Source organism: Malania oleifera, chromosome 9, assembly GCF_029873635.1.
Source record: "Malania oleifera isolate guangnan ecotype guangnan chromosome 9, ASM2987363v1, whole genome shotgun sequence".
Lineage (NCBI taxonomy): Eukaryota > Viridiplantae > Streptophyta > Magnoliopsida > Santalales > Ximeniaceae > Malania > Malania oleifera.
The window spans coordinates 39649865-39794043 of NC_080425.1; the positions used below are offsets into that span (position 1 = coordinate 39649865).

Genomic DNA, 144179 nt, shown 5'->3' on the forward strand with positions numbered 1-144179 from the left:
CGCTATTTAATTACTGCACGTGTACGTTATATTGTGAATGATTGAGTTTACATTTGCATAGATAAACCCTAGGTTAAGTAATATCGTTTATCTCGTTCAACCTATGCTATAATTTTTAAATACCCAATTCACCCCCCCCCCTCTTGGGATTGCACCGTTTCTAACAATTGGTATCAGAGCCTCGCAACTTAGACTCAAACGTTATTTAGTAAAAGATCATGATGGCTCATGTTAGTGCATCCCATGTATGTGAGGGTAGGTTAGTCACACACCGACCAGTATTCTGTGGTGATAATTATGTTGTATGGAAATTCAGAATGACTGTGTATGTGAAAGCTTTAAATTGGAAATTTCGGAATGTCATTGATCAAGGTGATAGTGTGCCTATTAAATTCATTGGTTGTACTAGTGTTCCTAAATCTGAGTGTGAACTGAATGATCATGATAGGAACTTAGTGCAAATAAATTTTGATGCCATGAATACCTTACTGCATGCTTTAGATTCTAATGTTTTATGTGAGGTTATGGAGTGTAGTAATGCTAAGAAAATTTGGGATGAACTTGAAAGGAGATATGGAGCACCCATACAAAACAATGTGATCTCTCCGTGTGACTCAAGCCCTAATAATCTTAAAGGAGGTAACCAGTGCTTTGTTGCCTTAACAGATAATGAGGTTATCTCTATTTCTTCTGCTTTAGTAGATAAATTTGGTAATGATTCATATGATGAATTAAGTGATGCATCTGTTACTGAATCATGTTGAAATTAGGAATAGCTTCCCAAGAGGGGGGGTGAATTGGCTTTTAAAACTTTCTTTTAACTTCTTTTAAGAATCCTTAACTTCTTTAAACACTTAACCAATTCTTTAACTTATTTGTTTAATTTCACCAATCACACAACAACTTAATTAAACAACCAATCAATTAAACACAATCTTCAAACCAAACAATCAATTTATTTTCCAAGTATAAGTCAAACAACAAACAACCAAACCAAAATATAAAGTATTCAACACTTTGGTAATATAACAACTCAAGATGGTTGTTTGTTTATATTTGCCAAATTTGAACCAAGCTCTGTAATGAATGAAAATTTATGCTTGCTGATGTAAAGCCCTGTATAGATGAATCAAATCACTTTTTCCAAATATTTAGAACTCAAATAAACTCTTGGTAAATTTATCTTTGGGATGTTAACCAAGTAACGTACTCCCGTAAGGTTTCCGCAAGATATGGTGTCACCAACGTACTCCCTTTCGGTTTCCGCAACCCAAATCAAAATTAAACCTTAAGTTTGTTTGATTTTCCAAATATATGTAGTTTATATGATTCCCAAATTTTAAATCATCCATGCAATTTAAATATGCTGAAAATAAAGAGTAAGGGAAAGAGAGAATGAGATGGAGATTTTTATGAGGTTCGGCTTATACCCAGCCTACGTCCTCGCCTTTGGAAAACCACCAAAGGATTCACTAGTTCAGTTCCGTTGACGGGTGGAACAATACCGATTACAACACTCCTTGATTAAGGCTAGAGCCCCCCTTCTCCAAACGATATTCCCTGGTTCGGTCACTCCTTACATAGGCTAGAGCCCGCCTCTCTAAGAAATATTTCGTTGCTTAGCCAACGATCCAAACAACCCTTGGAACGTCAAAGAACAATAAGAAACAAGATATAATCTGCGTACAAGTATACTCTCTCAAAGAGCAAGTTAGTACAATTTCAGCACTATATACTTTGAATGTAAAATATCAATATGAAATACAATGAAGCTCAAGTATAGAATTCACCAATATCCTTCTTAGATAAGGATTAGAAATAGAAATTCAAAGGAGGAAGAATTAGCACTTCAGAATTTCTCAGCAAAATAGATTTGCAATGAGTGAGCAAGAGAGCTTTTGGAAGAACAAGAGTGCTTTCAGCTTTACAAGAAGATTTTTCAATTCTTGGATGAGTTTTGATTTGCAAAACCATGTATTTATAGGCTTTCAAACTTGTTTCCATGTTGCAAAAGTTTCCTTTAAGTGTTTCCCAATATTATAGAAAGTTTGGAGCTCAAACGGCTATATTTTAAAATATTAGAATTTGAAAAATTTTCCCCTTGAACAGAGTTCAGTTGACTGAAGTGTCGTGGTTAGTCAACTAAAGTTCCTTAAACCCCTTTAAAATATAGTTGGATACAGGGTCAGTCATCTAAAGTCCCTCCCGTGAACAGTGTTCAGCTGACTGACAGCAGTGACCCCATTTTAGTGTTTTAGCCATAACCTTTTTTGTATAACTCCAAATTAAGCTTTCTTGGTTTTAAATGAAATTTAAGAGAAAAACCTGCAAATTTCATGTTCATAATTTTTTTAAATAAGGAAGTTTTGATAGTGAAAAATACACTTGAATACGGCTATATAAAAACTAACAACAAACAAAAAAACCCTTTTTGGTGCTTTTTATTCCAAAAATGATTCTAACCCTTTTAAAATAATTTTTGACTTTATAAAATTATTTTACAGATATTTTAAAAGGTATTTAAGTCCAAGAAGTTAACCTAAGTTTTAAACATTTAAAGTACTTACATGAAAACTTCTAAAACTTTTCTCATTCTTAAGTCTTCATGTTTTGTTTCTTCAAGCTTCCATCTTTTCTTCAAGCTTTCATATTCTTTGAGCTTTATCACTTTGCCTTTCTTTGGATCTTTTAGTATTCCTTGGCTTTCAACAACTCATTCATGTCTTCATATTCTTCAGGATTTAATATATCATCTTTAAATCCATGCTTGGACTCTTTTAAGCTTCATTTGATCCTCTTGAACACTTTGACCTTTGCTTTTTCATATATAAGTCCTGAAATATCATAACTCACACAAATACATTAAATTTCACTTGTTTGTTAGCATCAAAACAAGATAACAAGATTTTAAGTCTTGTAAGGCCAACACATGTGATAGTACTGATAGTGAAAGCATGCCTACTTATGAGGAATTGCAAGTTGAATATGTTAGGACTCATAAGTTACCTGTTAAATCGAATAAGAAATATTCTATGCTAAAAAACAAGCATGATGCATGCATTAAAGAATGTGACTCAAAAATTCTTGCTGAAAGAGAAAACAATTTGAAAATTAGAAGACTGGAAAGCAAGAATGAATCATTAGAAAAAGAATTGACTAATTTGAAATCTAAAGTTTCTAATGATGATAAAAAGGACCACTTGATTGCAGATCTTGAAAACAAAGTAAACAATATGTCTAAAGAATTTATGAAACTTCAGGATGTTTGCAAAGAATTGAAAAAACTCAAAAATTCAAGATCTAGAGAAAAAAATAGAAGACCAATCTAAGATCATCTACACGTTCACTAGAGGCAAAGAAAATTTTGATAAATTACTTAGCTCACAAAAGATGACCTTAGATAAGGAGGGTATAGGTTTTAATGGAATTAAAAATAAGAAAAGGAAGAACCTATACATGAGGTACTTTGTAAAAGAATCGAAACATTATGCTAGTACCTCCTCTGGTCCATACACTCGCACCACATGTGTTTTATGTAAAAAAAAAGGGGCACGTAAAATTTGATTGCCCATTTAAAAGAAAAGGTGTGAAACCCAAACAAGTATGGAAAATTAAAAAATCACCAACTCCTAACCCAATGAGAATAGAAGGTAGAAAAATGATATGGGTTGTCAAGAAAGCAAACCCTTTGAAACTCAAGGAAGAATTTACTCAAACCGGAATTACATGATCACATAATTCTTCCTTAGCATCTAGGATTAGCCATAGGGGGTAGTGTTGACTAAAGGCTTAGGAAGTGGTTCGGGTTGAAAATGTAAAATCTTAGTATATGTCCACTATTTAAAATCTTACATGCTAAGTATTTTGAAAAATCAAGCCAATTTAGAAATTTAAGCAAAATAACCAATCTGAACTTATTGCATATATTCATTGGTTAAAATATGAAATTATTGGCTGCTTGAATAAAAATCCACTTCCAAATGGACATGGCATGTTTGCCTTGTATTTTTTAAATTTCAAATTGCTTAACTCACACTTAAATATGAATATCTAAAGTTAAGCATACTTTGCCCACTGCACAAGTTTGTGTTTTGGGAAATGAAGTTAAAAATCATGTCCTAAACTCATCTTGAAAGCCTGAAATGCCTACTAAAATGTTTAGTCATCATTCTAGGCTTAGAGCACTATTAATCGTAAATTCAAAATATTTTTGGTGTTTATTAAAAGACATCCTTCCATAATCAAATTTAGAGGCAACCACTAAGGGATTCTAGTTTCACTGATTAATCAAAATATTCCCTTGTGTGCTTAAAATATAAAAATCTTCTAATTCTGGTTCATTGTATCCTCCACAGGGAATCTTTACCAACCACGATCACATCAGGTAAAGATCCACCCTCTCTTTGGTTCGTATCCTTGCTCCAAAATTATGATCATATCTATAGGATACATTCCAATCACCAAAGAGCGGAAGTTCCTAGTTATTCATACCCTCCACAATGCTCTTTGCTAGAATAAGTTAGGACATATTCTTTAGAATGCTTATCTTGTACAATGTCCTACTTTTGAATACTCTATTGAACTTATATAAAATGTTTAATCTTTTAAGAGTATTCAATTTTCTTCCAAGCTCTCAAACTTTATATAAAATCATTTAAGAGCTTCATCCTCATGAATTAAGTTAAAATGGCTAATTTATTTGATATAGGTTTCAATTTAGATGATAGAACAAAAATTCAAAGAAACCTATGCATGAACCTTAAAATGAAAGGTTATTTAAACTTAGGGCTCTCACGTATTGTAAATCATAAGAAAAGAGGCAAATATTGGCTTAGCTCATTTAAAGAAATAATCATTGTGACTTTTTGGTCTGTTAAGCCTAAGAACTCAAGGCCAACGTTGAATCATTGAAAATATTATAACTCTTGGTTATTGATCTTGAAGATGAAAGAAAAGACATAAAAAGAGTTGAGCGCATAACTTAGAGGGAGCATATATTCTTTCATGATTATATAAATTAAAATGCTCTCATATATTTATTTCATGCCTAAATGTCCATATGAGTATTGCACTGAATTCCTAACTATCCATGATTATTTATTGCTCATAGTATGTAGTTGGATGGTTTACATTTTATATGGACAGTTGATTATACTACTTGATTGCATGCTTAGTTTAGAATGTCTCCTACATAGCGAATGCAATTAATGTGAATTGCATGCTGGTAGTAGATTATAGGTTCTCATGTGCCTTGATTTGAAATATAAATTTCTTGTTTAAACCTATTAGGTACAGTTTTTATGAGAAAATGTCCTATATACAAACGGCATGCTGCCAAAATTTTGCTAGGCTTTTCCCATATAAGACCTTGTGTTAAAAATGATTATGATAAAATTAACGTTAAAATTTTTTTTAAAGGATGAGTGAAAACTAATTGAAAATTAAATTTCATCCTTGCATACTCATCAAGCACTTAGAGAGTTGAGCACGTACCCTATAGAAAGAACTTATAGCACTCATATGCATCATTATCGTTTATTGAAATATTGCGGCTATTTTGATATCCCTGAACACTATATCCAGCACTTAAAGTTCTTTGATTTGATATGAAATGTTTTTGGGTCATGAATTGCATGGAATGCCTTAATATCTATTTTCGATGCACTTGTTGTCTATAGAGAAGACTATACGGTTTAGAGATAAATATTGTTAATAGATATCAGGTATAGTTATTGAAAAATGGTTTGTGTGCTCACTTATACTTTGACATATTCAATGAAATCAATCCCTTTCAAAGTAATTTATAGTATCTAAGCAATAATTCAAATTGATAGGGGAAGCATCTAAAATTAAAATGCCTATCATATTATGCTCACAAACTTTTGAGGCTTAGATATGTTTTAAATATAGTGTGGTATGATCTTAAATAAAATAATCTTTGTGAAAATCTTAAGTTGATGTTCATTACGTTGCCACAAGTTGTTTGGGCTTTTCCATATGATCTTGCATGTGATTGTTAAATCTTTAAGATCATTATGGTTGTGTTTTTTTGGTCATGCTTAATTTGGTACTTAAATGAAATATCAGAAAAGTAGTGCTTGCATTATCTTTAAAGCTTCTTTTTCAACAAGCACACCCCCAGCACTATTTTGCAAACATTAAAAAGGGGATATATATTTTTATATGTGTGTGTGTGTGTGTGTGTGTATATATATATATATATATATTTATTGTAATACTTTATGGCAAGAACTATTTTCAAAACTCAAACTTTTTCTCTTGCCTCATTATTACTATTATATACATACATGTTTTAAAGTCGTATAACTGGTTCAGTAACTTCTCATAAAAATGCAGGCGAACTAGTTAGACTGTGTCTATGCTCAAACCTTCTTTTTGGTATCATATGCAATGTGTTTTTAACTCAAATCTTTCACGGGTCTTATGATATGCGTCAGTTGAAATGGTCTGTGCATATTTATGGTTTAATTATGTTCTTTATATCATTTAAATCATTTAAATGACCAGTTGTGTTGTTTGTGTGCAAAATTGCTAAAGTTATTTTTTTTTCATTCATTTTGAATTATATGACTATTCCATCTCTTGAATGACTAAAAGTTAAACTTCTATTTCATGTTTTGAGAATACTGAACTATTTGATTACATACTTGTGGATATCTTAAAAATATTTTACTAAATCAGGTCACTTGCATACATAAATTTTTGGGAAATGTTCTATTTTCAAATGGCATGCTGCCAAGTTTTCTAAAAACCTATTCCCAAACATTTCCTGTACTCAGATGATTATTTGCCTATACGCTTAAATGTTTATGGAGACCCTTTTTGTTGTTGCCAAAAGGGGGAGAAGTAGGCAAGTATTTTTCATCATCAAAAAGGGTGAGATTGTTAACCCTATGGGTCATATCCTGTTTTGATTATGACAAATACTCTAGTATTTAATGGTTTGATGAGTTTGTGTGCAGGACAAATCGAACGTATCATATGGTGCACGCACATGGATTTGTAGAAGACGAAGACTCAAAATGTGTATTCATTGTAATTTATATTTATCATATTGAGTATGTAATAGTAAATAGGAAATGGTCTGTAATAATTAATGTCTTACCTGTATGGTAGGATCGATAAGCTCATTACCATAGATGGACCTTAGGGAACAACCTTCGGACGATCGAAGGTCGACCGGATTTTTTCAGTGCCCTCAAACTAAAAAGGACCTAGAAAAGACCCTAGGACACTCGCTCATGCATATATATGAATGGTCATTTGAATAGGGTGTTTGCATGCTTAAATAGGACTAAAATGCTCTAAATAGGTGCATTTGGTCGACCGTACTTCCATGTACAAATACACCTGATCGACCGAACCCGGACCAGGTCAACAACTTGACCACAGTCTGGTCGACCGAGCTTGTTAGTTCAAAAGTTACCAGTCGACCGAACCCGGACCAGGTCAACAGTTTGACCACAATACGATCGACCGAGCTGATATAGTTCATTTATACCCAATCGACCAAACTCCCTTTTAGTCAACTTGTTGACCACCTGGTCAATCGAGCCCAAAATGAACTCCAACTATCTAGTCGATCGAGGGTCCTCGGGAGATGTCCCAACTACCTGGTCGACCAAACTTTGTAGTTCAAATACTCCCGGTCGACCAAATCGTGCTAATTGAGAAAATCGCCCCTGAACCTTGATGCTCAGTCGACCGACCATATAGTTCATTTCTTGCCCGGTCGATCGAACCTCAAGAACTTCGGTTGACCGAACTTGTTCTAGTCAACCGGACCTCTCGGGTTGCCCCAATATTTTTACCGTGGTTAACTTTTTTAAATGGGGTTAAAATAATTAAATAGTAATAGAACTTTCCTAAAAATTCCATATGTCCTTAACGGTTATATTTTAGGGGTTGTCTATTTATACCCCATCATTTGGAATAATTAGCATGAGATTAGCAAATATAATTAGCCAATATCCTCTCAATCTCAAAAAACCTATATTTCATATTCAAGCTTTAAACTCCCACTCTTACTCATTCATATTGCAAATACCTCTTTGTAGGAGAATTCTTGTGCTTATCTCACCAAGCTTAAACTCTCTCTTGGTTGTTTTATTTGAGATTTATATTTCATAGAGAGTAAGCTCCAAGTTCTCCTAGGGGGCTTCGTAAATAAGCCTTCTGTTGGAAAACTTCTTTGGGCTTCTGAGTTTTGCATTCTCATTGCAATACTCAAGTGTTCACATTGTGTTTTGGTTGCAAAAATATTATACATCATTTTCAAAATATATATCTTGTGCGTATCTTTGAGAAATCTATTTTGAGATATTTTATTAAGTGCTAAAGATCTTTGTTGCTACACCTTTTGATTGAGATTATCTTTTTATTACAAAGATCAAATAAATATTTTGTAAACCATTTTTAAATATCTTTTGTGGTTTATATTGAGAAATATTACTTATTGAGATATTTGAAGTGTGCTTGTGATCTTTGTTGGTGCATTATGATTGAAATATTATTTTGACACAAAGATCCTATCATTTACACTCTCACACACTGATTTCTATATTTGCATAAATATTTGAGAGTAAACACTTAGACTACACTGAACTTATCAAATCCTATCTTTTGGTAGTGTATTGATTATACTGTGCGTATTGGGTACATATCTGCTTTACACAAAAGCACAATCACTGTACCATTTGATTGTATTTCAAATCTATTGTATTTCCAAGCACGGGTCTGAAGAGGGAGACTAGCCCTTTAAAATAGTCCCGGATTGACTTAGCCCCGGTTAGGAAAGTTAGGAGCGCCATCCTATTAAGGCGTGTCAATTGAGGTTAGCCCCTTGAATTGACCTGATTGTATTAGGTGCCACTCTACCCGTTTAAGTGAGCATTATAGTGGTAATCCTTGTGCTGGTGTGGCCAAGGCGGGGACGTAGGCACTATTGGCCGACCCTCAATAACATATTGTGCATGTTCATTTACATTTCTGCAATTTAATTACTGCACGTGTATGTTATATTGTTATATTGTGAATGGTTAAGTAATACCGTTTATCTCGTTCAACCTAGGCTATAATTTTTAAATACTCAATTCACCCCCCCCCCCCTCCTCTTAAGATTACACCAAAAATCACAATTGGTATTGTTCATGCTCTTATTTTTGTAGATTTTGTTCGTCAGTGGGCTATTTCTCAGTTGGATGTTAAAAATGCCTTCTTATATGGGGATCTAAAGGAGGAATTTTACATGGTACCTCCGCCTGGTGTCTCTCATAGCCTAGGTGAGGTTTTCAAACTCAAGAAGGCTTTACATGGTCTCAAACAAGCCCCTCGAGCTTGGTTTGAGAAATTTTCGATGGTTGTCACTTCTCTTGGATTCTCTTTTAGTGCTCATGATTCAGCGTTATTTGTTAAGCATGCTTCTGCTTTCCATATAATTATTTCTTTGTATGTTGATGATATAATTATTACGGATGATGATGTTGATGGTATTGATGAACATGAAAAATATGTTGGCTCAGAAGTTTGACATGAAAGATTTGGGGCTGCCACTCCACTACTTCTTTGGAATTAAAGTAGCCTACTCCCCCAAAGGTTACTTGCTCTCCCAATCAAAGTATGTTGCAGTTATTCTTGATCGCGCTCGTCTCACTGATAGTCGGACTGTTGATACTCCTCTTAAGGTTAATGCTCGCTACACTCCCACTGATGGTGTTCCCCTACCTGGTCCCACCTTGTATCATACTATTGTTGGTAATTTGGTCTATCTGACTATTACTTGCCCAGATATTGCTTATGTTGTCCACATCGTGAGTCATTTTGCTTCACCTATATTTGTGCATTGGTCAACTGTTTTGCGCATCTTGCAATATCGAGGGGTTCTCTATCAGAGTCTTTTCTTCTCTTCGACCTCGTCGTTGAAGCTTTGTGCCCACTCTAATGCATATTGGGCTACTTGTCCTACTGGTTGAAAAGCCACTACCGGCTTTTACATATTTTGAGGTGACTCCCTTATTTCTTGGAAAAGCAAGAAGCAAGCAGTTGTTTCGTGCTCTTCCACTGAGGCTAAATATTGTGCGATGGCATTTACCATGACTGAGATTGTGTTGTTACGTTGGTTGTTGGTTGATAGAGGTGTTATATTTTATGCTCATACTCCTTTGTGTTGTGGCAATAGGAGTGCTATCCAGATTGTAAGGAATTTGGTGTTTCATGAACAGATCAAACACATTGAAATTGATTGTCATGTCACCAGACACTACTTTCAGCAAGGGACTATTACTTTGCCCTTTGTTCCTCCTCCATGCAAGTTGCTAACTTCTTTACAAAGTCCCACATTGTCCAGACATTTTGTTTTTTGGTTGCAAACTCTCGATGCTTCTTGCTATCGCATCATGAGCTTGAGGAGGGATATTAGTGATAATAATTATTTGCATTATATCAGGGTAGAATAATCTTTTTCACTTTTATTCTTATAGGCTATATAAGGCATCTTTATCTCTAATTGAACCCTAATAATTCAATGAAAGCTTTTCATTTTCCCAATATTTTGCTCCTCTTTGATTCTAGCATGTACATGAGTGGCTTTTCTCTTTTCTTTTCTTTTTTAGGATTCATTCGCATCAAGCATTTGTTTAGAGAAAGGCAAAGAAGAGGAAATGAAAATAAAAAGGAAACCCATTTTACGCTATACTTTCTATCTATGTCAAACACTATGTTGATAATGTGCAAGATCAAAATTTTGCTCATCAATTCAGCATATATTTTATTTTTCTAACTTTTCTCAATAATCAAACAAAAAAATATAATCTTTTAATTTTTCTTTACTTTTTCTTAAATATTTTTTGAATTCCAAACAAAATCTCAAAATATCGTATCCTAAGTTTTACTATTTTTTTTTATTTACAAGAATATACATAAGTAGACATTCAACTTTTGTTTGTTTTGTTTAGTGTATAACATATTATCCTTCTCAAATTGGCATAGTTCTGTTTTGTTTTTTTTGTTGTTTAATTCTCACCTTAGGATGGTTCCCTTTTGTTTTGTTTGTCATATAATTCCAACAAAAGTATCATCCTCTTAAGAAGAGTCCTGAATTGGTCACCTTCTTAAATAAAAAGAAAAAGTAAAAATAGGAAGCTTTGTGATGATGGTGCCAGTTAGATACTCAAGAATTTGAAAAGAAAGAAAAAGAGTAATAAAGTGCCAGCTGTTAGCCTGCTTCATCATAGTTATTTATAATTAGAGTAGACTCAATTGCCATGGAGGTTGGTATTGTTTTTGTAGGGCTTCATGTACATATAATTAAAATTTCACCAACGTGTGTGTGTGTGTCTATATATATATATATATATATATATATATATATATACATCATCATCATCATTTTAAGATTAATTTAATGTTTATGTTACATTTAGTTCGTAGGATTCCTCTAAATAGGACAAATACAAGCATAATAATTTATAAAGAAGTAACTCATACAATAATTTATGGGAAGCCCATTCAACATCAAGTTCTCCTTGTATTATTTTGTTCCGAAGAATATAAATTTTAATCTTAATTATTGTTTGACAAATAAAATATTGTGTTATTACGATGCTATGCACATCTAAAATTTAGAGTAATGGATGCCTCAAATTGCATCGACCTTAAAGCTATAATATAGATTAACTTTTACTTATAAGCACATGGTCAGTCTGTATTATTGGTTACATATTATTTGAATCTTTTTGCCCATTTTATGATTATTGAAAAAAAAAATTAAGTGAAAAGAAGAGGAAACAATTTAAGATGGTCAACAAATATTCCCTGTAGTATTAAACTACAATTAAGTACGAATAATTTTACGTTGTATACCAACCCTCTCGCACCTTTTTTTTTTTTTTTTTTTCTTTTGGTCCATAGCATAACATGAAGAAGACGGAAGGCTTTGATGGAGCAACATGTACTGTTACCTTTTGTCCTTTTCACTCGATCTCTCTACGCATATGTATTATTTATTCTTTTAAGAAAAGGTAAATACGTTAGAAAAGGAGCCAATAAGAAGTTTTGAACTTTCAAGAAAATACAACTGATAAGAAATAAAGGGAAACATGAGGAGGGCAGCCTGCAAACCAAATACCCCGACACAGGACATGCGAGCTTGCCTCCAAATTAAAGTCCATCTCTCAAGAGCAACTTTGATATAAGAAACCAAAAAGTATACTCAATTTTGTCCCTCGAGTCCTAGACAAAAGATGCAAACTTCTCCTAGTTCAGCGATTTCAGGTTTATGTTTGTCAAAATTTATTGGACAAACAATTATGTGAAATCAAGACGTTGGAGTAATTTTTTTTTGAAAAATTCTCCCATTCCTCTTTGCCTATATTTCCCAACAAATGGTCGTCGGAATTGCGAGTTTGAAACTTCTGAGAAACCCTTACTTCTGGTATATTTTCAGGAGTAGAACAATGAAGACAACTCATTAGGAATGACCCAATGAAGGTTCATTCATTGTCAAACTGTGGCCCAAATCTGTCTATTAAGGAGCAATGTAGGAAGAGATGCCACTTTTTTATTTTCCTTCTTACATAAAAAACACATGGAAGCTAGCGACCACCCTCTTTTTTGCAAGTTGTCATCAGTAAGGTTTTTATTTTTAATTGGCATACAACAAAAGGCACTAATCTTGAAAGGGATGAAGGGATTCCACAACATTTTGAGAGGCACATTTAACCCAACATTATTTTTCTTATAGGAGAGGTAGTTGTACATACTAGCCTCCGAGAAGATCTGAGAACTAGAAAGGTCTTAAACACGCGTGTCTGACTCATCATTACTAATATGAATCTCATATAAAAATTTAAAGAACTCAATCATTTGGTTAACTTCCTTGTCTCTAACTTGTCGAATAAAGGACACATCCTAATAAATGTTGTTATTGGAGATGCACATAATCTCAGCCACCTTGACTTCCTTTCAACGAGCCAAACAATAAAAATTTGGAAAAAGTTCTTGAAGAGACGATTTTGTGTTGAAGATTAAACTTGACGATGGGACGGTGGTAGCAAAACTTAGTCGGTAGCTGCTCCACCAACCTAGCCCAATATTATTGATTTTTCTAAACTGCATGCAACCTACTCCACCTACCAGTCAATTTCGTTGAAATTAATATCAACCTACCATTCATCCTTTGCTATAAATATATGTGTGTGTGTTTGTTAGTGTGTGTGTGTGTGTGTGTGCGTGTGTGTGTGTTTGTGTGAGTGTGTGTGTGTGTAATGTAATGTGTGGTGTAGAGAGGGTGAATAACCAATAAGAGATTTTGTATTGAGATTTTCCTCTATAATTTATTTCTAGTTTATTATTGAAATTAATTGTTTTTCAATTGAGTACAGTCCACACTGAGTTTCAATCACAACCAGTAATTGAGTGAGTCCCCTCCACTCATTAGTGGTATCAAAACTTCAGGTTTACTAGAATTCGCCAAACAGAAGCGAACAGAGGGGAATTCAATTTTTTTCCCATATTTGAAGTTACTCTAAATCCAAAATTGAGCATACTATTTTGAAATTCACGTTGAGACGAGTTCAGCGGTGAAATCGTACTTCAAAGGAAGTCCGAGAGCCCCTACACGTGCTTTCACGCGCCACCAACAAATTCAGCGTTAGCGACGCGCGCCTCAAGTTCCTACAAGATTACTGACCGGGGAAGTCACGTGCTCCACGCATCTTCTCCGCTCGGCTGATGTGATCCAACCCGGAAACCCGATCCGCAAACCAGCTGAACAACTAGCAACTCGGATCCTAATCCATGAGCACGATCCAACCTAGCTGACCGACCCACGCCCACTCGCTGACACGCGGCACACCTAGAAGCCTCCATGTGGCCATAATAATAATTACTAACGTTGTTAACGTCCATTAAGTTAAGCCGACCCAATCAAACCGGTCTAGAATTGTTTTGTAGCTGGTTCAGTGCTATTCTGACTAGTTCCGTGCAACCCAAAACTAATTCCTAAGGTTTTTTTACCTTCTGAATACATTCGTGGCATCAGATTTGCCAAAATCAATCTCTATCACTCCATTTTTTGATATATTAAACCTGATGGCAAACAGTACTACACGAGGGTGATTCCAAAGCTAACACGGGAGAACTATGACAATTGGTCTATTCAAATGAGAGCCCTACTAGGTGCTCAGGATGTCATGGACATCGTTGAAGATGGGTACAGAGAAGCCCCATCAAAAGAATATGAAGCAACTATGTATGACGCTTAAAGAACGATCTTGCGAGTCGATCAAAAGAAGGATTGTAAGGGGAAATCCATAATCTACCTAGGCCTTGATGAGGCCACGTTCAAAATCATCACCTCCGCCAAGGCATCCAAAGAAGTTTGGGACTCTCTCCATCGAACACACAAAGGTGCATACAAAGTAAAGAAGATTCATTTTCAAACACTACAAGGTGATTTCGAATCCTTAAGAATGAAATCTACTGAATCTATTGTTGAATACTATACACGAGTTATGGTAGTATCAAATCAATTGAGAAAAAATGGAGAGACTCTCAACGATGAGACAATCTGTGAAAAAATTTTGTGATCTTTGGATCCAAAATATGATTATATAGCTGTAAACATGAAAGAAACAAAAGATCTAGAAACCATGTTCGTAGAAGAACTTGTGGGCTCACTCCAAGCCCATGAGCAAAAAGTAAACAAAAGGAGTGAAGATAAAGCACTGGAGCAAGCCCTCCAAATGAAGTTGTCCCTCACTACAAATAGATACGACAAAGGGGGGATGTCACAGCGAGGAAGAGGACGAAGTCGAGGATTTCGTGGAAGAAGTTCGGGAAATTTTGAATCCAAAGAAAGCGGCAGAGGTGGAAGAGGTCCCACTAGAGAAGGAGGCAATCAATAGAACTATGTCCCACGAGGTAAAGGATAAGGAAGAATAAGAGGATACAATAATCGTCCGAACATAGGCAAGAGAAACGTTCAATGCTACAACTGTCACAAGTACGGACACTGTAGTAATGAGTGCAGAGGTAATCCCCAAAATCACGAAATAAATGAAAATTCTAACTTTGAAGAAAAAGGGGAAAGCTGAAGGAGAATCGTTGATGCTAATGGCACACAATTCAACCCACTAGGACCAAAATATTTGGTACGTTGACTCTGGAGCCAACAATCACATGACTGGTAGAAAGAGCCTATTCAATGAACTTGATGAGAAAGTTCAAGGAGAGATATCATTTAGTGATCTCTCTAAAGTCCCAATTCAAGGAAGCAGAAATGTCTTAATCAAGAGGAATGATGGAGACCATGTTTTTATCTCCAACATGTACTACGTGCCAGCCATGAAGACTAATATACTTAGTCTTAGACAGCTTGTGGAGAAAGGCTACCGAACTAGCCTTAAAGATAAGCAGATGATGATAATAGATGCTCGAGGTAAGCTTATTACTCAAGTACAAATGGCAAAAGATATAGAAACTTTTGTTGAGATTTTAAAAATCTGGCGGACCTTTACTGAAATTTGATTTTTGGGACTTACACCTCTCTCTAGTCAATTTTGTTTTTAATATAAATTGTAAGTTTCCCATCTTATCCTTTTTTACCTTGACACACAAAATAGCATAACAGTGGCTTGAACTTGCATTATTATGTATTATGTCTGTTAACCATTTTTAAAGTTTCATGAAAGAATTTCATGTTTTGCTAGTAATCTCCGTCATTTAAAAAAAAAAACTCAAAATTGAAATTGACATCTAGACTGAAATTACTATCTTATTTTTCATACTTTTGAAGTTTTGATATTTTAGTTGAATTGAAATTTAAGACCTTGCTAGAAGATATGGTGCAAGTTTTTTTATAGAATTGAAATTCAGATGTGGTATGTCATTTTTGTTCCAAAGAATAAAAATTTTACAAACCAAACATAATCTTAACTATTGTTTGGCAAATACAATATTGTGTTATTACGATGCTATGCACATCTAAAAATTAGAGTAATGGATGCCTCAAATTGCATATACCTTGAAGCTATAATATAGATTAACTTTTACTTATAAGCACATGGTCAGTTTGTATTATTGGTTACATATTGATTGAATCTTTTTGCCCATTTTATGATTATTGAAAAAAAAAAATTAAGTGAAAAGAAGAGGAAACAATTTAAAATGGTCAATTTACAAATATTCCCTGGAGTATTAAACTACAATTAAGTATGAATGATTTTACATTGCATACCAACTCTCTCACGCCTTTTCTTTTCTTTCTTTTTTTTCTTTTTTTTTTTTGGTCCATAGCATAACATAAAGAAGACAAAAAGGCTTTGATGGAGCAACACGTACTGTTACCTTTTGTCCTTTTCACTCAATCTCTCTACGCATATATATTATGTATTCTTTTAAGAAAAGGTAAATACATTAGAAAAGGAGCTAATAAGAAGTTTTGAACTTTCAAGAAAATACAACTCATAAGAAATAAAGAGAAACATGAAGAGGGCAACCTGCAAACCAAATACCCAGACGCAGGACATGCGAGCTTGCCTCCAAATTAAAGTCTATCTATCAGGAGCAACTTTGATATAAGAAACAAAAAAGTATGCACAATTTTGTCCCTCAAGTCTGAGACAAAAGATGCAAACTTTGGACGTCGGAATTGCGAGTTTGAAGCTTCTGAGAAACCCTTGCTTTTGGTATAGTTTCAAAAGTAGAACAATGAAGACAACTCATTAGGAATGACCTAATGAAGGTTCATTCATTGTCAAAGTGTGGCCCAAATCTATCTATTGAAGGCGCAATGTAGGAAGAAATGATCCACTTTTTTTTATTTTCCTTCTTACATAAAAAACACATGGAAGCTAGCGACCACCCTCTTTTTTGCAAGTTATCATCAGTAAGGATTTTATATTTAGATGGCATACAACAAAAGGTGCTAATCTTCAAAGGGATAAAGGGATTCCACAACATTTTGAGAGGCACATTTAACTCAACATGATTTTTCTTATAAGAGAGGTAGTTGTACATACTAGCCACCGAGAAGATCTGAGAACTAGAAAGGTCTTAAACACGTGCATCTCACTCCTCATTACTAATATGATACTTATATAAAAATTTAAAGAACTCGCTCATTTGGTTAACTTCCTTGTCACTAACTTGTCGAATAAAGGACACATCCCAATAAAGGTTGTTATTGGAGATGCACATAATCTCAGCCACCTTGACTTCCTTTCGGCGAGCCAAACAATAAAGATTTGGAAAAAGTTCTTGAAGAGACGATTTTGGAGCCCAGTTGTCCAACTAAAGTTTTGTTTTTCTCTCATCCCCGATCTTAATCGTGATGTGATCCCATATTGATGCCTTCAGCTTGACAAAATGTTTCCACAATCCCCAACCTTGACTGCCTAGGGGTAGTGCTAGAGACCAGTAAACATTATTGTACCTATATTTGATACAAATCACCATTTCCCAAAGTGCCTTGTCTTCCCTGCAAAATCTCCATAACCATTTCTCATTAAAGCCGAAAAATATAATAAATATTGAATTGTACAAATTTATAGATATTTTTTTAATTGCGTACATAGTTTTGGTAAAAAGAATAAAGAATATTTGGGGAATAACAAACATCTTATTTTGCGTATATTTAATTTATATATTGGAGCAAGGTTATTGCTTTGGTGCTAACTTTCTCCAAGTGATTTGGCTAAGTATTATAGGCAAATTCAAAATATGGCCATTATATGACCGTTGGGCATTATAATAATAATATTTTTAAATTTTATGACCATTTTATGCCCAGAAAAGCCAAAACCCAAGAGATCCGGTCAACTAACCCAAGGTCCGGTCGATCAACCCTAAGGTGGATTCCCAATTCGCACATTTCGATCTAATAGACTTATGATCAGGTCTGCCGAATCATCCTCGTTTGAATGTTAGCCAACCGAGCTTATGATCCAGTCGAGTAAGCCCTTTATAAACATGAGGTTCAGCCATTTCTTCTATTCGGTCGACCATGCTGATTAACCAGTCGACTGACCCCTTAATAAAAACGATTTTTCAACCATCTTTTTACTTCAAAAATATTTCAAACTTCAAAAATATTAGTTTAACTTTGTAAAACAAAGGTTTTTCATAAAAAGTTTGAGTTCCTAGGGACAATCTATAATTATATGAGAGTTTCAATTCAAATTAAATGATATACATGCACAATTGAAACCTATAAACATTATAACTTAAAAATATAAGTCTTCAAGTTTTGCTATTCGGCATTCCATGGAATGTGTCAAAAGATATATGCTCCATTAAGTATTTCATAACTTCCATTTTGTATCCATTATTTGTGCTTACTAAAACTTAAACATGTTCATTCACTTAACGCACAAATGAGATGCTATGATTTTAACCTAAAAATGTTTTTTTTTTTTTTTTTTTTTTTGTAGTCAATAATATTTTACAGAGCTATAATATATATATATATATATATATATATATATATATATATATATATAACACATCCACTACAAAAACTTTAGAGAGAGAGAGAGAAGCAGCTAGCTGCAGTTGCAAATGATTGTACGGCTATTATAATGCATTGTTGCCAGCCACATGCATATTCTGCAAATGATTAACTGGGAATCTGCACAATTAAATTAAATATAAAGTGTACGTACGTAGTAATTGTATGCGTAAACAGCTGGTGGTGACGGATGGATGATGATCTTAATTGATGACGCGGCTTTCATGATTGATTCACGCAGAGCTGATCCCTCGCCTGCACCACGCACTCATTTTTTATATACAGAAAGAGAAGAAGGTTGAGGTTGATGACGATGACTTGTACAGTTGGCACATGCAACCTACCAACCAATTCCTAACTTCTTTCTTCGCGTTAATCTACAACAAAACACACACATGCGCGCCGCACCCATATATATATATATATATATATATATATATACATATGACTACAGACTACTGACTACTGACTCCTGTGTATCAAACAATAATAAATTTGTTGATCCATCCCTTTAACTATTATTATATTTGGTGTATGTGTTAGGATATGGATTCTTAGTTTTTATTTTTCTCTTGTACGTACATCTATATATGTATTAACTAGTTTATTAGAATACAAAATAGAAATAGCTCATTCCCCTCTCTCTCTCTCTCTCTCTCTCTCTCTCTCTCGTTTGGACAGCAGTATAACGAACCAAAAAAAAAAAAGATGGGTTTTCTTTCCTTGTCCAAGCTAGCGAAGATAAATTAACTTAATTTTTTTTTTGCACCAAATATGGTCTAAACAACATTTTAATACGAGAGTGAAGGTTCATGATGGATCATGCACATATCATGCATGTCCAGTTGCAGGAGGGGACCTCAATGTTCACAAATCAACCACCTATTTTACGTGTGTATATTCAAATCAACCACCTGTCTATATATAATATAATATATATGTGTGTATGTATGTATGTTTGCGTGTTCAATCAATTAACTATAGGTAATTGTTGGGTTCTTATACAATAATTTGAAATATGTACGTAGGCCAATAAGGCTTTCCTATAATATTTCTAATATGAAAACCCATTTCTTATAAATAATCTCTCCTCCTTCAAAATCACTCTCGACCTAGGAATTAGGCAATGTTTAATTTCAAGAGAGAGTCAATGACATAGCTAGTTAGACCCGTAAACTTAAATTTGTATACATTTTAATGAAATATCGTAAAATAAAATCTTACTTAATTTTTAATTTTTTAAAATTTTTTTGATTAATTTTAAATTCAAGACTCAAAGAACTTCGTACTCCTTGAGTAGATTCTAGTTTTAAGTTTACAATTGTCAAAATCTAGCTAATTCACACAGTTTCAAAATCAAAAGTCAAAATGCCTACTTCAATTATGGCTTATCCTTTTCAAGTTTTAAATTTAAATTTGGGTGAATAGGGCCAAAATTTAATATTATTTTATATTAAATAATTTTGTTCAATTCCACACAAATCCAAATCTAATATTTCTCCCAAATCTAAGTAATTAAAAATCCAAAAAATAATTTAAAAAATATATATTTTCTAACTTTCCTCTATGATTTTAGAAAGTAAGGTAGTAGTTTGCATTATTTAAAAAATTCAAAATGGGAAAGAAAACTATTTCAAGGAGGGAATAGTGCCAATATTTTTATTTTTATATTTTCAAATTTATGCATGAATGTTGAGAAATAAGCTTAATTTTTTATAATTTTTTAAAAATTTAAAATTGAAAAAACAACTATTTTCCACAACTTAATACGTCCAAACTATTTTAAAATGTGCTTATATAAAGTTGAAGGCAACATCTTTAAAAAAAAAAAAAAAATTCATTCAAAGCTCCCTTAGTCACCTCTCTTTTTTTTTTCTTTTTTTTTACACAAATACTTAATTTAAATATTTTTTTTTTTTTACAATAATCATTTTTTTAATTGGCAAAATATATAAGGTGGAGAGTGCCTAAGGTAGCAAAATGATAATCTTCTCTTCGGTTTTACTTTTACATGAGATCCTACCGAATTAATTGATCCATTTTTCAATTGAATAACAGACAATATATTGAAAAAGAAAATTGATCATTGATAACTAATTTGATTCAATTATTTTATAACTTACCAATTTAAGAAAAAAATTTAAGGCTCATTTAATTGTGAAGAAGACTTTTCATTTGTTGCTTTAAATTTTTCAAAGAATTTTAAAAGTTTTGATTTATTTTTAATTTTATAAGGTTGGTGTTAAAAGAATACAGGGAAAAAAAGATTGTTTTCTTTTTATATTTAAATTTCAAAAAATTACAAAGAAGACACGTCATTTTTTAAAATTTTCAAAAATTATATAAACAAATTATAAATAAAAAAAGTTCAATGTTTTCTACAAATTTCCAAAATTAAAAAAAAAATGTATTTTCATGTTAAATTTAGTAACTCAAAAACAAAATAAAACTATTTTCACAAGCAAATATTGTTAAAACTTATTATTATTATTATTCTTCCTTTTCTACATAAATATTATAAATTTTTTTTAAAAAAAAATTTCTTTGTAGTTCTTTAAAAAAAAAAAAATCAGTTTCTTTGCCTCTTTGGGCCATGATCTTTTACTAGGCTCAAATCTGGGCTTCTTGGCCCTGCACCTGCATGCCAACACCAGCACAGCTAAGGTCCAAAAAATTAAAATAAATTTTGTATTTTTAAATTTTTTTCATTTTGGTTTAAACAAAATGAAAATATTGAAACCAAAAGGCAAAAGAAAAATGTAAAATGGTAAGTTGTTTTGGTATTGCATTTGGACAAAGGACGAAATGAGACGACGGCCGAAGAGGCAAGACAAAGCCCCTTAGAATCATAAAATTCTTACTTGTCCCTCCATTTGTACACCAAATGTTGTAGTGCTTCTTCTATCTACTCTATCCTTGTGTGTTACAGCCACTCAACCAAATACGACAATAAATGGAGCGCAGGCTCGAAACAAGAACAAACCCGAAGCACCAGATAAGATGCAGCATGCAAATATGCAATGTACAAAATCCTCAAAATGCCACATCTACAATTTCAAAAGGGTAAGACATGCACAACCTTGACACTGCGTCATAAGTTGTTTCCACTTGAACCAATTACACGTCTGAGAGTAACACTCAGGTTGGGGCTTGCACTCTTGATCCAAAGAACTCGATACAAAACAATTTACAAAATGGAGGACACTACAAAGCCTACTTACGAAATCTTACCTAGTAAAAATTATCACTGGACAGCCAAAATTTCTCAATTTTCTTAGCATAGAGCCCTATTGCTTAATTTTCTTTTGGTTCTTGTACTCCTTGTACAATTGTAGGGATATATTTGTACCATCTAATTCATACCTTAATCTCTCATTCTCCATGATGTCCCGGAGAAGACTGAAATGGTCAGAAAGTTTGTTTCTCAACCCATCTTCATCCGTTGGATTCGTCATAACTAGAGTTGGCCCAACACTAGTCGGAACAAACGATGCACGCTCTCTTTTCCTCTTTTGATTCAATTTTTTCCCATGATTCTTCAGGCAGAATGACTCTTTTTCAAGTGACATCTCCATAAAGGCTTGTTGAGGAGAGACGAAGGAGAGAGAAACCTGGTTGTGGGAAGTGCTCATGCCTGAAATTCCAGAAGCCATTGTTGAAATAGCTGGGTGATAATGCTTGGATAGAAGATTGAGCTCCCAAAGTACTGAAGCAAGTGCACCAGCTAGGTTTGGGTCTGATGCATATGGTTGAAATTTCTGCAGTTGTTAAAAGAGTAGAATTATATGCATTATAAGTTGCACATGTATTAAACCAACCACCGAAAATTTTTGGGTCACATCATCACATTTCATACAAAGAAACAATGTTGGAGCATTTGAAAAGCACATCACTAATGCATCTATCTTTGAATTGTGCATCCAAAGAACACCAGTGAAGGGCTTGCTAGGAAGCTGAAACCATAAACTTCTTTCAAACTCCCAACAACCATTCAAAACATAATAGTGGATGTGGGAGTTCAAGAATCCCTCACTACATTTTTGGGTGTAAAATAAAAGAACAGATATTAATTGCCAATCAATCCCATTCCAGAAAATCCATGGAGCAAAGCACATTCTTAAGTTGTCATCAGTGTTTTAAAAGGTGAAGGAATAAGGTGTGGCGTTACACCCCTGGCAAGGTGAGCCGTAAGCCTTTTGAGAATTTAATTTTATTAAATATATAAAATATATTTTATATAGAAAAATTAATATGAAATTTGGGTCATAAATTTTACTGTCAGAATTTTAAAACTAATAAATACTGTGAAAATATATATATATATATATATATATATATATAAAGTTCAAAATACATTAACTAGCCACATGCCCATGCCATGCGCTATAATCAAAGAGCCATGCGGCATTCACACCCAGTAGAAATGAAACAAGGATGCAAAAAAGGGTGGGGAACAGGTCATCTGTAGACTACTAGACAGGGAATGGGGCCTTCATGTGAGAGAGAGAGAGAGAGAAAAACTGTCGAAACACGAGACAAGATAGGGACTTGAAGACCCCAATTGGCCCATCGGAGAGACAGAAGATTTGAAATTGTGGTCACCAAGAGCATGGTGTTGGAGGAGTCTCAGGGGAGAAAGATCGACACAGCTTCGTTAAAGAAAGGTTTCGTCGAGGGTGTTGCTTTGTTGAGGGAGATGCTTCGTCGAGGGGCAGCCATCATCGAAGAGGTCCAGGAAGGACTGTATCTTGCGCAAATGAACAGCATTTGTGCCCCAATTTGCCTTTTATTTATTTCTTAATATTTTTATTTATATTTCAGAAGACAGATTGATGGGGGGGCTCAATATGCATAAGCCTTAAACTCTGAGGCGTGAAAGGTGCAATTTTTTGGCTGAGGTGTACATGCAGCTGTAGAAGTCATAAGCATTTAGGCAGTTGCACATTTTAAAATATGCCTTGTAGCGTTTTTACTTGAAAACACATTGAGGCACACCTCTAGAACGCCTTTTAAAACACTGGTTGTCATCAAACATTATGTCACCAGAAATAGTTGGTGTGGGGAGAAAGTGTTCCATGAGAATATTTGCTTTTACTCAGAAATAGTTCTGTGAGAATATTCACTAGCTTTACTCATTAGAAGTATTGCAGGCACCATGAGGGGTTTTTCTACTGTTTAAACTAGAATAGCATTGAGAACTTACTGCAACTGAACCAGAAACCGAGCCACCACCAGCATCATTTTCTAACAAATTCCGACACTTCACATTCTTCTGAAGAAGATGCCTTGCAGTTACCAAGGCTGAAAAAAGCACCCACATTAAAGATATAAAACCATAATAATTAAATAAAAATTGGGCAAAACCACAACAAAATATTAGATCCACAACATACCAGCCATTGACTCTGCAGATCCAAGGCATAATGAGCAAGTAGCCAGGCGTTTTATGAATGCGGCAGTTCTTTGCATGTCATGTTGTCTATCTTCACACAGCATCAACTTAAGAGCTTCTGCTAACACTTCACCCTGATCTCTAATAGGAAAGTGCAAATATTGCCAGTAAGAAATTTACCAAAATGGTTGCAATCATCTTGCATATGAAACTTCTGCATCTCAGGTGTCCATCTTGCAAAAATTTTCTAATCCATGAAATTAACAATCAACACAAACATTTACTTCTAGTAAATGGCAACAAGAATCAAGAACCACGCATTGCAATAGACCAACTAGAACTACAAAAAACTAAGATGGAATTATATTTAAGATCACGAAGCATGATTTTTCCTACTTACAGCAAGTTTGTTACTTTTAAGAACAAAAACTATAGATTTGCACCCAGGAGGGAATTTGTAAAAGATCAGTCAAATCCAAAATATGTTTGCTTAAAGGTTAGATAAGAATTGGATATAACTATATAAATATATAACAGGATTCATGTTTTAAAAATAGTTGATGCCACATTAATAATAGACTCCACCAACAGTTATGAAGCATATTAATGTTGAAATTCTGAGCCTGAGGTAAATCATGCATTAATAATGATATCACTAATCTAGTCCTCCAATTGGGAAAGACCATGGTAATTTAGAGTATTTTTCTAGTAGTAAAAGAAACAGTTTTTATCATGGAATTGCTGCCTTTTTCTTTTTTTTTCCACCCTTTTATACAAATAATGATAGGCAAAGGAGGAAGATTTCACTAGAAAAGGATACCCAAAAGAGCATCATAATGCATACAAGAAAATCATGGTGCTGTACTTGGATGAATAATTTGAGTGGCAATTGTACTATAAAATGTCTTCTACCTGCTCACTACAATGCAACTTTGCTCCATTATCTACAACTGCATTTATAGTATGTGACTCAAAATTGTTCATTTTTGCCTCTTGCATTTTCTTCAAGTTTCATTACAATGTTTCATGCTTGAACTTCCATGCGTCTTCATCTCACCCCTATCCCTAAAGGGGCTTATGCACTCCACAATTCGATAGGCAAGAGGTGTACGCACGTGAGGTGTGGAGCAATCTCGTACTAATGTCCAGCTAGGAACCAATCCGTTTTCCTTTGTCGATAGCCGAACAGCTTGACTCTGGATAATCCAATAGCACATTATCATGAGCCCCTAGTACCAACATCAGAGAGCTTGAACACGCTTTCTGCTTAAAGAAAGATTACCATAGAGACGAACAGACGGGAAAGATTGGATTTGTCTTTCCTTGATGCCGGAGTGCGCAAGCATATTACTCGATTTAAGGGTTTAGTATCAATTAGAAGGTTCGCCATGTGAAGTAATTAAAGAAGCAAAAACTTCTGGTGCACCTTTACAAGAAACCAATGGGAAAGGAGGTCATCGACAAAATTTACAATGATGTTAAGCCACCACTTCTTTAAAACATGGAAACAAAACCCCACACCTTCAACAGGAATTGGTATGCTCCCAGAGGGATTTCATCAGTGAAGGCCAGATGTTGCTCAATCCGAAGTATGGGGTAGTATGACCAAGCATAGAACACAGTTGAATAGGGGAAGATGGGTCCCCAGCAAGCAGTGACACGGAAGAGATTTGAGATCACAGAGAAATGGACCTTAGAACATAACAGATCATAGTTACTAGGTTGTTGTACCCCCTGGTTGCTGTACCCCCTGGAACTGTGATCTATATTGAAAGTAATGATCTGCAGTGCGTTTGCAAACTTGCAATCACAATCAAGATCACCAAACATGGCGACCAAAGATACTTCAAACAAAAAGTGAGTGGTCGGTTTTTCTGCATGGCACAACCACCAATCATGAAGTTCTTGAATTTGTTGACAGTGCAATTTGCAAAAGTTTTGAGAGAGAGGGAACAGCAGTATAACAGAGGGGAGACAACAATTGACATATTTCTGAAAATTGTCTAATTTTTTGGGAAAGTAAGTCAGACACCCACTTGATTTAGTTATTGCTACCTTTGGTTTGGGCTCCATCACTCCTTGTGTCATTTTCCCAATCTGTGTAATATATTGATTCATTTATTCAAATTTTAAAATTAAAACTCAGTTTTTTTCTCGACTTTAACCAACATTACCAGTAAAAGGATCACACGTTTATTTGACAAAAGAAATACACACACACACACACACACACACACATACATATATTCCTAACGAGTTAGTGGAATAAATATAATAATGATTTAGGCTATATCACCAGTGTAACCGAAAAAAAAAAATTATAAAAATAATATTCATAAAAAACTAGCATCTGCTGGTTTTTATTCTACACAATCGTGATCAGAAATAGCTCACCAAGTGACCCAATTAAGAGCCCATTTAGTTGTGGAAAACATTTTTCATTTTCATTTTCCATTTTTAATTTTTCAAAGAATTATAAAATTTTCAGCTTATTTTTTATTTTTCCAAGATTCATATTAAAAAGGTTGAAAATAAAGTAGTTGTGCAAAAAATATTTTTTATTTTTTATTTTTTATTTATAAACTTTAAAATAATTATAAAAAAGACAATTTGTTTTTCAATTTTCCAAAAATCTTATAAGGTAATATTTGAGATCATGGATTTCAGGGCTTGGATATTGAAGAAACTCCAATATAACTTTATACTATACTTTGTTATAATACACATAAATCAAAGTTCAAGATCTGAACCAAAAAAACTAGAAAACAATAAAAAGATGTTTTCCAACTTTTCTACATAAACTTAGAAAATAGGAGAACGAGGAGGCATTTTGTACATACTTGGAAAATTAGAAAAAAAAAAATTGATACAAAAAGAATTGAAAATTAGAAATGAAAAATAAAACTATAATCTACAAGCAAATAGTACCGGCCAAAACGTTGTATTGTTTATTTTTGTTATACAAATGTTGTAAAACTGAAAAATTAACCAACTTTTTTATAATTCTTTGGAAAACTAACACTTTATATGAAAATTGTTTTCTACAACTAAATGGGCGCTAAATGTTTCAAAGTATATCATGTCCAACATAATGCACCAACTAAGCATACCCCTATCCTTGTACTGCACTAAACTACCCATACCATGATGCATAACATACCACATTCGAGGTAATTATGGTTAATTAGTGGACTGAAGGGATGACAAATTTCCCAAGAAAATGGGGGCAACAAATGAATGTGGTTCATATGAAATGACTTTAATAATCATAATCACTTCAGTTTTAAGACCTTGGTCTAGTGTTAACCCTATTTGCCAACATTATTCGGCTTGTTAAAGATTATGGACCCAGGTACAGCAGTTCCAACTTCCACCCAGAAAAGTCCACATGAAAGCAAAAGAGTATTTAGTTGTCAGAATGAAAAAAACATTTGATTCAATGCTCTGAGTTAGACAAGTAAGAATAAAAACCAACAACTAACCAAGGACTTTAATTCGATTTCCCTTGAAATTTTGATGGTCTCAATTTAGTGAATTTACAGAAATTTTGATTACAGTTTTGAATCTTTTGATTGAAAGAAATGACAGGAATTTACATTAAATGATGGAAATTTATGCTGACACTTTGGGAAATATTAATGTTAGAAAGTTATTCATGTCATTTAGTATTATTATGATTGTGTTAGTTTGTCAACTAGTGAGAGTTAGTAAGGGTATTATTGTCATTAGAATGTATTTAAGTTGTATTATAAATAGAGGGAGAGACCTATCTTCAAGTTAGGTCATTCATTTTAATCAAAATCTCAACATGGTATCAGAGCGTGATCCAACCTAAACCCTATTATACTCGGCCGTTGCTGGAAAAAATATTACGTTCGCTTCCCTTCTCAGATCCACCTCCACCCTTCATTATTTCACAGAACCAACCATATAGAAAAATCAGAACCATCCAAACCCTACCCCCACAAAACCCCATCACCAAAACAGGCCCCACATGCTGCCACACACTGGCTAACTGCAAGTAGTTCTGACCCCACACGCCAGTGTATGAGAGAGTTTCCAGCCACCTTTTCCCTTTTTTCCCTCTGCCATGTTCTAATTCCTTCTCTATACGATATTATCAAGCTGTTGGGCATGTTCTTTGCTAAAAAAATCCAACATTTTTCGACCATGCACTCGCAGTAATCCATTAATTTCTTTTCGGTGTTTGTAAAGGCTTCTTTGTGAGTTTCCTGGAGCAGTAGCAGTGTTTGTAAGTCTAGTTGTGAGGCTATGGCAGTGCTATATCAGTAGGTGAGTCGTTCACCTCGTTTGTAGTTGTGTCAGTACTTCACATAGTTTGTGATTTGCCCGATTAGTTTTGATTGTTCTTCTAGTTTGACATTAGTTTGGCTGCAAGTTTATGCATGGTGGATGGAGTCTATGAATCCCAAAAATATGTTTCCTACATCGCTGCCACATATAATGACTCAAAAGTTGAATGGAAAGAATTATGTTCAATGGTCTAAAGTTGTTTGTGTTTATTTAGAAAAATTAGGAAAATCTGACCACTTGCTCCAATCTGATCCTTCTGACGAAGAGAAAATAACTGTCAATTCAAGGAGATGCCTTGATTGTTCCCCTCTTGAATTTGATGGAGCCACAAATTGCACAGATGTGTATGCACCTAGATACGTGCAAGGAGATTTGGGATTATGCCAAACTTCTATAATCTAGTAACATTACACGTATGTATGATTTATCCCAAGAGTACTTTCAGTTACAACAAGGAGATAGGAGCATTGCAGGTTATTTTGGAGAGATGAAGCGTATTCATAAGGAACTTAAGTCGTCCAACCTATAACTGTCGACGCTCATGAGATGCAGAAGCAGAGCAAGCAGATGACAATCCTTCAGGTTCTAGTGGGCTTGAGACCCGAATTTGAGGCAGTCCGGGCCCAGATCTTAGTAGTGTCAAGCTGCCGTCATTTGCCGACGTTAATTCTCATGTCCTTTGTGCTTGACTATTCCAAGTTCCAGCATAATCAAGCATCACAACAAGCTTCTCTTTCCATTGCATCTCTTGCCCAAACAGGTAATCCCACAATATGCCCATCATCCAATACTTCTTGTCCTAGTCCTTAGGTCATAGACTCTGCTGCCACTGATCATATCACAGGTATACCTAACTTCTTTTCCACTCTTCAATATCCTGCAAATTTACCCTGACTTACTCTTGCTGATGGATCCACCACTCCAGTCAAGGAATTTGGGACTGTAAATCCCACTTCTTATATTTCTCTTCCTTTAGTTTTGTATAATCCCAAATTTCCTTTCAATCTAATGTCTACTAGAGAAATTACTAAATCCATGAATTGTTCAATGACATTCTTCCCTGATTCTGTGGTTATTTAGGATTTGAAGACGAGGAAGCAATTGGCGGAGGGCGTGAAGCTGGTGGACTTTATCACTTCGATCCGCTATCTCCTTCTACCGCTTGCAAGGCAGCAGCCACACCTCTCCAAATTCATTGTCGTCTTGGTCATCTTTCACTAGAAAAGTTAAAACGTCTTGTTCTTGATTTGAGTTCTGTGTCTAGTCTTGATTGTGAGTCTTATCAATTGGGTAAGCACCATCGTGTCCCTTTCGCTTCCTGAGCCAATAAACAGGCTGCAAGCCCTTTCATGTTAGTTTGTTTCAATACTTGGGGTCCTAGTAGAGTTGTGTCCAAGTTGGGTTTCTATACTTTGTAACCTTTGTGGATGATTATTCAAGAATGAATTGGCTATATTTATTAAAAGATTGTTCCAAGTTATTTCATGTATTTTGTGCCTTTTGTTCTAAAATAAAGACTCAGTTTGGTTTGCCAGTTCAAATACTTTGAAGTGATAATGCTAAAGAGTATTTCAGTGCACAATTCACTACTAATATGACTCAATATTGTCCATCAATCATCCTATACCCACACTCCTTAACAAAATGAGGTTGCAGAAAGGAAAAATAGACATCCGTGAAATCACTCACACCTTACTTTATCAAATGCACGTATCTAAAGTGTTTTGGCCTTGTGTTGTACTTACTGCTTCCTATTTGATCAACAAGATGCCATCCTTTGTTCTTCAGGGTAAAATCCCCTACTCCATTCTCTTTCCTAATTCACATTTATTCTCTCTCCCTCCTCATATGTTCAGGTGTGTTTCCTTTGTTCATCAAGTGACTCTTGGGGTGGATAAGTTGGATCTTGGTGCTATAAAATGTGTCTTTCTGAGCTACTCATTTACTCAAAAGGGATATCGTTGTTATAGTCCCATGCTGCATCACTTTTTGTTTTTGCCGATGTTACCTTCTTTGTGTATACACCTCACTACACCCAGTCCTTGAGTGCTTCTGAGCTCAATGAGTCTTCTCTACCTAATCTTCCATATTCTACTTTGTTGTCCTTACCCAACCAACCATTTGAGTCCCCATGCAGTTCGAGTTCCTTTCATCTTCTTGATCATCCTAATTTGCAGTTGTATTCCCGACAGCAACTCCAAGGAAGAGAGTCCCCTTTAGCTTCTACTGCCACACCTTCAGTTTCCTCATCTGATGATCATATTTCCCAAGATGCTGATTCTCCCATTGCTATTCGAAAAAGTATACACAAATGTACTCAACATCCCATTTCCACTATGTTTATTATAACTTCCTATCACCCTCTTATTATTGTTTTGTTACTGCTCTATCATCTACTACCCTTCCTAAATCTGTTTTGAAAGTCTTAGCCCACTCTAGGTGGAGGAATGCTATGGTTGAAGAGATGAATGCTTTACAGGACAATAGCACTTGGGACTTGGTATCTTTCCATCCTAAAAAGTCTATGGTTGTCATTGGGTTTACACTGTGAAAGTCAACCCTGATGGTCTTGTGGCTCATCTAAAGGACCGTCTTGTTGCTAAAAGGCATACTCAGGTGTATGGTTTGGATTGTTTTGACAATTTTTCTCCGGTTTCCAAACTTGCATCAATATGTCTACTCATCTCCTTAGCTACTACTTTCTTACTAGCCTTTAAATCAGTTTGATGTGAAGAATGTCTTCTTGCATGGTGACCTTGAGAAGGGGGTCTACATGCAGCAACCACCTAGGTTTGTTGCTCAAGGGAAGTCGAGCTTAGTGTCAACTCAAAAAGGCACTATATGGTTTAAAACAGTCTCCCAAAGCATGATTTGGTCGTTTTAGTTCTATAGTACTTGAGTTTGGTCTTTAACGGTGTGCAGTGGATCAGTTTGTGTTTTCATCGTCATACTTCATCGAGCAAGATCCTTCTTGTTGTTTATGTGTATGATATTATTATTACAGGTGATGACGATAAACGTATTCAGAGTCTCAAACTTTTTCTACAGACTAAATTTCAAACCAAAGATTTGGGATCGCTGAAATACTTCTTGGGTATAGAAGTATCTAGATCTCGTATGAGAACTGTTTTGTCACAAAGGAAGTATGTTATTAATTTGTTGGATGAAACTGGATTATTGGGATCTAAACCAGTTCATACACTCATGGATCCAAACAAGTTGGTGTCGAATAAGGGTGATTTGCTACCTATCTTGGACAATACCGGAGACTTGTTGGGAAGTTAAATTATCTCATAGTCACTCGACCAGATATAACTTTTGCAACAAGCGTTGTGAGTCAATTTCTAAATTCTCCAAGGACAAGTCATTGGGACACAATAATCCGCAACTTGAGATATTTCAAAGATGCACTTGAGAGAGGTCTTTTATATCGTGACTAGAATCACACTTATATCCATAGATATACAGATGCAGATTAGAATGGGTCGCCTTTCGACCGGAGATCCACAACCAGGTACTGTATCTTGGTTGGTGGTAATTTGGTTTCTTGGAAGAGTAAGAAACAAACTTTGGTAGCCAAGTCAAGTGTTGAATCAGAATATAGAGCTATGGCTCACACTACTCGTGAACTTGTCTAGTTAAAGAACATGTTGGAAGAATTAGGTTTTTCCAATTCTCAACCTATGAAGTTGATGTGTGATAATCAAGATGCTCTTCATATTACCTCTAACCCGGTCTTTCATGAGTAGATGAAGCACATTGAAATTGATTGTCACTTTGTTCAAGAGAAACTATTGCGGAAGCTCATTATTACCACTTATGTGAATGCAGCTTGTTGATTTGTTTACCAAAGCTTTCGGGGGTGCTCATGTTAACTTTATTTGTAACAAGTTAGGAGCATATGACATTCATGCTCCAGCTTGAGGGGGAGTGTCAGAGGTCATTTATGTATTTTAGTATTATTATTACTAAGTGGGGTTAGTGTGCTAATTAGTGAGCATTAGTAAGGGTATTATTGTCATTCGAATGTATTTAAGTTTTATTATAAATAGAGGGAGAGACCTATCTTCAAGTTAGGTCATTCATTTTAAGCAAAATCTCAACAATGAAGATAGAAGATTATAAATAATTTAGAAGCAAAATAAATTTTAAAAATGCATACATGACTTTTTTTACTATGTAGGGTATATAAATTGCATATCACGAACAAGCAACGCAATAAAGAACATTTATAAGTGTTTAACAGCAATAATATATAATAATAATGTCTATTAGATACCACTTTACCTAAAAGCTTAAGCTATTAGGTTGTGAGCCAACAATGTATATCAGGCCTTAACACTCCTTGACACATGCAGCCCAACAGCACATTAAGAGGGAAATGAATGATAAACAATGCCCATTATAGAGTATAAGATAATTCTTAACAGACAAACAATAAACATGGACAAGAAAACTAGAACCCAGGACTTCCTGATAACCAGCTCGGTACCATGCTAGATTACCGCTTTACCTAAAAGCTTAAACCGTTAAGTTGTGGGCCAACAATGTATATCAGGCCTTAATAATGTCATAGTTAAGTTTTAAATAATAATAATAATAATAATAATAATAATAATAATAATAATAAATAAATAAATAAATAATAATAATAATAATAATAAGGGGGTAATTGTTACTAATTTACTATTTTACATAAGAGGGTAATTGTAATAAACTATAACTAAGAAGTTACAGTTTATATAAGAGGGTAAGGGTAAATGGAAAGGGTAATTGAGAATATGGGATTTTGGATGGAACAAAACATTAGAAGAGGGGGGGGGGGGGGGGAAGGGGTTTAATTAGCGGCGGGAGTGTCACGCAGCAACATAAAGAGGCAAGGACAAGGAGCACAAACAGTCAAGAGACTGTGTGCGACAGTGGTTGCAAGCTGCAAGCCTGTAACAATGCCCCTCTTCTAGTTAGCCACTTGCTGAGGCTGTGCAAGCGACAGAGATCAACTTGAAGTATCAACTCAAGTTTGAAGAGAGCAAGAAGCTGCAGTGCTTGCCAGGGTTTTTTGGGAGTTTTGAGGAAGAGGAAAAACATGAAGTGATGAGGTATTCTTACTTTCGGGCTTCAAAATTCATTTTCTTTTCTTTGTTTCATCAAAATTTGAGCTACAGTGCCAAAATGCAATTAAAACAAAAGGGGTTTAAATTTACCAAAATTCCAATTTTTCAGTCAAAAATCTTCAATCGATACCCTTCAAAATCTGAATTTCAATGTTTTTACTGAAATTTAAGTCCTTGCATTCAACCAAAGTTTTTTTTCGTTTTATCCACACAGTCATGTTAACCTGTGGCTTAAGCAGAGCAACAAAAGTGATTTTACAAAGCTAAACTACAATGGGGTGGTTGAAGATTCTGTTCATAGGAAAAAAGAGGGGTCTACAGCTGACACTAGATTTTAAAAAATCTTATGATTACAGCTGACACTGGATTTTAAAAAATCTTATGATAGGGAGAACAGGAGCTTCTTGGACAAGGTTGTGGATGGAAAAGGTTTCAGTCAGAGGTGGAGGAAATGGAATTAATGGTGAGTGAAGCTATGTCTGGGTTTCATACATCCAGGGGTCTAAAGACAGGGAGATCCTCTCCCCCTTCTCTTTACAATTGCAATTCATGGTTTGAGCAGGATGATTGAGAGAGGAGTTGATAGAGGGTTGGTGGAGGGGGGGATCAAGGTAGGGTATGAGCATTGTATCATTTTACATCTTTAGTTTGCAGATGATACTATTGTCTTCCTCACAGAGAACATAGGCTGCTTCTCTAATTAGCTAGCTATCACTCAAAGTGTTTGAGAAAGCTTCCAGTTTGAAGATTAACTTTCTATAGTTTGGAGGGCCTTGGCACTAATGTTGACCCTTTTGTTAGGCTAGTGGGTAGTGCTGTTTTGACTAGGCCAATTATCTATTTTGGTGTTCCCTAAGGTGGTAATCCTGATGTTGATTCTTTCTGGGATCCTGTTTCTGAGAGTGGCTAGGAGATTAGATGGGTGAAAAGGAGCATTCTTCTCCTTAGGTGGTCAAATTACTCTTATCCAGGCATGTCTATCTAATCCTGTTGTATTATCTCCCTCTTTTTAGAATTCCAGCAAGCGGTGTTGAGGCTTAAGAAATTAATAAGGGATTTCTTGTAGTCAAGTGGCATTTAGAATCAAAGAGATATAACCTTGTGGGTTGGGAAAGTGTGTAGGTCTAAAGGGAAGGAGGTCTGAGTCTTGGTAATTTGGTAAAATATTTCTTTGGTGGGAAACTGGTTGTAACACTTTCTTTTAGAATCTAATTCTCTTTGGCCTAAGGTAATTTGCAGTAAATTTGGTCTACCAAAGAATGGGCGGGATGCTAAAGTTTGAATATTTTGATCTAGAAAGCTAAAGCTCCCTCAAAAATAAAAGCTTTTATTTGGACTGCGGTTCTTGATAGAATTAATACTAATGATGTGCTTCAGAAGAGAAGGCCTAATAAGATGCCCTATCACCAGATGTTTGTGTCCTTTGTTCAAGAAGTGGGAAAACTTGTCCACATCTATTTCTTCATTGCCCCTTTACTTGAGTATCTAGAATAAATCATTTGGTATATGTGGTGAAGACTGGATTTGTCCCTCCACCTTGAAGGCTTTTTGCACGGTCACTTTGAGAGGTTTTGGAAAAGGGAAGGATGGGAAAGCCTTGTGGCAATGCATTATTATGGCTGTTATTTGGTGTGTTTGGTTGGAGAGGAATGCCAAAATTTTCAAAGGGGTGGCTACTGCTAATAACGAGCTTTGGAGTAGAGTAGTTTATCTTGCGACACTCTGGGTGTTGGCAAATGGCTTTTTTCATCATATTTCTTTAGAAGAACTGCAGCCGGACTGGTTGGCTCTGCTTCATTGAGTTGGCTTACAGATTATGATGAGTTTTTGTTGTATTTTTTGTTATTGTTGTAAAGGGGGGATTTCTTACTCTCACTGTTTTTTTTTCATTTTCTTTTTCCTCTTTTTCTGATGTATAATTCTTCTCTCTTCTACTAAACTTTTTTGTTATATTAAAAAAAAATTAAACAACAATTAGCTCACCAAAGTATTGCAGAACATACAATGGAAGGATGTGTGCATCCTGTAGATGATCTAATCACAAAATTACATATCTGTGCAACTAAGATCACATCTTTGTAACATCACCAGAATCCGTAATAATTCTTTTTCTGAACACACATGGCATGGGATATGAGATGTATTTAAGCATTTTTTTTGTCACAATCCCACATCTGGTGTGTACCAAGTAACTAAAGAGATCTTGTCCATATAAAGATGGGTCATGGGTTATGTTTCAACCTTTTGGAGCGCCTTCTATGGGGCAAAACGAGGAGGCTTAATGACTAAAATAAATCTAAGAATACTTGAGTATTAAAATTCCTTGGAGGTACTAGTATGAGGGATTGAGGGTGGGTCCCACATAAAGGTGTAGATCAATTTGAAAGGGGCATAAGAGATTAGATGGGACCCAGTTATGATCCCAAATTAAGTGTATGCTAGGGAGATCTTGCCCATATAAATACAAGTTAGGTCTAAATTTTTTGAAGTGCCTTTTATGGGGTAAAACAAGGAGACAAATTCGGTCAAAGCAGAGATACTTTGCTTGAGTTAGCCGTAGATCACAATGTTAGATATATGTACATGATTGGTGTGTCCACTAAAAGAAGATGAATACATTTCTAGCTTGCTGTAAGCTTTTCCCAAATACTATGCATCAATTGCTTTTTCCTGCATCCTTATCGTAATGTGCCAAAAACACTATTTCTAGTAACAACAAACCAATTACACTTAACTTCGCCAGCAGTCCTCTTACATTCACTTTACCTTAAGCATGATATAACTGACATGCAAACATGACACAACATGCAAAGATCTAGCTTTTAGTTATTAGATGAATTTATGAACCACCACCACGCCAAACACAAATACCAAGTCCATGTAAGTTGGCAAGAATGTTCAAACTCAAAACAAATTTTAGCAAAAGCTTGTTTTATACTAACCTTCCAGGCCTGTACTCAAGTATGAGATTGTAAAGCTGCACAAAGAATTCCTTTAAATCAACATTCAAGGCATCAAGATTGTTCCTCATAACCTTGAAAGCAACAATGCAGCATTGCAGGCGTTCAGATACAGTCAAACGACTCAAAAATGCCTCAGAGGAATCATCAGATTTACTTCCAGAATTAGCCAGCTTTTTCAGGTAATTCATAAGATCACCCATAAAATCCAAGTCAATCAGATGGGAAAATTTTCCTATTCCATTCAGACATTCTGTGAGTAGCGGGTGGGCCCCAGATGCTGCAGTGGATAAACTAGAATTAACTTCAGACCTGAGCAACAAAGTCAGTAAATATGTTACTAGATAGAGCTGAAGGTGGAATACGGAAAAAATTTAACAATTTTACCCACCCACACACAAAAAATTATGGGTTCCTGTCAATCACACGAAACAAAAAAATATATTCCACTGAAGATCAACTCTACAAAATTTCCATGGGGAGAAAGCATGCTTCTGCATATCCTAAATATGTCGATTACTGAACTTTCTAAATCTACTAGCCCTGAGACCATAAATAAAAATGGTTGCCACTTGCTGCATGTTTCCCTATGATTTTCAGAAAGAATAACATGTCTGTAAGAAACAGATATAACAAATTGAACCAAAGCAACAGAAATGATGCTGCCAGTGGATAACAGCATAATAATAAACAATCATTACAACTGATGAACAAAACAGCCAAAGACACATGACCAGGCATCTTCAAAGCATTTATCTGTTCAAATATTATAATTTTCTGAAGAAATGTGGCAATTTTTAAGCACTTATCAACAATATAAATTATAAATGAGAATTTACCAACTGATATAAACCAATTTCAGGAATGTTTCTTTTTGTTCTGGGCAGTTTATTTCCCTTTTCCTCCTGGGATTTTAGTTTCTCTTTTTTTACCCAAGCTAGGATTTACAAAATCTACAAAGGCAAGAATGAAAACAGGTTTGGTATTCCAGATAAGGCAAATTAACCTAGTTTATAATTTTATATTGAAATACGAACATCTCAAAAGCCAATTTCTGATGGTCTAAAATGGAAATGAATAAACTCCAGACAAGAAAAAATCAACCTAGTTTCCAAATTATAATTCAAAATATGAAAACTTCTAAAAATCTAACAAGGTAATTTTATATCCATTAAAACTCAGGATAAAATACTTCTACAAATCAGATTCATTACTTCAACAATAACTGCAGAGCTAAAATTACTAGAATGAAAACCAATTTGGTAGTCCAAATAAGACAAATTAACATTCAAATATGAACATGCCAAAAATCAATTTCTGATGGTCTAAAATGGAAATGGTTAGGAAACTCCATACAAGAAAAAATCAACGTAGTTTCCGAATTATACTTCAGAATATGAAAACATCTAAAAATCCAACAAGATAATTCTATTCTTGAAAACTTAGGATAAAATATTTTTACAAATCAATTGCATTATTTCAACAATAGATACAACAACAACAACAACAACAAAACCAAGCCTTAGTCCCACTAAGTGGGGTTGGCTATATGAATCATTTTCCGCCAATTTATGCGATCATGGACCATTTCTTTTGATAGATTCAAGGATATTAAATCCTCACTCACTATCTCCTCTCAAGTTATTTTAGGTCTACCCTTACCCCTTCTACTGCCCCACACAGTAACTAAATCACTCTTCCTCACAGGTGCACTATGTGGCCTACGTTGCAAGTGTCCATACCATCTGAGTCGTCCCTCCCTTATCTTATCTTCTATAGGAGCTACACCTAACTTACCATGAATATGTTCATTCCTTAATTTATCTTTCAATGTTATACCATTCATCCATCTAAGCATTCTCACCTCGGCAACTTTTACTTTTTGGATATTATGTTTCTTCATCACCCAACATTCCGATCCATATAGCATAGCTGGTCTTATAGCTGTTCTATAAAACTTCCCCTTCGATTTTAAGGGTATTCTATGATGCAGAGCCAAAATACTAGAAAGTAGAATACAATGGTCAACTTCCACATTTAATGAATGTATATCCATCCATGTAATATTTGTGTATGGATAAGAGTAACCATCAGCAAGATGATCATTAGACCCTGAGTTTAAATCTAGCACTTCAGAATCATTTACACCCATGATTCATGAAACTGATAAGGGATAAGCATAGGCATTAGGCACTTTATAAATATCAGCGTCAAAATGTATTCCCCCCCCAAAAAAAGAAAAAAAGGGAGCTTCAAATGCAAAAACATTCGATGCGAATTTTTCTTTTTTTCTGGATACATTCATACATCAAGGGGTATTCAAATAGTGAATCAGCAGATGAGACACTTTTTTTAGGGAATTAAACATATGGATCCTAGAGAATAATTTATAAATACAATTTTTGTAATATATAAATGTATCACTTGTGAAACTTGAATTTCATCCCTTCAATTATCAAAAAAATAGATGAATTAGATGGTAAACTAGTATGTGCAGCAATATGAAATAAAAGTCAATCCAAGGTATTTCTAAGAATATCAAATACTTGATCCAAAGCAAGTATTTAAGTTAACCAAGTATTTTCATTAAAATTTTGAAATAAAAACTCCAATAAATAACCATAGCTTGACTTGCCCGCACATTACATGTTGGACTTGTGAGCACAGCTCTTCAAGAGAAAGCTAAAATCTGAATGCATTAGAAAATTTTGGGCACCCTCAGATTTTACCATAATAGCATTTTAAAATGATTGACAAATGAATAAATGAACAAACAGAAGTCAAATCATCAAATCATTTTAGTTTTTTGGCAGGTGATCTAATTGAATGAATCAAAAAGATGAAATGTATCATGCCTTCTTTTAATATTTTAGCAATATAAGACTATACAGCCATAGCGAGTAAAGCACACATCAACCATGCTCTAAACTGCTAGAATATCAATAATTAGAGAGCTCAGTCTGTTTGACAAAATCCAAACCCAACCCCTCCACGGCTTGCCCAGAAATCTGAAAGCAATCATGATTTGAGCTTTTATCAGCTCTAATCATCAAAGAAACAATATAGAGCTAATCCAATTGGTTGGCTGCATGTAAGAGCATATTCCTTCACCACAAGAAATACCTTCTTGACCAACCATACTAATGATATTATTGATATATATGCCTTTGAATTGGCACCTAGGGGGTCTAAGATAGGTCTATGTGTGTGGCCGATCATGTGACACATGATCACTACCCCTACAGTCTGTATTGCTATGTAAAATAAGGGACCATACCTAACAGAAATAAGATGCACGGCATGCTTTAAGATGCGAAAGTATGTCTGAAATACAGCAGAAAGTGTCTCTGACTGCCTCTGTTTCTGCTCCATAACATCAGAGGCAAGTGAAGCGGCTCTGTAATCGGCATTGACCTGCATGAACATTTAAAATTCTACCAACATGAACAATGTGAATGGAGTACAAGGGACACCATGAAATGGATCATTATCGAAGAATAAAAACCTCCTCTCTAGTCTTTGTCAGTTGTTCTCGCCTATTCCTCTTTTTGTCATTGTCTTGTAACTGACTTGGCTCCTCCAAATTCTTCATTCTCTTACTTCTCTTGTTTTTCAGCCTACTATTCTCATTTGATTTTTCAGGATTCCTGAAGCCCTCATTGAATGACAGAGACAAGAAAACCTAAGAGACCATTCACAAAAGATAACATAAGATAAAGCCGGAGATCGCCATACAAAGACGAGCAGCAAACAATTTATTTTGTTGAACAAATTATATTAATGAATAATTTTATATTTCTCCTCAGCATTTGTTTACTATCCAATGCCAGCACATCCTCCTTAACAAGATGCAAATGGGAAAACTCCCTCTCTGGAATATTGAAAGCCAAATGTCACAAAGGCATGAAATTGTGAGGATTCATGAGTGGTTTTGTATAAAAAGGAAAGAACAAGCATATACCTTTCATACACGTATTTTTTGTTTCCAGATCAATCACGTCTGATATACATTACGGGCCGTGCGCTTATATGCATAATGGTTTTATTTAATAGCTGCACTGCTTTGGAGTTCTTGTATAGTATTTGAGCCTGCAAAAATTATGCATTTCTTACCAAAAAAAAATTGGAATTGTATCCGGATTTAGTTTCCTGGACGGGTTATTTTGAGATTTTGACTGATTTTTACTTATTTTCTTTTTTGCATCTTATTTGGTTTTCCTTCTCATTTCTTCATATTTATAGTTAAATGGGTCATATATGAGTGACATGAGAATATTAGAAAATTGGAAAGGAAAATTGAGAAATGTTTAATATTTAAAAATAATTGGGTAAATGGATAGACCCCATCTCTAAATGGGTCCGCCAATTTTGTGTAAATAAGTTATAAATGGGTAAAAGGTTCATGAATGACCCAACACATTGAACCATATCCACCCATTTTACATGCCCCCATAACTCATTGCATTCAATCCAGAAATTTTGAAGAAGCATATATTTCCCACTAGCTTTTTAATTTCATGCCCAACAGAAGGGGGAAAAAAAAAAAAAAACAAGGCTGATAGGGAAAAATAAAATTGTTTTTAACTTCTCTAATCTCTAAACAATCAATCATACCCCAGCAAGCCCACAAGAAGGAAATTGCAGCTAAAGGCCCAACAGTTCACAGAATTGGCCTCCAGAACATAATTTATGTATTTTCCAGTGTATGGGTCAACTGAAAATCGTTTTATCAAGAAATATAGCTTCCCTACTGAACAAAAAAAGGCCCCTAAAAAACCAGAAATTTCCCAGACTTGAAACACAAATTTTCCACAACTGAATGGAAACTGATTTCTTGTGTCCTGTTCAAACAAAAAAAATTATATGAGATGAATTTCTTATAAATGAATGGACCTAACATTCGAGTAGCCCTCCAAAAATAGCAAGAACCAATTAGCTGTTGACATGTCATGATATTACTTTGGTTCAAAAAAAAGCCTTCCATGACATACACATAAAATTGAAAAGGATATGTAACTATGTTTTTTCATAGATTGGCAGCAGTAATCATATTGAGTTCTTATGGAAAAGATGACTTGAGATTTTTGTATTTCACACTTATCCTGTGAAGACCAATCAAAAACAACCAAGGCACAGTTAAAAAAAAAAAACAGAAAGTCAAAATACAAGAAGCACTTTAAAAATCAACGGCAATCCATGATAATCAAGAACACAATGAAAATTTGAAGGTATATATTTTCATAGTCTTATAAACAATAACAACCTAAGAAAAGAAATTTCAAGGTAATCACAAAATCCAATGGTAGGGTGACAAGCTAATGGCCAAAGAGGAAAAGCAGATGCTGTTTCATTAACACTAATCACCGACAATCTAAAAGTAAATGCATTTTTGAAGCAATATTGCCTTCAACAAGCATTTCCAACATTCCTATTGAAAACCTACTATACCTCAAAGTGGGGAGCCTTGTGGCCCGGGACACCCTTTTTGTGTTATCAAATGAGTCTCAACTAAACAAGCAACAAATGCAAACCATTAAGTTGTCAACAGAGATCAAGCCTAGGAGTTCATATCAGAATTGAGGACAGATTGCCAACTTGATAAGCCACACAAAACAACCCTGACCAAGAATTACAACCAGATGATCATAGCCTTCTTTCAAGAGAATATTGGATATTCTCCAAGTCTTCAAAAGGATGTCCATGCTCAAAATAAATATGAGGAAAGAGTGGCTTAGTATCCTTAAATGTACCCACTGAGTTAGTGAATGGGCTACTGATTTAGTTTGTGGTTTATTGGACTGAACTTTGACTTACTGAGTGGTTTCTCTATGAGGGAAACCTAAATCTGCAGATTTTTGGAATCCTGTAGTGGAAATAAAGACGAAGAGATGAAATGGTTGGAAGGGGGCTCTTTTCTCTCCTGGGAGTAGAATAACTCTTATTCGGGGTTGTTTTCTAGCATTCCTTTGTATTTCTTGTCTGTATTTAAGATTCCAGTGGGGATTGCTAGTAAACTTGAGTGATTATGAGAGATTTCTGGTGGTCTGGCGTGGCGAGTCGTAGGGACCATTTAGTGAGCTAGGTGGAGGCTTGTACTTCCACGTCTAGGAGGGGAGCCTAGGTCTCGGTAATTTGGTGTCTAAATATACCGTCCTTTCAGCTAAATGGTTACAGCATTTCCTCTCAGAAGATACTTCCATTTGGCATAGACTTGTAAAAAGTAAGTTTGGGTTGAATGAGAATGGTTGGGATACCAATGATAGTTTGAGCTGTCCTTTGGAGAGTCTATGGAAGTCTATTTCTCATATTTGTTCTCTATTCACTCCTCACACTAAATTTGAGATGGGGAGGGGTTCCCAGATTCAATTTTGAAAAGACTCTTGGCTTGGGAATGCTTCTTTTTCCACAACTTTCCTTCGTTTTTTAGATCGAGCACCAAGTCAAATAGAGTTATCTCTTTCTTTGTTGGCAATTTGAGTAGTTCTTTGGTTTTTTAGAATCTCCACTTCAGGAGATCTCTAAATGAAAAGGAGATGGTGGAGTTGTCATCCTTGTTGTCCTTATTGAATAAATGTAATCTGTCCTCAGGAAGCGATGTTCGTTCATGGTCTTTGGATCAGTCGGGGATGTTTACTTGCAAATCATTCTTTGAATTCTTGACCTGTTCCAACTCTTATTTTTCTCTCTATCCTATTATTCGTAAGGTCAAAGTTTCCCCAAAACTTAATGCTTTTACATGGTTGCTGTGCTTAACAAAATAATACCAATAAAACTCTCTCTCAATATGTTTGCATGCTTTTTAGGAATTCCAAAACTGCATCTTATCTTTTTGCAGCATGAATTTTCTTGGAGGATTTGGAACAAACTGTTTGGTATCATGGAAGAGAGTTGGGTTTGAACTTCTTTGATGGAAGATTTGTTAACCACCTCCTTTGCAAATTCTGTAAGAAGGAAGGATAGGGCAGCACTGTGGAAGTGTGGCATATTTGCAGTCTTAATGGGCTTATGGTTGGAATGTAATGCACGGATATTTTTTGGAATAAATTAAACTGGGTTGGAGTGGGAAAAGATTCAATATATGGCGTCTTTGTGGTGTGTCAGGTTTAGAATTTTTAGGGGTGTTAGTTTTCCAGATTTATGAAGAGATTGGAGGAACTTGCTGGCTTAATGATTTTCTCTCTTTGTTGTTCCTAGTTCTTTATTTCTGGTTTGTCCTGATTTTTATTGGGAGATATCTTATTCTCCCTACTGTAAATTCTTTCCCTATTAATGAAATTTTCTTTTGCTATCAAGAAAAAAAAATTACAAAAAGAGGAAACTCATACCTCAATGGAGTCTGGGTGTAATTGGCAATCATGAGCCTTCACGTGATTTGCAATCATTTGAACAGCCTCGACTGTAGCTTCACCACCATGTTTCCCCTCATTGGAGAAAAGTGATTTAACTGTAGCACAACAAAATTCCCTGTCAACAAGAAATGAATGTTATAAGTGGTAAAACTTATGAAGCATGGTCACGATAACTAAGAATCTTGGGGTAAAATGCTCAAAAAACAAAAAATCTTAAAAAAAGAAAATTATTTTATTATGGTCCATTGGAGATCTGAAGGCATGACAGCATCTGACAGGAGGCAGTCCATATTCCATCATATACCCCATTCCACCACTCCCGACATTAAAATTTGAGAAACATGAAAGCTGCAACCTCTAACCACTAGGGATGCCCTCTAAAAAACAAAAAGCAAACTATCAAAAGAGCAAACTATCTCATTCAATAAGAAAAAGGATTTTAAAAGGGAAAAAACATGAAAATAAAAAACTACACAACGAGCATTTTTTGAACAAAGCAACCCAAGAAAATCATAGGTGGGCAATTTTAGCAATGTCTTCAAGGCCATAAGAATGATCAGGTACAGAAGATGAGTCCCAAACAGGGGCGGAAAATTGCTGCAAGTTTTCTTTTGATTTTTTTTTTTCTCAGATGTTTGGTGGATCTCCCTTCTGATTTTAATAATACTATAATGTAACACCCATTGCACAAGGCTCTCATCCGATATCAAGGGTCTTCCGGTTTGGGAGGGCATGATATACGCAGCCTTACCTCCACATTTTGGAGACCAATACGGTTGTTTCCGTACCTCGAAGTGTGGCCTTTATGGTAAATATTTCTATGTTCCACTCTGTAAGTCTTACGAGATTTATGAAAATTCTTCAAATCCCCATCAATCCAAATAGTGTGAAATTATCAATTTTCCATTAATATATCTTAGAATTTTAAGAACATCCCACTTCAACACTGAACAATGCCCATCAATCCAGACTTTGATAACCTTCAATTGCAAGCATGAAAGGTAAACAGATTACCCATATTATATACATGTTGAGGTTCCAAACTCCACAATCATGCCGATGGGTGGAAAAGAATTCATGTAGTAGGCCGCACCTAGTTGGACTTAAGTATTGGTTTGCTGTTGTTGTTTATTCAGGTTCCAAATTCATAGAGACATCAACAACAACAACTCTACTGAATTTTTGACAAGCATTGGTAGGAAATGAATAACTCTGCCTCTGATGCAATCAATGTTTTAAATCTTTTCATGCACAGCCAGTCTTAAGCCCAGGTAAAGGAGGGTTGTGTCAGGTAGCTAACAGCCAATGTAAAACTTGTCAAGTCTCTATGATATGAATCCTATTGCGGTCTCTCTTACGAGTGATGCAATGCACTTATACCACCCATGTGTAGCAAAAAATGGGTGAGGGTGGTCTATGTCATCACCTTGAAGCAACGTGCCATGTATACTCCCAAATAGAGACTCAAATATGCAAGGGTTCCCGCATTATTCTAGATGTGGGCCAATTAAGAAGTTAGTTCAAGAAACTAGGATTAGATTAGCAACATGAAATATTTAGACACGAGTAGAAGCATGGAGATAGTGGACTCAATAATTAAAATAAAAATTAACATAATCTGTCTTCAAGAAACTACAACAGAGAAAGCAAGCAAAATTTAAAAAAATCAAGATTTAAACTCCAGTACACCAGAAAATAAAAACATAAAAATTGGGTAGGAATCATTATAGACAAACGCCTAAACGATAGTGTTATAGATGTGAAAAGAATAGAGGATAGAATCATACAAATCAAGATGGCCTTAGATCAAGAGAGAACAAATGTCATTAGTGCTTATGCCCCTTGAATAGGCATAGCAGAAAACTTTAAAAGACAATTTTGGAAAGTTGTGGATAGTATTATAGAAGGGATATCAAGGACTAGGAAAATATTCATAGAATCTTATTTGAATGGACACTTGGAAAGGAAAAAAAAAAAGGTTATAAGAGGATACACGAGAAACATAGATATAGAAATAAAAATGAGTTTGGTGATATGATCTTAAGACCTTTTCCATGTCATATGATATTATTACAATGAACACATGCTGTAAGATGAGAGAAAAATACTTAATAACCTTCAAGAGTAGACAAAATAATACTCAAAACAGATTTTTTTAACTAGGAGAGTAAATCGTTTATTAGGTAAGGATTGTAAAGTTATCTCAAGTGAAAATTTAACTAGACAAAATAGAGTTATAGTGTAATATATACGTATTAGAAATGGAAGAAAAAAGGGTAACATAAATCAATGCAAGAAAACTAGGTGGTGGATCCTAAATGGAGAATAATATAAAAAAAATTAAAGATAAAATAATCAAAGAGGGTGATTGGACATTTGCGAATAGTGTAAACGCAAATACTCTTTGAAGTAGGATAGCTAGCTCTACTAAAAAGATAGTGAAAATGATTTGAGGTAAATCTAGAGAAATATTCTCGACTAGTAAAGGAAGCTGGTGATGGGTTCAAAATGTCTAAAAGGCTATAAAGATAAATGAATTTGGTACAAAACATGGCAAAAATAAGGACACATGGAAAACTTTGAAAAGTAAAAAGAGGCAAGAAAATATGCAAAAAATAAAATAAAATAAAATAAGCCGTTAGTAAAGTTGAACATAGGGCATATAATAATTTATATTCTAGAATAGATACAAAAGAAGGGGAAAAATAGATATATTTGAACTTGCTAGAGCTAGATAACGAAAGAGTAAGGACTTGGGGTAATGTAAAATGTATAAAAAAAATGAGGATGATAGTGTCTTGGTTAATGAAGGACATAAAAGAAAGATGGTGGAGCTTCTCTAATAAGCTATTTAATGAAAACCAAGTAGAAGGCTTAAACTTAGAATTAACAAATGAGGAAAAAGCTAAAATTTTTATATTTATTCGCAAAATTAGAGTTAATGGAGTCAAGTTGGCATTAGAAAAATGGAAAAGCTATAGGACTGAACGACATCCCAATGAAGTTTGGAAATGTCTCCGTAATAATGGAATTATATGGCTAACTAATTTATTTAAAAAAATTATAAAAACTAAGAAAATGCCATATGAGTGGAGGAACGGCACTTTAATAACTATATACAAAAATAAAGGAGATTTCAAATCTATAATAACTATCATGAAACTAAACTTATGGGTAATATGATGAAACTACAAAAAAGGGTAATTGAACAAAGATTAAGGATAGAAACTAGGGCCCTACGAAATCCTTTTTTTTTTTTTTTTTTTTTTTTTTTTTGCCTAGAAGATCCGCTACAGAAATCATATATCTTTTGAGAAGATTAATGGAAAATTTTAAAGAAAAGAAGGGATGTGCATATGGTTTCTATTGACTTAGAGGGAAGCCTATGATAGATACTTAGGGAAGTTCCATGGTGAGTTTTACGACAGGAAGAAATTAAAGATATGTACAATAGAGTATTGACTAGAGTTAGGACCACATGTAGAGAGTCTAAGGAACTTCCATCATAGTAGGTGTACATCACAGATCTACTTTGATCCCTTATCTTTTTTAAACTAGTGACGGATGAACATACTAAGGGTATCCAAAATGAGGTTCCATGGTTTATGTTAGATGATATTTGTCTTGATTGATGGAATTAGGGATAGAGTAGAATCCGATTTAAAATTATGGAGAGAAACTTTAGAATCTAGAGGTTTTTGCATAAGTAGAAACAAGATAGAGTATATGAAATTTCAGTCATGGTAGGCGAAATATTGGAGAAAATATTAAACTTGATGGTCAAGAAATTAATAGCACTACTATATTTTGGTACCTTGGATCTATTATACAAGCTAAAGGAGAAATCAAAGAAGACATTATATTTAGACTTATAGGGTGGGTCAAATAGAGAAATGCTTTGGAAGTGATGTGCAATTGTGTACACCCTTAAAATTTAAAGGTGGTTATAAGACCAGCTATGCTATATAAATCAAAATATTGACAACTAAGAAACAATATATCCAATAAGTAAAAGTCGTCGAAATGAGAATAATAAGGTGGATGAGCGGTATAACATTAAAAGACAAATTAAAGAATGAATATATTCATGGTAACTTGCACATAGCACCTATAGAAGATAAGATACGGGAGGAGCATCTCAGATGGTTTGGCATTTGCAATGTAAAACAAGAAATGAGCTAGTTACTGTTAGTGGTAGTAGAAAAGGTAGGGCATACCTATAATAACTTGAAAGGGGATAGTAAGGACTTAATGACCCTTAAATTATCAAAGGAAATTACCCACAATCGAGCAAATTGGCGGAAAATAATACATATAGCCGACCCTACCAAGTGGTACTCAAGGCTTGGTTTGTTACTGCTCTTGTTGATAGAAAATGAATACGCACAATTCAAATTCAAAAATAGTAGATGGAATGAGCATCGTGTTATGTATATAGATGAACATGTAAAGAATATCCATGCACATATTCATGCATGACTTAAACCATTAAAACATGCTATCATCTTCAATAACAACCCATTTATGTCTAAGAAGCTTAATATAGACAATACATAAACACTTGGTGTTCTTAAGAAACTCAAAAAATTAGACATTAATACAATTAAATCCACTCTTCATAGACAAACTATTTGCAATCCCAAATAAGATCAATTCAAGATAATGGAAAGTTGAAGGAATTCCAACAAAAGCGCCCATAGCCAAGATTAAGTGAAGGAAAAAACACCTCTCCCCCCCAATAAAAAATCAAAGGGGACTAAGGGGAGGAATTATTCTTTTCCAATCAAATGCACCCAAAAATATCAAACACCAACACTCCCCAAAAACATATATTCCTTATTTCATCAAAAACAATCAACACCACAAAGGAAATAACTTCTTCAAGGAATCTGGGCACTCTGCTCAACAATTTTATATATATATGGCAGAAAGGTAATGCAAGAAAATATGGGTACCAGCCTCATTATTCCACCTGTAGATAACACAATTATCAGGAGATAAGACATTATTAGGCATTCCCATATACAAATATTATCCTATTGGAATTGAAGAGCATGCGAAAGCCTTAACTTTTCAAAGGAACCATAGCCATCCAGATAACCTTCTTTAAGGAAATGAATCGTCAGTCATAGTCTAAGAAAGACGCACACAAAAAGAATTACAACAAAAACAATCAAAGCTATCAAACACCAAACGCTCTAGTAAGGAGAATAAGACATACAGCAGGATTTAAGAAATAAACTCATCCACCTATCTATATTAAGATGATTGGAAAAAAAAAAAAAATGAAGGTTCCAAGAAGTAGAACCACCGTCTCGAAGATAGAATTTACAAAAGGAACATCAAGAATGAATAGGTGGTAAAGATGAAGGAAAGCATAAAGAATGAAACTTCCCTTTCCATCAGAAAGGGCTTATTCTGACCAATCTTTTTCTTCTGGCTGAGTCATTCCAGACCTACTACAGTTACTAATGTAGATTTGAGTGAATGAACTCATTAGCTTTTGGTTTTTCCTTGCTTTTCAGTCAGTTCATTGTTAATATATTTATTGTTGCATTCAAGTATTTGTCAGATTGGTTTACGGCACACCATCAAACTTGTAAATTATCTAATAACTGCCTTCAAGCAATTAGATGTGGAGTGGAGACATCATAAAAGATCAGCTTTCGATCAATAGAGTTGGCATGGATGGGTTGCTATTAAGTTTATATATTTTTCCCTTTCTCATCATGTGTCTTGCATAGAGTCTGAGAAAATCAATAACCTACAGTTACATCATCTATTGTTCCCTCTGGCCTTCAATAGAGGAATGATCAGCATACATATTTCTCAAGAAAAATACAGTACCTGGTGAAGAATGTAGTATTTTCAATAATCTTATTTTTATTCTTCCACTACTGGAGTTGCTTACTTGTTGGAAATCCCTCTAAAAATATTTATAAACAAAGGAACTTATTAGAAGAGAAGAGTTGACAACAAAAGAAAAATGTGGAAAAGAAAAGAAAATCGAGAGCATAAGAAATCCTCCCTTTAAAACAAAAACAAAAAATTACACCAGAAGATCATCATAATCTGAAAGCCAAGTCAATGAAGCAGAGCCAACCAGTCCTGCTGCAGGTCTCCCAGAGAAACATGATGAAAACAGCCATTAGTCGACACCCATGATGACATAAGATAAACCACTCTACTCCAAACCAAATTATTAGCTGTGGCTGCCCCTTTGAAAATGCTGGCATTTCTCTCCAACCAAACACACAAATAATAGCCATAATAGTGCACCTCCACAAGGCTTTCCTATCCTTCCCTTTTCCAAAACCTCTAAAAGTGATGGAGCAAAAATCCTTCAAAGTACATAGCAAATAATTTATTCTAGTCTTCACCACAAAGCAAATAATTTATTCTAGACAACCCAAGTAAAGGGGAAAAATGTGAGCAAGTCTCCCCACTACTCAAACAAAGGACAGAAACATCCAGTGGTAGGGCCTTTCTTCTCTTCTGAAGCACATCATTAGTATTACTTCTATCAAGTACCACAGTCCAAATAAATGCTTTAAATTTTTAGGGAGCTTTAGCTTTCAAAGGATTCTAATTAGGTTTGCGAGTCAAAAAAGAGCAAAATGATTTACAAGAGAAATCCCCAAAAGGATCCAAACTCCAAACCCTTTTATCATTCCACAAATTAACATAAAGAGAATCAAGCAAAATGGATAAAGGAGCCAACTCATCAATCTCTCTATCGTTGAAATTTCTCCCAAAATGGAAATTCCCAGAGAAACTATCCCCTTGCAAAAAAAAAAAATCAGAAATAGGGGAATAATGAAGAATAGAGACTCAATAAAGATGGGGAAAAGCAATAGCCAATGGCATCGCCACAATCCAAAGGTCCTCCCAGAAACGAATTCGCGCTATGTTCTGGATTTTAAGAAAGAAAATAATCATAAATCTGAGATATAAACTTCCAAGGACTTGCAGGAGTAATATTAACACCAACTTTAGCATCCCACCCTTCTGTAATATACCAAGTTTACTACAAATTACCTTATGCCAAAGAGAATTAGATTCTGAAGGAAATCATCATAACCATTTCTCCACCAAGGAAATGTTTTTGGACACCAAATTAAAAAGAGAGCCAGATCTCCCTCCCTTTAGACCTACAGACAGTCTCCCAACCTACAAGGTGATGTCTTTTACTCTCTCCCCCACTCAACCACGAGAATCCCTCATTAATTTCTCAAGCCTGCGTGCCACTCCCACAGGAATTCTAAAAAGAGAAAGATAATAAAATGGATTGGAGGAAAGACACGCATGGATAAGAGTAATATGACCCCCTAAGGTGAAAAAAGCTCCTTTCCACCCATCCAGTCTCCTAGCCACTCTCAAAATCAGGATCACATAAAGAATCAGCATTAGGTTACCACCAAAGGGAGCACCTAAATATATAATCGGCCAATTCAAAACCGCACAACCCACAAGCCTAACAAAAGGGTCAACATTAATACCAAGACCCACCAGACCACTCTTGGAAAAGTTAATCTTCAAACCGGAATCATTCTCAAAAACCTTAAGGATAGATAGCAAATTAGAAAAGCGAACAATGTTATCTGTGAGGAAGAGAATAGTATCATCTGCAAATTGGAGATGTGAAATGACACATTCCTCATTTCCTACCTTAATCCCCTCCACCAGCCCTTTATCAATTCCTCTCAGTCACTGCTCAAACCATCAACTACAATAGTAAAGAGAAAAGGGAAAGGGGATCCCCCCGTCTAAGACCCCTGGACGCATGAAACCAAGACCTAGCCTCCCCATTAACTAAAACAGGAAGGCTGCAGAAGATAAGCATCCTCTAATCCATTTCCTCCACCTCAGACCAAAACCTTTTTTATCCATAATTTGTCCAAGAAACTCTAGTTCAGCCTATCATAGGCTTTTTCAAAATCCAGTTTCAGCACTAGACCCCTCTTTTTCCTACCGACAGCATCTTCAACCACCTCATTAGCTATCAAAACAGCATCAAGGATCTATCTATCACCTCTAAAAGCGCTCTGGCTAAGAGAGATAGTGTCATCCAAAACCATAGCCAATCTCTTAGATAACAACTTTTGACCATAGAACTCAGAAGTTAAAGATACTGCTATAATCACCATACAAATTAGAATATTAATTATTAAGATCCTAAGATGCATTCTGTGTAAAACCAAATATAAGGAGTGCTTCTTTGATCAAGTCTCCTTTGAGGTGGGAAATAGGGAGTCAGTTCTGGCATGATAGCTGGTGCAGTGGATCTCCATTGAAGAGGCAGTTTCCTTTTTGGGCTTTAAGAATACAGCCCAATACATGTTTCTATTGCTCCAAAAGCCCCAAAAGGTTTACGTGTGGCCCAAAGTCTTCAAAGCTGGAGCAAAATAGCTTCCAGCCTCCCATCAATGAGCAGATTCAGCAGAATCTGCATTCAACTTCCCTGGAGTTCAGCACCCCAGTCCTCTACTCCTATTTGAAGTTCAGCAGCCCAGTACCTGAATTTTCTCTCCTGTTCGACAACCACAGAGTCCTCCATCTGGTGACTGATGTTCAATCAGCAGCAGCCAGCACCATTGGTGTTTATCAACAATTCTTTGGTGTTCAACAACCAGACTTCTTGGTGTTCAACAAGAACTCAGTCCTCAGTCCTCTTCTTTCTTTGGTGTTCGACAAGGACACCTTAGTCCTCTTCAACACAGAATTCTTGTTGTCAATCAGCAGCAGCCAAGAAAAATAGCCAAGCCAGCAGGCCCAGTAGAGCTGCACAGGTGTGTTTCGAAACAGATCTGCTTCTTCAAAGCGTTCAAGAAAGACTCACCAGAGCTCTGTTTTTTCTCCTCCTCCTTTTCTTGCTTTTCCTCTTTTTCTTCTTTTTTATTGTAAGAACTTTTTATTGTATTTTTAACTTCTTATACTTACGAAGTTACTAGCCAAGTTTGGTATTAAGACTCATTATAAAGTTCCACATATATAATTTTTTTATATTTATTTTACATTGAAAGTAGAGTCTTACGATTCTAGATCCGATTCTACAATTGGATCCTGCAGACCCCTCCAATGATCCCACTTAGGATCCTGATTCTGACAACCTTGAGTGTCAAATATTTCTATACAATATTATGTAAACATATATCTAATATATACTAATATATAATGAATGAAATTTTCAAATATATATTTGCCAATTTAAATTATAAATTTATTATGCACACACAAAGCATGTGCTCCATCATTAGTTTTATTTGGAAATATATAGAGCACCAAAGAGAACAATGAAAGTTTAATACTGGCCAATAAAAATTAAAATGCCTAAATATTCAACTTGCATCTTATGAATGATTTTAAAAATACAAAAAAAAAAAAAAACAAAATTCTCAAAATTTCCATCAAAATTTTGAACTTTCCACCACCATTGAAATCGAAAAAGCCATCAATTTCAATCTCACAAAATTTCCATAATGATGCAAGGGCAGCATCAATGGTCTACAGCCATAGGAGAAATAAGAAGAAATTGAGGTGAGGAAGGAGAAGAGAGGAAAGAGGAGATACGAGAGGAAACACACATTCAATTTCAATTTCAAATTCAACAACTGTCTAAAACATGGCTTTCACACAAAATTTATAAGAAAGCCTCTTCACATGAAAATTCACATATGCCCCTAAAACTACAATTAATTACAAACATACCCCTAGAATACACAGGTATAACAAACAACCCCCGAGTACACATAATACTATACTAATTAAGCTAAACACATAATAAACTACTAACTAAACCCAACAACCCCTTAACCCAAATCTTCTTAATTATTCTCCAACAAAGATCTTCCCAAGGTCTTGGTTCTTGTCCTACACTCCTACATCACATAATTTCCACAAATCATCCCAAATTTATTCAAGTCCCAAATTTTCAACAAAATATGTTGAAAATTTGACCATAGAACAATTTTTTTCTTGAAATTGAAATCTGAAATTAAAACCCAAATCAAAATTGGTCTTAGTAAATCTTCTTCTTTATTGAAAATAAAGATTATTACATGAAGGCTTTGAATGACAGCTTTTAGACTTCGATATAAGCTACAGCATTTTAATTTACCTTTTATGTATCAGCTGTACTTGCATAATAACCAATATTTAACTGATTATGAATTATTTATCCTAATTGAATATGTTTAATGTGGTTGTTTTATTACATTGGTATTATACACTCATACCTGAGCATGGCGTATTTTATTTAAGATATTCCAGCTCCAAATCTTGCTATGTTATGTCCATTAGCAGTTTCTAAAGTTCCATGAGAAATTCCACGCTCTATTACTAACTTTGCTCATTTAAAAAAAAAAATCAAAATCCAAATTGAAATTAGAAATTTCCGTAGTTTTGAAGACATAAAATTTTAGCCAGAATCAAAGTATTAAACCTTGCTTAGACCATATATATTTTATGCTGCTAAAAGATTAGAAACTAGTAAAGCTGTCAAAGAATTACAAAGGTTGCAACAGATTATCATGTTAGAAACCCCTCAGCCTGGAGAAGATTGCTAAATATAAACATAAAGAATAAAAAGTCATGATGCGGTACCTTGTGACATCATCTGGGGATCCTATGTTCTTGATAACAACGGCTAACAAGCTTTCACGAAAATTGAAGTGAGGAACAGCATCTAGTAAAGTGCAAACACAGCAGATAGCCACATGATGAAATTCAGACTGCTTTTCAAAGGCTATCAACTTCTGCAGGTAGACCTGTGAAAAAAGCATTTTAAAGGGAAAGAGAGGCGCCGCGGGGGGGGGGGGGGGGGGGGGGGGGGGGGTGGTTGTGGTTGGGGAGCATAACAAACAAGTAACACATCTAAAACTACTCATAACATGGAATCAGAAATAAAACACACAAATATGATCAAATTATTTTATTTATAGAAGCACTCAGAAATTTTTAAGCATTTCACATGATAGTTCACTAAAAGGGCACCCCTAAACCATAAGGCTCCCCACTTTGCGAGGGTAGGGGAAGGGTTGTCATGGTGTACGCAGCCTTACCCCTGCTTTTATGCAGAGAGTCTGTTTCCTTGGACTCGAATCCGTGACCAAACCGGTCACAAAGGAGCAACCTTACCATTGATACAAGGCCTGCCCTCATTTTACATGATAGTTCACTATTGCATCAAAATAATCTTATCACCATTTTCAGTTCATGTCTATTTTCAAAAGCAGATCCATGTCAATAAACAAAGGGGATAATCCGCATGGCCACTCTAACCATTAAGACTTATTTTTAATGGGGTGCCAACCCAATCCTTCAACCTTTGATCTAATCCAAATTTTATTTATGTACAAATCCATATAAAATTTCCACCATAATGAGCTTTAGATCATCAATCTCTAAACCAGAATCTAACTCCAATTCCCAAAACTCTTACTTTTACAACTTGCAAGTTTATGAACAAAGAAGTATTACGGTGTCCTTTCTTCCAATTTCACATAATATTTCAACAACCAACTAATATCTTCTCACTAAATCTCTTCCAAATTATTTTTCAAATTAGCCCTGCCAGTTCTCCATTCATCATCCAAGGAATCATCCTTCAAGCCATCAATAATTAATATTTCTGGAAAAAATCCATTTTCCTCTCTAAGAACACCAAAATCTCCCAATTCCAAACATCACATATTCTGCAGAACACGGCTTTCCCCATAAATTTAAAACTCCTGAAACCCTGCGAAAAGAATTCATCACCACCTCACACTTCTCCTAAATAATGAAGAATAAGTTGCAAATTCTCAACCAAAAAAAAAATGGAGCAAGATCCATTTAAACCTGATTCAACTCAAGAATGATACAAGACTGATCGGTGAACAGTGACATAAATAGTAACATCACAGAAGACAAAACATCGAAACACATGGGGTGTCTTGCCATAAACTCAACTGCTCATTTAATATCAACTCTACCAAGGCAATTACATGATAAATAAAAGGCATGGCTTGGAACAAAGAACTTTGTGGGAACCAAACAAGCCTAGAACCCAAGTTTTAATGAGGAACGAAATGTAGTCAGATTTTTAGAAACTTACTAGACTGCAATGGCCAAGGCTCAACTTCAGACCTCAGCCCTAACTTGACCAAAATAAGATCCATGGATCACAACTATGGCCCATTCAGCATATGAAAGCTGTTATGATGCAATAAACTACCAACAACAATTATTTACCAATAATTTTATTTTTAGGCTTTAAAAATGGCTCTCTTTTCTAACCATGTAATCGCTACTGCGTGATTCACGTCAGCATAAGAACAAGAACCCAGACAAGCACTGCTACTTGTAACAATCCTCTTAGACATCAGATCCCACCTAATCAAAGTATTCTTCTCAACATTAATACCAGGTTGCATGCTCAACAGAGCACAATCATTTTCCAGCTAGCCATAAGCTACACCATGTTCTTCAGAAGTGTGTGCAAAAGTAATTCCCCTCAATAACTAGAGTCACACCCCATTTAATAGGACAAATGGACAATAGATGATCTCGCCAAAAACTTCATCTCTGTTACCACATAAACTGTCAAATAGAAATTCAGACTCAAGACTAAAGATGAGTAATCCTCTACATCACTGCCAGTACAATCAGAACTTTCCTTAAAAACCTGTCCCACCTGAATATCCTCAACACCGCAGGCATCCGAATTCAGGAGTTCAGGCTTCTCCACCTTCATCTTGGCTATCACATAGACCTCTGAGAGAGATGTCCAACACAACCTTCGGTAAATCTCTTGCAGCCTCAATCCCTTCAGACATTGTAGCATCAATAAGATAAATATCACACATTACCAATACAATTTCAATGAAACATTTTTATGCTTTCAGAATAATAGGTGACTCGGACCTCACTGAATCAAGCTACTCAATACCTGGAATTTTCTTTTGGACTTCTTATCAGTCTAAACCAGATGCTTCTCCGATACTTCATTCTTTGTATATAAAAGTAATGCATTCTCAATCATGGAGGAAAGACCAACCTTCGTGAGCTACTCAGTTTTCATGTTAGCCCAAAGATTATTTGGCTGCTCTGGAATGGAAGCCTGTTCAGCCAGCAGGCCGGTGCACCTATGCAGACCCAAGTTCTTTCTTTACTGGGCTTTCTTGAAAATTCAAATTTAATCTAGAGCCTCTGAAGATTTTGGGCTTGAAATCACAGCCTATGCTCTTCCCTAAAGCAGCTAACATGCAGCTAATCACTTGTCCCTGGCCACTTTACCACTACTGCAGAATGCAGATTCCCACGGACATGCATCTGTGTATATCATTTGTTAAAGCACAAAAGTAGTAATCTGTAGATGTGGTTTCGCCTCCACCAAAACGAGTAAATCAAATTAAAACGCTAACAACAATCTAACTTTCTTTGAACAGAGTAGCCATCCCCACGCACCAGAATTTGTGGCCACTGCAAGTCTAAATGCATCATTGTTACTTCAATTGACTTCTGGAACTTCCAAAGAACTCCTAGAGAGCATTTAGCAAATTATTATTCCAGAAAATGACAAGCTAAACAATACAATCCATGTCAGATTGGGGCCCTTAATACACCATGCTGCAACTCACCAACACTCGAGAAATAACCTTAAGTCTATCAAAGCACCATTGCGAAAGTCAAAATACACTTTTAGCCCCCATGGTAACAAAAAATTTGATTTGATTAAAATAATGATGCAAATGCAACTATAAGCACAACCCTATACTCTAGTACCTTCAAACGAGGGGCCACCCAAAACGGAATCCTCTTCATTGATAGTCTATTCTTTGAGAGGAAAAAAAAAAAATTAATACTTCTTTTGGTTCACAAAATGGAATAAGGTGGGATTATAGTAATTGACAAGAAAGTTGCTCATGCAAAAAAATTTGCAGTGTTATTCCATCAAACATGGAATAAAAATTCCTTGCCAATTCCATGCTATGGATTAATAAAAATTTTTGAAATTTTTTGGGATTGGCTCTATGATGATTACGTATTATCTTTTATAAGCTACAAATCCCTATACAATGACCATTATATTTCTGGAAATATACATTCTATGAACAAAATATACCAAAAGAAGAAGAAAAATACGGAGATGGGGGCAAGGTATGCTCTTACAAGCAAATGCATACATAGAGACAAGCCATTGAAAACAAGTGATTCTCTCCAACCAAATGCATGATTCTCTCCAACCAAATGCCTCAAAGCACTGCAATACTAGCATCCTTAACACTTCCAAAACCTCTAAAAGAAATAAGTATGAAAAAATCTAGCATGTGGATAGACCCAACGTTCTCCAAATAATAAACTTATCCCACAAACTACATTATTTAACAACTAGGATTCCAAAATCAACCCATGCAGAAATTGATAAAACAGTTCACAATAACTCCCAATCACTCAAAAAACTCCGTCCTTTTACAGAACAATAAAGTTCATATTTGTCCATCCCTCCACTTTCACAACTTCCAAAAAGCAACAACCTCCCATTTCCATGCACATCAGAGAAAGAAAGCTTTACTGTTAACTGTTTTAATTCTTAAGACTTTACTTGCATGTTCTGCATGAACATTTAAAGATAATCTGAGGGAAAAGAAGTTGAGATTTTATGTGTTTCAAAGCTTTAATCCTCATTTTATCACATCTTGTCATAAGACTCATAATGACCCAATTGCATCTTTTTTTATTTCTTGAGGGGGCCACTGTCTTGTGGAATTTTTCTTCAGGAGGAATTTGAGTGAGGAAAGGTGTCAGTGATTGACTACAGTTTGGTCTTTGAATGGGTCAGCAGATTCTTCTTGCAAATCTTTTTTCCATCATTTAACTGGTGATGCTTATGATTCTTGCGTTCCTTTATAGTCATTGTTTTGGACAGCTAAAACTCCATTCAAAATTAAGGCTTTTATTTGGTCTGCTATTTTAGACAGGATTAATACTATGAGTAATGATTGGCTCTAGGTTAGGATACCTTTGAAAGCTTTGTCTCCAAGTGTTTGCTCTCTTTGTTTGCAAACTAGTCAAACAGATGGCTCCATTTTTATTTTTATTTTTTTGCACTGCCCATTTTCTAAGGGCATTTGGAGCAGATTTTTTGGTGTTTGGGGGAAAATTGGAAATGCACTTCTGTTCTGGGAAAGTTTCTTTTTTCATATGGCATTTAGTTTGCAGCATCTAAGATGCCCTCCAACATTGTGGTTCCCAGGAATCTTGATACTCAGGATACAGGATACCCACATCTGGTTTCGAAGTGAGTTATTGATAGATTGCTGGGCATGTGGTATTCCCATTTTTGGTTCATTCCAGGGAATGATGATGAAATAACTTTCCACTCCCAAAACATTCTTAAGTTGGACAAGTTAACAATCACCAAGAAAATGCTCATATATGGTATTGTAGCACAAAATTCAACAGATAAAATAATTCTAAAAAAGCTACCCAACTCATTGAAAACACAATATTGAAAGAAATAATTAAATAAGATTGTATATTACTACAAAAATCAATGGCTAATTCAATAGTTAAACTTTTTTAAAATAATAATAATAAAAACAACAACAATAATAGTAAGTAGTAACAATAGTAATAAAAAATATGAAATTCATACGTATGCAAGTCAGGCTATGTTGTTTAACCATGTGCAGGTCACATCATAACTAGTGAATTTTTTTTTTTTAAATATAACTAGGATCTTTTTTCTCGCTTCATAATTTTTTATGGTGCCACCAGGTTGGGAACCCAGACATCCACCTTTAGAAAATGGGAATAGGGATGCCGGAATTGAAGAGTTTTGTGGGGATATGTACCATATAGAGAGTGGGATTCCCAATTATAAAGTGTGAAACAAACATGGGAATCATGAGGATTCCCAGGAATCAGTTGTCAAATCCATGAACCAAATGCCACAGCAAAGATTTAAGGGTTTTGGACATGTTAAGGAGGCAGAAATTCTTTGGAGATGTGCTCCTTTGCTGTTGTTTGGTTGGTTGGAGCGTAACTAAAGGGTTTTTAAGGGGAGGAAGGAACCAGATTTGAGGTGGAGTAGGGTTCTCTTTTCGCCTCTATGGTGTTCTGCCTTTGGTTTGTTTCCAGAGTGCAGCTTATTGATGTGCAATGTAACTGGATAGTTTGGTTGTTTTAAGTTGATTTTTCTTTATTTCCTAATAAACCGCTTGTCCTCTGTCATGTTGTAACTGTTTCTTATATTCTAATATAGTTTTCTTCTTTTATCCAAAAAAAATGCCTCAATCCTCCATCACTACATATGCCCTGAGCAATTTCTTGTTCTAACATGCAGTACATACTGACTTTACCAAATTAGATGAAAAGCTTTGAAGAATATGAGTAAGTTGATGATCAAGAAAAGAACAAGAGGAGAAAGGGGACCGACCATAAAGGAGGTACACCCTATGGCCTTGGATCTGTCTATAAATACACACAAACACACCTACAGAGCGCTATACTACTGGCTTGAATCACGGGTTCAAGGCGTGGAAACAACTTCTTGCAAAAATGCAAGGTAAGGTTGCGCACTATAGACCTATTGTGGTCTGCCCCTTCCCCAGACCCCGCATACGCGGGAGCTTTGTGTACCAGGCTGCTCTTTTTTAGTGCACATTCTCATTGCAAATATATGGGATATTCAAAAGAAATTGAGAATTGAACCATTTAGCTAATCATAGGGCTAATGGGCATAGAAGGATAGATGGGCAGCAAGAATAAAGGGTAAAAAAAAGGAACTGGTGCAACAGCATCTTATATGCAGAAACATGAAAAGGCACCTTTTATGCAAACATGGATCTGGTAGAAATTGGGCAAAGTAATTTTTTTTCCAAACAAGGAACAAAGAAAATTCTAAGGAAATCAAGATTTTTCTTTTCATTGAAATTGGGCAAAGTAATTTTTTTTCCAAACAAGGAACAAAGAAAATCCTAAGGAAATCAAGATTTTTTCTATTCATACTCTTAAAGCACTAAATACCAAGTCATACCTTGTAAGCAGACAAAAGAGTGGATTCAAAGAACCGGATCTTTTTAACAGCCTTCGAAACAGTCATCTCCTGCTCCTTTTCAGTGGGACACCTAATACGGTAGCTGATGCAACAATTCAAAACCAAAAGGACCATAAAAGACTATGTTGGTGATGCACAATGAGGGATAAATTTGATACAAAAACAGTGTGCAAACGGTACTCTAATATACAGGAGCCATACCCAGGAAGAATGTCTTTGAAAACAGCCAACAAAGATAGCAGACCAAGCTTGACAATAGCACTATCATTATCCTTACAGATTTGCAACATCTCCTTAAGAAATCTAATATTAGATTCTGGATCTTGAAGCAGCATCATTCCCAGCTCTGCTAGCTTGCTCTTCTTTTTTTCCAATGCCTCTTCAGCTGAGAGATCTTCTTTCACTTCAGCCTAGACATTGAACACAGATTTCTTTTATGGGATTCAGGATCAAGCTTAACAACAACACAGTTTAAAAAAAAAAGGGGGGGGTGGGAGGACCAACAATGAGCTACAGTAAATGGAAAAGCATGTTTCAACTCTCAGCTTTATAAAAGCACACATATGGAGACAAGATAAATTTAAATTAATATTATATTTAAATAAATTGGAATTTGAAACAAAAACCATTACTACAAGCAGTTGGATAGATATGAAAGGCAGTTAATCCGAAAAGAAAGATTTCGCTTCTGAAGACAGCAAGCAAGATGACAGTCATTTAAGTACATATTATGAATTTGTATAACCATAAATTACTCAAGAATCAAACCTACAAAATATAAAATTCAATCAAAGAACCATAACAATGATCAATATTTACATTGGTAAATCACAAATTCATATTAGATTACAGGTTGAACCAAGATGACACTGTAGAGGGCACAACCACGACTACAACATCGGTGTATCAGTAATCCTCCCAAGACAACTCTCAAACATCATTAAGCCATCTCAATGACTCAATGCTTCACCCCCCGCCCCACCCCCCCCCCAGCCCAAAAAAAAATTTTCTTTCGTTTATGGGCCCTCCATCTCTAACTGATCAAAGCATTGGCAATTCAGCAAATGGTAAATAGGAGTATTAATTGGAGAAATACAAACAAAAAGTACCAGCACTTCTGCTTGAGAGGCTTGTTGCACTTCCTCCTTTTCAGCAAAGTCCTTTGCCTGTTTCTTTGCCTCTCTCTTACTCTTTTTAAGTTTTGCCCTTCTCTCTGCTTTTGTAAGCTTTACTACATTTTTATCTACACCATCACCTTCATCGTCACCAACAGCTTCATTTACACTCAGAACGCCCTCAAATTTGTTTGATGCCTTCGGTACTGCATTATGATATCATACAACAAAATAGAAAAAACCTCTTATCCAGCATATAACAATATTGAAAAGGTAAGTTTTTGAAGGAGAGAGAGAACAATAATATACCTGTTCTATAGTAAAGTTTCCCATCTAAGGTCTTGACGGGAAGGGCATCTACAGGATCAACTTGAAGCTTCCTCTCCTTGTTGTCATTCTCGAGTGACTTTTTCTTTAACCGTTTCTCATATAAAGCCTCTAAAGCATCTTCTTTAACATCAGCTACTCGCCTAACATGCCTATGGGAAGATTTTTATGAAGAGCCATGGAATTATTAAAGTAAATCAGATTACAAAATATACAACCTAAACACAAAAGATCATATACGTGAGTATACGAGAGAAGAAGTGCATACGTAAGTTCAATTTCCCAAATTACTTAAGGTTGGAATAAACCTTCTACTTGGTTAAGTTACTAAAAGTATAATCCTTCACTCAGCTGTTAACTGGTTAGATTGCCAACATAAAAATCTAACCTTGGAGCCGTCAGGTTGCCAATAATATAGTTATCCAATTTTCTTTTATCAAATCCCAAAATACACGCGTATAAAGTTAAATTTCATATTCATTTTACAGTTACACTTTTGTTGGTTGGATAACTATAATAGAATCCAATTTTTATAAAAAAATTTTGAAAGGTAATTTCTTTAGAAGAAGGGTAGGAACACAGGCAGTGTGCAGAAAAGAATCGAAGGAGAGGTTGCAAAAAAAAAAAATTAAATTAAAAAAAAAAAAAAACAAAAACAAAAAACAAAGAGAACAACAACTTATCTAACTTTCATGAATTTACAGCAAGCATCAAAAACATGTCATTCTCCTCTAATTCATAGAAAGTAGAAAAACGTCTTTAAGTATGAAATCTTAAAGCATAAAATATCAGAGCCACCATTGAAGAATGCTTTACCATTATGCTCTCTCCAATATGGAAAAAAATCCAGGCAGATAGAGTTTCTCACAGCTGTTACTCTCTTAACTTTCCTTCTAAACTCTAGCTCCCACGAGATCCAAAAACAGAAACAGAAAAACCCAATAGACATTTAGCAGCACTTCTACATATATCCCAGGTCACAGTACAATGCAGAAGCAGGTATTAAGTTGATTCCAAGTAACCCACAAAAACACACATATAAGTTACATTTTCACAATCATTTGATAGTTCCACTTTTGTGCACAGATTACTACATCAGAAATTCAATTTCAGAATGAAAAACCACTGTTGCAATTTTTTTAAAGGGCAAAAAAATAAATTTTAATTAATGAAACAGAAGACCAAGAACACAGGCGGTGAACAGAGAAGACTAGAAAGAGAGGTCGCAAAAAAGACAAAGAGAACAACAAGGACTCATCCAACCCGCATGAATTTACAGCAGAAGAATTAAAAAAAATTTTCGTAAGAAGTTCCATGTCATTCTCCTCTATTCAAAGACAGTGAGGAAAATGTATTATGAAATCTTCAAGCATAGAATATCAGTAAGGAAAATGTATTAAGTATGAAATCTTCAAGCATAGAATATCAAAGCTGCCATTATTGAAGGCTATGTCATTGTGTTCGCTCCGATATGCCAAAAATGCAGGGAGGCAGTTTTCCACCACACTTACTTGCTCTCTACCTTCCCTTTTGTATTCTAGCTCCCCAAGAAATCCAAAAACAGAAACAGTCTCCAGGACAGTGCAGCAAGCAAAAAAAAATAAAATAGAACAGCAACAACAACAACAATTCTCAATTTCAACTTTTTGTAGTGTTACAAAGGATACTACAATTTTTATTTTATTTTTTTAAAATTTACTAAGAGAGAAGAATTCACAAAACGGAGGACAAGAAGTCCCCCAAAGAAAAATATATCAACCAAATAAAGACAACCAAGTTATATGATTACTATGATATCAGCGCTTAGTATGCTCACCATATAAGTTAATGACAAAATTCTTTTTGTGTATAATAAATTAAAAAATTAATAGTGTATATTACATTGCATGCATGCCTAATTTATTCTATTTAAATGACGTAATAATCATTTATTTATCACATGCACATCCTATTATGTTATCTACTTCTCAAATTATTTTATACAAGTAACCAATGATCTAATATATGTAGAGTCAAAAAGTAATAAAATGTCAAAAAGTAACATAATTTTCCTGCTCCTAAATTGTAAACCAATATAAAATTTAACATCTTTGCAAAAAAAAAAAAAAATTGTTACTAGGCTGAACTAAAGGATCAAAAGTACATTACAAATCTCATTAGAAAGGGCTACTGTCTTAAAAATGGAAATTTACTCATTTAGAAAAGGTTGTCTGCAGGTCCAACATATACCATTAGATATTCCCGGTTTCTGCTACTTAGACTACACTAACCATTACTAGCATATTAAACCTTCATTCAGGTATTGATATCAATATATGGAGCTCAGCTTTCACAATTACCTTAAAAGTCTACTCTTCATTTGATTAAGTAATAACAATTAGATGCTGATACATGGTTCATATTCATAGGGTGGCTTTTGGGGTTGGCCCATTCATTTGATGTGCATAGCTTTTGTTATCTCAGTGATCAGCTGCTCTATGTCTATACTAATTAGCCCCATTCAACAAATTTTACTGTTTTTCTTACCTAAAAATTTATAGCGATTTGACAGCATCCAAAGTTTACACTGCCCAAAGACTTTGAAATTGAACTCAACTTTTAAAAGTTGGAATTGTACAAAAAATCAACATTACTCAAATGTTCAAATTTAAATCAAAAGAATTTCAAATTAGCAACTTCAGTAACTACACTTGTGCAAACCATTAGGAAATTAATTTCAATTTCCTTAAATTCAAAGAAGTTCTGCACAGTTGCATGGCTTAATTTTGCATTGCCCAACATTCATCTCCTCAATTTTGTATCCAGCTATTCATCTCCCCACTTTCCATATCCTTTGCCCTCTTAAGCATTCTACAAGTAGTTCTTCTTACTCAAATTTTCAAATTAAAATTAAAATAATTTCAAATTATTAACATCAGTGACTACACACTTGTGCAAACCATTTGGGAATTAATTTCAATTTCCTTAAATTCATAGAATTTTTGCTCATTTACATGGCTTAATTTTGCATTGCCTGTCCCAGCTATTCATATCCGCTCTCTCCACATTCCCTGCCCGCTAAGCATCCTAAAAGATGTTCTTCGAAAGAGATAATATCAATGCAGTTTTTACTTCTGAAAGCAAGACGCTTTGCACATGCAAAGCAAATTTCTTTCGCTTTTATATAGGAAAAAAAAATGCACACCACCTTCAAATGCAAGAAAGCCCTCTGGAAATACAAACGCAACATAACAAATACTCCAAAAAAAATCAAAACGAGGGGAAGAAAACAGAGTTAAGATATGGGTACAGACCTGGTAATCAACTGGGTGTCAAGAGAGGAAACAAAGCCGGCGTAGTCACGATTCTCGGTGACGAACTGTAAGTCCTCGTCGGAGACTTCGATTTCGTCCTCCAAAGGCTCCGGCGGGAGCTCCGGAGGCAGGATGATCCTCTGCTTCTTTCCCATCGTCAGATACTGATCGAAAATTGTTAAATTAGGGTATAAATAGTTTATGCAATATGCACGTTTGGGGTATAAAAGATTCAAAAGCTATTCTAAGTCTTCATACGGTTTAGGCATTCAGAAGCTATATAATTCAAAATTAGCACCAGCCACCACATAGTATATACTAGGTTTCTTGTTAGAAAACATTTCTATGACTAGGTTACCCTCATGGATTGTTTTTGAGAATGGGGAATATGAATTTTGTGTTATGAAAATTATGTTTCTGACCCATCTTCCACCACTTTGATTTTTTCACCCTAATAAATGCATTAATATCCAAATTACCCTATAAAAGGTCACCCTACTCCTCACATTTGAAAGATATATCTTTGCACACTTGTATATACATTGCATGCTTGTATACTCACTTGCATGCTTGAAGTAAGTAGGATATATAGTAAATATTTACCTCCTAAAGAAAGTATATTTTTAATCTCTCAAAGAGATATTAAATTCGACCTCCTAAAGAGCTGAACATTTATCTTCCAAGTGAGGTAGTATAATTAACCTCCGGAAAAGATAGTAAATTATTACCCAAATTAATATTATAAGTACAAAATGAGAAAAATAAAATAATATTCCTGAAGAAATATATTTAAGTACCTCCGAAGGGTGGAAATAATAGTATATTATTATCTTAGTTTTATTTTAGTTTTTACATTTTGTTTTCTAAATTGTCTTATTATTGTTAATTTATTTAGATCGACCTAAACAAAGTTAAATTTGTTCCCCTTGATATCAAAGACAACAATTATATATTATAAATTCTTAATGTTGATATCCATCTAAATGCAATGAACTTGGAAAACACTATTTTAGATGGAAATACCACATGCCTGCAAGATCGCACAAAAGTTATGATCTTCCTTCGTTATCATTTAGATAAAGAATTAAAAACTGAATACCTCACTGTTAAAAATCTACTTATCCTATGAAAATATTTAAAAGATAGATTTAACCACCAGAAAACTATGATTTTACCAAAAGTTCGATATGAATGGTTGCACATTAGGTTACAAGACTTTAAAAAAGTTGGTGAATATAACCCAACTCTGTATAAGATTAGCTCGAAACTAAAATTATGTGGTGAAAAAATTATTAATGAAGATATGTTAGAAAAAATTTTTACTACTTTCAATCTCACTAATGTGTTTCTGCAGCAACAATATAGGGAGATGAAATTTATTAAATTTTATGAACTTATATCATGTCTTCTTATTGCTGAGCAAAATAGCGACTTTTTGATGAAAATTCACCAAACTCGTCCAACTGGTTCAACCTCATTCCCTAAAGTGAATATGAATACATCTAGTGGTCGAGGACGAGGTCGCGGGCATAGTCGTGGTCAAAATAATCACTGGCATCAATGTGAGGCTGCAATCCCCCAAAAGAGGGATAACCCCCAAAAGAGGGATTGCCCCCAGAAGCGGGTAAATGATCAAAATCAGCGACTCAGGCAGCGTGAAACTGAATGTTACAAATGCAAAGGAAGAGGTCATTGGTCGCATACTTGTCGTACGCTCAAACACTTGGTAGACCTATACCAAGCATCTATAAATGAAAAAGAAAAAAGTAAAGAGGTTGAAACAAATTTCACTAATAATGTTGTTCCAATAGATTTTAATGCTGGACCATCCAATTCTGTTTAACTTCATGTTGTTGATTTCCTTATAAATCAAGATGAAAATAATGATGTAATATTTTAAGATATATAGTAAGTAAAATTATATTTTGATTTTAATAAATAAATTATAGTATTTATTGTTGCTATGATCAATTATAATAATTGGTTTTTAAAATATGTGTTGTAGTGTGAATTGTCTTAAAGTTTTGATCGATTCTAAGATGTCTTTGGAAGAAGTTTGTTTAGCTGAAAGTGCTACAGCACGCACAATTCTTCGAGATAGGAAATATTTTCATTACTTAAATATATCTTCAACAAATGTTAATACAATATATGGTTCTACAAATTTGATTGAAGACTCTGGAAAAGCTAATATAAAGTTACCCAATGGTACTTTATTACAAACTGATGAAGCTTTATATTCCAGCAGTTTCAGAAGAAATATGTTAAACTTTAAAAATTTAAAATTCAATGGATATCATATTGAAACTACAAATAAAGGTAGTAAAGAATTCCTTTATATTACTTCTATTATTTATGGGAAGAAACAAATTTTAGAAAAACTGTCAACTTTATCTTCTGGAATGTATTATACAAAAATTAAAGCAATTGAATCATATAATGTCTTACACCAGAAGTATAATAACCCAAAGTTATTCACACTTTGGCATAATCGTCTTGACATCCTGGAGATATAATGATGCAAATTATTATTGAGAATTCACATGGTCATCCACTAAAGAATCAGAAGATTCTTTTATCAAATGATTTCATGTATACTACTTGCTCTCAAAGGAAATTAATTTTCAAACCATTTGTTTCAAAAGTAAGTCTTGAATCACCCAGTTTCTTACAGAGAATTTATAGTGATATATGCGGACCAATACATACACCATTTGAACTATTTAGACATTTCATGGTCTTAATTGATGCATCTACTAGATGGTCACATGTTTCTTTACTTTCTACTCGTAATATTGCATTTGCTAGACTTCTTTCTTGACTAATTAGATTACGAGCTCATTTTCTCGATTATCCAATTAAATCAATTTATTTGGATAATGTTGTTGAATTTACATCCCAAACTTTTGATAACTATTGCATGTCACTTAAAATAGATGTTGAACATCCCATTGCTCATACCCATATACAAAATGATTTAGCTAAATATTTTATTAAGAGACTTCAACTCATTGCTAGATCTATGATGATGACAACCAAATTGCATTTACTTGTTTGTGGACATATTATTCTTCATACTGCATGTTTAGTTCGTATAAGGCCAATTGCTTACAATAATCTTTCACCCATGCAATTAGTTTCTGGGCAACAACCTGATATTTCTTATTTAAGAACTTTTGACTGTGCAACTTATGTTCCTATTGCCCCTCCTTAAAGAACTAAAATGGGTCCTCAACGTAAGATTGATAGTTATGTTGGTTCAAGATTGTCATTTTGATGAAATAGTATTCCCTACATTAGGGAGAGCAAAATTAGTGCCTGAAGCACAACATGAAATCACACGGAATGTCATGAGTTTATCTCATTTAGATTCTCGCACAAATCAAAGTGAACTTGAAGTTCAGAAGACTATACATTTGTAAGGGGTTGCAAATCAATTACTAGATTCTTTTACAAATACCAAGGTCATATTAAAATCTCATATACCTGCTGCAAATATTCCACACGCATTGATGTCCCTGAAGGACAATAGCTGACTAATAAACCTAAACCGCAAGTTAATTGTGGAAGACCTATTGATGCAAAAGATAAAACTCCTAGAAGGAGAAAATTGAAATATGTAAACACTCCAAAAGAGGTTACAGAGGTGGATAATCCATTCGACATTCACAAACCCATTTCTCCTGAAAATGAAATCCCTAGTATGAAACCTCCTGAAGAGGAATCTCCTCAAGAGAAAACTCTTGAAGAGATATCCCTTGAAAAGGGAGAAGTACATGGAAATAATAATGAGATCTCAATTCTTTACACATGAGAAATGTGGGATAAAAATCAAGTTGTTGTCAACAACACATTTGCATATGCAGTAGCTACTGACATTACCATAAGTAATGAGGATCCTGAACCTAAATCTATTAATGAATGTCGATATAAAAGTGATTGGTCAAAATGGAAAGAGGCTATCACATCAGAATTAAACTCTCTATAAAAAAAAAAAAAAAGTTTTTGGACCTGTAGTTCAAACAACAGAAGATGTCCAACTCGTTGGATACAAATGGGTATTTGTACGTAAGTGAAATGAAAATAATGAAATTACTCTATATAAAGCAAGACTTGTGGCACAAGACTTCTCGCAGAAACCTAGAATTGATTATGAGGAGACATATTCTCTCATAATGGATGGAATCACTTTCAGATTCTTAATTAGGTTAGCAGTCGCTGAACGATTGAGCATGCATCTTATGGACATAGTAACAACATACCTATATCGATCGTTGGATAATGAAATTTATATGAAAATCCCTGAAAGATTTAAATTGCCTAAAGCAAAACCCCAAAAATTTATATTCAATTAAACTCCAACATTCTTTATATGGATTAAAACAATCTGAATGCATGTGGTACAATTAGTTAAGGGAGCACCTTGTGAAAGAAGGTTTTATAAATGATCCAATTTGTCCATGTATTTTTATTAAAAGATCAGAATTCGAATTTGTTATAATTGTTATTTATGTTGATGATTTCAATTTAGTTGGGACTTCTGAAAAGCTCACTAAATCTGCTAATTATTTAATGGCATAATTTAAGATAAAAAGATTTAGGAAAGACAAAATATTGTCTTAGCCTACAGATTGAGCATGCAAATGGCGAAATTTTCGTTCATTAATCTAACTATACCGAAAAGGTATTAAGGTAATTCTATATGGAAAAAGTTCATCCTTTGGGATCTCTAATGATGGTGCGATCACTTGATGTTAAAATGGATCCATTTCGACCACATGATGAGGGGGAGGATTTACTTGGTCCTAAAGTACCATATTTAAGTGTTATCAGCTCTCTAATGTATCTAGCCAATTGTACAAGACCTGACAATGCATTTGCTGTAAATCTACTAGTAAGATATAACTCTGCTCCTATTTAGCGTCATTGGAATGGAATTAAGCACATTTTATGCTATTTGAGAGATACATTTGATGTAACGACCCAAAAATTCATACTATTTTTTTTTTTTGCTATATAATCGTATTATTATGATACCCCTAATAACATCTACTATAACATCTCAGTCCCAAAGTGGGCACCGAGGAATACCTGTTCATAAGATAACACACCTATGTAGCGGAAAACATAAAATCATAACACCATAAATACAATACCAGAATTTCAGTATTTTCTCCAAAATATACATACATATCACTCCAGAAACACCCACCAGACCTCCTATGATTTACTCAAAAATACATCTCCTTAAAACACTTACCCTGCAGATAGGGTAGTACAACCGTCCCTTTTATCTCCGAGCCTTATCTATTCATCTAGCTGGGTCACCTGAAATGTGTTAAATTACTGGGATGAGACAACTCTTAGTAAGACAAAATATGTTATTACTAGTGTGTGGCAACTGAGTTTACATGAATAATATACTATTAAACAATTGAAACTGAGATAGGATGTAAAATAATATACAGTATAGTTCACACCTATGTGGCTTAAAATACAATTGTTTCTTAACTTTCTATTTAATCATACTTTTAGTAATTATAAATATATCTGTTTTTTTCCTATAAATCTTTATATATACATAAGTGTGAAAACTTCCCTGGATGGTTGTATGTCATGATTTAACCCCTCATGACAGGGTTGTGCGGCCTATAGGCAGGAGTTGACACTGGTTGGCTTACCAAGATAAGTCAACTAAAACCTCTATCGTTAGATCGGCTGCCTCAACTCGGACTACTGGGGAATCTGCAAGCTCTCCCAAGGCACGATCAACTACACATATAATCCACACACTATTTAAGATATGTGGTTGCACTTTATACTGTATAACTATGGTACCATGTTCTGTAATCTAATATGTTCCATTAAGGTCTTATATGCATGCGTAGTTAATTAAATTATGTAATTTAATTTTTGGTACATATTATAATTGATTTACTTTACTTGTACTTGATTGACCATAGGGTTGTAAATATACTGTTGTTAGGTTACTCACCTAGGGCATTAATTTTAAAAGTACCAATTCACCCCCCCTTTTGGGATCACGGTAAAACTAACAATTGGTATCAGAGTCACGTAGCATAGACTAGTAGTTATTTTGCAAAAGAACTTATATGACTCATAGCTCCCTGACCTATTTCCCTGAGGGACCATCTTCCACACGACCTTTGATTTTCAATGGTGTTAATTACACCTTCTAGAAACAGAGGATGCGCATCTATCTCCAAAATATAGATTGGAAGGTGTGGAGGATTGTCTCCAAGGGAAATTATGTTCTTATGAAAACAGAGGATACAACTAGAATTTCTAAAATTGAGGAAGAATATGATGATGATAATATGAAAGTTGTTTATTTGAATGCCACTGCTATGAACATTTTGTATTGTAGTCTTGATGTAAATGAGTTTAATAGAATTATGGCATGTGCTACTGCAAAAGAAATCTAGGATAAGTTAGAAGTCACATATGAGCGTACTAGGGATGTGAAAGATAGTAGGATAGATATGTTGACTAGTGAGTATGAGGCCTTTAGGATGAATGTAGGTGAGTCTATTTAGAGCATGTACACTAGATTCACATACATCATAAACTCATTGCATGCATTAGGTAAGACCTATTCCACATATGAGATGATTAGGAAGATCCTTAGAGGCTTGCCTCTTGTTTGGGAAGCCAAGACTACGACCATTGCTGAGGGTAGAGACCTTAAGGTCATGACTCTAGATGAATTGATAGGTTCCTTGATCACCTATGAATTAGCCATAAATGAGAGACTCAATGAACACAATAGGGCGAAAAAAAGTGACTGCATTAAAAACCTCCACTAACACATCTAGTGAATGCAACGAACCTAACATTGATGATGATATGGTCATGCTAACTATAAAATTTAGCAGATTCTTCAGGAAGAATAGAAAATCATACAAAAGATATAGGGAGTCTACATCTAAGAAGGGAAAGTCTAGCAAAAGAAAAGAAAAATCAAATGCTCCCACATGTTACAACTGCAACAAAGTTGGGCACATCAAGCCGGACTGCCCACTACTGAAAAAGGAGACTAAGAAAAAGAAGAAAGTCATGAAGGCAGGCACATCATGGGATAAATTGAGCAGCAGTGACTCATACTCAAACCGCAGTGACTTAGAAGTTGCTAATCTGTGCCTAATGGCACATGGTGATGAGGTATCGTCCTCTTGTTCTTTATCTTTATATTATTCATCTGATGATTGTGATTCTGATTGCATGCCTACGTTTAGAGAATTACAATTTGAATATATTTGTGTATCTAAATTGTTGAGTAAAATGACAAAAAAAAATGATGATTTGAAAAAGAAATGTAAAAATTGATCAAAATTGTTTGGTATTGCAAAAACCTCCCATGCTTCTATTTTGAAAGAAAAAGATGTGACTATTTCTGAACTTGAGAGGAAATTGGAGGATAGCTCCAAAATTATTTTTAAATTCACCGAGGGCAAACTCAATTTTGAAAAACTACTTGGTGCCCAAAGAAATTCTTTAAGTAAAGAGGGTCTAGGTTTTAATGGCATTGAAAATATTAGATGACCTAATCTTTACTTGGGACATTTCACGCGTGAATCAAAATCTCAAGTCCTTCCTAAAGATCCCAAGTGTAGAATGAAATGTTTTAAATGCAAACAAATTGGGCATATTCAATTTGATTGTCCACTTAGGAATAAGCATGCGAAAATTAGATAAAGTATGGGTAGTTAAGGGTGATCCAGCTACTAACCCTTGTGGACCCAACAAAATTTAGGGAACAGCACCAGTTACTTAGTCTATTTTGCAGGTATGTTTAAGATCGTCCTCCTCCAAGGACAGGTGGTACCTGGACAGTGGGTGCTCATGGCACATAACTAGCGACAAGGGAAAATTTGCATCAATCACTCCCAAGGATGGAGGATATGTGACATTCGGCGACAATGCAAAAGGATGCATCATCAGGGTAAGTAAGGTTGGTAAGGATCCTTCCTTTATTATTGATAATATTTTATTAGTTGATGGGCTGAAGCATAATTTATTGAGCATAAGTCAATTGTGTGATAAAGGATATAAGGTATCATTTGAAAATGATAAATGCATAGTTGAAAATAAATCAGATCACAAAGTACTTTTTACTTCAGATCATCATGAAAATGTTTATACTACCACTTTTGATAACTTAGCTTCTCAACAAGTAACTTGTTTTTCTGCAATAAATGAAGCTAGTTGTTTATGACATAGGCGTTTAGGACACGCTAGCATGGACTTATTGTCAAAACTTGTAAGAAAAGAATTAATAAAAGACTTGCCTAAAATGTCATTTGTGAAAGATAAAATTTGTTATGCATGTCAAATGGATAAGCAAACAAAATCTAGTTTTAAGAAAAAGAAATTTATATCCACCACTAGACCACTTGAAATGCTTCACTTGGATTTGTTTGGTCCTAATATTGTGCAAAGTCTTGGTGGTAAATCATATGTTTTTATCATTGTTGATGACTTTTCTAGATTCACATGGGTGTTATTTCTTTCACATAAAAATGAATCATGTGAACAGTTTACTAAGGTTTGTAGGAGAATTCAAAATGAAAAAGGCTACAAGATAACACATATAAGAAGTGATAGAGGAACTGAATTTAAGAATGAAGGCATAGAAAATTATTGTGACCTAGAGGGCATATCACATAACTTTTCAACACCTAGGACCCCTCAACAAAACGGTGTGGTAGAAAGAAAGAATAGGTCATTACAAGAAATGGGTAGAACTATGTTGAATGAACATAACTTACCTAAATATTTTTGGGCCGAGGTCATAAATACTGCCTATTATGCCATGAATAGGGTGTTGATTAGACGGTCAATTAATAAAACCCCCTATGAATTGTGGAACAACCATAAACCTAATATTTCCTATTTTCATGTTTTTGGTTTTAAATGCTTTGTGCTTAGGGATAATGAACGTCTAGGGAAATTGACTCTAAATCTCATGAAGGCATTTTCCTAGGTTATGCTCTTAATAGTAAAGCATATAGGGTTTTCAATAAAAGAACATTGACTGTCATTGAATATATCCATGTTGTGTTTGATGAATCTAATCCATTTTCTATGAAAAATGATGAAGAAGATATTGATATTAGAAAATGTTTAGATAAATTGTCTATTGAAAACAACGCAAGTGAAAATTCAGAAGTAAATGATAAATCATCTGAAGATAATAATAACGAAAATGAAATTCAAAAGTTGCCTAGAGATTGGAAATTTATCAGGAACCATCCTATAGATCAAATCATAGGTAAACCATCTCGTGGTGTGGCCACAAGATCCTCCTTGAAGAACCTAGTGAGCCATTCCGCTTTCTTGTCCCACAAAGAACCTAAAAGTATTAAAGAAGCTATAGAAGATGAGTCTTGGGTGTTATCCATGCAAGAAGAACTTTAATCAATTTGAAAGAAGCAAAGTGTGGACCCTTGTTCCTAGACCTAATGATCATACAATTATTGGAATCAAATGGGTATATACAAATAAGAAATATGAGAAAGGGGTAGTAACTAGAAAAAAAGCTAGACTAGTTACCCAAGGTTATAATCAGGAGGAGGGGATCAACTTTGATGAAACATATGCTCCTGTTGTTAGGTTAGAAGCCATTCGTATGCTACTTGCTTATACCGCTTTTAAAAATTTTAAATTGTTTCAAATGGATGTTAAAATCACTTTTCTAAATGGCTATATTAATGAGGAAGTATATGTAGAACAACCACCCGGTTTTGAAAATCATAAATATTTAGATCATGTTTATCGGTTGTCTAAGGCCTTGTATGAATTGAAACAAGCTCCTAGAGCTTGGTATGAGAGGTTTAGTGGTTTTCTACTAGAAAATGGGTTTACTCGTGGCAAGATTGACACTACACTCTTCATCAAATCCAAAAATGATGATATACTCCTTGTTCAAATTTATCTGGACGATATCATTTTTGGAGCAACTAATGATGAGCTGTGTAATAAGTTTTCCAAATACATGCAAAGTGAGTTTGAAATGAGCATAATGGGTGAACTTAGTTTCTTCTTAGGGTTGTAGATTAAACAAGTTAAGTATGGAACTTTCATATGCCAATCAAAATATGTCAGGGACTTGCTCAAGAAATTTAATATGGAAGATTGTAAAATTCTTGGTACACCTATGAGTTCTTCCATTAGACTTGATAAAGATGAGCAAGGGATCCCTGTTGACGTAAAATTGTATCGTGGCATGATTGGGAGTCTTCTATATCTCACTGTTAGTAGGCCTGATATTATGTTTAGCGTGTGCATGTGTGCTAGGTTTCAGGCTGCTCCTAAGGAATCTTATCTATTAGCTGTTAAATGAATCCTTAGGTATCTAGTTGGAACCATAGAGTTAGGCTTATGGTACCCTAAGCATACTACCTTTGAGATTGTGAGGTATACTGATGCTGACTTTGTCGGTAGTAAAGTTGATAGAAAGAGTACCAGTGGCACTTGTCACTATTTAGGACAATCTCTCGTTTCTTGGTTTTCCAAGAAACAAAACTCAGTTGCTTTATCCACACCGAAAGCATAATACATTGCGACTAGAAGTTGTTGTGCTCAAACTCTCTATAAAAAACAACAACTTATGGATTTTGGATTGCACTATGATACAGTATCGATTAAATGTGATAATACTAGTGCAATCAACATCTCTAGAAATTCTATCTCACATTCATGAACTAAACACATCAAAATTAGACATCACTTCCTTCTTGACCATGTGCAGAAAGGGGATGTTGCTCTTGAATTTGTATGCACCAATGAGCAGTGGGCGGACATCTTCACTAAACCACTTCCCGAAGATAGGTTCATACAAATTAGACGTGAATTAGGGCTCATGCATAGTAGAGATGCTTTCTAGATATTTCATAGTTTGCATAAATTTAGGGGGGGTTTTCTAATTAGTTTACAAGTCTAAACAACTAATATGACTATTGATATCTTTTATGGGCTTAGACTTGGTGAAAATTTATTATTGTTTGTGGTGCATAATTCTCATATCTACTGCCTAGTGATGCCTGCATTTATGTTTTATATCTTGTTCGTACTAGAACTGTTTGAGTAGTAGTGGATAAATTGCTAGGACTTGTAAACTCGAAACAGGTCAATTTTTATACAGGATTTGTGTTGGAATGTCCTATTTTCAAAAGGCACTTTGCCGAAATTTTTCAAAAATTTTCCAAACTTATTGTGTAAATGATTTTTAGTCATTGCGTAGAGCTGTAATTATTATGGTCTTTTTTGCTGTTGCCAAATGGGGGAGATGAAGAGGCAAAAAAATTGGGTTGAAATTTGGTTGCACTTAATGTATATTGTTAGGGTAGTCTTCTAAGGCTATACCCATATTTTTTGCATGATGTATTTGTCATCATCAAAAAGGGGGAGAATGTTGACCTTATAGGTCACACCTGGTTTTAATAATGACAAATACTTGTTGTACTTGATGAGTGTTTGAGGATATGTACAAGTATACTGTTGGCTCATCTAAATGATGGCACAAGGAGTAGAAGTTGGAGGCCCTAAAGATCCTATCAATGTTGTATTTAAATTCTTTATTCATTATGGGTCTGTAATAGTAAATAGGTTCTTGGGCTGTAATAATTATATGCATCAACTGTATGGTATGATAGGTAAGCTCAAACGAAAAAATGCCTAGAATGACCCTAGGACTCTCACATGCACATATATGTATGGTTAAATGGATTGGGTGATCACATAAGCAAAAAGGACCAAAATGCACTAAATATGCATGTTCGGTCGACCGAACCAGTGCTAGGTCAACAATTTGACCATAGCCCAATCGATCGAGCCATGGCCAGTATATTCCTCCCGATCGACCGAACTCCATATAAGTCAACACTTTGACCACCTGGTTGACTGAGCTTAAATTGTAAACCAACTACCTGGTCGACTGAGTTCCCACGTGTGAGAACTCAATGCTCCGGTCGACCGAACTACTCAGTCAAAAGTTCCATATCGATCGAACCACGCTAAAAAGGTAAATCGCCCTTAGGACACAATGTCCGGTCAACCGAACTTGTAGTTCAATTTATTCCCGATCGACCGAACTTGCACAAACTCGGTCAAACGAACCTGCTTCCGTCGACCGGTGCTCTCGGGTTGCCCCATTATTTTTACCATAGTTAAAATATTAAAACGAGGTTAATTTGGTTAAATTGTATTAAAACTTTTATAATAATTCTCTATGTGTCTTGGACGGCTATAATCAAGGGGAAGCCTATATATACCCCTTCATTTGGAATGATTGGCAACAAGATTAGTAAACTTGATTAGTGATTTTTCTCTGAATTCCAAAATCATTCTCTCTCACTTCCAAGTATCCCACACTCATACTTACCTTGTCATATTGCCAAAAATCCATTTGTAAGTTTGAATTGAGTGTTCTTGTCTTATAGGTTTGCTCTCTCAATTTGTGCTTGTTTGATATTATTTTGTTTGAAAGCAAGACCTCAAGTTTTCTTAGGAGACTTTGTTAATAAGTCTTTCCTAAGAATACTTCACTTGATCTTTAGAGTATTGCACTATCATTGCAATATCTTAAGAAGTTCTTATTTGATTTTGGTTGTTAAAAATCTTTTCAAATCATTTTCAAATATCTAGTGTGCTTCACTTTGAGAAATCTTTGAAGATATATTTGGTTATGTTCTAAAGATCTTTGTTGCAATATTTCTTGAGTAATATTATTCGTTGAACACAAAGATCAAATCCTTTTGCAAACAAAATCTATACATCTCTTGAGCTTTATATGTTGAGAAAAATCATCTGTTGAGATATCTGAAGTGTAGCTAACATCTTTGTTTGAGCATTGTGATTGAATATATTGTGTGATATAAAGATCATATTATTTGCACTCTCACCCACTTATTACAACGCTTGTATAAATATTTGGAGATTTCATTTGAGGATTTGAAGATCTTTGAGGTACTCATTGCATACTTCATTTTTAATCAAAGATCATATTTGTGCAAAAATACCTTTGAAAGCAAACCCTAGGTTCTCCTGATTTTTATTGAAAAATATTTTTGGAGAAAATGTTATTAGGGTCAAATCTTTGAGTATTTATTATATACATCATCTTTCAAAGATTGAACATATTATTTTGAGAAAAACACTCTTACTCTACTGAACTCATAATTCACATCATACTAGAGTGCATTTTAAGAGCTTTATTGTTGTACATCTCTGCTTATGTTTAGAAACATCTTTTTTTTGTACAAAATGTTTTATGTATCGGTTGGGTTCAGCCCGAAAATTGAACTAGGGAGTCTCTACCCCATAAAGGAGACCGGTTTGATTCAACCTAGTAAATTGAACTGGGGAGTTTCTGCCCCATAAAGGAGACCAGTTGAACTCAGTCTAGTAATTGAGCTGGGTCTTGGCACCACCCGTAAAGTGTTGTTGGGTTATGGCTCCGCCCAGTAAGTGTAGCTGGGGTATTCCTCGCCCCGTAAGGAGAGACTATAAACGGCTTCTGCTCTGCCCGTTTAAGTGATTAGAGAGAGTGAAATCCTTGGGGAGGTATCCCAAAACGAGGACGTAGGCTGGTTTGGCCGAACCTCAATAATAAATATCGTGTGTCTCTCTCTCTCTCTTTATCTTATTTACTTACTACACTTTTATTTCCAAATGTGTATGCTTGTTTATTCACTGATAAATCTATTTGTATGCACATATTTAATTTAAATGGGATATGCTGCACTCGTGTATGTTTACATTAATTGGAAAATTATTTTTGCATACACACCTTTAAATTTAAATGGGATATGATGTGATGTTTATATGCAAATATTTAATTTGTAAAGAATTCCATGTCTATTTTAAATATCTGCATACTTCATTACTTGGGGCAATTGAGAATGCTTAGAAAGACCCTAGGTTGTGCTATACTGAATGTGATTTAAAATTAACCAAGGAAGAAATTTTTAAATACCCAATTCACCCCCCCCCCTCTCTTGGGAATACACCAATTCCATCACATTTAATGTTGCTTGAAAGAGATGTGTTATTTCATGTATATATGGTGTGATTGGATTTTTGACATGATGTGCTCCAACTTTTTATTTGAGTTGAGAATGGATTGAAGTGAACAGAAATTGAAAGAGCCTTATTAATGAATCCAACGATGGATGCTATAAAGGGATGTATTAGCACCCCCTATTGGCTTTTTTGAAGTGAGGGAAGTCTTGCGTTCTACATTGAAATACAAAGGAATGCAAGGTGAAAACAATGTTAAATGGAAAGGTAATGTTAATCAAAATGAAGGACTATGAATGTGGGTTGGTGATTATACATAACTTAGCAAATATTATTCGTAGAGTAGGTGTGTAGAGGGTGCTAGTTCCTTCTTCTCATATAAATGTACTCCCAAATTTGAACTTTTGTATGTAGACCTTCGACTATTGACTATTTGGACCCCAGGAATAGCTAGTGGATCTTTAAATTAATAATAATTAAACAGGTGTTCTAACCTCACCTAGGTTAAAGAAGGTTAGTGGCGACTTCATTGACATATTTTTGACTCACATCTCATTCCCCAATTCTTAATTTCAAAATATCTCATTTCGAGTTCATCGTCTATGTCAAGGTAGTTTAGAGATTCACCAAGGTAAAGGTGCCTTTAGCACGTGTTGATAGTGATGGCAAGAAAATACTTTTTGTTTTCTTAAGTAAGAAAGTTTGTCGAACTTTCATCAATGGCTAATATGGTATGTAAAGGCTTTATTTACTACGAGTACTAGCGTTAGCGCAATGAAACTACTAATCAAATAGAAGATTCAACTAAAGTGAGCCAAAGGGCTTTCGTGAAGATCTATTTAACTTTTGTGAAAGAAGATGTCAAAGAGCTAGGTCGATCAATCAACCAAGCTAGACATTTAGGCTCTCTCCTTTTCCTTATCATAAGCTTTTGTTTCCTCCTCTTCCCATTCTATTGATCAAAATCACTCAGCATGCCAAATTAGAATTCGATTCTAACTTACCTCCCTTCACTTATTTGTGAAAGCCTTATGCCTCCCCTTACCCCTCCCCCATCATCCCCTACGCTTTTTTTCATCCACTTGTCATGGTTTTCCGCATCAACTTTATGCACTTTGTTGGGCTCATGAGTACAGAATGTAATAGAGGTGGTGGGCACTCATATACCACTTAAAACGGTCTTTGTTTGGTTGTCGAATGCTAAGAGGTATTGTACCATTATTCTACTCATGGTAACCAACATACCCATTCCCTTGGTCTATCACTTGTAAAGTATCGCAAGTTGCATGAATGCTTTAGACCTTAATATGATTGTACAAACTTCTTTTAGGTTATATTTGGTTTGCAAAATAACTATTTCACAAACTAAGATGAAATTCAGTAAAAATTTAAGAAACAGAGGGAATAGATATTCTTTGTATATTTCTTATTATGTCGTTCAACATGCAACAAAAAAAGAATAGAAATTCTCATAGTAAAATTTGAAAATAATTATTTCTTCTCTAGTCCTTGTTATGGACTCAAAAAAATTTTTAAATTATTATTTATTTTATGATAACAACAATGTCTCTTCTATAACTAATTGTAAGTATCCTATTATAATTAATCTATTTTTAAGGGAATAAGCATTTTGTGAATTAAAAGTAACCTTATTTTGTTTTTCAATCATATAATAGTAATATCCCATATTAATCAAAGTTTGAAACCTTTCTGACTTAGCTTTTTGTTTTTTCGGTTCTTATATACACTCTATGTAATAAAAAGATCTAGTTTTTGTTTTTTCAGTGCTTATATACACTTTATGTAATACAAAGATCTAGTTTTTACAAAGTAGACCGGCATCTTAGGTTATTTGTTCAATACTTCTCATGTGGCTCTCTTTTTTATTCGTAGGAGCCGTGAGTTTTTTAGCTCTTTCTGCTTTTCTTTCTTTATTGAATTTTGTGCTAAAATTTCAATATTTTAGAATGAAAAATTTCAGCCAATACATGAATCAGATTTTCTCCTACTCATCCAACTGTGAAGTTGCGTATGCATATTTGATTTGCCCATGTGTGTAATTGATTTTGTGTTCTTCCATTTTATTCTCTTTCTTCCTCTCAAGTTGTTTTAGGTTCTATTTGAAATTCGGAAAATACTAAGGAAAGAAAAGAAAATTTTGAAAGAATTCGCATTTTCTTATTTGATTGTCAAGAAAAGTGAAAAAGAAAATAAAAAATATATCAAATCTATAAACAAAATTTTGATTCTACTTACCATTAATATCTGATTTTTTCATATTTTGAGTCATATTAAAATAAACCTTCATTTTTAATAGTGTTTAACATAAAAGGAAAACACAATAATAGAAAATGGGTTTCCTCCTCCTTTTCCTTTTCCTTTCCATTTACCAAGTAAAATCGTTGAACCAAACGAACCCTTAGCGTGCACTGTTTTATTTCACTTAATAAAAAAAAAAATTAATGTCACCTGTGAGATTTTAAATTTGTATTTGTATTAAATTTGGATAAGATAATTGAATTGAAATCTGCCCATGACCACGTAAATCTAAATCCAAGATCTAAAATCTATACTCTCAAACGCAGAGTGATTAAATTTTCAAATCTTTTGGCTCCTCATCTTCTCCTACTCAGCATCTGATGATTTGTTTTTCATGACAATTCTACGTTTACAAATTGAACGTTTCTCCATGACAGGGCAATACTCCACGATTCAATAAAGCCAAACAGAAAATGAAGGTGATGGAACAACCTCAGTCGGTGTTCTTAGTAATCCTACTCCCTTTACGTGAGAATTAAGCCGGGCAGAAGGAAGTTCTGAATGGATTGGCTGCCCAGTGGTTGATGTGCCACTGTACCTTGCTGCGTGCAAGTAAAGGAGTGTGAAGTGGATGAATATGGTGGCACAGCATTCTTCAATTATGTTTCGTTAATGAGCCTGCAAGACGTATTCGGGAGCAAGTGCAGGTTTATGGGTCGTGCAAGTCCTCTGATGCAGCATCATATTCATAACATTTAAATATTACCCATGAATTTACAAATGAATGCATTTCAAATTAAAGAATTTGAAGAAGATATGTCAAATTCAAATTTGGGTTTCCAATCACAGCTTTAAATTATATCATTCTTCTTTAAAATTCCAAAAAAATAATAAATAATAAATAATAATAATCAAACCCTTTATTTAGCCTATTAGTCAATGGAACAACTTTCAATGATATCAACTTGACAGAGATCAGATGGTTCCGTTTGCAATCAATTGAACTTGGAATTTTTTCCAACTCAGTTGTAATAAATACATATATACACAAAAACAATAAAAACAAAGGCATTACATAATTGAGATTTTTCTGCTTAATTGGCATTACAAATTGAATTTTTTTTTTCTTTCTTGTAGGGGGAAGGAGAAATTAATGATCGATATAGAGATCAGATGCATTCTTTCCAAATCAATACCCAAGCTAAATGATTTCAAATGTATTTGCTGAGGTTTTAAAGAAAAAGGTAATCATTTTTAAAGACATTTTTTCAATTAAAAAACATATCAAATGCATTTAATATATTGATTTCTATTAATAACACAATAACCAAAAAATTTACCAAGAAATTCAGTGGTCATGATAGAACCACTATGTGACTCATTACGTTTTGGTTAAATCTCATATGACATTCATATAATCTTTGCAAAATTATTAAAAATATTTTGGACAATTTTTTATTTTTATTTTTTTCAAATTTTAGAAATTTAAAGAATTTTTTAAAATTTTTTATGAATTTTTATTGGAAATTATTTTAATTTTTAATTTAAAAAACTTATATACGCAATGATTTGATCCAATAGTGGATTCTTTGAATTAAAGTACTGGCACAAGTTAACTGAATTTCTACTTTCTAACTCAGCCAATAACAAAAATTAAATAGTAACACACTAACATCGTACCTATTTCCCTAAGCCTATCTAACAAGATTTAAGCTTAAAATATCCTTATATGCCCATAATCCCATACCGACCACGAGAAATCATGATAGATCATTAAAAGAGCATGCACCATTATTAAAACATTATAAGGTTGATGATTCCCACCAAGAATTTGATAGCCAACTTGAATGTCCAATTCTGTAATATCCACTCAACAATAATCCCAAAATATTTGCTCTTTAAATGATTAATATATCCAAGTTAATTACGTATTTATAAAATATCAACTCAATTCATTCTCCTAAGGATAGTAAGGGACGGGACTAAAGAAAAAGCCATAAAATCTTTCATTTATCTATCATTATGGACATTATTTTTCTACAGAAAATACTACCACAAAGGGTTATATTTCAATCGAGATACCTGAACAGGATAAGATATTTTATGAAAATATAATTTCTTAATAATCTTTTCTACTTCAATAGAAAATTTGATAAGCCAATGATTTAATCTGCTTCTTCACATCCATTATGCAAAGCATATGGTCATTGATAGAAGAATCATGGTATACATTTTACTGGTGGAATAATGATCTCGATCAATTCAGTTCAAGTATTATAGACTTTGGCCCAATCCTACTCCGTCATAAAAAGCTCTTGATTGAAGCCTAAAGCATTCTTGCATATACCCAAGATCTCCCTACCCAATGTGCCGAAGGTGACATTGTGACACAGGAGGTAGATTGGAGAGTTGTGGTATATTAAAAAGCAGCTAGGCAGTTGCATTAGAAGCGAAAGAGCAGTGCAGTGACAAGCCTAAACTATTAGTCGCATATACCTCACAATTATATTGGCCTTGGCTTATTCCCACACCCAAAAACATGGTGAGATCAGGATCCATAAAGGACTTCACACAATAAAATTTCTCCTATAGACGTTTCCTTCTCAGTATGTATTCTAGAATCACAGCGCACCCACTGCTCACAGGAAAAGAGAACTGAGTCTAGAGAAATAAGTTGTACCACTGGCAATGCTGACACCTTCAATTCATTGCTACTAGGTAAGTAAGCCCACATCATAACCCACAAATCCACTATATGCTAACCATGTTCTCAACCCCAAAAATCCTCTTTTATTGATATTAATTCATGACCCATGTAAATGCATGCTCACGAGGAAAGGTACCATACAAGCATAACCAGTAGAGCAGCAGATTCAAGTTTGGAAGCAGCTGCTGGAGTCGAATTATAATAACAATACTAAAAGAAGACCAGAAGGCACTATACCCAAAAAAAAAATTTCAGTTACTTCAGTTTTGCAAACAGCCTTGGCGCAACCTGTATTAGATTACAAAATGGCTTCAGTAGCAAGTCAGAACAGTGTACTAACTTTCATTAAAAAAATAATGAAGGCTTACGCATTTGTCAACACACTGCCAATAATCAAAATATTGTCCAGTGCAGTGCTTGTTCCCTGTTTCATCACCTTCAATCCTCTTAACACATGCCTAGGTACATGGGAGACATTCATATTAGAAACTTCATACTGCAGCTCCTCCATGCAACATAAAAACTATGTTCTACTTATCAGTAGGTAAATAAATAAATAAAAACTATGCTCAAGAAGAAAATGAGATTTAGTAACGAAAAGATGATTGACTATTAATGCATAAACTCGAGCAAAAATACCAAGAGAGATACAATTGTGTCACCATATACCAAAAATGGTGGTGTATTTAATTTCCAGGGTAATTGGCTGACTTCGTCAAATGATTAAAAACCTAAAGCTTAAAAGGAAACATGGCCTTCACCAATCATTTGCTGAATTCAGAAATCAGCTCAACAAGATTACATGACTACATGACTAACTAAACAAAATACATAAATATCTAACAATATATGAACAAGAACAAAACTTGTATATCTTGTTTTGGACCAGTTATGTCTCTTGCTATTAAAATGCAGAAAATTTAACAAATTCTTAACAAATAATTTGTGCGAAAAAATAAATCAGCAACTATTCTCAAATACCAACATGTTGCAAATTTAAGAATAAGTCACAACTAGAGATGCATTAGGATCAAGGAAATAATTCAAGACTGCACCCAAGATGATACAAACAGTTTGGAGATTATTGTCAAAATTTTGCTCAAATAAGCACAGACGCACATCCCACAACTATACATAAAATTGACATTCAACTAAACATTAAATGTCAAGCTCGCAGGTAACCATTAAGAGTACCATATTTTTAAAAAAAATTAGGGAAGATATTTGACAAAAGCTAACTCATGGGGTGAGGCTTTCCCTCACACTTAATAACTGACCACCAGCCCCTTCCACAACCAATGTGGGATAACCCAACAATCTCCCCCTCATGCATCGAAATCTCTCCCGGCAAGGCAACCATCGGGGAGAATGTTGAACCAAGGCTTTGATAGTAGTGTTGGGAGGTCTAGGGTCTTCTCAACCTCAAAAGCTAGCTCATGGGGTGAGGCTTTCCCTCACACTTAATAACTAACCACCGACCCCTTCCACAACCGATGTGGGATAACCCAACAATCTCCCCCTCACACATCGGGATCTCTCCCGGCAAGGCAACCATTGGAGAGAATGTTGAACCAAGGCTCTGATATTAGTGTTTGAAGGTCTAGGGCCTTCTTAACCCCAAAAGCTAACTCATGGCGTGAGGTTTTCCCTCGCATTTAATAACTGACCACCAGCCCCTTCTACAATCAATGTGGGAACCCAACCATTTGTTGGTATATGCACGCAACGCCCACCTCCCATGAGTTGAAAGGCGCATTTACCTCACATACGGCTCAGATGAGGTCGAAGTGGTAGCCCACAATGGGTACTATAAAGACAGAAGACTTCCCTTCCGAGGGTCTAGGGGTAGTGCCCCCACAGGGGTTTGGGGGCAGCGCCACCAGTGGGGGCTTATGGGGGGCAACACCCCCCAGACGGCGAGGTTCGAGGACTATTGGCAAGCCGCGACCACCAACCAAAGTAGGTAAGCCGCCCATGTGATTTTTCCCCAAGATAGAGGCTATTAATGGAACCCCCCCCCCCCCACCCCCCCACCGAAGCTAAGCACACAACCTCCACTACAAGTTGTGTCATTCTTCTGTTTCTCTACTTCTTGTCCTTTTTCCATTGAAGCTCATCTAGTGAGCGCATGGTCCGACTAATTGTTGTAATCTGATTGTTACAATAAAAGTTTGTTTGGTCACTTCAACTGTTTCTTCTAATAGATCTTGGTGTTGTTTACATGGTATTAAGCTAAGGGCAATTGAGAAGAAACAACTATAATTGTTGAGACGTTGCAATGGCAAGAGCTTCATCTTCAATTGTTGCATCTCCTCCAGCACTTCGGATACATCCGCCAGCGTTCACAGAAGGAAAGCTAGATGGCACGAACTACACTTTGTGTAAGTTCAAGATTAGTGCTATTCTAGATACATATGAATTACTTGATATAGTTCAAGCTATGGATCTAGAACCAGTTGACACGCCTGATCCCACCAATCCTAAGATGATCATCCCTCCAGATGTTGCCCTTGTCAAAGCATGGAAGAGACAGAATGCAGATACACTTTGTGTTATTGTCACAAGTGTATCTGATTTTGTACTAACGTTGATCCAGCACACATCCAAGGCTTCAGATGCATGGAGTCGTCTGAAGAATCAATATGAAACAACATACCAAACACGCATCCAGAACTTGGAGAATCAACTTGTTGCAAAAAAACTACATGATGGAGAACTGGCAGAAATATTCATCACCGGAATAAAAAATCTATATGATCAAATGGCGGCAATTGGCATAGCAAAGACTAGTGAGGAGTTAGCTTGAAGATGTATTCGAGTTCTGCCATCAAAGTATGACAATCTGGTAACTGCACTTAACACGCAGATTAGAACTCCTGCACTAACTTTTGAAGAATTTTGTGCCTTACTACTGGAGGAGGAAATGAGGCTAAGAACAAGGGAACCTAAAAGCAGTAGTGCTTTCACTATGAGGATCAAGGGCAAGGAGAATAATGATGAAAAGAAGAAGGGAAAGAACAAGAAGAGATTTTCTGGTTCATGCTACTACGACAATAAAAAAGGGCATGCGGTCAAGAATTTCAAAAAATGAATCCACGATGAAAAGAATGGCACTTTAAAGCCCACGTGGAATGTCAGAGAGGTAGCAAATTGTGTTGAACCAGAATTAGATCTCTTCATGGTAACACAAGAGATGTGCTCAATTGCTTATACAGTACCAAGAGATAGCTCATGGGTACTAGACAGTGGAGCTTCCCGACACATGACCAGCAAAAAGGATTTGTATGGTTCCCTTAAGCCTATACATGAACCTATGAATGTGATTGTCGGAAATAATGCAATGTGTCTAGTGGAGGGCACTGGATCAATTTCCCTTAAGACCACGAATGGTCAAGATAAAACCCTTTCAAATGTGTTATATGTTCCTCAAATTAAGAGGAATCTGTTATCTGTATCTGCTATCACTAACTGTGACTATGAAGTACGATTTATGAAAACAAAAGCTAAGATCATCAATAGCAATGGCAGCATAGTTGGTGAAGGTATTGGAAAGAATAACATGTATGAGTTTGTGGCACTTACTGCATCTGCTGGTGATAGAACTAGCAGACTTTGGCATGAAAGGTTTGGACACATCTCCTATGCAGTTTTAAGCGAGATGCAAAAAAAGGAAATGGTGGTTGATATGCTTATAGTAGTTGATACTACAGAACCTTGTGAAGCTTGTATGTTGGGCAAGCAACATCATATGGAATTTCCACAAGAGAGCAACAATAAGTTAAGGTTTCCTCTAGAGCTGGTGCATGCAGATCTTTGTGGTAAAATGTGTACTCCTGCACTACGAGGATCTCTTTACTTTATGTTGCTAGTCGACGATTAGTAGATAAATGTGGGTGTATTTTCTTCGTGATAAGGCTGGGGTCTTGTAAAATTTAAGGTGTTGCATAAACTTGTTGAAAATAAGATAGGTTTGCAGCTAAAGAAACTTCAAACAGATCGAGGAGGCAAGTTCATCTCATAGGAGTTCAACAGATATCGCAATGCATTTGGCATCAGGTGCCAATTGACGGAACTCAATTTCCACAACAAACTAGTGTTGTGTGGAACATCGAAATCGCACTGTGATGGAGATGGCCAGAGCAATGATGAAGGCACAAGATCTATCAAATTCGTTTTGGGCAAAAGCTGTTAATATAACTATGTATATTCTAAATCGATGCTTCACTAGAACTTTGGGGACATAACACCTCATGAGGCCTACTCTGGTAAGAAAGCCTCGATCTCTCATCTCAAAACATTTGGTTGCAAATGTTTCGTGCATGTTCCTAATGAAAGACGAAGGAAGTTAGATGACAAGAGTCGAAAGTGCATCTTCTTGGGATACAATACAGAGTAAAAGCCATATCATATGATGTAAAGGCAAAGAAGATTGTCACCAATCGAGATGTGGTATTTGATGAGGACCACGCTCAGTGGGAGATAAAGATCGGCCCACTTTATCATCAACCGATAAAGTAACCTACCAAGTGTCTCTCTCAGAGCAACAGATTGAAATGAATGATGGAGAAATTCAAAACCAGCCTGTTGCACCAGTAGCACCTGTTCAGAACCCACACCCCAGGTGCGTGCAACAACTCTTTGACAAATGCAATCCATAACCAGTGAATCAAAGTTCAAAACCTGATGGACCTCGAAGGTCAAAAAGAATAGAGAAGCAACAACGATCAGTAGAACACTTAGTAAAAATGGCCTTAATGGCTAAAATAATCAGCACATTTAAGGAACTAAGTAACCTAGATGAAGCATTGGATAATCCAAAATGGAGAACAGCAATGGAAGATGAATATGAAAGTATCATTGAAAATGATATTTGGGAGATTGTGGACCGTCCCCCTCATAGGAAGGTAATGGACACAAAGTGGATATGGAAGGCAAAATACAAGGTGATGATACTTTAGAGAAGTACAAAGCTCGCCTTGTTGCACAAGGATTCTCTCAAGTGAAAGGTGTTGATGTTACTGAAACCTTTGCACCAACAGTTCGCATGGAAACAATCTGTCTGGTTTTCACTACCACTGCACGTAGAAGACGAGTACTATTCCAAATGAATGTGAAGTCTGCATTCCTCAATGGTTATCTAAAAGAGGAAGTATATGTGATGCAACCACCTGGATTTGAACTCTCAAATTCAGATAACAAAGTGTACAGGTTGAAGAGAGCCTTGTATGGGCTAAAACAAGCTCCTAGAGCTTGGTACTAGAGAATTGATTCATTCTTTACAAATTATGGATTTTGTAGAAGTACTTCTGATGCAAATTTATATGTACTAAAAGAGAATGGGATGTATGTAATAATAGTACTATATGTAGATAATCTTGTACTTATAGGTGACCACGAGGAGAAGATCAACAACATCCAAGAAGACCTATGCTCAGAATTTGAGATGACAGACTTGGGACTACTACACTTCTTCTTGGGCATTGAAGTGTGGCAACAACCAGGAAACTAAAAGAGAATGGGATGTATGTAATAATAGTACTATATGTAGATAATCTTGTCCTTATAGGTGACCACGAGGAGAAGATCAACAACATCCAAGAAGACCTATGCTTAGAATTTGAGATGACGGACTTGGGGCTACTACACTTCTTCTTGGGCATTGAAGTGTGGCAACAACCAGGAAAGATCTTTATCTCTCAGCAATGTTATACTGAAGAGATATTGAAGACATTTGGGATAGCAGAATGCACTCCAGTTATTACTCCAATGGAGGTAAATATGAAGCTCTCTATTGAAGATCCTTTTCCACTAGTTGGTATGAAGAAGTACAAAAGCCTGATTTAGAGTTTGGTGTACCTGTGCAACACAAGGCATGATATCAGTTTTACAATTAGCATTCTGAATAGATTTGCAAATAAGCCACGAGAAAAACATTGGAAGGCTAGAATAAGGGTTCTCAAGTATATAAAAGGGACTCTTCATTTGGCATCTCTTATCATTTAGGTAACTCCATAATTGGACATTGTGACTCTAATTGGGCTGGAGACATTTATTTCAGAAAGTAAAAAGCAGCCAATAGTATCGCTATCCTCCACAGAAGCTGAGTACAAGTCAGCTTGTTTCATCTCATGTGAAGCTGTCAGTATTAGAAGACTTCTTACAAATATTGGGATGACAACAAATATTGCAACTCTAATTTACTGTGACAATCAAAGTTGTATAGCCATCACTAAGACCTTGATGTTCCATGCAATTGGGATCCAGTATCACTACATATGAGAACTCATTGAGGATGAGGTTGTAGAGATGGAATATTGCCCAACAGAAGATAATCATATAGATATCTTTACCAAAGCCTGGGGTAGTTCCGACTTCCAAAAGCATCGTGATGCTTTTGCTATTGGTCCAAGAGCTTAGTTCACTATAGGTGGACATTGAGGGGGGTGTTGGTATATGTGTGCAATGCCCACCTCTCATGAGTCAAAAGGCACATTTACTTGACATACGGCTCAGATGAGGTCGAAGGTGTAGACCACAATGGTACTATCAAGACAGAAGACTTGCCTTTGCGAGGGTCTAGGGGTAGCGTCCCCAGTGGCGATCCGAGGGCAATGCCACCGGTGGGGGATTATGAGGGGTAAAGCCCCCCCTCCCCCCCCAAACGGCGGGGTACAGGGGCTACTGGCAAAACGGTATGGCCTATCTAGCATAAATGGCAGCCACCATCCATGTTTGGTGAGCCGCTGCCACCCACCATGGTAGGTAAGCTGCCCACGTGATTTTGCCCCAAGCCAAAGCTATAAATTTAGACCCCCCCCCCCCCCCAAAAAGAAAAAACCAAAGCTAAGTACACAACCTCCATTGCAAGTTGTGTCATCTTCTGTTTCTCTACTTGTTGTGCTTTCGCCATTGAAGCTCATCTAGTGAGCGCATGCTTGGACAAATTGTTGTAATCTGATTATTGGAATAAAAGTTTGTTTTGTCTCTTCAACTATTTTTTCTAGCAGATCTTGATGTTGTTTACAACAGTAAATAAGGACACCGAAATTTTATGTGGAAAACCCTCCAATGAGAAGGTAAAAAGCACAAGGCGCACCAAGCAAAAAAAAAAAAAAATCCAATATAATAAAGGGACTTACCAAAATAGCAGTCCCAAATTTTTTCCCAAATTTGAGACACCCAACATACAAAAAAAGAGGTACAAGGAACTTTTAGATAAATCCCAAGCCCAAAAAGTTACCCTCACAATTTTTACACCACACTCACAAGGGATGGAACACCTCTCACAAACACACTCCTAATAGTGCTCCAAGAAATTCTCACACAGCAGCTCCCCCTTGTGTTCCTGCTCTCTCTTGTGATCTCTTCTCTCGGTGCATCAAGACCTAAGCAGAATGCCTCTATTTATAGAGACGTTGAGCCCAAAAAGTGAGAAACTATGCTTTCACATGGAGTCTACTTTTCTTCCTCATCCATATGCTCCTTATTTATTGTTTTCATTAAGCAAAATTGCTATCACCCAATCACGCACCAGCCTCCTTTGTTGAAAATTGCTCAATCATTAAATGAGCGTGGGTAGACATTAGTCTACCATAATGAGCTAGATTCCAAAAACATACAAAAACATTATGTTGTTTCAGTTGTTGTCCATTATAATGGGCTGGACCCCAACAAGACTATGATTATTTGGAAGTCATTGTAAACACCATCTGGATCTGCTAGAAGAAACAATTGAAGAGAAAAAACAAACTTTTATTCCAACAATCAAATTACAACAATCTATCCAATCATGCACTAACTAGATGAGCTTCAATGGCGAAAGGACAACAAGTAGAGAAACAAAAGATGACACAACTTGCAGTGGAGGTTTGTGTACTTAGCTTTTTTTTTTGGGGGGGGGGGGGGGTCTCCATTTATAGCCTTTGTCTTGAGGCAAAATCACATGGGCTGCTTAGCTACCATGGTAGGTGGCGGCAGCTCACCAACCATGGATGGTGGCCGTCATTCACCAACAACTGTCTTGGGGGGGGGGGTGTTTCCTGTTGGGACCCAGCCCATTATAATGGACAGCAATTGAAACATCACAATGTTTTTGCCTATTTTTAGAATCCAACCCATTTTAGTAGACAAATGTCTACCCACGCCCATTTAATGATTGGGCAATTTTTAGCAAAGGAGGTTGGCACATGATTGGGTGACAGCAAAAACTAGACTTTGCTGAATGAAAGGAATAAATAAGGAGCACATGGATAAGGAAGAAAAGTAGACTCCATATGAAAGTACAGCTTAGTTTCTCACTTTGTGGGTTGAACATCTCTATAAATAGTTGATGCACTAAGAGAAGAGATTACAAGTGAGGGCAGCAACAAAAAGGGGAGCTGCAGTGTGAGAATTTCTCTTAGCACTATTAGGGGTGTGTTTGTGAGAGGTGTTCCATACTTTGTGTGTGTGGAGTAAAAAGAGGGTAACTTTTTGGGTTTGGGATTTATCCAGAAGTTACTTGTACCTCTTTTTTTGTTTGTTGGGTGTCTCAAATTTTGGGTAAAAATTTGGGACTGTTATTTTTGTAAGCCCCTTTATTATAGCGGAGGCTTTTTTTGCTCGGTGCGCCGCGTGCTTTTCACCTTCTCCTTGGAGGGTTTTCCACGTAAAATTTTGGTGTCCTTATTTATTGTTGTAAAAACAACACCAAGATTTGCTAAAAGAAATTGTTGAAGAGACAAAAAAAACTTTTACTCCAACAATCAGATTACAAAAAATATGTCCAACCATGCGCTCACTAGATAAGCTTCAATGGCGAAAGGACAACAAGTAGAGAAACAGAAGATGACACAATTTGTAGTGGAGGTTGTGTACTTAGCTTCGGTGGGGGGTGGGTCTCCATTTATAGCCTCTGTCTTGGGGCAAAATCACATGGGCGGCTTACCTACCATGGTAGGTGGCAGTGGCTCACCAACCATGAACGGTGGCTGCCATTCACACTAGATAGGCTATACCGTTTCGTCGATAGCCCATGGACCCCTCCGTCCCCCCACCGGTGGCGCTGCCCCCGAACCCCCGCTGGGGGCAAAACCCGGAAGAGGAAGTCTTCTGTCTTCATGGTACCATTGCGGTCTACCACTTCGACCTCATTAGAGCCATATGTCAGGTAAATGTGTCTTTCAACTCATGGGAGGTGGGCATTGCACACATATACCAACACAACCCCTCAATGTCCACCTATAGTGAACTAAGCTCTTGGACCAATACCAAGATAATCACGATGCTTCTAGAAGTCAGAACTACCCAAGGCTTTGGTGAAGATATCTGCATGATTATCTTCTGTTGGGCAATACTTTCATCTCTAAAACCTCATCCTCAATGAGTTCTCGTATGTAGTGATACTGGATCTCAATATGCTTGAATTTTGCATGGAGCATTGGGTTCTTAGTGATGGCTGTGCAACTTTGATAGTCACAGTAAATCAAAGTTGCGATATTTGTTGTCATCCCAATATCTGCATGAAGTCTTCTAATCCAGACAGCTTCGCATGAGGTGAGACAAGCTGACTTGTACTCGACTTCAATGGAGGATAGCGACACTATTGGCTGCTTTTTGCTTGTCCAAAAGATAATTCCATTCTCAAATAGAAAACAATATCCAAAGACTAACTTTCTAGAATCAGTCTCCTACCCAATCAGAGTCACAATATCCAATTAGGGAGTTACCTGAATGATAAAAGATGTCAAAATGAAGATTCCCTTTTATATACTTAAGGACCCTCATTCTAGCCTTCTAATGTATTTCTCTTGGCTCATTTGCAAATCTACTCAGAATGCCAGCCGCAAAATTGATAATAGGCCTTGTGTCGCACAAGTACACCAAACTCCCAATTAGGCTTCTGTACTTCTTCATATCAACTAGTGGAGAGGGATCTTCAATGGAGAGCTTCATATTTACTTCCATTGGAGTAACAATTGGTTTGCATTTTGCCATCCTAAATGCCTTCAATATCTTCTCAACATAATGTTGCTAAGATAAAGATCTTTCTTGATTGCTGCCACACTTCAATGCCTAAGAAGTGTGGTAGCCCCAATTCTGTCATCTCAAATTTTGAGCATAGGCTTTCTCGGATGTTGTTGTTCTTCTCCTCATGGTCATATTTAAGTACAAGATCATCTACATATAGTACTATTATCACATAAATCCCATTCACTTTTAGTACATATAAAGTTGCATCACAAGTACTTCTACAAAATCCATAATTAGTAAAGAATGAATTAATTCTCTGGTACCAAGCTTTGGGAGCTTGTTTTAGCCTATACAAGGCTTTCTTCAACCTGCACACTTTGTTATTTGAATTTTAGAGTTCAAATCCAAGTGGTTGCATCATATATACTTCCTTTTTTAGATGACCATTGAGGAATGCAAACTTCACATCCATTTGGGATTAGTACTCATCTTCTATGTGCGGTAGTAGCCAAAACCAAGCAGATTGTTTTCATGCAAGTTGTTGGTGCAAAGGTTTCAGTAACATCAAAACCTTCCACCTGAGAGAATCCTTGCGCAACAAAGCGAGCTTTGTACTTCTCTAAAGTACCATCACCTTGTGTTTTGTTTTCCATACCCACTTTGTGCCAATTACCTTCCTATGAGAGGGACGGTCCACAATCTCCCAAGTATCATTTTTAATGATACTTTCATATTCAGCTTCCATTGTCGTTCTCCATTTTGGATTAACCAATGCCTCATCTAGGCTACTTTCTTTAATTGTGCTGATTATTTCGACCATTAAGGTCATATTTACCGAATGTTCTACTGATCGTTGTTACTCCTCTATTCTTTTTGACCTTCGAGGTCTATCAGGTTGTGAATTTTGATTCAAAAGTTGTGGATTGTGTTCGTCAAAGAGTCGTTGCACCCACCTAGAGTGTGGGTTCTGAACATGTGCTACTGGTGCAAAATGCTAGTCTTGAATTTCTTCATCATTCATTTCAATTTGCTGCTCTGAGATAGACACCTTGTGGGTTACTTTATCAGTTGATGATAAAGTGGGCCGATCTTTATCTCCTACCGAGTGTGGTCCTTCATCAAATATCACATCTCGGCCGATAACAATCTTCTTGCCTTTACATCATAGTAGTCAAACGTGAGGCATGCCTAGGCGCGAGGCGCAATGGGGCAATAAGGCTAGCGCCTCATCAGGGTTGAGGTGAGGCGACCTACAAAAGGCGCAGGCAGGCATACTGAGGCGCATTGAGGCTCGAGGCGCAATGAGTCGCGCCTCAGATATCTGGCCTTTTAACTTCATTTTTTTTTAACCTTTTAAGAAAGAAAATGCAGTTAGACTCAAACCAGCCCTAGAAAGAGGCTTTGACTCAAAAGAGCAGGTCTAGGCTTTGTCTTCGAGCCTTTGAACCAACACGAAACCAGTAGTCTAGGCTTCGTCTTCACATCTTCGAGCCTTCACCAGCAAAAGAGCCATTGTAGGAGCCCTTCGTCTTTGAGGTTCGAGCCTTCAAACCAGCACAATCTTCGTCCTCAAACCTTCGAACCAGCACAATCTTCGTCCTCAACACTTCAAACCAGCACAAAACACCTTCATCTTCAAGCCTTCGAGTCTTCAAGCCTTCGAAAGTGCTTTTTGTCTTCAAGGTTCAAGCCTTCGAATCAACACGACCTTTGTCTTCAAGTCTTTGAGCCTTCCGCCAGAAAAAGAGCCTTCGCCAAAGCCTTCGAACAAAAGAGAGGCTTTGAGCCATTGAGTCGTCATCACTAGTCTTAGTGATTTGTCAAGCTGCTTCAAACTAGTAAGTCTTCTTGTTGTTGTTTTTCTCCTTCTTCTTTAGTATTTTGCTATTGTTTTTTCCTTCTTCTTCTTCTTCTTCAACTCTTTTTCTTTTTCAGTTCTTCTTCTGCTTCTTCTTTTTTCAGTTCTTCAGTTCCTGCCCTACCAACTGCTTCTTTTTATAATATTAACTTGCATTAAGCCTCTAAGTTAATATTATGTAATGTGTAATTAATTGAGTAGTTTAATGCAAGTTTATACTTTATAATTAATTTTTAACATTTTTTACTTAATTTTGCCATTGTTTGTAATTTGTTTGGAAATGCAGAGTACAAATTATACATTATTCTAAAATAGATTAATATATAACATTTTTTTACTAACTTTAGCTGTTGTTTTATAGAACTTTTTCTTTTGATATTGAAGATGCGCTAGCAATTTCTTTCATTTCTAATTTGAAGCTTGAAATCTTGCATGCAGAATTACTTATGTTGAACTATGTTTGTTTCACTTGAACTTAGTACTTGGTTGTCTAATTAATATTGAATATTTTGACATTTTAAATTCTAATATAACTATTGATGTGTTTTTATATCAATTACCCACCAAATAGGCATTGTACACAATTTTAATAATTGTGTGCCTCACCTTCGTGAAGCGCACACCTTTGCCTCGCGCCTCGCTCCTCGGCTCCAAGTACCCTTTGTGCCTTGGTGCGCCTTGCGCCTTTGACTACTATGCTTTACATCATACAAACTATATGCCTTTGACTCTGTACTGTATCCCATGAAGATGCACTTTTTACTCGTCATCTAACTTCCTTCGTCTTTCATTAGGAACATGCACAAAACATTTGCAACCAAGTGTTCTAAGATGAGAGACCGAGGGTTTCTTACCAGAGTAGGCCTCATGAGGTGTATGTTTCCCAAAGCTCTAGTGAAGCATCGATTCAGAATATACACAGTTGTATTAACAGTTTCCACCCAAAATGAATTTGGGAGATCTCGTGCCTTCATCATTGCTCTGGCCATCTCCATCACAGTGCGATTTCGGCGTTCCACAACATCATTCTGTTGTGGAGTATGTGGTGCTGTCAATTGGCGCCCGATGCCAAGTGCATTGCAAAACCTGTTGAACTCCTCTGAGATGAACTCACCTCCTCGATTTGTTTGAAGTTTCTTTAGCTGCAAACCTGTCTCATTTTCAACAAGTTTATACCACACCTTAAATTTCACAAGAGCCTCAGCCATATTACGAATAAAATACACCCACATCATTCTACAATAATCGTCGACTAACAGCATAAAGTATAGAGATCCTCCTAATACAAGAGTAGACATTTTATCACAAAAATTTGCATGAACCAGCTCTAGAGTAAACCTCAACTTATTGTTGCTCTCTTGTGGAAATGCCAAACGATGTTGCTTGCCAAGCATACAAGTTTCGCAAGGTTCTGTAGTATCAACTACTACAGGCAGATCAACCACCATTTTCTTTTTCTGCATCTCCCTTAAAACTGCATAGGAGATGTATCCACACCTTTCATGCCAAAGTTTGCTAGTTCTATCACTAGCAAATGCAGCAAGTGCCACAAACTCATACATGTTATTCTTTCGAATACCTTCACCCACTATGTTGTCATTGCTATCGATGATCTCAGCTTTTGTTTTCATAAATCGTACTTCATAGTCACGATCAGTGATAGCAGCTACAGATAACAAATTCTTCGTAAGGAACATATAACACATTTGAAAGGGAAACCTTGACCATTTGTCGTCTTAAGGGAAATGGATCCAGTGCCTGCCATTGGACGCTTTGCATTATTTCCAACAATCACATTCATAGGTTCATGTAGAGGCTTAAGGGAACCATACCAATCCTTTTTGTTGGTCATGTGTCAGGAAGATCCATTGTCTAGTACCCATGAGCATGGTATTAAATAACGGTCGTTACGTAACGGAAAAACAGGACGCCGATACCGTTACAGAACGCATTAGCGGCAAGCCGAAAATTCACATGGGTAACGGTCGTTACACTAACGTTACGAAACATAACGTCCATTACGGCACGTTATGGCCGAGCGTACCTTATCTCCTCGAATCTACTCCACTTTGTTCATCTCTCCTTCGTCTAATATCGTCATTTGAATCCTCCAAAGTCCGAAGAACCGAAGAGCAGCTCCGAGCCTTCGAACCCTTAGATATGTCGTCCGCAAGCTGAGTTCAGTTCCCTCTTCACTTGAATCACTCTTCGATTCTTCGTCTCCTTCATACGTACAACTTCAATCTACTGATCTGAAGCTTCGAAATCCCTAAAACCCCCAAAATCAACTTCGTCTCCCTCAGTCCATCATTCGTCTCCTTCGTCCAAGAACCCAAAAATCAGCTTCGAATCTTCGAAGCCTTCAATTCCTCCATTCGAAGCCTTCGATTCCTCCAAAATTTGGAGGCTTGCAGGTTGCAGCTGCAGCAAGCTAGCAGCTCTCTCGCAGTCGCAGGCTCGCAGCTCCCGTGGGAGTGGGAGTCGGGAGTGGGTAAGTGGTAACTAGGTAGTACGTGGTTGCAGATGCAGCAAGCCAGCAGCTCTCTCGCAGTCGCAGGCTCGCAGCTCCGGTGGGAGTGGGAGTGGGAGTCGGGAGTGGGTAAGTGGTAACTAGGTAGTGGGTGGGGGCCAGTGGGTATGTATGTTGTTTTATTGTTTCAATTTATGCTTTATTGCTTAATAATTTATTTTGTTTTATTATTTTAATTTATGCTTTATTGCTTTATATAAATTGTAAATTTTAGTTTGCTTTAAATTTTAGTTTATTTAATTAGTATATAAATTGTAAATTTCAATTTTAAATTTAGTTTGTTTTATAATTTCAATTTATAGTTTACATAAATTATAAATCTTAAGAGTACAGATTTAGTAAAAAATTATTAACTAATATTCTACATATATTTTTTAATACCTTGAGGTCCTTGACAATTAATAATTTAATATTAGATCTACAATTTATAATAAATTCTAATTTGTACAAAATTAGTCAAGTCTCACCTCTTAAGTGACTCAAGTCCAAGTATATTACCATTTAAATAATTAAATTGTAAGATTTACAATTCCATATTTATTTTTTTAAATTGTAAATTTTAATATAAACTATTGTATAATATATGTATAAATCAACTAAAATTTTTAATAGTTAGTATTTAGTAACTTGAAGTTTAAATTTAATCCATCATTTATGTAATATTGTTATGTAATTAACTAATTAATTAATTATGTACCATTTTATTCTTAATTTATTGTCTAAGGATGATAACTTTTTTTTGTTTACTTGTGTAGAAGTCATCTAATCAAGCACCAATATGCCACATGATAGACAAGGAATTGAAGAGCTACCTAGTGAAGACATTGGTTGGCATTTTGCTACTCCAATAGAAGGTAGTAGACATGTTGTCTTATGTAAATTATGAGGAAAGACAATTAAAGGAGGAATTACGCAATTGAAACAACACTTGGCACATAAAAAAGGTCAGGTGTCTTCGTGTCCCAATGTAACACACAAGTGAGAGAAGAAATGATAAAACATCTACAACAATATGCATAGAAAAAGAAAGACAAACAAAAAAGGCAAAATGAGGCAGAAAAGCTCAAATCAGAGGAGATTTTGAAAATTTGAGAGGCGACGAGGATTCAAATGAGGAAATAATGAGATTTGCTCGACAAGAAAGCATACGAGCACAACAAGAATGGGAAGAGAGACAAAGATTTAGAGCAAGAACCGGTGGAAGTGGTAATTATTATGAACAGGGTGGTGGCTCTAGTAGTGGCAATGCTAGTGGTTTTGATAGAGTTCGGTCACAAAGTGTTCGAGAAGCTAGAGGAAATGGGCGACCATGGATTAATCCTAATGCCCCTGAAGCTAGATTAAGAGGGATGGATCCTACTCTAGAAAGAAGTAGGAGTGCCAAGCAACCAAAAATAAATACAAAAATTCTAAAGGGTTAAGGAGTAAATTAGGAAAAGCAATGAGCGAATTCCTAATTTATAATCCATGCTTTACGAATTAGAACGTTGGGCAACTAAGAAACAACACGAACAAAAAGAAAAAATTTCCAAAATGTGAATGTTAAGGTGGATGAGTGGTATAACATTAAAAGATAAATTAAGGAACGAACATATACACAATAAAGTAGGCACAACACCAGTCAAAGAAAAGAAAAGGGAGAGGCTATTAGATGGTTTGGGCCTCTAAAACACAAGCCAAGCACCGCTCATGTGAGAAGTTAGTTATTGTTGCTAGTAGTAAAAGGGGTAGGGGTAGACCTAAAATAACCTAGAATGAGGTTGTGAAGAAAGGCTTAATAGCTCTTAAATTAGCAAAGGAAAATGTCCTCAATCAAGTGAATTGGCGAAAAAGGATTCATGTAGCCAACCTCACCTAATGGGATTTCAGATTCTTCTTCTTGTTGTACAACAATATTTTATAGGAACATGGATAAAAGGGGACAAGGAGGTATTGACCATGCTCAAATCTTGGCACAATGAGTCCTTATCACCATACTACCCCTTGTCCTCAACACATTACTACAATAATAATATTAAATATTATGATGTAATGATATTATAATATTTATTGCATTAATGCAATTAAAAATACTACAATTTTATTATAAGATTTCTATATATGTATAAATAAAATTGAGAGGAAAAGGATATTTTTGCTCTTTAATTTCCTTAGCCCTATTCCACAAGGAATAGGTGTTCCACTAAGTAGGCATGCTCTTAAGCCAACTATACAACAGATTCCCATTACCCAACCAAACATTACTCATTTCAAAAGTGTAGAACATAATAACCAAGTTTGGTTCGATGACATGGATGCTCAAACACCATCAAGGGCAGTCTCAATAACATACTTGCAAAATAAACACATTTCCCCAAGTTAGGAGCCTTAATGGAAAGCAATACAGGAACTTCCATATTTTCATATTTTCAGTAAGCTAGAAATCACCTGATATTGAAGAAGTGGCCTTACACATTTTGGCTTGCAAGCCTCTTCAAGATACTTCTTCTGATCAGCAACTTCCTCGTCCGCCCTAAATAAAAGAAAGAGAGTAAGCACCATATTACCACAAAAGAGAAAGATGTAAAAGGCAAACAATAAAATAGGTAAATTTAGTAAATAGATCATGGTTCTAGTTAAAGTACTAATATATTTACCAAGTTTTACTGCCCAACAAACAGAGATCTGAAATTACAGATTCAGGTATCTGGCTAAAATGCTTTAGTTTCAATTAGTTGCATCTTACCTTGTATCAAAAGCATGTTACTATTGGCAATACTATGTTATACATGATATTTCCAAAGCACTACTTTTGAAAAATCAACCAGTAGATTCAAGCCTCTCAAGTGAACATTTGAAGTTTGAAACTTTATGCATAATGTTAAGAAGTTTGCATCCTTCAATCCTTTAACCTCTCAAAAACAGGTGTTTGGACTATCACATAAATTCTAAAGAATGTAATGACAATCTAATAGTTGTCATTGTGTCCATTTACATGAATGTAATTGCTACAAGATTTAGCAATATATTTTTGTATTCACTAAAGCTTTGCAATCAGTGTCTTAAAAAAAAAACCCGGCTTTTACAAGCAAATCAGTGATGGAAATTTTCTAAACAAAATGGCAAAATAAACTAGATGTGAACTGCAACATGTCAAAAAAAATAGGAGCAAGAGGGATGTATTGTAGTTAGTTTGATTTTTCAGCAAGCAACAGCTACAAGTTTTAAGTAATTCTATAACTTCAAATTGCTCATGACAACCACCGATACTAAAGTGTTCAACCTCTAACACTTGGTTCAAACAACAGGCCTTGTTTATGAAGAAAATGAAGATACACTGAATTGAGAAAACACTGAAGTGCATATATAAAGTGATCATAATTATTGGTATGTTTCAGCATTCTAATCATTAAATTGATTGCCTACAGTGGAGGAGATCGTTGTAAAGAAAACAGTCCAAATGGTAAGATGTCTATACACGTTAAATGGCCAAAAAAAATGTTTCTTGTGGATTATAGATGAAACCATTTTCTTAATTCCATTGTAAGTCAAATATCGAAGTTCCTGAAAAAGGAGTGCAGCTTTGCTGCACACAAATAATGCTGTTCTAGAGAGGGCCCCAATAAGGCCAAGCATGGATCATGGCAGGTGAAGGTATTCTGATGGTTGAAGGAATTCCATGAACTAGTGAGAATCCAAAATCAGGGTGTGTGTGTGTGTGTGTGTGAGAGAGAGAGAGAGAGAGAGAGAGAGAGGGGGGGGGGACACAAAGCTTAATTGTTCAAATGCCAAAAAGATCCTCCTTTGAGGAATAATCAGGAGAATAGAATTTATAGAAGAGAGGCAAATGATGCAAGATGTCATCCTCAAATGATGGACTAACTTGTCATACCTCAATTAATCAAAAAGATGGATTTTTTAGTGAATCCAATCATTACACATGGTGAGGATGAGAGGAAATAAAAGGAAAAACATGTCATGAATGACACATGGACACTTAAGCAGCTTAAGAAAAGGCTAAGGGTTAGGAAGTCCCTTTAGAACACCCAAATTCGAGCCACCAAGGTAAAATTTTCTAGAACATCCCAAGACTGGGATTGTTAGAGACCACACCAAGCGTCTCTATGTCCAATCCCAGTGTGCACTGCTAGTCTAGACCTTTTGCAAGAATGCAAATGTAATATAATTAATAATTAATTAATTTAAGTAATATGCAGATGCAAAGTTGATGCTGGTCATCAATTTTGTAATCAGCATTACAGTAATTTTACACATTTACAATCATGAGAACATATTTTTTTAATCAATAAAGCAAAAATGTATTACTAAAGAAAACACTAAAGAGAGCCAATGAAGGTACAGACATGACGTGGAGAAGGGGGGTTTGGAAGCGGATTGAGGAGCACTTGGAGGACATTTGGCAGTACATAGAGTTGGAGGTAGGCCATGACAAATAACCTTGTTCATTGAAATAACAATTTCCCGACTATTTTAGCCGGGTAGAGATAAGAATGCCCATGTCAATTGCAAGTTATTATCGCAAGTAACTGGTATGAATATGAATGCAGCTTTCCTGTCACACACTCTCAGGAGGTGGAGTCCTTCAAGCTCCAATTGTACAAGGAGGCAATTGAAATCAATCAGAAGGGAGGAAAGCTTAACATGGACGTGCACAAAAGAGGTTATTTTAAAGTGAATTCATTTTAGGAGGAGACAGAAAATATGAATAGAATAGGGATCAAACAAATTTTACCAAGAAGGTAAACATGGAAATCAAAAGACCCTAGTTTATTTAGCCTGCCTTATTTGCTTGGGAAGTGTGGGGAAGATTTTGGCTTTAGAGAGCTTTCAAAAGAGAAGCAGGATTCTGGATTCCCATGCCTTTCCTTCAGCCAAGAAGACAGCTCCTTTCTCGCAGCATTTCCTGTCACTCTCCTCCCTAGATAGGCCTCCAGCACGCTTATTTCCTTTATGAGTTGTTATCAATTCTATCTTCACCCTGTCATCCCCAAAGTTCAATTCGTCTCCAGTTTTTTATTCCCAATATTAGATTTTGTTTTAATAACAACGAATTTATGAGAGGAGAGAAGAATGTACAGCAGAAAAAAGAAAGAGAAGAAAAAAAATGGAAAATAGAAGAGGGAGAATAAAAATCATCCCTTTACATCAATTCCAATAATATACAACAAAAATTCATCATAAACTGAAAGCCAACTAAATGAAGCGAAACCAACCAATCCCACTGCAGGTCTTCCAAAGAAACATGACAAAAAAATCCGCTAGCCGACACCAACAGCAACGCAACATATACCACTCTACTCCAAAGCAAATTATTAGCAGTAGTCATCCCTTTGAAAAGCCTTGCATTTCTCTCCAACCAGACACCAAATAATAACAATGCATCATCACAAGGCTTTCCTATCCTTCCCTTTACCAAAAACCCGACGAGTGATTGTATAAAAAGCCTTCAAAGTGGAGGGACAAACCCCATCTTCACCAAAAATACCAAAAATTAATTCCAGAAAAACCAAGTAAAAGGGCAATGAAAAAAGAAAAAATCGATGTGAACAAGCCTCACCACTCCTCAAATAAAGGACACAAATATGCAGAGAAAAGCCTAATTAGGCCTTCTCTTCTGAAGCAAATCATTAGCATTAACTCTTTCAAACACTGCATTTCAAATAAAACCTTTTATTTTTTAGGGAGCTTTAGCTTTCCAGATCAAATAATCCCCATTACAGTAGTCAAGTAGGAGAAAACAAGAGAATTCCCCAAAAGAATCTAAATTCCAAACCCTTTTGTCACTCCCCAAATGAGCGTGAAAAGAATCAAGCCGATTGGTTAAAAGAGCCAACTCATTAATCTCTGTCATTCATATTTCTCCTGAAATAGAAATTCCAAGAGACTATCCCTTGTAAAAAAAAAAAAATTTTAAAAAATCAGCAATAGGGGTATTATTATGAAGGACAGAGATTCGATAAAGGCAAGGGACAGCAATAGCCAAAGGCATCTCCCCAACCCAAAGATCCTCCCAAAAACGAATGCACTCCCCATAACCCTCCATATATTGGACTTTAGGAAAGAAAAACTCATAAATCCAAGACATGAACTTCCAAGGACTCGCATGAGTATAATTAACCCCAACTTTAGCATCCCACCTATTTTGTAAGAGGCCACATTTACTATGAATTACCTATGCTAAATATAGTTATGCTCTAAAGGAAAGTGCCATAACCATTTCCCCACCAAAGAAATGTTCATAGACACCAACACCAAGACCTAAACCTCCCTCCCTCTTAGATCTACACACAATCTCCCAACTTACAAGGTGATCTCTATTACTCTAGCCCCCACTCGACCAGTTCCACAACACAAAACACAATGTGATCCAGATAACTATGATACCAATCCTAGCCCCCAAAACTTCACCCTCTGTGCAGGTCATATCACTTTCCAATAAAGTAATCTCCCTATTTTACACTTTAAAAAAGCCTTCTCAATTATTCAAAAACCAACATACCATCAGCTAACCACCTCACTTCCACCGCAGAGCTCCTCACTCAACAATCACACGCTGGATTATGTACAAAAACAAAAAGAAAATCCCATTTCCCAACTTTATTCTTACATCGAAGGGATCCTTCAATCTAAACATGTTGACTGCATAACCCATCTGTCATTGCATGCAACAAACATGCAGAAACACTCAACATAACACATTACGATAGTAGAGAGGGGGAAAATTCAAGACCCAGTTCTTTACGAGGAGAATTTGATGGATGATGACTTGTGGACAATTTGATGAAGGACATTTGTGTATAATTTTACGTGATTACATTAAGTTGCAAATTTTAAAATTGCAAAGTTTGTTTTAAATCAATAAACCTAGATATTATCATAGATTTAGTTAATTTAGTGTTACTTAGAACATTTAGATACTTCAGATTATTTTGTAATTATTCATTTTATTTTTAGTGTTAAGAGTGTATACATACATTTTGTGTATTGTATGATGGTCATACAATTATGAATTGAACTTCAAATTTCCCTCTCTCATGTTTGTTTCTCCTCCCTCCTCCACCATCTTATCCTTCTTTGCCTCCTCTTTCTATTCTCTCCTCTCTTCCCTATTTTCACTCAGTAATCTCTTCTAGTTGTCTCCTCTTCTCTATTACGTAGCTTTAGATGCTTTAGATTATTTTGTAATTATTCATTTTATTTTTAGTGTTACGAGTGTATACATACATTTTTTGCATTGTATGATGGTCATACAATTATGAATTGAACTTCAAATTTCCCTCTCTCATGTTTGTTTCTCCTTCCTCCTCCACCATCTTCTCCTTCTTTGCCTCCTCTTTCTATTCTCTCCTCTCTTCCCTATTTTCACTCAATAATCTCTTCTAGTTTTCTCCTCTTCTCTATTACGTAGCTGTCCTACATAAACGTTGCCTCAATTGCTTTCCACCTTGCATCATCCTCTTATCATTATATCATCTCCCTAAATCTCCACATTTATACACGCTACACCCTACCTCCCAAGTATTTGAAATCTACGGAACCGTTTAGTCCACAAGATCACTAGCGTTCCTCTAGAATGATCACTAATGTCATAATTTTTTCACACACAGTGAGTCCCAAGCCCGGGTAAAGGAGGAGGGTTGCGTTAAGTAGCTGACAGTCAACGTAAAATTTGTCAGATCAATATGATATGAATCCTTACTAAATATTTGCTAGGACGTCCCCTACGAGCAACCCGTTGCACTTGAACCACCCGGGTGTAGCGAAAAGTGGGCGAGGGTGGGCGAGGCCGTCGCCCCAAAGCTACGCGTCATGTCAGGGCCCGGGTACGGTGTCAAATATGCGAAAGTTCCTGCATCATTCTGGACGTGGGTAGGTAAAGACGTTAGTTCAGGAAACTAGGATTAGATTAGCAACTTAGAATATAAGGACACTTAAGGGTAAAGAATGGAAATTGTGAATACAATGATTAGAAAAAGAATTAATATAATTTACCTTTAAGAAACTAAGTGGGTTGGGGAGAAAGCTAGAGAAATCGATAAATCAAGATTTAAGTTTTGGTACACTGGAAAAGAAAAACATAAGAATGGAGTAGGCATTATTATAGACAAAAACTTAAAAGATAGCGTTGTGGATGTAACTAGAGTAAGGGATAGAATTATAAAAATCAAAATGGTATTAGGACAAGAGATAATAAATATCATTAGTGCTTATGCTCCTCAAGTTGGCTTAGCAGAAAATCTTAAGAGACAATTTTGGGAAGATATGGATAGTATTATACAAGGCATACCAAGGACTGAGAAAATATTTATAGGAGGAGATCTGAATGGACACGTTGGAAGAGATAATAAAAATTATGACAGGATACATAAAGGATATGGATATGGAGACAAAAATGAGTCTGGGGAGATGATCTTAGACTTTGCTATGTCTTATGATTTTAGTATAATGAATACTTACTTTAAGAAGAGTGAAGAACGCTTAATAACCTTTAAAAGTGGACAAAATAGAAGTCAAATAGATATTTTTTTAACTAGGAGGGTAGATCGTTTATCATGCAAGGATTGTAAAGTTATTCCAGGTGAAAGCCTAACCACACAACATAGAGTATTAGTGTTAGATATATGTATTAAAAAATGGAAGAAAAATGATAAAATAAACCAATGTAGGAGAACTAAATGGTGGAACCTAAAAGGAGAAAATATAATAAAATTTAAAGATAAAATAATCAAAAATAGGGACTAGACCCTAGAGGATGGGATAGATACAAATACTCTTTGGAATAGATTAGCTAACTCTATTAAAAAGATAGCAAAAGAGATTTTAGGTGAATCAAGGGGAAGATTCTCGAATAGCAAAGAGAGTTGGTGGTGGGATAAAGATGTACAAAAAATCATGAAGACAAAAAGAATTTGGTATAAAACATGGCAAAAATATAGAAACAGAAATAACTTTGAAAAATATAAGGAGGCAATAAAAGATGCAAAAAGGGCCGCTAGTGAATATAGATCTTTTAATAGTTTGTATGATAGATTAGGTACAAAAGAAGGGGAAAGAGATATATTTAAACTTGCTAAAGCTAGAGAAAGGAAGAGCAAGGACTTAAGAAACGTAAAATGTATAAAAAGTGATGATGATATTGTCTTGGTTAAGAACGAAGATATTAAAGAAAGATGACGAAGTTACTTTAGTAAGTTGTTTAACGAAAACCAAATAGAAGGCTTAAACTTAGAATTGTCAAATAAGGAAAATACTAAAAATATAAGATTTATTCGCACAATTAGAGTTAACGAAATTAAGTTTGTACTAAAAAGATGAAAAATGGGAAAGCTATGGGACCAAATAACATCTCAATTGAAATTTGGAAATGCTTGGGTGATAATGGAATTATATGGTTAACTAATTTATTTAATACAATTGTAAAAACTAAGAAAATGTCAGATGAATGGAGGAAAAGCACTTTAATACCTATATACAAAAATAAAGGAGATATTAAAAATTGTAATAACTATCGTGGAATTAAACTTATGAGTCATACGATGAAACTATGGGAAAGGGTAGTTAAACAAAGATTAAGGTAAGAAACGAAGATCTCAGAAAATCAATTTGGTTTTATGCCTAGGAGATCTACCACAGAAGCTATTTATCTTTTAAGAAAATTAATGGAAAAGTTTAGGAAAAAGAAGAGGGACTTGCTTATGATATTTATTGACCTTGAGAAAGCATATGATAGGATACCTAGGGAAGTTCTATGGTGGGTTTTAGAAAAAAAGGGTGTATGTTATAAGCATACCGATGTCATTAAGGATATGTACAATGGAGTAATGACTAGTGTAAGGACTATAGATGGAGAAACAAGACAATTTCCAATTACCATAGGTGTACATCAAGGATCTGCTTTGAGCCCTTATCTTTTTTATTTAATGATGGATCAATTGACTAAGAGTATTCAAAAAGAGATTTCATGGTGTATGTTGTTTGCAGATGATGTTGTATTAATTGACGAAACTAGGGACGGAGTAGAGACTGAGTTAGAATTGTGGAGAGAAGCTTTAGAATCTAGAGGCTTTAGGATAAGTAGAAATAAAACAGAATATATGAAATGTAGTTTTAGTAATGATAGGAGGAATATTGGAGACAAAGTTAAATTTGATGATGAAGAAATAAAAAGCACTCGTAGATTTTGATACCTTGGATCTATTATGCAAACTGAAGGAGAAATTGAAGATGATGTAATGCATAGAGTTAAAGCAGGTTGGGTAAAATGGAGAAGTGTTTCAAGTGTGCTATGTGATCGTAGGATACCCTTAAAATTGAAAGGGAAGTTTTATAGGACAGCTATAAGACCAGCTATGTTATATGAATCGGAATGTTGGGCGATGAAGAAACATAATATCCAAAAAGTAAAAGTTTCCAAGATAAGAATGCTTAGATGGATGAGTAGTATAACATTGAAAGATAAATTAAGGAATGAACATATTCGTGGTAAGTTAAGTGTAAATCCTATAGAAGATAAGATAAGGGATGGACGACTCAGATGGTATGGACACTTCAAATGTAGGCCACATAGTGCACCTATGAGGAAAAGTGACTTAGTTACTGTGGGGGGCAGTAGAACGGGTAGGGGTAGACCTAAAATAAATTGGGAGGAGATAGTGCGTAAGGATTTAATATCCTTGAATCTATCAAAAGAAATGGTCCATGATCGCATAAATTAGTGGAAAAGGATTCATATAGCCGACCGCACTTAGTAGGACTAAGGCTTGGTTTTGTTTTTTTTTTTTTTGTTAGTATGCTATAGGATTATGAGGAAGTACACACAGGATGACAGGATGTTATTTTAGCGTTTAGTTCAAGACAGAAATTCTAGTAAGCATTCCAAAAATATTATCAATATACCCTTCACCTATGTATGGAATAAGATATGAATGTTAATCATATTTTAAGCACAAGAGCGTACTAATAATATATAAAAAATTAAAACCATATCCTAAAATTTGAACCATCACAAAATAGCCCAAAAAAAACAAACAAAAAAATCTAAAAATACAACAAACTAATTCAATTAACTAAAATGAAAGAAAAAGAAGTGAATGAGAACCTACAACAAAACTCAAATCAACAAAGCCTACAAAATCTAGAAGAAAAATCCACACAAAGAAGCAAGGAAGACAATGATGTCCTAAACAATTGCAAAGGAGTGAATCAACCACTAAAACACAACCACTCCTCTCCAACCCCTAAAACATTGCAAAGACCACAAAAAATCATAATCTTCTAGATTCCTTACAACTTTGAAAACCTCTATAAAGAAATCAACAAGAGGGCCACCAATGTACTCAAACGCATTCAATATTCACCATAAAATCTAAATAACATAAAGCTGAATCTAGCAAACAAAGTAACAAAAATGAGAATAGAATTCATGGCTACCACAGCACATTGTGCGCACATCAAGAGACAAAGTCTCAAAGATCTCATCTGCTATAGCAAATTGTTGGTTTTAATTAAGGGTGGGTATCAAAACAAAAGCCTTGACCTTTAGAGGTGCATGGGCTTCCCAAATGCCATTAACAAGAGGGAAGAGACTAGAGGAATGTATGCAATGTTAATAAAAGGATTTACAATCCTAGAATGATCCAAAGCTCAAATCTTGTGGGTAGTAAGACAAAAAGGAAACCAACAAACAGAGGAATTAGAAAAGATCCACAGCCCTTCTATACTTAAGATATGCACAAAACATGAAGGAGCCAAGAAATATAATCCCCATCAAAATCTAAAAAAATAAAAAGAAAAATAATTATAAAAAATAAGATGCATTATATAGTGTGGTAAAGCAAAACGATATGGTAGGGTAACTAAAAAAGGGTTGCTCCCCAACCCAAGTATTCAACGTAAGAACCGTCCCCCACTTCATTTAATAAATGGAAAGACCAATGGTGAAATTTGCAAAATTAATTTTCAAGGGCTTCTCACCCATTCTCCTACAAATCAAATTTACTTTTAATCACATGTGCAAAAATCTATTAACTTATAAGGGGAAAAACTATAACCAATTCTCCACTTACACACCAAATTGCCATGATCTAGCTCCTTTTCAGCTTTAGACCTACACTCCAATTCCCAACTCACTAAATGGTCCCTCCTCACACCAATCCCTAACCAAAGGAAATCCCTCATCAAAAGCTCCAACACAGTACCAACCCCAACTACAATCTTCAAAAGAGAACAATAAAATGGAAGAGAGAGAGCCTAGACCAAAGAAATCAAACCACACCACAAATAAGAAAAAATCTCCCTTAATACTATCAAGGCACTTAGAAACCCAAGCAACCACAAGATCCCAAAAACAAAACCTTTGTATTGCCCCCTGAAAGAACACCTCAATACATTATAGGTCACTCTAATACCCCACAACCTACAAGAAAAGATAAAACCGAAGCAACATCTAAGCTCAAATTAGTGGCACCTAAAACACTCTTACCATATAAATACTTATACCTTAAACTCACTCAAAGATAGAAAAAGGATATTTTTAAAAGACAACATCATAAAATAATGAAACAAATTGGTACCATCTGCAAATTACAAAAGAAAAACAACCTCGTCAACCCTACCCACCAACACAAAGCCCTGTCTAAAACCCTATCAATTATTCTACTTAAGATATGTGCCACCAAAATACAAAGAGAAATGGAGACAAAGAATAACCTTTGCACACTCTCTGAGATAACTAAAATCCAAGTTTCATGTGTTCCACTGAATCAATAATGACAGAAAAGTTAGCAGGAGAAAGGCAACATCTAATCCAATCTCTACATGTTGACCCGGCATAGTCATTTTACGTGTTCATCATTTATTAACCATATTTGCTTTACCAGAAACATGTTGTTTGACATCCATGAAAATTTACTTCTTCAGAAAGTTCACGAATTTCAGCAACCCTAATACTTATAGATCTGGAATTATGTAGATTTGAACGAGAAAGAATATAGAATTCCAAAACGAAGGATTCAACTCCATGCTCTCATATACACGGTAAATGGATTTGAGAAAGCAGAAACAGTAACTAATCCAAAACAATCAACATGACAAACATATGCAGTCGTCGTCGTCGTCATCGTCATTATCATTAATGAATTAACACTGAAAAAAAAAAATATACCCACATAGTAAATGAAGAGATATCACAGAAAGTACAGTTGCAACAGAGCTTGCCGGTGGGTTAACCTGCGCAAATACCATAATTTGAGGACGAGAAGAAACAGCCATTAAAACATGCAAAATAAAACTACCCTAGTTTTGCAGATTGAACAGCGAGATTTCGTGGTCAATAGGCAGATCCGACAACTGAAATATGAATCCATTGAATAAGAAGCACAAGGGGCTTACAAGAGACAAGAGGTTACCTACGAAGTCACGAACGGAAGCAGCCGATGAAACGAGGCCTTTCTTCTTTGCTTAGCAAATGAATATAAAGGGGAAGGAAGGAGTCGAGTAGTGCTCGCGGTGACCCTGCTGACGATACATGGTGCACATGCGTGACTCAAATTTGTGTAGCTCGAGACCTTCGGGTGCCGCTTGGCTCGTGAACTTTACCAAATATAATATTATTGAGTTTTTTTTCATTTTATTATTAATTTAAAATAAATTATTAAATAATACTCCATTGAAAAAAAAAAAAAATTTCAATCTAATGCTTATCTAATCTCGCAGTCTAGTACTGCTAAATTTATCATGCGTCTAAAACCTAAAAGTCTTGTTCAATCAAATCTCGCAACTTCGTATTGCGAGTTTTACCATGCATTTGAAAACCTGTAACCTTGATTAATAAAATTTCACAGATTGATCCTACAAGATTTTTTAAAAATTTCGCAATTTGGTGATACGAAATTTGTCACGTGTATATATTTGATGCATATCTATTTGCATCTGCATGCATATGCTATTTTAATTGTAATTAATATCATAAATATAATAATAATATTTCGTTATCACCCAATATTTCAACACTCCTTTGACCTTTTACACATCAAGAGTTAACTTTTGTGAAAACTTAATTCAATTTTTTTTTAATTGCTAAGAAACCAAATAACTTGTTCATGTGACCAACCCTTAAGGGCAATATTCATAATAATATTTTACTATTTTACTATAATTTGATTCTGAAATGGTAAAATTTTAGTTGTATTTGAATTGTACATCTCTTAGCCTTGTTTGAAATTCAACAAATATTAAGAAAAGAAAAATATATATATCAAAGACTTCTCATGTTTGATTATCAAGGAGAGTGAAGAAGAAGATAAAAAAATATATCAAATCTATGAACAAAAATTTTGATTTTACATATCTTTAATGTCGCAACGTCCCGGATGTGGAACGAGGCAAATGAAAAATTATAAGTTGAATTTTCAGGAAAAAATAGGAATGGAATCGTCACTAACTTTTTAATGTGGTTAGAACACTAGATTACTACCTAATTAAGGATAGAATCAGTCTGCATTACCAAAATCGGGATCGGGAGTTCGATTACGCAAGGGAAAGGTATCAACACCCCCTACACGTCCGTTCTTTATGAACGGTACCTAATTAATCAGAAAATTATCCCAAATTTAATTCAAAAAGTCTTTTATTTTACTCTTCTTATGAATTTATAAAATGCACATGCATGTGAATGCCTCACACAAATATTTACATAATAAATATATATATTCTCTCATAAATGGGGTACGTGATGCTCAAAGAGCTCATACCATTTCGTTAAAATCATAGGGATATACATATGCGAAAATACATAATACGAAAATATAATAATAATAATAATAATAATAATAATAATAATAATAATAATAAATATACAAATCTAATATGCTAAACACTAATATAATATTGCCAAAATATTGAATATATAATATAATTTAAAATCTAATACATTAAATATAAAGTGTTACTAAAGTACTAAGATATATAACTTAAAAGCTAACATGTTGAATATAATATTACCTCAAATATTAAATTACAAGAAATATAATATTACTTAAACAACAAAATTACTAAATATGTATAAATACTAAATTACTGAATATATAATATTACTTAGAACACTAAATTACTAAAAATAATTACTTAAAAGACTATGTTACTTAACATATATAATTACTTAAGATACTATATTACTAAATATATAACGTTACTTAAATTACTAAATATATAATTACTTAAAACCCTAAATTACTAAATATATATCATTACTTAAAATACTAAATTAATAAATATATAATGTTACTTAAATGCTAACTTACTAAATCATCTAAAATACTAAGTTAATAAATATATAATATTACCTAAAATATAAAATTACTAAATATACTATATTACTTAAAATGCTGAATATATATAATATATCCTAACCCCTAAATCAGTAAATACAAACTTACCAAAATACCTACTTAATTGATATTGACAAGATAAGGATAGACGTTAAAAATCCTATAGCAATAATACGAACTCAATTACTACTTACACTAAATATAGATATTACTTATAAAAAAATACTATGGTAACAAAGATAAACCGATTAATATTTATAATAAATGTGAAAAAAAATATAAACATTGGTATCAAATACTAATATTATTTAATATATATAACAAATACAATAAAAATTTAAACTTTCAATATTAAAACCCAAATAAGATATTAAAATATACACATACATGCATGTGTGTGATTGCAAGGCTACAAGTGCCGTGTGTGTGTGTGTGAGAGCGTGTTTTGCTGTGTGTGTTTGAGTGTGTTCTGTTGTGTGGGTTTGTGTGGTTTGCTATGTGTGAGTGTGTGTAAATAAGTGCTTGCTCGTAGGGAACTTACAGTATAGTTACCATCGGAGTTGGGTTGCTATATTCGATTGGAACAGTCTGCGAAGAAGGAGGCCCCGAACAGCTGCTGTTCTGCAAGGCATGATCTGTGATGAAGAGGGCTTTGGTGCTGCTTTGCTCTACTGACGAAGACCAATCGAAGACCCGTTGCTGCCGGACGAAAAGGACCTTGCTCTAGCAATGAAGATGAACGTTGTTGCTGTGTGTTGTCTCCGACCTCCTCTCGCCTACTGCTCCGTGTCATGGATGGAGGAGTTTGCGGTTGGGAGATGTGGTGCCGGAGAGGGAGTTGCAGGGAGAGTGGGTGTATGAGTTTGTAAAGAGAGTGAGGGAGAGAAGCGCGAGGGAGATGGGCAGCAGCATGGTGGCTGGAGAATTGGGAGAGGGGCTGTAGTGTTAGAGGGGAGATGGGAGAATGAGGGTTGGAGGGTTAGGGATGGTGGCTGGGCGAGGAGGCCGTGAGGGAGAGACGCGTGAAGCAGCTAGGTTTTTTTTTTTTTTTTGTCTCTGCCCCCACCACTGTGTGTGAGTTGTGTGCCTAAAAGCCTTTTTATAGGCTTTCTTCCCCAAACCCTAATATTAATAATAATAATAATAATAATATTGATAATAATAATAGTAATAATAATAATAATAGTAATAACAATAATAATAATAATAATATTAACAAAAATAATAGTAATAATAATAATAATAATAATAATAATAATAACAACCCCTTTGTTATATTTGGTTCGGGCAAAAAATACAGTTGCCCCTCTTTGTAGGCTTTGTTGTTTCAATGTAACGTCAGGATCTCTCTTACGTTTTTATAGCAACAAGCCTACAAAGATAAAAGACACCTATTTTAGCCAAATCATACAACTACCTTTGACTTTCAGGTTAATAAGTGTTGTTTGTTTCTGCCAACCAGGGATGATTTGCACTAAATGTAAGAATCCAAGTGGGAGTATGCAGCGTTGACTTGCACTGAATGTAAGAATCTAGGCCGAGGCGGATACGAGGATCTGAGTAACACGACACAATAATGGCTTTTTTCGAATGTAAGAATCCGAACCATAGCAAATACGATGATCTGAGTCATACAACACAATGATGGCTTGCTGCGAATGTAAGAATCTAAGTCGTAATGGATACAATGATCCGAGTCATACGACACAATGGTGGCTTGCTTTGAATGTAAGAATCCAAGCTGTGGCGAATACAATGATCTGAGCCATGCGACACAATGATGGCTTGTAGCGAATGTAAGAATCTGAGTCATAGCGGACACGATGATCTGAACCATACAACACAATGGTGGCTTGCATTGAATGTAAGAATCTGAGTCATAGTGGACACGATGATCTGAGCCATACAACATAATAATGGCTTGCTTCGAATGTAAGAATCTGAGTTGTGGCAGATACGATGATCCGAGCCACAGGACACGATGGTGGCTTACTTTGAATGTAAGAATCCGAGTCATAGCGGATATGATGATCCAAGTCATGCGACAAAATGATGGCTTGCTGCGAATGTAAGAATATGAGCCGTAGTGGATACGATGATCCAAGTCATACGACACAATGGTGGTTTGCTTCAAATATAAGAATCCAAGCAGTAGCGGATACGATGATCCGAACCATAGGACACAGTGATGGCTTGCTATGAATGTAAGAATCTGAGTCATAACAAATACGATGATCTGAACCATACAACACAATGGTGGTTTGCTTTAAATGTAAGAATCTGAGTCGTAGCGGATACGATGATCTAAGCCATAGGACACAATGGCCGCTTGCTTCGAATGTAAAAATCTGAGTCGTAGCGAACACAATGATCCGAGCCACACGACACAATGATGGCTTGCTGCGAATATAAGAATCTGAGTCATAGCGGATACGATGATCTGAGTCATATGACACAATGGCGGCTTACTTCGAATGTAAGAATCTGAGCCGTAGCGGATGCGATGATCCAAGCCACATGACACAATGGTGGCTTGCTACAAATGTAAGAATCTGAGTCGTAGTGGATACGAGGATTCGAGCCACACGACACAATGATGGCTTGCTTCGAATGTAAGAATCTGAGTCATAGAGAATACGATGATCTCAGTCACACGACACAATGATGACTTATTGCGAATGTAAGAATTCATGTCATAGTGGATACAATGAGCCGAGTCATATGATGTAGTGGTAAAATAAGTGTTTTACCATGTTTCAATGTTATTACAGGAAAAATTCATACCAGTATTCAAAAGTCATATGATGTTGATGTTAATGTATCAAACTGAATGACTAATTCTTTCCTTTTACCAACTGCCCCAGTTTTATCAAGGGCCACTTCTCCTCTTCTGTTTTATTATGATGTGAAACCACTGGAAATCTCTCATTTAACTGTTGCCTTTAGTTTGGTCAAGTTCAATCCATGTTTTGATCTCAAAATGGTCTTTAAGACTCAGGACAAAACGTAGGCTTAGGAATACAGGTTTTCAGAATAAAAGAGAAACTAAGGCTCAAAAATCCCATCCCATAATGACGTTTTATACCCCTAGTTAGAGTTGAGGCGCTTTGCAAGATATTGACCGAACTTGTCATTTAAACAAGCTTCTTACATACCTTTTCAAGATCAGGTCATTACGTAGTTCAGACTCAACATTGAGTCCAACAATTCATTTAGAGACAACAATATATACCAATCTGGTCAGGACTTTCATTTGGACCGTAATGTAGGCTAGAGGGTATAGGTTAAAAAATAAAAAGGTTAAATAAAGCTCAAAATTATCAATCTTATCAAGGGTAAATTGGCCAAAGATCACATATGAAGTATATCCCTTGTTTCTTTCTTTATTTTTCCTTCTTTTTTTTTTTTTTTTGTATCTTCTGCCTTTACTGCTTCTTTTTCTTTTTCTTTCATGAAGAAATCTTAACTTTATTTTCATTTGAACTTCATTTGGGACTGATCTTTCTAAAACTACCCTAGTGTGGGGTGTGATCCTTTGACAAGTAAATCAAGAATTGAATTTTTCAAGCTCAAGATGGCTAGGAAGGGACTTCTTTTTCTTTTTGAATTTCTTTTTGGTAGCATAAAAAAGGTCTGCCATCATTTTGGTAGCTAATTGTTGTCTCATATGACTTGTCAAAAGCTAGGGGACCCAAACCCAGGTTAAATTTCTGGTGAGCTGACTTTTAAGAAAAAGTTGGTTTTAACATTTAAGCTCAACTTGGTTAACAAACGGTAAATCATTGGTTGGTTCATTTTATGGGAAAACTAGTCGGCCAAAAATGACCATCTATCATTTGATCAAAACATGAGTGATGAACTGACATGAAATTTTCGGAACAGCACAGCCACTTCGTTGAATTCCTTGGAGAGTAAAATACTTCTTTATAACATCTGAATTCAATAGGGTGAGGATGATTGTTTCATCCTTTTCTACTTCTGCCTCTTGGATTAAGTTTTCAAAATTAACATCTCTTTCTGGCTCGTAAATACTAGTATTGTTGTTTTCCTTATTCTTGCGTAAAACACAAACAAACAAATTTTGGCAATTGAATTCATGATGCAAATGATATACAAAAATGCCTAACTTCATTTCATTGATAGGAACGAAACCCTTTGAGATGGAAACATCACAGGATTACACAAAGAAAATAATGATGAAAATAAAGAAGACAAAAGCATCATATGAAGTGGATGAGATAGTCAAAATTCTGCCAATTTGTATTTATGTTCTGGCGACAAAAAGATAAGATGGATCATTCAAGCCACATCTGATATATTACTCTACCTGACCCTGGTTCCTCGGTCTTTTCACAGCATGCTAACCACTTCCTTCCCCTTGATTGGGCAGAGGGTCACTTTGGATCCTTGGTTGTTCATCATTGAAATCCAACCAACCTGCATCCTTCAGTGTTTGCACTCTATGCTTAAATGCCTAGTAGCGTTCAATGGTGTGCCCGGAAGAATTGGTTTGATATACGCATCGAGCGTCTGGGTTGTTCCACCGTGGGAAAGGGGGAATAGCAAGAGTCCCCGAAATCGCTGAAATTAGGTTTCTTTCCATCAGTTGCAGGAATAGTTCCGAATAGGACATTGGGCTACAATCTATTTTTCTAACTTTCCTTTGGACACCTTTATCTTGTGTTTGAATATGGGCGAGCATGATCAAGGGCCTTGCGCCTGCGTGTGCTGTCTACTCATCGTTGTATTAAAAAACAAAGTTGTTTCTAGATCCGCAGTGTTGGCCCATCTAACAACATTGCCCTTGTATCATTTGGGCTTTCTTACTTTTCTTTCTACCAACCCATTTAGCAAGGCTTCGTTTTGACTCTGTATACTTTGCTTTCCCCATATTGATTGCCTCTTCAATTCGCTATTGGGTGACTACCCGATTGGGACCATTCTAGGGGGTGCTTTTAGGGAAACAGACAATACATGGATTTTCGAGAGGGTTGTCACATGGATAAGCTACTTTCCCTTTTCCGGTCATAGGATGACTCTGGGCTATCATCTCCCTCCTTTGATAAGAGTACTCGCTCGTATTCTCCTTCCTACTCTTTGAGATTAGAGCTGCATCTTGGCGGTATTGAGTAATAAAAGCATGAGCTAAATCCTTCCATGTGTGAATTTTCACTCGGTTATACCATTATAGAGCTTCTTCTGTCAAAATATTTTTGAAATAGTGGATGAGAAGATCGTCGTTGTCAGCATGTGCCGCCATCTTCTGGTAGTACATCCCTAGGTGAGCTAAGGGGCATTCGGGCCCATTGAACTTCTCAAAGTCCATGATGTTGATCATCAGGGAAAGAATCAAGTCTGACACCAAACTAGGGTTACCAGCGTTTGATGAGTAAAAAATGCTTGCTCCTTCCAAGGCTGGCAACTGCTCTTTCTCCATTCCTTTTTCATAACTTATTCCTGAGGTGGGGTTTGTCCTTTGCTTGCTTCTTTAACTACTTTTTCTTCTGTGGTGTCAACATTAATGACTGGCAACACATGGCCATCTCTTTTAGGTAGGGAACTCGAGTCCTGGGTCGTTAGGACAAATGTGTGCAAGCTCGGGCCCAAGCCAGCTAGCAACTCCACCGACTGTGATGAAAGATGCTCACTAACAGGTGTAGATCGCAGTGGAAACAAAGACTTGCTTTTAGTGGAATATTTTGGCTATTGCGCCATTTTGCCCAAATAGGTGGCTATCCCTATTAATTTAACCATTTGATCCTTAATCTCTTGAATTTCTTGATGGATCTTTTCCTGACTTTGCTCAAGAGCCCTTACACGACTTTCCAACTACTCAACCATAACTGTTGCCTTTCTTCTGGTATTGTACTGATGTGTAGTGGTCTTAATGTTGCTTTTTGTTACTCAAACCGCTTCTTTCCTCAGGAGCTGTAGACCAAAACCTCCATTTTTAAAACCACGAATGCATGAATGTTTAATGTATGACCACGTGATGCAATGTGTGCTTATGCATAGATGTAATTAGTGCAAACATACATACAAATGGAGATATGAACGTGCATGTAGACTATCATGCATGACTATGCATGAAATTATAAATGAAGTGCATAAATGCAATGCAACCTGTATAACCATTTGGCCAGAATTCTAAAAAAAAAAAATCAACTAAGGAAAAACTTCAAAATTAATCTGACCATCAATAGACCACAATTTTAATTCAATTCATTTCCCTAATAATAGTCCATGTTCCCTAGATCCTGCGAAGGATCAGATTATGATATGAGTTTGGGGTTGACCCTGGCTAGTCAACCCATTGGATTTGTTCAATGTAGACTTGTGGACTTTAATGTGCACTTGGACCTCAAGTATTTTAAAATATGAGTTTCAACCTCAGCCTGGTCGACCGAACCACATAATTCATTTGTGCTTGGTCGACCGAACCCAGGTCCAGGTCAACGATTGACCAATGCCCCGGTCGACCGAACCATTGTAGTTCAAATCCGCTGGTCGACTGAAACCTCCCAAGGTCAACAATTTGACCACCTGGTCGATCGAGCCAAAATTGAATACCAACTACTTGGTCGACCAAGGGTCCTCGGGAGAAATCCCAATTGTCTGGTCGACCAAATCATTCAATTCAAAATGGCCTGATCGACCAAACCTCGGTAAAATGGAAAAATCGCCTTGGACAGGTACGTCCAGTCGGCCGAGTCCTTAATTCAAATTTGTCCCGGTCGACCGAGCCATGTGAACTTCGGTCGACCGAAATGGTTCTTGTCGACCGGACCTCTCGGGCTGCTGTGAATTTTTACCATGGTTAATAATTTTAAAACAGGGTTAAAATGGCTAATACATCATTAAACTTTTCTAATAATTCCGATCATGTCCCCAACGGTTATAATTTTTGGGGTGTCTATAAATACTCTTTTCATTTGGGAAATTAGCAACTTGATTAGCAAACAAAATAAAAATTTTCTCTAAAGCAAAAGTACTCTCTTCTATTCCTACTACTCATATTCTCACTCATACCGCTCAAACTTACCTTTTTCAAGTTTCCATATCCTCTGTAAGTGTGTTAAGTGTTTGTAAGAAGATGTTTGCTCTCTCATTGTTGTGAGATTGATTTGATTTTCATTGAGAGCTAAACCTAAGTATTCTTAGGGGGCTTTACTCATAAGTCTATCCTAAGAAAACTTGTCTAAGCTTCTGAGTGTTGCATTCATATTGCAATATCTTAGGAAGCTTGTATTTGTTTTTGGCTTGCAAAAACATTTTCAAACTTACTCAAATATCTTGTGGAATCTTTATTGGTATATTTGTGATAAGATATTTGTGTTTGTGATATTAATCTTTGTGGCAATATTTATTCAAGTATACATCATTTGCTGAATACAAAGATTGCATATCCTTTACAAATCAAGCATATACACTATTTGAAGTGATTGACATATTATGCTATTTGGAATATTTGAAACTTGCATGATATCTTTGTTTGAGCATTTTGATTGAGAACATCCTGAAATACAAAGATTGCTTGTTGACATTCTCATGTATGCATTACACTGATAGAAAATATATCTGAAAGTTGAAATACTTGACCACACTAAGCTTACATATTAAATCATTGTGGTATATGTGATTGAACGCATTTGGGTACATATCTTCTTTACTTGAAAGCAATTTTATCTGTACCATTGATTGTAAAATCTGAGTGATTCCAGGCGTGGCCTGAGGGGGCGGTAATCCAGCCTGGTAAGGATTGTTGTAAAGGTTGAGGTTAGCCCTGTGCTAATTGACCTGATTTGTATAGGTGTTGCTCCACCCGTTTAAGTAAGCAACTATAGTGGTAACTTGGACTTGTTAGCCAAGGCGGGGATGTAGGCAATTGGCCGGACCTCGATAACATTTCTGTGCATCACTCTTACTTTATTGTTTTTCTGGTGCATGTGTTGTTAATTAAATCGCTCCATTTAATTTCTGATATATTTATATTACTTGCACTAGATTGACCATAGGGTTGTGAACATACTGCTGTTATAAGGAATACCTAGAGGTTAAATTTTAAAATACCAATTTACCCCCCCTCTTGGGATCATGGTAAAGCTAACATGCTTGAATTACAAAAAATTGTCTACAAATACATCTAAATGGAATTTGAATCTTAAATTTAGATTGACGTGAACTTAAATAAGACACTATAAAATTAATTGGCTTATTTCGAATTCACAAATTTAAATTGAAACTATGAAAATTATGATCTTAAGCACTATCCTATTAAATTTCATTAGTCCTATGTTTAGAGAGACCTTGAATTTGAATTTGTAATATTGGATTTGAATGAGATGTAATATAACATTATATTGAATTTATCTAAATCTAGCCAAATATAAATTTAAGGTTTGAAATACATGCTCATAAATGCAGCACAATTTTATTTGAAAAAATTATATTTTTATGTCTAACTTTTATAAATTTTCTAGAAAATGTCAATATATAACTTTTATCAATTTGATTCATTTTTTAAAAAATTAAATGCGAAACATATATTATTATAAAGCATTTATTTCAAGTTATTTTAAACGTACTTTTACTCCATTTATGTTAGAAACAGCAACTCACTCACTCACTCACTCCTCCTCACAAGTGTGTTGCCGTGTTTGCATCTCAAATGTTCAAACCATCAAATTCATTCCTTCTTTATCTTATTTGCGACCGGTGTTATGCCTAAATTATTGTTTACTTGAATCTTATTTTTTTCGTTTAGCAAACCAATATAAAACAAGTAATAGATATTTGACAATTGCACAACTTTCATTCACATATACAAGTTGGGGAAAATGAATAAATTTTTTTTCCCAATTATACATAAATAATACAACGATGCTATACAAATGAAATGAAAATGATCAATGCTATACAAATGAAATGAAAATAATCAATGATATACAAATAAAATGAAAATAATGTCATACTACTTGATGCCGTAGAGAGATCGTCTCCGGGGTTGCAGTGGTTGCTGTTTGCGTCTGCCCTCTCCCTGCTGGTCATCTACAACACCAAACTGTGAGATTACGTAAGCATTAAACTGGGAAAATTTTTTCCAAAAGGAGCATTATTTAATATTTTATTTTAAAATAATTATAAAACGGGGAAAACTCTAATATTATTAGTTCAAAGCCCGTAAATTCACATGTGTATTCTTAAACTCAATTATTAATTCATGCTATATATTATTACAAAACTTTGTACTGATATTAATAATTTGTTTTTGTGAAACATTTTAATAAAAATATTTAGTAATGACTATATTTTTATTACCTATTTATTTGTTATCAGTAGTCACAAAATTTACTAACTCAATTATTGATATTAATGAAAAAAAATTACAAAATTATAAAGAGGTTGTAAAATATAAATTAGTTTATAATTTGTTAATTTAATTATTACTAATTGTCTCATTAACAACTAATTTAATTACTATTAATAGTTACAGAAATATTAATTTAATTATTATTGTTAGTTACTAAAATTAAATTATTAATTTATGACAATGATTCAAAATACTAATTAATTTATTTCTAGTCTGTCCTTGAATTATTAATAATTTTATTTATCATTTCATAAATTAATTTATTTAATTATTATTTATTTTTATTGAATCAATAATTTGATTATTAATATCAATAAAAAAACAAAATTAAAATTATAAGTCATTAGTTCAATTATTGATAGAGACTTACAAAAAAAAAAACTAATTCACCTTTAATATTAATGATTAAAGAAGTACAGTATAAAAGTGTAAATATTGGTAATTTTTAATAATTTGTGATAATCTCAATATTTTTACATGACATAAATATTGGGCAAATGGGTGGCAACCCTAAGAACCCTAGTTCTCAAACATTAATTGCCTTTTTTTTTAAAGTTGTTTTGTAATAACCCAAAAAATGTAGAATAATAATAATGTCATTTAGTTAGTATCAAAACGAAAGTATTTCTTTGTTAGGATCATTGATTCAATGTTTGATGTCTAAGAAAAACTTTGTCTAAGCAAGTGCTAAGAGACCATTGTGACTCCGTTGCTCCTTGGAGGTCGATTTGGTCAAAATGGAATTTCAAATGATAAACAAAGTAGACACTGTTTGTATAAGTAAATAAGAACATATATATAAAATAAAGTTTTGACTAACATAATTTGTAATAATAATAATAATATAGGCATCCTATGCAGGGCCTACATAACCGTGTGGGGTCTACATGAGTTTCGAAATTGTGTAGGGCTCATAAGACTGTGTGAGGACTATTAGAGTTACGTAGGGTCCACTTGGGTGTCGAAGTGTTGTAGGGCCCTGCAAGATTGTGTGGGGCCCATATGAGTTTTTGAAATTCAAACTTAACTCTTATTTCATAATAAATACTAAGACATAACTTACAAATAATAATAATAATAATAATAATAAATAAATAAATAATAATGATTTCAAAAAAAAATAATTAAGTAAATTAATTAAATGGGAGTGTCGGTATGCACTCCCATTTTTCCCACATGTACCCCCATCCCCATCCCATACCTCTCATCCCAAGTCCATCCTATGTCCATTACATGCTCATTCTTTGCCCATTTCTTTATTTAAAAAAAATTATAATATCACTATTCTCCCCATACTTTTATAAATTTCATTTTTTTTTTCAAAATTTTCCTATATATAGGAAGCTCTCAACCTTCATTTTTCACAAAAAAATTTCAAAGGAAGAGAAAGATTAGTAAGTGATAGAATTAGCGGTAGGGGGAAAATTTTTGTTATAATTAAAACTCTCACTCACTTACTCTTTCCGACCTCATTTTTCAGAAATATTTGTTGTAATCATCTCATGAGGTTAATTAAGAATAAGTAAATTTGATTATGTTTGATTTTTATTAAAATTTATACATGAATTTATTTGTAAGTAAATTTGATTATGTTAGTTATTTTTGTAAAATTTTTCAAATTTATTTTTATATTTATTTAATTATACCCATTTTATCTTTAATACACTTGCGTTTATTTTTAAGTTAAGAAATGTTCTAAATCCCTCGGGTGTTTTACAACATTAATTTCTATTTAAGAAAATATTTTTTATACGAAAATCGTGTGGCATGAGTTAATTTTTATGTTACATATTTCACGAAAACATGAGTAAAGATGATATGAGTTTATTTTTACATTGCGTATTTTATGAAAATATGAGTAAAAATGAGATCTTCATGATATTATTTTTTATTGCTTAAATTATATAATAAGGTGTTTTTAAAACCCTTTATGACTCGGAAGATACAAAAAATTATGAATGCTCGCTACCGAAACTTAAAGTTTAAACGGGTCAAAGTGCACCCACACTGTTTACAGAATGGTTTTTATATGATAGTGGATTTCTCCAGGGTGCACACCTGGGTCGGACCAGAGTTTAATAAGGAAAATCTCACTTAATGATGATATACGTTGATTTAATTTGGCCGGTCAGCCTGTTAAGTCTAGTCTTTAGACCACACAATCTAGTCATGAGGGTAAACATGATTTATGATTAACAGACCTAAGGATGGTTTTTATAATATATGTATATACATATTTAATTACGTGCATAGAGCTATTGATGATTTGAAGGAAAAATATATGTTTATGTGAACATGACAATTTTTGTGCCTAAATGATGATGTAAAGGAAACGTATAAGGAAAAATATTTATGTATATAATTAAATATTATAGTTACAATTTTAAAGTTAAAAGTTTTATTTAACAATTATAGTATATGGTTATAAAATTTTACTGCTGTAGTTAATGGTAAAAGTTTTATGTAGAAAATTTTAAATTTACATTATGTTAAAAGTAGTTTTGAAGTTATAGTATTAAATGTTATTTTACGAAATTATAATATCATGAAAGCTTATTTTGACCACACACTAATAATAATCTTATTTACTTACTGAGCGTCGTCTCACCCTATTTGTTATTTTATATTTTAGATAACCTTGAAGAGTATACAAGAAATCAGGAGTAGCAAATGCATAGGTAGGGATTAAAAAGAATGTTAGAAATAATATTGATGTAATATTAAATGGTTACGTTTTAAAAGTTTTCTTTTTGATGATATTGAAGTTATTGATGTAATGGGATCAATTAGGGCTTTGGTAATATTAAGTAATAATTGAGTTTTATTTGCTTTTGCTAAAAATTTATATTTAGGAACCCATTCAACTTTGGGTCCTTACATTTGGTATCAGAGAAAGGTTATAGGTTTTATAGACTTAGGAAATAATTTTACCAGAGCATAGACATAAACCATGATGTGAGTAGGATCGGGTAAATTAGGATGTTTTTCTTTTGCCTATGACTTTGATTAAACTTTAAAGATAAGGTTATGGTTTTAAAATAACTTTGGTCCTTTCCCTCAGAATGGACCCGAGGAATAACAATATGAATGTTGAAGGAAACAAGAATAATATAGAGAATTGCAATGGAGAAGACATCAATGCTACTACAATGTTGCGTGATATGACACAAGTCATGGTAGAAATTCTGCTGAACTTTAAGGAACATAATGGTCCACCAACTCATGAAGGTTGTACTGTTGAACAATTCAATCGAATGAACCCTCTGACTTTTGAGGGAAAAGCTGATCCCATTGCTGCAGAAAATTGGATCCAAGAAATGGAAGAAATACTACGAGTCCTTCGTTGCATGAACAAACAAAAGGTGCTATATTCTGCCAATAATATGATAGGTGAGGCCAAAGGTTGGAGGTATTCGAAGAAGTTACTCCTAGAGGAATGACCAAATCTAACAATCCTTACGTGGGAACATTTTAAGGAAGTTTTCTTTGAACAATTTTTCCCCACAACCACCAGATATGCTAAAGCCATGGAGTTTCTAAAGTTAAAACGAGGAAATATGGACGTCCAACAATATGCTACAAAATTTGTTGAATTATCCCAATTTGCATCATATATGGTTCCATACAAATTAAAGAAAGCCTAAATGTTTGAACGAGGCTTGAACTCAAGGATTTATGAACTGGTAACAATACTCCAGGTCGAAAACTTCTCTGAATTGGTAAACAAAGCAACAGTGGCAGAAGAAAGTCTACAAATGAATGCAAGAATATTCGACCAGAAAAAGAGGCCCATGCCACAAGGGTTTCACTTTGGTAGAAATCAAAGACCTTGGAAGAGGAGCAACAACAATAACAACAACAAAAATTTGGGACAAAGGCAAATAATGAGAAATCCAAACAATGCACAAAGCATCCCTTGTCCAAAATGCAACAAAATGCATTGGGGTGAGTTTTGGGGCCGAATTAGGGGTCTATTATCGATGCGGTAAAATGATCACTTGCAACGAGAATGCCCACAAAACAACTCCTACGACCCAAATCAACAAAGGGGAGGCAACTAGGCAGCTCGAAATGATAATCAATAGAACACTACTTAGGTGCATGTCTATGCCCTCACTCTAAGGGATGTAGAAAATACTAATGATGTGGTGACACGTATTATTCCCATATTTTTCAAGAAAGCAGTAGTATTATTTGATTCTGGAGTCACACACTCCTTTATATTTGTAGCTTATGTTAAAATGTGTGGGGTAGAGACTCAGCCATTAGAAACTGAGTTATCTGTGGTTACACCTATTGACTTTACTGTAATCCCAAGAGGGGGGATGAATTGGATTTTTAAAGTTTTTCTCTCATAGGTCAAATAGCCAGCAACAGTATTTCACAAACCTGGGGTCAATCTAGAGCATATATAAAATAAACTAACAAATATAACTAAATTAAATTTGCACAAGTAAATCAACCAAGCATGCACAGTATAGTAAAGCGAGTAAAGTAGAGATGACACCAGATATGTTATCGAGGTTTGGCAAATGTGCCTATGTCCCCGCCTCAACTCGCAAGCCCGAGGATTCCACTATGACTTACTTAGAGGATGGAGCAGCACCAGTTACAATCAGGTCAAATTACCAGAGCTGACCCCAACCTTTACATACAATCCTTCCGAGCTAGATTATCACCCCTTCAGGCCACACTTGGAATACAACAAATAATCAATACAAATTTCGTGTACAATATACGTGCTTCTCCAATAAGCAGATTTGTACCAGTATAACCAATGCACTTCAAAATGATAAAATCTATAAGCTCAGTGAAGACAATATTACAACATTCAAGATAATGTTAGTGTGGCAATCAAAGTGTGAGAGTGTCCTATGATAATATCTTTGAAACAATATATATAAATATATCAACCACAAATAGGATTTCAAAGATTTCAAAAGTATAATCAAATATCTCAAAAAGATTTTCAAAAACTCAAGTACAAGAGATATTTATAACACAAGCTTATCAAAAATATTTTCTTCAAAGAAAACACAAGACAAACTCAAGAGTCTTGCAATAAAAAATGCAAAGACTCACAAGCTTATAAAAGTTTTCCCACAAAATAAATTTATGGATTAAATCAATGGGGAAAAACTTTTGGGCTTAACTCTCTTTAAAATCAACAATCAATTATAAACATGAGAGTATAAGCTTGCAATGGAAATGTAGGTAATCTCAAACTACTCTCACTCAATATGATTTTGCAATGGAATGAGTAAAAGGTGAGGTATATAGGCTTGTATAAGAATGTGTAGCTCAAAGAAATTCAGAGAGAAAATTTCTTAATCAAGGCACTAATTAAATTCTTAATCTTGCAAATGAGGGTATATATATAGCCTCTACCAAAAAATTGACCGTTGGGACATAGAGGGAAATATTAAAATTGTCTAATAAGCTTTTAATCCAATTTACACTTAATTAACCTCAGTTACCACGGTTAAAAAATATGGCAACCCAAGAGTTTTGGTTGACTATATTTTAAGTTCGGTCGACTATATTGATAAGTATGGTCGACCAAGGAACTTTTGAACTGTAGATATAGTCGACTGAATTAAGGCTGTTGGCCTTACAAGGCTTAGAATCTTATTTTTATGGTAACAAATTAGAAGAACTTAATATATTTGGTTAAGTGATGATATTTTAGGACTAAAGTATTAAAATACAAGGTCAAGTGCTCACAAGGAACATTAAAAGCTTATACTCCAAAGAAAGATGATCAAATGAAGCTTAAAAGGGATGGATTCAAAGATGATCTAATAAAGCTTGAAGATCATGAGAGCATGAATGTTAAAAAGAACTTGCTAAAAGCTTAAAGTATATTAAAGATTGAAGACAAGATGGAAGACAAGCATGAAGACTTAAGTGCTTATAATGACAAAAGTCCTAAGAAGTCTTTATGTAAGTACTTCGTGTTTAAATATCTTATGAAATATGTTGAAAGCTCTTCTAGGGTTATTCATTGACTTAGAAACCTTATTTAAAACCTTGGAAAATGTCTTATAAGAAATCAAAGTAAGGGAGCAAAAAGGATTTTTGAAAACTAAAATGAAAAATCTGAATTTGGTATGCCCAGACGACTGAGGTGCACCCTCAGAAGACTGAAGATGTACTTCAAAAGAGTGAAGAATTAGTTTAGTCTACTAAAGATTTTTCTGAAGGAATACAGAAGAGGTAGTACAACTTCAGAAGACCAAACCCTTAGTTCAGTCATCTAATCTGGGACTTCAGAAGTCCGAACCCTCAGTTCAGTCGTCTTACTGTGTGTCTAATTCAAATTTTCCAGTGTCTTAAGGAACATCAGAAGACTAAACCCGATACTTTAGTCATCTGAACACTATTAATGGTTAGAAATTTAAATATTTTAAATTTCAAATAATGGTTTCTTGTGCCCCAAATTTTCTAAAAACTTGGAAGACACTCCAAGTAATCTTGGGCAACATGAAATTACTTTTCTAAGCTATTAAATACGTGGTTTTGCAAATCAAATCAAACCAAGAATTGAAAAATATGCTGAAAGCCATCTTGCTATCAAAGCTTTCTCTTGCTCAAATCTTTGCTTAACTGAATTGATGAATCTCTATACTGCTAATCACCATTCTCTGAGTTCCCATTGCTAATTTCTCATTTGGAGAAGGAACTTGGTGAATTCTTACTTGAGCTTCAATCTTATTTCAATTTGATATTTGATTATTGAAGTATCTAGTATTTGAAATTATACTAATCTGCTCTTTGTTAGAGTATTCTTGTATGCAGAAATTATTTCTTGTTTCTTGTAGTTCTTGGACGATTCCAGGTTGTTGGATCGTTGACTGAATGTGGGGTATCACTTGGAGAGGTGTTGCTCTAGTCTAGTGAAGGAGTGGCTAAGTGCGGGGTATCACTTGTAACAGTTTGCTCCTCCCAGAAAGGAGTGCAATAGTGGAATCCTTTAGTGGTATTGGCCAAAGGCGAGGACGTAGGTTGGGGATAAGTCGAACCTCATAAAACCCTTGGTTTCTCCCTTTCCCTACTCTTTATTTTCAACATCTATACACTTTGTTGTGTGTGAATGCAAAGTGCAGGTAGCTGAAGTTAAAAATTGAGATTAACAAGAAGACTCTTAATAAAAGAAAAAAACGTTTTGATTAAACGTTTGTAGAAACCTAAAAAGGGAGTACGTTGTTTAATTGTTTGCGGAAATCTTTTTTAAGAGAGTGCAAACAATTTCATTAAATACAAGGCTACAATCAAAAGCTGAAATTGCCAAGAGGCTGCAAATTTTATCTTGGTTTGGTATCTTTGATTGTTTACTTTAAGTGATTGATTGGTTATTTGGTTGATCAAGTTTTGATTACTTCTGCTGTGTTTTGGTTTGTGGATTGAATAAGTAATTAAGTATTTTTTGTGTGATTGATAAATTAACAAGTGATTTAAGAATTTGTTAAAAGAATTAAAAGAAAATTTTAATAACTCAATTCACCCCCCCTTTTGGGACTACACTTCAACTTTCAATTGGTATCAAAGCCAAGTTATAGCAAATCTTAATCAGAAGTTATATAAAGATCCAGATGGCACACCTAGGAATAGCTCCCTTTGGAGAGGGCCAATTATCTACTAAACCGCCTATCTTTTGTGGTTTAAATTATATATTTTGAAAACAAAGAATGAGAATATATATTCTAACCATGGATTGGAAAGCATGGAAGGTTGTCACACATGGCGACTACATTCCTACTAAAAACGTATATGGCAAAGAAGTTCCTAAAGAAGAAAAAGACTTAATCGACAATGATTACAAAATGATGCAAGTAAACTCTAGTGCCATGAATGCACTATATTGTGCCTTAGATGTTAATGAGTTTAATAGGGTCATGGTATGTAAGTCAACTAAAGAAATTTGGGACAAGCTAGAAGTAACCTATGAAGGAACTATAGATGTTAGAGATAGTAGAATCGCCATGCTCACAAGCGAGTATGAGTGAACTCAGATGAAACCATCACTAATATGTACACTAGGTTCACTCACATAATAAACTCCCTCAATGCTTTAGAGAAGAATTACACAACTTATGAAATGATTCGGAAAATCCTCAGAGAACTTCCTCCAATATGGGAACCAAAAGCCACAGCTATAATGGAAGGAAGAAATCTTAAAAACATATCACTAGATGAACTCATAGGATCCCTTCTCACGTATGAGATGACTATGAATGAAAGAAGTGGAAAAACTAATGCTCAAGAATCAATTGCTTTTAAAGCATCAAACAAAAACTCTAGTAATGGAGATGAAGAAAAGATGGATGAAAAAGAAATAGCCTTCATATCCAAGAAACTTACAAAAATTCTTAGAAGGAAGAATAAATTTACAAGAAAAATACGAAATTCAAAATCAGATGAAGAAGAAGAAAAAGAAATCAGTAAAAAGAAGACAAAAGCTGAACCCCCAACATGCTATAATTATAAGAAAATGGAACATATAAAATCAGATTGTCCACAACTTATGAAAGATTCCAAAAAGAAAATGAAAAAGGCAATGAAAGCAACTACTTGGGATAATATGAGTACAAGTAGTTCAGATAATGAATCAAGTGACCAAGAGGTTGCTTGCTATATGGCATGGGACGACGAGGAAAGCTCCTCATTTAAATCATTTAATGATTGTAGTAGTGACTCAGCAGAAGAATCCAATGATGAAAGTATGCCTTCTTATGAAGAACTTCAAAATGAACTATTCAAAGTGCATAAGATCTTACTTAATGTGACTAAAAGATATACCTCATTGAAAAATAAGAATAAAGGTGTAATGAGATAGTTGGAATCTCTAAAACTTGCTGAAAGTGAAAGAGAGTTAAAAATCCATAGACTAGAAAACAAGAATAAGAAGGTAATAAAAGAACTAGAAGATTTAAAGTCCAAAACTTATATGGATAATGAAAAAGACTTATATATATTTCTGAACTAGAAAATAGAATCAGCAAAATGTCTCAAAATCAAGAAAAGGGTAAAAATATACAAAATTCAGAAATCTATGATCTTGAGAGAAAAAATGAGAATCAAAACAAAATCATCTACAACCTCACCAAAGGAAAAGAAAATTTGGATAGAATGATTGGTGCACAAAGAATGTCTTTGAATAAAGAAGGCATAGGGTTCAATGGAATTGAAAATACAAGAAAAAAGAACCTCTATATGGGGTACTTTACAAAAGCTTCCAAAGACTATGCTAGCATCTTATCTAATGCTTATACTCACTCTACATGTTTTCTATGTAAGAAGAAGGGACATATTAAGTTCGAATGTCCATTAAAGAGGAAAGATATGAAAATTAAACAAGTTTGGAAAGTAAAAGAAACATCTTTTGTTAAACCATCCGAACCCAAGAAATTATGGGTACCAAGATGAAAGACTAGTTCATAAACCAATGACTCCAAAGATATTAGGATTACTCATTCCCTTTTAGAAATTAAGAAAGCTACTTAATATAATTCAATACAAGGATAATGAACTAGTTGAAATAAAGAAAAGCTTATGAGATAATTGATCACAAAATGTCATCGGTAGCCTCAAATCAAGAGAACCTAAATTGAACATGGCTTATCTTCAAAGAACAAGGGAGCTATATGTTTCAAAAGGCAATACTAAAAAGATGCTTGAAGCCTAGCAATTTGATAAAGCATAGTAGGGAAGTTTCAGGATAAGAATATAAAGATTTTTTACAGGCTTCAGACGAATGAACTTGTAAGCTCAGATGACTGAACAATGTAGCACTGAAGGTTCAAATGGCTGAGCTTGGATCTTAGATGATTGAGGAGCTACTCTCTATTCAGTTTCTCGATTCTGAAAATCTTTAGAAGACTAAACTAAATCTTTAGCCTTCTGAGGTCACGAGAACTATATATTTAATACTTTAATACCCTAACTTCAAAAATGACAAATCTCAAAGAAGAGTTTAAGAGCCTAGTGACGACTATAACATTGAAACAAATACAAATAAAAATGGCATTGTTGGCCAAAATCATAGGATGATTTGAACAAGGCTTAATTAAGATTTGGAAAGCAATATGAATTTTAGGAATTCATATGAAATTAAAAGAAAGAAAAGTTGAAGCAAATTGAGCTTCTTGCTTGAGTATTTTTTATTAAGAAGAGATATTTGAGAATGAGAGATACTTGAGCAACATGAGAACAATTTGAACAAAATTGTGGCACAATGCACAAATGATAAATAATATGCTTCATGCTTATATGATATGCTGATATGCTACATACTTACATGCTAAATGCTGATATTCTGATATGCATATGTAGTGAGATACTAATGATATGATGAACTAAATATTAAGCTATGACTATGCTAAAATGCTGACATATATGATATCTTGATATTGCCAAAAACATGATAATGACTTGACTTATATTGATGTTTTATGGCTCACTATACACTGCAAATTTAAGCATGACATTATTAAGCATGATTATGAAGCATGAATCTTGGTATGATATGATATTAGTATTGGTATCTATATATTGGTATTCATGAGTAGGTTAATTGATACTTGAGTATGATAACATACTTGTGTCCATAAGCATGTTGTGATAATGATATAATATTGGTATTATTCTTGATATTGGTATCCATGAGCACTTACATGAAATAAATTAATATTTGAAGCATGACATGATAAAATTTAAAAACATAATTGGTATCTTTATAATACATAGTTTTTACTTCAAATGAAATTCTGAATTTATTGAATATGAAATACATTTCATTCAGGGGGAGTTAGACTTAATAAATAATGATATCATGATTTATGTTCATTACTGAAAATCATTGAAAATAATGATATGCAATCCTTTGTATTTTCTTATGCTACTTTGGAACTTGTTGTCTATTTTTTTTTATGCATGATGAATGAAAATTTTTGCGTATGATTGCTCAATGTTGTAGTGTTTATACGTTTTTCTTGATATCTTACTCTTTTTGATTGATGTCAAAAGGGGGAGAAATTTTGGAAAAATTTAGCATGATACTGCATATTTAAGTTGATATATTAATGATACTGCATACTTAAGTTGATATATTGACGTTTCATCTTGAATGATGTGATAAATGAGAAGAATAATGATACTAAAATTAATGTTGAACTTGATCTTAATATTACATATATTGTTAAGTTGATGCTTATTGTAAAGGGATTTTTTTTAAGGATTACTCAATTTTTTACTCTTTGTTTGTCATCATAAAAAAGGGGGAGATATTGGCCTTACAAGGCTTAGAATCTTATTTTGATGATAAATAATCAAAGGAACTTAACATATTTGGTTAAGTGATGATATTTCAAGACTCAAGTATGAGAATACAAGGTCAAGTGCTCACAAGGAACATTAAAAGCTTATACTCCAAAGAAAGATGATCAAATGAAGCTTAAAAGGGATGGATTGATCTAATAAAGCTTGAAGATCATGAGAGCATGAATGTTAAAAAGAACTTGCTAAAAGCTTAAAGTATATTAAAGTTGTAAGACAAGATGGAAGACAAACATGAAGACTTAAGTGCTTAGAATGTCAAAAGTTCTAAGAAGTCTATATATAAGTACTTCGTGTTTAAATATCTTGTGAAATATATTAAAAGCTCTTCTAGGGTTATTCATTGACTTAGAGACCTTATTTAAAACCCTGGAAAATGTTTTATAAGAAATCAAAGTAAGAAAGCAAAAAGGATTTTTGAAAACTAAAATGCAAAATCTAAATTTGGTCTGCCTTGACGACTAAGGTGCACCCTTAGAAGACTAAAGATGTGCTTTAGAAGACTAAAGAATTAGTTTAGTCTACCAAAGATTTTTCTGAAGGAATATAGAATAGGCAGTACACCCTCAGAAGACTGAACCCTCAGTTCAGTCGTCTTACCGTGTGTCTAGTTCAAATTTTTCAGTGTCTAAAGGAACATTAGAAGACTGAACCTGATACTTCAGTTGTTTGAACACTGTTAATAGCTGGAAATTTTAAATGTTTTAAATTTCAAATAATGGTTTCTTGTGCCACAAATTTTTCAAAAACTTGGAAGACACTCCAAGTAATCTTGGGCAACACGAAATTACTTTTCTAAGCCTATAAATATGTGGTTTTGCAAATCAAATCCAACCAAGAATTGAAAAATTTGTTGAAAGCCATCTTGCTATCAAAGCTTTCTCTTGCTCAAATCTTTACTTAACTGAATTGCTGAATCTCTGTATTGTTGATCACCATTCTCTGAGTTCCTATTGTTGATTTCTCATCTGGAGAAGGAACTTGGTGAATTCTTACTTAAGCATCAATGTTATTTCAATTTGATATTTGATTATTGAAGTATCTAGTATTTGAAATTGTAATAATCTGCTCTTTGCGAGAGTTTTCTTGTATGCAGAAATTATTTCTTATTTCTTGTAGTTCTTAGACGATTCCAGGTTGTTGGATCGTTGACCGAGTGAAGGAGTGGGTAAGTGTGGGGTATCACTTGTAACAGTTTGCTTCGCTCAGAAAGGAGAATAATAGTGGAATCCTTTAGTAGTATTGGCCAAAGGCGAGGACGTAAGCTAGAGATAGGCCAAACCTCATAAAAATCTGGGTGTCTCTCTTTCCCTACTCTTTATTTTCAGCATCTATATACTTTGTTGTGTGTGAATGCAAGGTGTAGGTAGCTAAAGTTAAGAACTGAGATTAACAAGAAGACTCTTAATAAAAGAAAGTACGTTTTGATTAAATATTTGCAGAAACCTAAAAAAGGGAGTACGCTGTTTAATTGTTTGCGAAAATCTTTATTGAGAGAGTGCAAACAATTTCATTAAATACAAGGCTACAATTAAAAGATGAAATTGCCAAAAGGCTACAAATTTATCTTGGTTTGGTATCTTTGATTGTTTACTTTAAGTGATTGATTGGTTATTTGGTTGACCAAGTTTTGATTACTTCTGTTGTGTTTTGGTTTATGGATTGAATAAGTAATTAAGTATTTACTGTGTGATTGCTAAATTAACATGTGGTTTCAGAATTTGTTAAAAGAATTAAAATAAAATTTTAATAACCCAATTCACTCCCTTCTTGGAACTACACCTCAACTTTCAATGGTGATTTTGAAAACGTTTGAGGTTTGGTCGACTATATTTGAAATTTAGTCTGCTATTTATATGGTTCAGTTGAATTAATCATAAAAGAACTAGAAGTTCAATCGACTAAGTTGTTGGGGGGTCAGACACGTGCTAGTTCGGTCAACTGTGGAAGATAAGCTCAAAAACGTTCGATCGACTGAGCCTTGGTCAAACTGTTGACCCCTAAATAGTTCGGTCGATTGAGCTGAATATAACTAGCTGGGTTCAGTCGAATAAGTGACTTTCAATTATTATTTTAGGTCCTGATTTTGAGTATAGTTTACCCCTATTTGCTTAGTTATGATTTGTAAGATATAAGAGATTTGTGCAAGTGATGTGTAGGGACCTAGGGTCGATCTAAGGTCATTGTGCTTATAGTCCTACCTTGCATGAATTAATTATTTCAGCCCTTTGACTATTATAGCTCAAATTAATTTAAACATAAAATACAAATGTAAACAATTTGGTCTTCATTTCCTCAAAGTCACCATACGCCATCAGATGATATGATTCTTTTCCATTTCATGTGTAGAGTAATCCTGTGCACAAACTCAGGGCATAGGTTAAATACAAAGATATTTGTCATTATCAAAATGGGATATGACCAATAAAGTCGACATTCTCCCCCTTTTTGATGATGACAAATACTTCATGCAAAAGTGGGTATAGCCACGAAAGGCTCCCCCGCCTAAGAATATGCATAAAGGAATTTTAAAGCTTAAGCATATAAGGAAAGGAAGACATGCAATCAAAATGTTTACCCAGTTTTGCCTACTTCTCCCCCTTTTGGCATCATAAAAAGGGTCAGGGTAGAAAAGATAAAAGCTTATAGGCAAGCAGTGGATAATAGTCATTCAAATACAAGATATGGTTTTGGAAAAATAATAATTTCAGCAGCATGCCATTTGAAAGTGCAGCATTTCCCAAAAAAATCTGTATATCAAGGACCTGATTGATTTCAAGTTTACAATAATCCTCAACAATCAACTCAAACAGTCTAGTAAGGATCAAAACAATTAATATAAGTATAACTGTCAACATCCAAGAGATAGAATAATCATGTAGTGCAAAATGAATAACACAAATAATCTTAGAAAGTATGAAGTATAGCAAGGATAGACTTAAATTTTAGAGCCGTAGTTTTCTAAGTTAAATAGCTCCCCCTCAGTTTGTGCACTCTATCATATTTCTAGGTTGCATCTCTACTATGCATTAGACCTAACTCACATCTAATCTGTATAAATCTATCCTCCTAAAGGGGTTTTGTGAATATGTCAGCCCACTATTCATCAGTGCACACGAACTCAAGTGCCACATCCCCCTTTTGCACATGATCACGAATAAAATGATGTCAAATTTCAATGTGTTTGGTTCGTGAATGTGAGATGAGATTCTTTGAATATTGACTGCACTAGTGTTATCATATTTGATTGGAACCGTGTCATAGTGCAACCCAAAATCCGTAAGTTGTTGCTTCATATAAAGCGTTTGAGCACAACAACTTCCAGCCGCAATATATTTAGCTTCGGCTGTGGATAAGGCAATAGAGTTCTGTTTCTTAGAGAACCAAGAAACCAGAGATTGTCCTAAGTAATGACAAGTGCCGCTAGTGCTTTTTCTATCTACTTTACTATCGGTAAAGTCAACATCTGTGTAACTAACATTCTCAAATGAAGTATGCTTAGGGTACCACAAACCTAACTTAATAGTCCCAACAAGGTACCTAAGTATCCTCTTAACTACTAACAAGTGAGACTCCTTAGGTGCAACCTGAAATCTATCACACATACAAACACTAAACATAATGTCAGGTCTGCTAGCAGTAAGATACAAGAGACTACCAGTCATGCCACGATAAAGTTTGACATCAACAGGGATGCCTTGTTCATCTTTGTCAAGTTTAGTGGAAGAGCTCATAAGAGTTCCTAGAATTTTACCGTCTTCCATATTAAATTTATTGATCAAGTCTTTAACATATTTTGATATGCATATGAAAGTCCATTGTTTGGCTTGTTTAATCTGGAGTCTTAGGAAGAAACTTAGTTCACCCATCATGCTTATTTCAAATTCGTTTTGCATGCATTTGGCAAACTCATTACACAATTCATCATTTGTAGCTCCAAAGATAATATCATCAACATATATTTGTACAAGGAGCATATGATCATTTTTAGATTTAATGAAAAGTGTAGTATCAATTTTACCTCTGGTAAATCCATTTTCTAGAAGAAAACCACTAAACCTATCATACCAGGCTCTAGGATCGTCTTAGGAAGTGACATGTACCAATTGTGCCTTTATTTTTATTTTTTTTATAAATTTTACATCCTGCATAATCGACATCCGAGTAACTAATCATTTCAAATCCCGTGTCCTTTGGGTACCAAAGTCCTAGATCAATTGTTCCTAACAAGTATCTTAGGATTCTTTTCACAGCTACTTGATGAGATTCTTTAGGTGCTGATTGAAATCGTGCACACATGCACATACTAAACATTATATCGAACCTACTAGCTGTTAAGTATAATAAGCTTCCTATCATTCTTTGATAATATTTTATATCAATTGGTTTTCCCTTTTCATCTTTATCAAGGCTTATTGGAGTACTCACGGGAGTTCCTATGGGTTTACTTCCTTCTATATCAAACTTTTTAAGCTTATCTCTTATGTATTTCGATTGATTAATGAATGTTCCATTTTTAGCTTGCTTATTAGTAAACCTAGGAAGTAATTTCATTCTCCCATCATACTCATCTCAAACTCATTTTGCATACACTTTGCAAATTCCTAACATAATTCATCATTCGTATCACCAAATATGATATCAACAACATTGATTTGAATTATAAGCATGTCTTCATGTTGGCTTTGGTGTATTCCCAAGAGAGGGGGGGGGGGTGTGAATTGGAATTTTAAAAATTTCCTCCTAGATTCAACTAATCCAACAACTAGTATTACACAAATCTAGGGTCTGTCTATACAGTTCCAATATGCGTAGATAAATATAACGTGCGGAAATTAAATCATGCGTAGCATTTACAATATAACATACATGTGTGGAAATATAAATTGCGGAAATATAAATAGTGCACACACGATATGTTATCGGGGTTCGACCAACTGTGCCTACGTCCCCTCCTTGGCTCACTAGCATAAGGATTCCACTACGGCTCACTTAACGGGTGGAGCGACACCATTTACAATCAAGTCAATTAGCGGGACTGACATCAACCTACACCTTACCAGAATGGTGCACCTAACTTTCTTTACCGGGTCTAAGCCAATCTGAGACTATTCAAGTAATAACCGAAAAAAAAATTTTAAAATTTTATTAATTAAAATTATTAATCAATTAATTAGTTAAACATTATTAAATTAATGTATTAAGTAAACAAGTATAAAGAAATAGTATGAAAAAAAAAAGAGTAATTATTAATTAATTAATGAATTAATTAAACATTATAAAATTAAATAAATAAATAAATAAACAAAAATAGTAAAAAAAAAATTGGAATAAAGATAGATATATATATATATATATATATATATATATATATATATAAAAGTTATGTTAAAGCAAGTAAGTAAAAAAAAAAAAAAAAGGAAAGATAAAGGAAAATAAAGGAAGCTTACCTGAAGCTTCCTAGGATCTCTCAATTGCAGAGAGCTTCTGCACTCTCCCATCCACTCCTTCGTCTCTGCCTCTCTCTCTCTCTCCCCTCATTTCTTGATGAATATTCGACCGATCGGAAAATGAAAGGTGCCGTTGGATTCTTAACTCCGCCATCAACATTTCTACTATAGTGAATTTGTCATGAAAGCGGTGTAGGCACCATTCCCGGCGTAAGGCAATTTTCTCCTAATTTCTCAATTTCTCGTTAAATATGATGTTGAATCGACGATCAGGCACCACCATGGGGTCCTAATCATGATCATCGTCATTTTGATATAAGTAAAATTTCAATTACAGTTTTCTAGGCCCTACTCTAAAGCGAGAGTGAGATTTGATAAATTTGGTAATTTGACTATATTTAAGGGTATATTTATTTATTTAGAATTTATGGGTTTAAGAAATATTAAAATAATATTTTATTTAGGGTTAATTTAATGGAATTAGAATTTTTAATTTCAGGATCCGGGTGAGCTCCGTAGGCATCATTTTGGGGTCCCTATTGGCGTAGTTCAAGAAACCAAGTAAGGGGAAAAATATATATTAAATCAGAATTTTTATGAATTTTATGAAAAATAAATTGTGTTATATGTATGTGTATATGTTTCGGTATGTGTTTAAAATAACAACCATTTAAATTATATTTTTTTCGAGTTTAGGGCTGTTTATTAGATATGTATTTGCGAAAATGAACTGATGAAAGTGGAAAAATATTTTTAGGGTAATTATGTAAGGAATGAAAGGTATTTTCAGTATATAAACATTAAATGTTGGTTGGCTTATTTTACAGGTAGTGTATGAATTTTATTGTTAAATTGTGTGGCATGAGTAAATAGGAATATTATGTGGAAATACATATTAAATGTAGAAAATGTAAGTTAAGTAAGTAATGCATTGAAAATAAAATATGATATAAACTATGTTGCTTGTGTGTGTCAACCAAGTAAATAGCTAAAAGATGCTGGGTAAAACAATTGAAAGATGCTAGGTAAATGTATGACAGCTGAAAGATGTTGGGTATGAAATGAAATGAAAATGAAAACGAATGAAACGGAAATGAAATGTGAAATGTGAACCATATAAAATAGGAAAGAGCCACGTAAAGTGAAATGAAATGAAAAGTAAAAGATGGAAACCTGAATAGTTGGGAAATGCAGAATAATGACAAACAAAATAATGTATTATGGTATTATCAGTATTTATGCTAGTAGAACATGTTACGTTTGGGCGAGGCAAAATCTTCGCTCGAAGGCTTGCTGAGAAAGGCGAGTGCCCTGGTTGTATCAGGTGTAGCAGTAGGTTGCATAACGTGCTAGGGTAGAGGAAAACTACTTGTATTGGCGGGTAGATTTTCCTATTCTTGGGAGCCTTCGACGGTAAACTTTTGTATGAACTGTGTGAGTACGAGATCAATTTATCACTTGAGGGTTTATTGAGTAAGGTGAGTGTCCTGGTATGCTTGAGTTGTGACCTTTGGGTTACCTAGGTATCAGAGTAGAGGGGTGTTACTTATATGAGCGGGTAATCACCTCTATCCTCAGGTAATCTCGTGGGTAAAATGTCTTGCATGTGTTTGATTAGGATCAGAAAATGATTTTAGAGATTAAGTTAATGATTTTCAAATAATGAAAAATATGTTATTATATAAACTTAAGTTAGCCACACACTGTTTTAATATATTGTTTCTTCCCTTATTAAGATGTGTCTCATCCGAATATGAATTTATCTTTTTTAGGATTTTCTCGAGATCGAGTTTTGAGAGCTCAAGGTTTTTATAATATTATTGGGAAATAGAAAAAAAAAATGTTATATTTTTATGTTAATTTTGGGGAATGTAAATATTTATGTTTTATGTCTTTATATTTTAAGGCTGTTGAGTAAGGAGTGATTGTGAAAATACTGAAATGTTTTGGGAGTTATGTAGATTTATGGAAATGCAGGTGATTGATGATTTATTATGGATTATAGTTAGAATTAGTAAACTCTGGTATTATGGTATTATATGAATTATATTTATGTTTTCCGCTGCGTATATGTTGATTATGAATTATCAAGAATTTTATCAGGTAAAACACGCCGAACTCGGGTTTAAGTGTTTGGGGCATTACATTATGCTATCAGAGCAATGTCCAGCCGGAAATGTGATTAGATTTACATCGCCTGGATATGGAAATATTAGAGTATTAGGTTAGGAATGGTTTATACCAGAGTATAGGATTGAGTTGCAATAAGGATAGGGATGGGTAGATTAAGATAATGTTAGGAATTTTAAGTTGTGTTTCGTAAGCTTGGGGGCAGAAATCCATTGGTGGTCTTCTATGTTTTTCTGAAGAAGTAGCTAGCTTCAGAAAATCATGGTAATTCCATTGATGGTGATGTTTCCGAGCAAAGAAATTAGAACTCAGGATTTAACCTCAAAGGTTAGGTTAATCGATTACAGAGGTTATGCTTTCAGAGGTTAAGGAAATGATAGATTAGTTAGCAAAATTTCGAGGACGAAATTTCTTAAGGAGGGAAGAATGTAATAACCCAAAAAAAAAAAATTAAAAAAATTATTTAATTAAAATTATTATTAAACATTATTAAATTAATGTATTAAGTAAGCAAGTAAAAAGAAATAGTATGAAAAAAGAGTAATTATTAATTAATTAAACATTATTAAATTAAATAAATAAATAAACAAAAATAGTAAAAAAAATTGGGATAAAGATATATATATATATATAAGTTATATTAAAGTAAGTAAGTAAAAAAAAAAAGGAAAGATAAAGGAAAATAAAGGAAGCTTACCTGAAGCTTCCTGCGATTCTCTCAATTGCGGAGAACTTCTGCGCTCTCCCATCCACTCCTCCGTCTCCACCTCTCTCTCTCCCCTCATTTCTCGATGAATATTCGATCGATCGGGAAACGAAAGGTGCTGTTGGATTCCTAACTCTGCCACCGACATTTCTACTAGAGCGGATTTGTCATGGAAGTGACATAGATATCATTCTTGGGGTAAGATAACTTTCTCCTAATTTCTCCATTTCTCGTTAAATATGCTATTAAATCGACGATCGGGCACCACCATGTGCTCCTAATCGTGATCGTCGTCATTTTGACATAAGTAAAGTTTCAATAGCGGTTTTCTAGACCTCACTCCAAAGCGAGAGTGAATTTTGAGAAATTTGGTAATTTGACTATATTTAAGGGTATATTTATTTATTTAGAATTTATGGGTTTAGGAAATATTAAAATAATATTTTATTTAGGGTTAATTTAATGGACTTAGAAATTTTAATTTTAGGCTCCAGGTGAGCGTCGCAGGCATCTTTTTGGGGTCCCTCTTGGTGTAATTCAAAAAACCAGGTAAGGGAAAAAATATTTATTAAATCAATTTTTTTTGAATTTAATGAAAAATAAATTGAGTTTTATGTATGTGTATATATTTCCGTATAAGTTTAAAATGCCAACCATTTAAATTATATTTTTTTGAGTTTAGGGCTGTTTATTAGATATTTATATGCGAAAATGAACTGATGAAAGTGGAAAAATATTTTCAGGGTAATTATGTAAGGAATGAAAGGTATTTTCAGTATATAAACATAAAATATTAGTTGACTTATTTTACAAGCAGTGCATGAATTTTATTGCTAAATTGTGTGGCATGAGTAAATATTAATATTTTGTGAAAATATATATTAAATGTAGAAGATGCAGGTTAAGTAAGTAAAACATTGAAAATAAAATATGATATGATCCATGTTGCTTGTGTGTGTCAACCATGTAAACAGTTGAAAGATGTTGGGTAAAATAACTGAAAGATGCTGGGTAAATGTATGACAACTGAAAGATGCTGGGTATGAAATGAAAATGGAAATGAATGAAATGGAAATGAAATGTGAAA

At 34.8% G+C, this 144179-nt stretch overlaps 3 protein-coding genes across 3 annotated transcripts; 1 reads left to right on the top strand and 2 right to left on the bottom strand.

Annotated features, from left to right (window-relative positions):
• Positions 1 to 9551: 9551 nt before the first annotated feature.
• Positions 9552 to 9992, top strand: LOC131163429 (uncharacterized mitochondrial protein AtMg00810-like). The gene has a single exon (XM_058120015.1). It carries the CDS (start codon positions 9552 to 9554, stop codon positions 9990 to 9992), a length of 441 nt encoding a protein of 146 aa, XP_057975998.1.
• An 11605-nt stretch (positions 9993 to 21597) lies between these two features.
• LOC131164686 (nucleolar complex-associated protein 3) lies at positions 21598 to 65844 on the bottom strand. Its single transcript, XM_058122071.1, has 13 exons — positions 65432 to 65844; positions 62121 to 62290; positions 61806 to 62017; positions 60898 to 61106; positions 60676 to 60778; positions 54258 to 54421; positions 43632 to 43770; positions 39812 to 39988; positions 39584 to 39720; positions 36289 to 36618; positions 23920 to 24059; positions 23730 to 23827; positions 21598 to 22284 (listed from the first exon to the last, which is right to left on the bottom strand). Exons 1-13 carry the CDS (start codon positions 65584 to 65586, stop codon positions 21814 to 21816), a joined length of 2505 nt encoding a protein of 834 aa, XP_057978054.1. The 5' UTR covers positions 65587 to 65844; the 3' UTR covers positions 21598 to 21813.
• An 18653-nt stretch (positions 65845 to 84497) lies between these two features.
• LOC131164743 (cytochrome b-c1 complex subunit 6-1, mitochondrial) lies at positions 84498 to 112356 on the bottom strand. Its single transcript, XM_058122174.1, has 5 exons — positions 112183 to 112356; positions 111943 to 112003; positions 101204 to 101288; positions 84806 to 84895; positions 84498 to 84725 (listed from the first exon to the last, which is right to left on the bottom strand). Coding segments are annotated over exons 2-5 (210 nt in total). The 5' UTR covers positions 111945 to 112003; positions 112183 to 112356; the 3' UTR covers positions 84498 to 84692.
• Between the last annotated feature and the right edge of the window lie 31823 nt (positions 112357 to 144179).

What these genes read in the sequence shown, in the direction of transcription:
- LOC131163429 (XM_058120015.1), top strand. Translation starts at nt 9,552, where the DNA reads ATGAAAGATTTGGGGCTGCCACTCCACTACTTCTTTGGAATTAAAGTA.
- LOC131164686 (XM_058122071.1), bottom strand. Translation starts at nt 65,586, where the DNA reads ATGGGAAAGAAGCAGAGGATCATCCTGCCTCCGGAGCTCCCGCCGGAG. An exon ending in GAAACTTTACTATAGAACAG is followed by an intron (nt 62,018 to 62,120) that starts GTATATTATTGT and finishes ATCATAATGCAG; the next exon opens with TACCGAAGGCATCAAACAAA. An exon ending in ATCTGCAGAGTCAATGGCTG is followed by an intron (nt 23,828 to 23,919) that starts GTATGTTGTGGA and finishes TGCTTTTTTCAG; the next exon opens with CCTTGGTAACTGCAAGGCAT.
- LOC131164743 (XM_058122174.1), bottom strand. An exon ending in GGCCACTTCTTCAATATCAG is followed by an intron (nt 84,896 to 101,203) that starts GTGATTTCTAGC and finishes CCATGTACCTAG; the next exon opens with GCATGTGTTAAGAGGATTGA. An exon ending in GGCAGTGTGTTGACAAATGC is followed by an intron (nt 84,726 to 84,805) that starts GTAAGCCTTCAT and finishes AATCTAATACAG; the next exon opens with GTTGCGCCAAGGCTGTTTGC.